At 41.8% G+C, this 144,179-nt stretch overlaps 1 protein-coding gene across 1 annotated transcript; it reads left to right on the top strand.

Annotated features, from left to right (window-relative positions):
- Positions 1 to 46,046: 46,046 nt before the first annotated feature.
- Positions 46,047 to 108,407, top strand: LOC137384768 (guanine nucleotide-binding protein G(i) subunit alpha-1). Its single transcript, XM_068059203.1, has 9 exons — positions 46,047 to 46,525; positions 77,335 to 77,377; positions 77,496 to 77,637; positions 90,080 to 90,237; positions 91,264 to 91,392; positions 92,590 to 92,719; positions 100,167 to 100,320; positions 103,230 to 103,437; positions 106,263 to 108,407. The coding sequence occupies exons 1-8, from the start codon at positions 46,408 to 46,410 to the stop codon at positions 103,418 to 103,420; spliced, it is 1,065 nt and encodes a 354-aa protein (XP_067915304.1). The 5' UTR covers positions 46,047 to 46,407; the 3' UTR covers positions 103,421 to 103,437; positions 106,263 to 108,407.
- The last annotated feature ends 35,772 nt before the right edge of the window (positions 108,408 to 144,179 follow it).

Genomic DNA, 144,179 nt, shown 5'->3' with positions numbered 1-144,179 from the left:
AGATGGTGTAACCATGTCCCCCCCCCACCCCCAGCTTTCCACTCATACACACTTTTCCTCACCCCAGTCCTCCCCGGTGCATTTATGCTTTCAGATACTCAAATCCTGCAGCCTGACAATGAAGGACGAGAAGAAGAGAAAATGTCTGATGAAGAAGCACTGTCACTGGTCTGACATATGCTGCCACCAGCTCAGATAGTGGCACTGTGCATACTTTAGAGAGTAGTGTAGAGGTGGAATCTGCACGTGGTGAGTCATCGGGCATGAGTGGGCTGCAGTTAGGCTGGGGGCAAAGGATAGAGCAGGTACCAGCTCCCCAGAGGGTGGGGTCGCAGATGAGTTCTACTGCAGAGGACTCAGATGAGAAATTCGATGGGTTAGCATACAGAAGAAGTTTGATGGACATGCACACCAAAATGCTTGTTGCTTTGGCAGGCCTGCCAGAGAACGTCTTGTCAATGTTAATAACTTGGAGAAGTCTGGCTCCAACTTGGCACAGGGCTTTATGGAAGTGATGGCCAACTCCATGGCACCACTTGCGGACCCAGCCTTGATGCAGCGCCTAATGACTGAAGTCTCAGCTTCCATTGCAGCACAAGCAGAAGTCACCCAACGTTTGAGTGCTGCAGTGGAAGATCCAACTGCGGTCATGAGATCTCTGCCTGTTGCCATGCAAGCCCAGCTTGTGTCATACAAGCTCAGACTGCTGCCGTCATGGCTATGGATACCAATGCTCAAAACGGCTTGCAAGGTCTCACAGTAGTCCAGCAGTCTGTGCTCTAGCAGGTTATTAGGAATGCTGAGACACCACCTCGGGAGAGAGGCAGTGGCTCTGTGGTGCATGAATCGCTGAACTTTCAGGATGACAACGTTTGTGTTCCCACCACTGACACTCTGCCAGTGTCCCTGCTGTTGCCTGTCAGCCAGCCACCCCGGCTTCTACTGCCCATGTCGAAGTGGCACAGTCCAAAGTGAACTGCTCAAGGAAGTCCAGCAAGGCCATCTGCAGTCTCCCCCAATGAAAATCAGTAGCCTTCCACCAGCCATGCTGCAGACCCTGGGATAGCACTGCATTGGAACACCAGGACAGGCAAAGGCACCTGTAAAACAAACACTAAGGGACTGCACAAAGATGAATAGTTTTGGATTGTATGTATTATTGGAAGTGTTATAGGATAACTTTGTTATGGAATGGTTGTTTTGTGGTGTCTTTTATTTCAAGAATTTGGCCACTTTGATTGTCCGTAAAAGAGGGATGGAAAGATGGGGAAGTGTGGAGCAACAGTAATGAGGGGACTTATTCAGGGGAACCGGTGTCTAATGAGGCACTCACAGACAGCCTGTCCAGTGCGATGATCTCCTGGATGCCCCCTCCCTTCCATTTCTTCCTCTTCCTCCTTCTCCTCCTGAGATGGTTGCTGAAGGCCTGGTGGCCAGGGCTGCACCCTCATGATTGCAAGGTTGTGGAGGATGCAGCAGCCGACCATGAATTGTGAGACCCACTACAGTGAGTGCTGGAGGGCTCCTCCAGAGAATGGAATCATTGTTTGAGGACGCCGATCGTCTGTTCTAAGATATTCCTGGTTGGAACATGATTCATGTTGTCATGGGAGTGCTTTTTTTTGGTTAAAAACTAAGGGGCCTATATGCCTTTAAGACTGAGAGGAGTTTTTCTCTTTCTCTCTCTCTCTGGGAACAGTGAGTGTGAGATGCAAGACTGTTTCTAGGCAGCTTCAAGACAGATGAGGTCATATGCTGTATTGTATCAGTTTGACTGTGTGTAAAACTGGCTGGAACTAATTTGTTCTGGTAGTCCAAAAGAACTTCTCTCCCTGAAGGAAGATTTGTCCCTCTCATCAGAAAATCTACATTGGCCTACAGGCTGTGTTTCGCCTAAAGAAGAAAAAGGCCCCTGGAAAGGAATCTTTGCATTGTTGGAGGTAGCAAATTCCCTTTTTTACTTCCAGTCTCTGAGAAGTCTCTGCCTGAGAAGTGACTTTCTGTTGCTTTTGTGTTTCTGGAAATTGTGGAATTCTCAGGAAAGTTTCCACTGTTAGACTGCTAATTCAAAATCCAAATAGACCTGTTGCTATACTCTTTGTTGAAAGATCTGTGTGATGCCTGCTGTAGCTGAATTGCCTTGAACGCATATCCATTACAGACTGTTCATCAAATTTGGCTGGAGACTTTGAGTGGCATCTGATTATTAGTACTAAATACCACATGACAGGAAGATAGATTCTAAGAATTCAGAACAACAACAACAACAACTTGTATTTATAAAACATCTTTAATGTAGTTAATTGTCCCTAGGTGCTTCACAGGAGTGTTAACAAACAAAATTTGACACTGATCCACATAGGGAGATATTAGGATAAAAATAACGAAAAGCTTGGCCATAGAGGAAGATTTTAAGGGCTGTCTTAAAGGAGCAAAGAGAAGTAGCAAGGCAGAGGGCTTTAAGGAGGGAATTCCAGAGCTTAGGATCTGTGCAGCTGAAGGCATCACCCCCAATAGTGCGGCAATTAAAATCGTGAATGTGCAGCAGGCCAGTATCAGAGGAGCACAGCTATCTCGGAGGTTTGTGGGGATGAAGTAGCTTACAGTGATAGGGAGGGGCAAGGCCACCAAGGGATTTGTAAACAAGGATGAGAATTTTAAAATTGAGGTGTTCAGCGTGGAGCTAATGTAGGTCAGCGAGCACAGCACCACTGCCTGACGATTACTTTCTGATTTCCTCAATTGAGAGATGCTGTTCAAAACACGGCAGCAGTATAGATGTTGCTCTGTCATGTTTCTTGTTTCTTAGGTTTAGAACATATTTATTCTGACTTCTATTTTTCACAACAAACTGCAGTTTGTTACTCATAATCTGTCCACTTTTTTTGTCAAAGGCAGGAGCAGCTTTTTATTCCAGAACCATTCACAAAAATCCTCCTGACTTTGTACATAGAGTATTGGGATGTGAGTCTATCCAAATTTCAAATGTGCCAACAGAGCATTGCCAAGGGGAGGACAGACAATTCATCACAAGGAGAGAAAAAAAACGATAGGGCTGATAGTTATTATAACTGTACAACTGTAGGGTATTTAAAATATATGAGTTAATGCATTTGATAAAATATCAGAGCAGTATTTGGTGTTGCTGCAATGCGACTTGATATGACTATCAATGTTGGGCTATGGAAGATGCAGTTGTTTTGAGGGTGAAAGGACTAGGAGAGATGTTGGACTTGACTGTTAAGGCAAGGGAGCAAGGGTTGTTCAGCTGAAGGGCTCTTTAATGAACTTCTTCTGTAGAGCTCTGGCTGCAGGCAACTGTTGGCTCCTTCCCTCTCTCTCTCCATAATATGTATCATCAGTGTCTCAGTCACCATGCTGATGATTGTTGTCCAATATTGGCCCTGTTGCAGAGCAAAGTTATACATTATACAGCAAAGCACCAGCATACACACCATATTTGAGGACTGTACTGCAGGAACCACCAGGCACTGGAATTGCTGCTTGAGAAACCTGCTCGATGAAGCCCCCAGTTAAACCATAGATCAGATTGCAGCACAGTTCAGTTGTTGTGAATTGGTTCCTGAGAGGAGTCATAGGCAAAGCGTGCAGGGGATAGCCCTTAATCCCAATTCTCACTTGCTGTTCAGGGACAAGAAATTGGCAGATGGAGGATTGCGCAATATAAAAGCATCATGGCAGCTTCCGGGAGCGTGTTGACAAACCTGCATAATGCCCTGCTAGTGATCACATACTCATTGGGCTGAATTTTACAAGCTGTTTGGTGTCAGGGATCGTGGTGGGCTGACTCGGAAAATTCTTCCGGGAGAGGCCCCCCACGACCCGACACTGAGAAGGCCCTGCCATATTTAACCCCGGTGGTGGTGAGGTCTTGTGGCGGCTCCCCTGCTGCTTGGTGACGGGGCCTTCATTTCAATATATTAATTAACTTACCATGTTCCGGCGGCCATCCCATGCCGATATTCCGGCCGCCGGGCTAAACTCCTGTGCCTTCGGAACTTTGTTCGGAGTTCCGAGGCGTGACACTGGTGGGGAGAGGGGAGGAGTGAAATTATCAGGGTGGGGTGGGGTGGGGGGCGCAGGGAAAACACTTTTTATTGGCTGTGGGGATGATGGGAAGGGGTTGAACTGCAAATGTTACGAGGTGATTGGGGAAAATTTGAGTTGGGAATAAGGTGATATAGGCCCAAATGCAAACATTGGGGGGTGGTGGGAAAGGGCCTCTAGCTTTCATTTAATTTTTTTCACACAATTCACCATCATATTACTTTAAAAATTCAAATCTCTTCTAAGTGCTTGAAGCCCTTTAAAAATGGCACCAGTGCCTGCGCGGTGGCGCTGGATGTCATTGCCGGGGCGGAGCTGCCGACCCCTCTACATCATCGGGGGCAGCCGCTCCACCCCCTCCATTTAAGTGAGCCCCTGCACAAAATATCGCAGGGGCTCAGTGACGGCACATCCGCGTGGGACGACCGCCAAGATCAGCGCGCGCCGCTGCAATTTGCAGCGTGCTCATAAAATTCAGCCTATTATATTCTCTGCAGGCCCTAGAGCCTATGCCTGCTACTTCTGGATGTCTGTGAACAATTGATTTTAATGCTTAATCTTGAAAATATAGTATCAGTCACCAAACTAATGAAAGCATGAAATGCAGGCTGACTGATGCTGATATCCCATATCACTCCCCGGAAGGAACCTGAGGCAACAAAGTCCAGGACTGCAGTGACCATGGACTGCAACAGACAATGTTGTGTTAGCTTTGGCAGTTTGTTACACATCTTGCTACAGGAAGTGACTGGAACATGGAAGACGTTTAGGCATAGAAATTCGATCATGTCGCGTCCATTTTTCAAGGTGTGTGGGTAAAGGCTGTGAATGACCTTAGCTGAGGGGGCAGCAGAGTTTCCCTTGACTGCCACTTTCATTTCAGCTGAAGTGGGAGGTTTGTGCTGAACTCTCCCTCTTGCAGGGGTGGATTTCCATTATGTCTCAGCTGGGGAGGGAGATTTGACTGTTTCTCGTGATTTGGGGAGGGGAGGGCAGTTACTTACATTTGTCCTCATTAACTGGTTTTCCAATTGGTGGGTGGAGGAGGAAGGTCCAAATTTTTTTCTCAGAGGTGGAGGGCAAAATGCAATTTTTCACTCCACTTTCCCACAGCAACAGGATTAAATTGCTGAATTAAGTGCCAAATTTTCAACTTCAAAATAATCATGCCTTGTCAGGGTCTTTTATGAATACAGTCTGTTATGATACAATGAATGCAGTTTCTAGTGTTCCCCAGAGATATACCTTTTTTGCTTTACAGAAGCAATGAACAAGAAATATGCAACTGGGAGAATTCAGATTAAAAAACAACTCCTTAATTTGTCAGAATGTGCTCTGAAATCTGTACCGTTGTGTTGTTGGCTCTTAACATAAATGTACCAAACACTATAACAATGGTTGATAAACTAAATGGAGGGTTCTTTATTGAAGAATACAGGATTCTAGGAGAGCTCTTCAACACATATGCTACCTGCTAACACTACTCTAACTACTGTATCACATGTTAACTTGCATCACTTCCTGTGATGACGTATACTAAACTATTTACGTATTCAGTAGTATGTTAATCGGTATTAAAACAATTAAGCAATATAACATGTACCATCTAGAAATTTTTCATATTTTTATTATTGATAACAAAATGCTCACAGTTACAGCTACAAAGCAAAGCTTTTGTGCATTCTTTGAAACAAAGCTAAGACAAGGTCATCACACTTTTATCAAAGTAGCCCTGCCTTTTTTTGGCCAACACCAACTGAAACCCTCGGTGCTAACAGATGGAACATTACTGTGTTACTGAAATGTATAACTGTGCTAATTAGGGTTGCTTTTCTGATCTGGTTCACCCAAAGTGGCAAAGTAATCAGATTAAGGGATGGACTATCTGCTCACTTTTGCAGGCATATCATTTTCTGCTGTTATTGCAGGAAGTACTACTTGTTTCCGGACATACGCATGCAAATTAGGCATAAATAAAATAATGACTTTCTACATGCCATTTCTGTGTATCTTAGACTGTTTCGTTTCCTCGTCCAGAGAAAATAGGCATCCAGCTAAGTGTTGAGATGAAAACCCAGCAACCAAATGGTTACTATAGGTAAACAGTTCTTTCTAAACCATATTACAAGCATGCAGGACTTCACTTGATAATTGAGGTTGGATTTTAACTTTGAGCAGTGGCTGAAAATAGGTGATTAGTGGATCAGTCACTAATAAACATCGCCTTCAATTGGTCATACACCCTGCCTTCAATGGGTTTTTCACCCTGCCTTCAATGGGTTATACATCCTGTGTTCAATGGGTTATACACCCAGCCTTCAATGGGTTATACACCCAGCGTTCAATGGGTTATACACCCTGCCTTCAATGGGTTATACACCTGGCTTTCAATGGGTTATACACCCAGCCTTCAATGGGTTATACACCTGGCCTTCAATGGGTTATACACCTGGCCTTCAATGAGTTATACACCCTGCCTTCAATGGGTTATACACCTGGCTTTCAATGGGTTATACACCCAGCCTTCAATGGGTTATACACCTGGCCTTCAATGGGTTATACACCCAGCCTTCAATGGGTTATACACCCGGCCTTCAATGGGTTATACACCCTGCCTTCAATGGGTTATACACCTGGCTTTCAATGGGTTATACACCCAGCCTTCAATGGGTTATACACCTGGCCTTCAATGGGTTATACACCTGGCCTTCAATGAGTTATACACCCTGCCTTCAATGGGTTATACACCTGGCTTTCAATGGGTTATACACCCAGCCTTCAATGGGTTATACACCTGGCCTTCAATGGGTTATACACCCAGCCTTCAATGGGTTATACACCCGGCCTTCAATGGGTTATACACCCTGCCTTCAATGGGTTATACACCCAGCCTTCAATGGGTAATACACCCGGCCTTCAATGGGCTATACAACCTGTGTTCAATGAGTTATACACCCAGCCTTCAATTGGTTATACACCCTTCATTCAATGGGTTATACAACCTGTGTTCAATGGGTTATACACCCAGCCTTCAATGGGTTATACACCCGGCCTTCAATGGGTTATACACCCAGCCTTCAATGGGTTATACACCTGGCTTTCAATGGGTTATACACCCGGCCTTCAATGGGTTTTTCACCCTGCCTTCAATGGATTATACAACCTGTGTTCAATGGGTTATACACACAGCCTTCAATGGGTTATACACCCGGCCTTCAATGGGTTATACACCCGGCCTTCAATGGGTTATACACCCAGCCTTCAATGGGTTATACACCTGGCCTTCAATGGGTTATACACCCAGCCTTCAATGGGTTATACACCTGGCTTTCAATGGGTTATACACCCAGCCTTCAATGGGTTATACACCCGGCCTTCAATGGGTTATACACCCAGCATTCAATGGGTTATACACCTGGCTTTCAATGGGTTATACACCCGGCCTTCAATGGGTTATACACCCGGCCTTCAATGGGGTATACAATCTGTGTTCAATGAGTTATACACCCAGCCTTCAATTGGTTATACACCCTTCATTCAATGGGTTATACAACCTGTGTTCAATGGGTTATACACCCAGCCTTCAATGGGTTATACACCCGGCTTTCAATGGGTTATACACCCAGCCTTCAATGGGTTATACACCTGGCTTTCAATGGGTTATACAACCTGTGTTCAATGGGTTATACACCCAGCCTTCAATGGGTTATACACCTGACTTTCAATGGGTTATACACCCAGCCTTCAATGGGTTATACACCCGGCCTTCAATGGGCTATACACCCAGCCTTCAATGGGTTATACACCCTTCATTCAATGGGTTATACAACCTGTGTTCAATGGGTTATACACCCAGCCTTCAATGGGTTATACACCTGACTTTCAATGGGTTATACATCTGGCTTTCAATGAGTTATACACCCGGCCTTCAATGGGTTATACACCCAGCCTTCAATGGGTTATACACCTGGCTTTCAATGGGTTATACATCTGGCTTTCAATGGGTTATACACCCGGCCTTCAATGGGTTATACACCCAGCCTTCAATGGGTTATACACCTGGCCTTCAATGGGTTATACACCCGGCCTTCAATGGGGTATACAACCTGTGTTCAATGAGTTATACACCCAGCCTTCAATTGGTTATACACCCTTCATTCAATGGGTTATACAACCTGTGTTCAATGGGTTATACACCCAGCCTTCAATGGGTTATACACCCGGCTTTCAATGGGTTATACACCCAGCCTTCAATGGGTTATACACCTGGCCTTCAATGGGTTATACACCTGGCCTTCAATGGGTTATACACCCGGCCTTCAATGGGGTATACAATATGTGTTCAATGAGTTATACACCCAGCCTTCAATTGGTTATACACCCTTCATTCAATGGCTTATACAACCTGTGTTCAATGGGTTATACACTCGGCCTTCAAATGGTTATGCACCCTTCCTTCAAATGGTTATACACCCTTCCGTCAATGGGTTATACACCGTGTCTTCAATGAGTTATACACCCGGCCTTCAAATGGTTATACACCCTTCCTTCAAATGGTTATACACCCTTCCGTCAATGGGTTATACACCGTGTCTTCAATGAGTTATACACCCGGCCTTCAAATGGTTATACACCCTTCCTTCAAATGGTTATACACCCTTCCGTCAATGGGTTATACACCCTGCCTTCAATGACTTATACACCCTGCCTTCAATGACTTATACACCCTGCTTTCAATTGGTTATACACCCTTCCTTCAATGGGTCATACGACCTGTGTTCAAAGGGTTATACACCCTGCCTTCAATGGGTTATACACATGCCTTCAATGGGTTATACACCCTTCCTTCAATGGGTTATACACCTGCCTTCAATGGGTTATACACACTGCCTTCAATGGGTTGTACACCCAGCCCTCAATGGCTTATACACCCTTCCTTCAGTGGGTTATAAAACCTGTGTTCAATGGGTATTACACCTGGCCTTCAATTGGTTATACACTCATCCTTCAATGGCTTATACACCCTGCTATCAATGGGTTATACACCCTGCCTTCAATTGGTTATACAGCCTTCCTTCAATGGCTTATACACCCTGCCTTCAATGACATATACACCCTGCCTTCAATTGGTTATACACCCTTCCTTCAATGGGTCATACGACCTGTGTTCAAAGGGTTATACACCCTGCCTTCAATGGGTTATACACATGCCTTCAATGGGTTATACACCTGGCTTTCAATGGGTTATACACCCTTCCTTCAATGGGTTATACACCCAGCCTTCAATGGGTTATACACCTGGCCTTCAATGGGTTATACACCCAGCCTTCAATGGGTTATACACCCGACCTTCAATGGGTTATACACCCGGCCTTCAATTGGTTATACACCCTTCATTCAATGGCTTATACAACCTGTGTTCAATGGGTTATACACTCGGCTTTCAAATGGTTATGCACCCTTCCTTCAAATGGTTATACACCCTTCCGTCAATGGGTTATACACCGTGTCTTCAATGAGTTATACACCCGGCCTTCAAATGGTTATACACCCTTCCTTCAAATGGTTATACACCCTTCCGTCAATGGGTTATACAACCTGTGTTCAATGGGTTATACACCCGGCCTTCAATGGGTTATACACCCGGCCAGCAATTGGTTAAACGCCCTTCATTCAATGGCTTATACAACCTGTGTTCAATGGGTTATACACCCAGCCTTCAATTAGTTATACACCCTTCATTCAATGGCTTATACAACCTGTGTTCAATGGGTTATACACTCGGCCTTCAAATGGTTATGCACCCTTCCTTCAAATGGTTATACACCCTTCCGTCAATGGGTTATACACCCTGCCTTCAATGACTTATACACCCTGCCTTCAATGGCTTATACACCCTGCCTTCAATTGGTTATACACCCTTCCTTCAATGGGTCATACGACCTGTGTTCAAAGGGTTATACACCCTGCCTTCAATGGGTTATACACATGCCTTCAATGGGTTATACACCCTTCCTTCAATGGGTTATACACCTGCCTTCAATGGGTTATACACACTGCCTTCAATGGGTTGTACACCCAGCCCTCAATGGCTTATACACCCTTCCTTCAGTGGGTTATAAAACCTGTGTTCAATGGGTATTACACCTGGCCTTCAATTGGTTATACACTCATCCTTCAATGGCTTATACACCCTGCTATCAATGGGTTATACACCCTGCCTTCAATTGGTTATACAGCCTTCCTTCAATGGCTTATACACCCTGCCTTCAATGACATATACACCCTGCCTTCAATTGGTTATACACCCTTCATTCAATGGGTTATACAACCTGTGTTCAATGGGTTATACACCCAGCCTTCAATGGGTTATACACCCGGCTTTCAATGGGTTATACACCCAGCCTTCAATGGGTTATACACCTGGCTTTCAATGGGTTATACACCCAGCCTTCAATGGGTTATACACCCGGCCTTCAATGGGCTATACACCCAGCCTTCAATGGGTTATACACCCTTCATTCAATGGGTTATACAACCTGTGTTCAATGGGTTATACACCCAGCCTTCAATGGGTTATACACCTGGCTTTCAATGGGTTATACATCTGGCTTTCAATGAGTTATACACCCAGCCTTCAATGGGTTATACACCTGGCTTTCAATGGGTTATACATCTGGCTTTCAATGGGTTATACACCCGGCCTTCAATGGGTTATACACCCAGCCTTCAATGGGTTATACACCTGGCCTTCAATGGGTTATACACCCGGCCTTCAATGGGGTATACAACCTGTGTTCAATGAGTTATACACCCAGCCTTCAATTGGTTATACACCCTTCATTCAATGGGTTATACAACCTGTGTTCAATGGGTTATACACCCAGCCTTCAATGGGTTATACACCCGGCTTTCAATGGGTTATACACCCAGCCTTCAATGGGTTATACACCTGGCCTTCAATGGGTTATACACCTGGCCTTCAATGGGTTATACACCCGGCCTTCAATGGGGTATACAACCTGTGTTCAATGAGTTATACACCCAGCCTTCAATTGGTTATACACCCTTCATTCAATGGCTTATACAACCTGTGTTCAATGGGTTATACACTCGGCCTTCAAATGGTTATGCACCCTTCCTTCAAATGGTTATACACCCGTGCTTCAATGGGTTATCCACCCGGCCTTCAATTGGTTATACACCCTTCATTCAATGGCTTATACAACCTGTGTTCAATGGGTTATACACTCGGCCTTCAAATGGTTATGCACCCTTCCTTCAAATGGTTATACACCCTTCCGTCAATGGGTTATACACCGTGTCTTCAATGAGTTATACACCCGGCCTTCAAATGGTTATACACCCTTCCTTCAAATGGTTATACACCCTTCCGTCAATGGGTTATACACCGTGTCTTCAATGAGTTATACACCCGGCCTTCAAATGGTTATACACCCTTCCTTCAATGGCTTATACAACCTGTGTTCAATGGGTTATACACCCAGCCTTCAATTGGTTATACACCCAGCCTTCAATGGGTTATACACCTGGCCTTCAATGGGTTATACACCTGGCCTTCAATGGGTTATACACCCGGCCTTCAATGGGGTATACAATATGTGTTCAATGAGTTATACACCCAGCCTTCAATTGGTTATACACCCTTCATTCAATGGCTTATACAACCTGTGTTCAATGGGTTATACACTCGGCCTTCAAATGGTTATGCACCCTTCCTTCAAATGGTTATACACCCTTCCGTCAATGGGTTATACACCCTTCCTTCAATGGGTTATACACCCTTCCTTCAATGGGTTATACACCTGCCTTCAATGGGTTATACACCCAGCCTTCAATGGGTTGTACACCCAGCCCTCAATGGCTTATACACCCTTCCTTCAGTGGGTTATAAAACCTGTGTTCAATGGGTATTACACCCGGCCTTCAATTGGTTATACACTCATCCTTCAATGGCTTATACACCCTGCTATCAATGGGTTATACACCCTGCCTTCAATTGGTTATACAGCCTTCCTTCAATGGCTTATACACCCTACTATCAATGGGTTATACACCTGGCCTTCAATTGGTTAGACACCCTTCCTTCAATGGTTTATACACCTGCCTTCATGGGTTATACACCTGCCTTCAATGGGTTATACACCTGCCTTCAATGGGTTATACACACTGCCCTCAATGACTTATACACCCTGCCTTCAATGACTTATACACCCTGCTTTCAATTGGTTATACACCCTTCCTTCAATGGGTCATACGACCTGTGTTCAAAGGGTTATACACCCTGCCTTCAATGGGTTATACACATGCCTTCAATGGGTTATACACCCTTCCTTCAATGGGTTATACACCGTGTCTTCAATGAGTTATACACCCGGCCTTCAAATGGTTATACACCCTTCCTTCAAATGGTTATACACCCTTCCGTCAATGGGTTATACAACCTGTGTTCAATGGGTTATACACCCGGCCTTCAATGGGTTATACACCCGGCCAGCAATTGGTTAAACGCCCTTCATTCAATGGCTTATACAACCTGTGTTCAATGGGTTATACACCCAGCCTTCAATTAGTTATACACCCTTCATTCAATGGCTTATACAACCTGTGTTCAATGGGTTATACACTCGGCCTTCAAATGGTTATGCACCCTTCCTTCAAATGGTTATACACCCTTCCGTCAATGGGTTATACACCCTGCCTTCAATGACTTATACACCCTGCCTTCAATGGCTTATACACCCTGCCTTCAATTGGTTATACACCCTTCCTTCAATGGGTCATACGACCTGTGTTCAAAGGGTTATACACCCTGCCTTCAATGGGTTATACACATGCCTTCAATGGGTTATACACCCTTCCTTCAATGGGTTATACACCTGCCTTCAATGGGTTATACACACTGCCTTCAATGGGTTGTACACCCAGCCCTCAATGGCTTATACACCCTTCCTTCAGTGGGTTATAAAACCTGTGTTCAATGGGTATTACACCTGGCCTTCAATTGGTTATACACTCATCCTTCAATGGCTTATACACCCTGCTATCAATGGGTTATACACCCTGCCTTCAATTGGTTATACAGCCTTCCTTCAATGGCTTATACACCCTGCCTTCAATGACATATACACCCTGCCTTCAATTGGTTATACACCCTTCATTCAATGGGTTATACAACCTGTGTTCAATGGGTTATACACCCAGCCTTCAATGGGTTATACACCCGGCTTTCAATGGGTTATACACCCAGCCTTCAATGGGTTATACACCTGGCTTTCAATGGGTTATACACCCAGCCTTCAATGGGTTATACACCCGGCCTTCAATGGGCTATACACCCAGCCTTCAATGGGTTATACACCCTTCATTCAATGGGTTATACAACCTGTGTTCAATGGGTTATACACCCAGCCTTCAATGGGTTATACACCTGGCTTTCAATGGGTTATACATCTGGCTTTCAATGAGTTATACACCCAGCCTTCAATGGGTTATACACCTGGCTTTCAATGGGTTATACATCTGGCTTTCAATGGGTTATACACCCGGCCTTCAATGGGTTATACACCCAGCCTTCAATGGGTTATACACCTGGCCTTCAATGGGTTATACACCCGGCCTTCAATGGGGTATACAACCTGTGTTCAATGAGTTATACACCCAGCCTTCAATTGGTTATACACCCTTCATTCAATGGGTTATACAACCTGTGTTCAATGGGTTATACACCCAGCCTTCAATGGGTTATACACCCGGCTTTCAATGGGTTATACACCCAGCCTTCAATGGGTTATACACCTGGCCTTCAATGGGTTATACACCTGGCCTTCAATGGGTTATACACCCGGCCTTCAATGGGGTATACAACCTGTGTTCAATGAGTTATACACCCAGCCTTCAATTGGTTATACACCCTTCATTCAATGGCTTATACAACCTGTGTTCAATGGGTTATACACTCGGCCTTCAAATGGTTATGCACCCTTCCTTCAAATGGTTATACACCCGTGCTTCAATGGGTTATCCACCCGGCCTTCAATTGGTTATACACCCTTCATTCAATGGCTTATACAACCTGTGTTCAATGGGTTATACACTCGGCCTTCAAATGGTTATGCACCCTTCCTTCAAATGGTTATACACCCTTCCGTCAATGGGTTATACACCGTGTCTTCAATGAGTTATACACCCGGCCTTCAAATGGTTATACACCCTTCCTTCAAATGGTTATACACCCTTCCGTCAATGGGTTATACACCGTGTCTTCAATGAGTTATACACCCGGCCTTCAAATGGTTATACACCCTTCCTTCAATGGCTTATACAACCTGTGTTCAATGGGTTATACACCCAGCCTTCAATTGGTTATACACCCAGCCTTCAATGGGTTATACACCTGGCCTTCAATGGGTTATACACCTGGCCTTCAATGGGTTATACACCCGGCCTTCAATGGGGTATACAATATGTGTTCAATGAGTTATACACCCAGCCTTCAATTGGTTATACACCCTTCATTCAATGGCTTATACAACCTGTGTTCAATGGGTTATACACTCGGCCTTCAAATGGTTATGCACCCTTCCTTCAAATGGTTATACACCCTTCCGTCAATGGGTTATACACCCTTCCTTCAATGGGTTATACACCCTTCCTTCAATGGGTTATACACCTGCCTTCAATGGGTTATACACCCAGCCTTCAATGGGTTGTACACCCAGCCCTCAATGGCTTATACACCCTTCCTTCAGTGGGTTATAAAACCTGTGTTCAATGGGTATTACACCCGGCCTTCAATTGGTTATACACTCATCCTTCAATGGCTTATACACCCTGCTATCAATGGGTTATACACCCTGCCTTCAATTGGTTATACAGCCTTCCTTCAATGGCTTATACACCCTACTATCAATGGGTTATACACCTGGCCTTCAATTGGTTAGACACCCTTCCTTCAATGGTTTATACACCTGCCTTCATGGGTTATACACCTGCCTTCAATGGGTTATACACCTGCCTTCAATGGGTTATACACACTGCCCTCAATGACTTATACACCCTGCCTTCAATGACTTATACACCCTGCTTTCAATTGGTTATACACCCTTCCTTCAATGGGTCATACGACCTGTGTTCAAAGGGTTATACACCCTGCCTTCAATGGGTTATACACATGCCTTCAATGGGTTATACACCCTTCCTTCAATGGGTTATACACCTGCCTTCAATGGGTTATACACCCAGCCTTCAATGGGTTGTACACCCAGCCCTCAATGGCTTATACACCCTTCCTTCAGTGGGTTATAAAACCTGTGTTCAATGGGTATTACACCCGGCCTTCAATTGGTTATACACTCATCCTTCAATGGCTTATACACCCTGCTATCAATGGGTTATACACCCTGCCTTCAATTGGTTATACAGCCTTCCTTCAATGGCTTATACACCCTACTATCAATGGGTTATACACCTGGCCTTCAATTGGTTAGACACCCTTCCTTCAATGGTTTATACACCTGCCTTCATGGGTTATACACCTGCCTTCAATGGGTTATACACCTGCCTTCAATGGGTTATACACACTGCCCTCAATGCGTTATACACCCTGCCTTCAATGGCTTCAGCTGCCTGTCATACACACCACATGGTTTTTCTTCCTGTTTAATCCATAGTGGGGGGTTGGGGGCTGTAACAGGCTGCTGAACCTGTTTACCGCCACTATCAAAAGTTAAAATCAATCCTTTTTCAACTGTTTTTGGGCAATTTGCTGTGGAGCTGACTTTGTTTCCCCCCAAATCTCTGTTCTTTGTTTGGGGTAGCCGAAGGAAAACAGAGAGATGCCAGGCTGGTCATGCATTGGTATTCTCTGCTCACCCACCAGTACCTGTACACCCACATCTACAGATAGATGTGCACATACCTCTCTTTGGCAAAGGGTAGTGATTTCTACTACCAAATGAAGTTGAGACAGTCTCCTGCAGACCAAATGGTTCAAATGAGATATGTGAGTGTTTGACTGACTATAATGCTGGATAATTCCTGAGGAGCATCCCAATTACAGCATGTCATACATTGAGTAGTATTGCATAAAAAAGGCATGCCAGAGTGCCAACCATACATGCCGACACTTTTGTGCCTATGTGGTATTTCTGCCAGGGACTGTCTTCCATGTTTGGATCATCAGAAGGTGGTGTAGAGCAATGCCATCTATTTCTAGGACAACTGCAGCTATTATTTATTTAAAAAGCAACTGATTTTTGGGGTTGATTATCTCTCTGCAGTGAGGTAGAGGCAAAGTTGAACTTCAGCCCACCTCTCTAACTCTGCTGTAAACCTGATTCATTTTCATGGGTCAAGGTTAATTGGGCATTCAGGGCAGATTTCCAAGATTCCCATCACCAGGAGGGAGCCCTCCCTATAACAGAAGGAATTCCAGTAGGACTTTCACTGCAGCATCCGAAGAGGTGGAGGGGGCACATTATGGGAGATAAAAGCCCCAAAGAAAAGTCTTGAATGAAGTTTTTATAGGTGTTGCCTGTTAATGAGGCTGAATTGGAGGGAATGGAGACTAGTTGACCGACACCCCCTACTTTCCATCCTGATATTCTGGGCTTTCCTGCTGCTTGTCTAGGGTTCTCTTGGTGGTCCCAGGTAATGGTAACAGGGAGTAATAAATTCCACTGTGAATCTTGGCCCTATGTTCTTACCAGCATTTGCAGGCAGCAAGCAAGAAAGAAGCAATCAGCACCGGTACAACTTGGGCAGTTGCATGGGAAAATAAATTAAATTCAGGCAGTGGTGGTTATTGTCGCTCAATTTTGCCCCATTTTACACCAATAAAATTGGATGGGATCTTGGAGAAAATCCAGCTCCTGCTGTCTTAGCCAGACAACAGTATTTATGACGGTTAGGATACCAGTCACCTTCAGATCCTGCTAGTGTAATCTTGCACATCAGTTAGTTTATTGCAACAACACTTAACACATCACCACTGCTTTTCTCACACTGATATCATCATCAGAATTTAGTGCATACATCTTTTTTGGTTGCTTTTGCCAAGAAAACGTATTGAGAAAAATTAAACTGTTATTTTCTTGAAATTCAGGACTTGCCAATAGTTTTAAGCAAAGAAAATTTATTGGCTGTCGGGCAAATGATTAAACCATTGGTCTCAATGTCTGTATTCATTTTAAAGACATTCTGTCTTTTTTGAAAGTGATAGAGCATATGGTCTGAGACCACAGGGAACAACTCCATTGCTGTCCACAAAACAGATCTCAAGACGCATCATGGAGCACACCCATGTACTGGATAATCACAGAGCACATGTGTGACACACTGAAAATGAGTTACAGATGACTTGGACTTCATAGGATCAAATTATATGATTGGCCTAAGAAATCTTTTGAATATTTTGCTACCACCCCTCTTCACATCATGGTACTACATGCGATATTGCAGTCAATTTGACAGAGGGCAAGTGGTTGTTGGACATGAAGGCAGATAGCTGAAGTGGTGCACAGGGATAGTCATAGTATTATCAACTATAATTATTTTTCTTAAAGGGTATTTCTGATCACATGTTTATACACAGGCCTAGTGCCCATATATTATGTACACCATAATTGAAAGTGTTAAAGTATAAAAAATAAGCAGTAGTTTCATACTTTTTTCTCTGATCTTCTAATTTGCAAATCTTTCTCACCAAACATCAACTAAAAACCTTGATTGACCTCAGAATTTCTTTACTGACAGAATTAGACTTCGGAGCCTTAGAAGGATAAGCCAGTTTAACCAAGCACCACTGTAGCAGGTTAAAACCACACTGGCTGAAAAATGTTTGCATCTACCCAGAAACGGTCACACAGGAATACATGGATCTATTCCTGTGACTGATTGGATAGGCCCAAACCTCAACTACTATTGGGCCTTGGCTTCGTTGTCATCGAACAGGTGAAATGTGGACACCAAATGGGGATCCCCATGCAGCTTCCTGGAGAAGAGGCATAGGAGATCGGGCCTCTGAAATGCTGGCAGCAGCCTTCATGTAGGTCCTTCAAGGCGACCAGGGAGGGGGCAATCAGGAGAAGGGTGAACAGGAGGGTAGGTAGTGGTGGCCGGGATTGGGAAGTGTGGGTAGCAGTCGGAAGCAGTAGAGGTGCATAAGCACCTTGGGAAGTTTTTTTATGTTAAATATGCTATATAAATGCATGTTGTCAATGCTTCTTTGTGCAAGTTAGAATAATTCAAGAATGGAAGACTTTTCATGAAATGATTTGAACTGCAGAGTAACCATGGCATTTATAGGTGCTGTAACAGAAAACATCCGACTCTCATGCCGTTTTTATATCCGTTCTTGTGGACAACACTGGTATGACCAGTTTTATTGCCCATCCTTAGTTGCTCTGAAAGGTGGCGGTGGCCCTTTTTCTGAAACACCATGTGATAATGGTACATCTGCTATGGTGTTAGGTTGCAAGGTCCAGGATTTTGATCACATGATAATGAAAAAATTATAAGATGGGCTAAATTTTACCGGACCACTGCTGACGTCGGGGGTCGTGGCGGGGAGGGCTCGCAAAATGCCTCTGGGAGAGGCCCGCTACAGACCTCGATGCCGGAATGCCCCGCCCTATATTACCGGCAGCATCGAGGCCTCATTGTGACCCCCTCCCCCGCCGCTCGGCGATGGGAGCAGGATCTAAATATTTAAACCAATGAAAACTAATGAATTAATGGCCTACCTGCTCCCGTTGGTCGTCCCGCTGTGATATTCAGGTTGGTTGCCGGAACACCCACGCCTTCAGATCTCTATTCGGAGATCCGAGGCGGCACACTGGTTGGGAGGGGGGAGCAGATAATTTTTCAGGGCCGGGGGGGAGGGGGGAAAACTGTTGCGATTGGTGGAGGGGATGGTGGCAAGGGGTTGAAGGTAAAAGTTAATAAACTTGGGGGGAAGGTCAGGATCACAAGGTAAGTTTTTTGGGGGGAGAGAGCAATTAATAAATTGTTTCTTCACTGGGAGTTGGGAGAGGGGCTTGAACCTTTTATTAAAATTTTTACTTTAATTTTATCATTTATATAACTTGAAAATTCAAATGCAATGGAAGAGCTTGAAGCCCTTTAAAAATGGTGCCAGCGCCTGTGCAGTGGCGCTGGACGCGATTGCCGGGGACAGAGCACCCGCCCCCTCCGCGTCATTGTTGGGGGGTGGGAGGGGGTGGGGGAGGGGGGGGTTTGCCTGGCCATGTAAATGAGCCGCCGCATCTAATATCACGGCAGCTCCGCGGAGTAAAAGCCGCACATGTGGGTATAAAATTCAGCCCATTTCCAAATAAGGATGAGGGGTCACTTGCAGGGAATTTGCAGGTGATACTATTCTCATAATGTGACTGCATTTGTCCTTCTTGTTGGTGGAGAGCATGGAGCTAAAGGTACTGTCAAATTACCTTTGGTGAGTAGCTCCGTGCATCCTGTACATAGTATATACTGCAGTTATAATACTGTAGTTGAAGTTGAAGAAGAACGATATTGAATTCAGTGCCAGAGGTACCAATCAAGCAGACTGTCTGATTGTGTTGAATGGTGTTGAGCCTGGCACTTGTGTGGTGTGAATGTTACTTGCCAATTATTATCCCAAGCCTGAATATTGTCCAGGTCTTGCTGCGTGTGGTCTGCTTCATTATCTGAGGAGTTACGCATGGAACTGAACACTGTGAAATCATCAGCAAACATCTCCACTTCTGACCTTAAGAAAGAGGCAAGGTTACTGATGAAGCAGCTGAAGATGATTTGGCCTAAGACACTGCCCTGAGGAACTCACAAGAGCACAAGAAATAGGAGAAGAAGTAGACCATATGGCCCAACGAGTCTGCTCCACCATTCAATATGATCATGGCTCATCTTGGGCTTCAATTCCACTTTCCTGCCCACTCCCCATATCCCTTGATTCCCTGTAAGACCAAAAATCTATCTATCCCAGCCTTAAATGTATTCAATGATGGAGCATCCACAATCCTCTGTGGTAGAGAATTCCAAAGATTCACAACCCTTTGAGTGAAGTAATTTCTCCTCATCTCAGTCCTGAATGATTGGCCCCTTATCCTGATACTGTGTCCCTGTGTTCTAGATTCACTGACCAGTGGAAAAAATCTCTCAGCTTCTACCCTATCAAGCCCTTTCAGAATCTCATATGTCTCAATTAGATTGCCTCTCATTCTTCTAAACTCCACAGAATACAGGCCCAATTTACTCAACCTCTCATCATAGGACAACCCCCTCATCCCAGGGACCAATTTAGTAAATCTTTACTCCACTGTCTCCGGTGCAAGTGTATCTTTTCTTAAATGTGGAGACCAAAACTGCAAAAAGTATTCCAGGTGCGGTTTCACCAAAGCCCTGTACAATTTTAGTAAGACTTCTTTATTCCTGTACTCCTATCCCCTTGCAAATGAGGCCAACATGCCATTTGCCTTCCTAATAGCCTGTTGCACCTACATGTTAACTTTGTGCATTCCTTGTACGATTACCTCCAAGTCTCTCTTAACATCAACACTTACCATTTTCACATATTTTTAAAAATATTCTTCTTTTCTATTTTTATGACCAAAGTGAACAACTTCACACTTCCCTATATTATACTCCATTTGCCATCTTGTTGCCCTGTCTATATCTCTTTGTAGCCTCTCTATGTCCTCCCCGCAGCTTACCTTTCCACTGAGCTTTATATCATCAGCAAACCTAGATACATTGCTCTCTGTCTCTTCATCCAAGTCATTAATATAGAGTGTAAATAGCTGAGGCCCCAGCACCAATCCTTGTGGCACCCCACTATTCACTGCCTGCCAACTTGAAAATGCCCCATTTATGCCCACTCTTTGCTTCCTGTCTGTTAACCAATCCTCTATCAGTTCTAATATATTACCCCCAAAACCATGAGCCCTTATCTTACCTATTAATCTTTTATGTGGCATCTTATCGAATGCCTTTTGAAAATCCAGGTATACTCCATCTACTGGTTCTTTATCTACCCTACTAATTACATCCTCAAAAAACTCTAATAAATTTGTCAAACAGGATCTCCCTTTAGTAAAACCATGCTGTCTTGTTCTAATCATATTATGATTTTCCAAGTGCAATGTGAAGACTTCTTTAATAATAGTTTCCAGCATCTTTCCAATGACTGATGTTAGGTTAACTGGCCTGTAGTTCCCTGTTTTCTCTCTACCTCCTTTCTTGAAAAGCGATGTAACATTTTCCAACTTCCAATCTGATGGGACGGTTCCTGAATCTAAGGAATTCTGGAAAGTCATAGCTAATGCATCCACTATCTTTGCAGCTATCTCTTTTAGAACCCGAGGATGTAGGCCATCTGGTCCCGGGGACTTGTCAGATTTTAGTCCCTCAAGTTTCTCCAATATTTTTTCTCGGATGATATCAATATCCTTAATTTCCGCATTCTTTTTAGCCCTTAGGTTACAGCCTATTTCTGGTGTGGAACGTGTGTCTCCTACTGTGAAGACGGACACAAAATATTTGTTCAATGCCTCTGCCAGTTCCTCATTCCCCATGATGATTTCTCCTGTCTCTGCCTCTAACGGACAAATGGTTACTTTAGCTGCTCTCTTCCTTTTTATGTACTTATGAAAGCTTGTTACAATCTGTTTTTATATTGCTGGCTAGTTTACTCTCATATTCTATTTTTTCCCTTTTCATCAACTTTTTGGTGGCCGTCTGCTGGTTTCTAAAACATTCCCAATCCACAGACTTTCTACTATTTTTGGCAACATTGTAAACTTTTCTTTTATTCTAATACTCTCCTTAACTTCCTGAGTGAGCCACGGATGGGCCTTTCTTGACAAGTTTTTATTTTTGAATGGAATGTACTTTTATTGAACCCTTTACATTGTTTCTTTAAATGTTTCCTACTGTTCCTTTCCTTTACCGTTTAACCTTCCAGTCTATTTACCCAATTAACCTTAGCCAGTTCTCCCCACATACCTTCATAATTGGCTTTGTTTAAGTATAAGATTCTTGTTTGTGATTGAAATGTGCCACATACAAACTTAACATGAAATTCAATGGTATTATGATCACTATTTCCCAATGGATCTTTTACTGTGACATTGCTTATTAATCCTGAATTATAACACAGTACAAGATCTAAGATAGATTTATCCCTAGTCAGTTCTACAATGTATTGCTCCAAGAAATTGTCACAAAAGCATTCTACAAATTCACCTCTAGACCACTCTTGCAATTTGATTGTCCCAGTCTATATGCAGATTAATGTCCCCCACAATTAATACATTACCTTTTATTACATGCTCCAATAATTTTCCATTTAATGTTTTGTCCAATAATATAACTACTGTTAGGGGGCCTGTAAACTACACCCACCAGTGTTTTCTGACTCCTGCTATTCCTAATTTCCATCCAAACTGATTCTACTTCATGATCTTCTGAGGCCAGATCCCTTCTTATTAATGTCCTTATGCCATCCTTTACTATCAGGGCTACCCCTCCTCCTTTGCTGTTCTGTCTGTCTCTCTGAAATATTGTGTACCCTGGAATATTCATTTCCCAACCTTGATCTCCTTGTAACCATGTCTCTGTAATGGCAATTAGATCCACATCATTTAGCTCTATTCGTGCCACTAGTTCATCTATCTTTTTACAGATGCTTTGTGCATTCAGATAAAGGAGCTTTAATATCATTTTTTAAAATCTCTATTCCCTGCAATGACCTTATTTGTCAATGTACAATTTTTGTTAAACTCTCTGTCCCTTCCTGTCCCATTCTGTTGGGAGTTACCGACATCACTACCCTGCTCCGCTGCCCTGACCTCACTCTTTGGATTTCTAAATTTCTCTTTACCCAACCCCTCCCCCACCTCTGTTAGTTTAAAGCCCCGTCCACAGCCCTTGTTATGTGATTGGCCAGGACACTGGTTCTAGCCCGGTTCAAGTGAAGCCCATCCTAATGGAATAGCTCCCTCTATCCTGAGTACTGATGCCAGTGCCCCAAGAATCGAAACCCCTTTTTCCCACACCGCTCTCTGAGACTTGCATTTAGTACCTGGACAATTTTCCACTTTGTTGGTAGATGCCAGTGTTGTAGCTGTACCGGGTAGGGGTAAGCTAGTTCTGGAGTACAACTCTTCAGCATTACAGCCAGGATGTTTTCTGTAAATGCTGGGATCGCTATCAATCTCGACTCATCCGTCACATCCATAGCTTCACATCACACTCGCACATCGAACACTGCTACAAGCCGCACACCCACATGTGTTCCTTCCACATACTACCAGCTATTCAATCATGACAGCCACATCACCTAAACACATTGCACCACACACTGTTGGAGGTTAATCATCTCAGCCTCAGGACATTGCTGCAGGAGTTCCTCAGGGCAGTGTTCTAGACCTGACCATCTTCAGCTGCTTCATCAATGACCTTTCCTCCTATGGTGGATTATAATCCTAGCCTCTTTTTGGGGCCATCCTGGATCAGGTGTACTTCTCAGATGATCACTCTCACTTCCGGTAGAGAAAGACAGATCTAACAGACACTTGAATGGGCCTGAAGAACTGATCTAACTCTACCCAAGGAAAAGAACCAGCTGAGAATATTACCATCCTCCAGATAGCCTTTTTAACAAGTTTTAGCCAGATTGTAACAATCCGGATATTATAAGCGTCCGGAAATCTCTCCTCAGTAATGTACCTCCTCACCATGGAGACAGGTCACAAGTTAGTGATACAGAAGACTATGTGAGACAATATAATTTCTAAATTATATAAAAGTTTTTTTAAAGAACCGAACTTGCAATTTGCAAATGGTGAGACAGTCAATTGCAATGTTAATTCTAGGAAAAGAAAGAAAGTATAATTTTGTTTCTAGTAGAGATTCCAATTTTTAAATCTAAATATTGTTCCAGAAAAATATTTAACATATCCATCAGCTATTAAAGTAACATTTACTTTAAATCACCACATAGAAGGCTACAATGTTTAGCGAGATACCTCTGTCCCAGTTAAGGAGAGAATTATCGTCACCTCACCCCAATAGCCATACCTTTACCATAAGACACACTGGAGCGAGTCCAACAAATCTAAAAATCCACTGTGTGGTTCCAATAATTATACTGTTTCGAAGTTGCTTAACTAACTTTTTTACGTATGGGGATGTTACCTATTTTGCAACTAGGTTCATCCCCCTTTATTTCCCAAATATGGTTGTATAACTGTTAATTTCTAGTAAGATCTACCTTCTTTGATTTCTAAGAAGGGTTTGGCTAACAGCAAGCTGTGAGTCTCTCGTAGTGGTCAATATCCCTTAGGCATCTAACTGTGTTTCAAGATTATAGTTCAGTTTCTTGGGTTTGGTCAGTTTTGTCAAAATTTCAGTTGACTCTAGTTTAGGGCTGTCCGCATAAGACCATCTTATCAATTATTACACTGTGATAGCTTACGTGATCGTTTGAAAACTGTGTTATCAATGTTTTACCGTGTGATGAGATTCATGACTTTGAGGAGTGAATCCCTCTTATCAGAAACTGCCTCTATATTCTAAAATGAGGCAAGCCCTTCAACACTGAGGCATATCAGAAGCACACCTTTTTTAGAAGAACTTTTTTAACCTTTTAGGATGATGAACCCTGCTTTTAGTTTTTTAATCCCTAATTGATAGGAAAATAACTCTTTTAACTTTATAACCCCTCATTATGACTGGGTTCCTTCACATTGACTCATTGCTGAAGTAGATTGTCAAAATAGCAATTCTCCATGAGTGGCTTGAAGAATATGCTGATTTTATGTTCCTTAGTTATTGCTGTAATGGTATTTTAAAGAGATTTGCAGCTAGAAACTGCAGCCTGGAAATTGGATGGTGCCAGACCCATTTTTGGGATGCTAAACAGGCACCTAAGCCCCCAATATGGTGAGTTGGCATGCACTCGAATTACCAAACAGAAGTGTGCCTCCAGCCATATTGGTGAGGCAAAAATCTAGGGGCCAGGGCCAGGGCCAATGCCAGAAAAAGGTGTTTGGCACAATGCATATTCAATTACAGGATCAAAACCCTATTGAGACCCCCTCTGCAATATTAGTTTGTTCTGAATGCGCTTGGTGCCTTTGCAGGGAAATAAGGTCCACATGTGGCTGAACAGATGAGCCTTAAAGGAACTGCTATAGGCCGAAAACCAACACGGTAAATGATTAAAATATTCTTTCCTGAATGTGGAGCTGAGAGGATCCAACCGTAACCTTGATGACTGTTTAGTGATCGCCTCTTCTCCCATACATCCCTCTTCCCTGTCCCTGGTCACAGAAGCCTGTTCTTTGCATCCTGTTCTCTGGTGAGCCGCCTGGGGAAAGCTCATTAGGTGTCAGCAACTCATCGGCTTGATGATAACGAGGCTTGATGGCCAATATTGCGTGTGCCTCGAGTCTACCCTTCAGGCATTCAGACATTCTTTGTGCCCTGAATGCGTGTTTTATGGACATGCTTGAATTTCTAGGCCTCCAAGTCTTCCTTAGTGAGATGTGTTTCATCCCAATCAAAGAACCATTGACATTGTTGCTGCCTACAGTCATTTTTTTTCTCTGTTTAGGCCCAGCAGTAATACAGTGCCGTGCTTATGATTACAATCTCATTTGAAATGTGTTGATATTTTACATGGCTCGGTAAATGCTCTTATTCATTGGCAAAATATTGATCAAATAGAATGCCATAAGTATGACATTGCACATACGTTTTGCATCTTATCTGTATTCATGCTTTCTGATCTCAGTTACAAGTGTGTAAACAGTTAATGAAATCACTCTGATATTTTAATACACTATTAAGAAAGTGGGCAAAGAAATTTCATATTAGCATGTTGATGCTTCATTACTAATAATATACAATGCAATTTCACCTGAATAAAAAGTTGAATTTTACATTGAGAATTCAGAATATGAAGCTATGCCTATTAGTCTGTGTGCTGTGCCACAAGGCCATCCTGAAGCAGGCTATCTTAAGAATCATTAAAAATGTTTAGTGTTCAAGAATTTTGCGCAAAATGTGCTATTGATCTGTCAAGTGTCCTTCATTCTAACTTTACCCCTACTTCCCATCCAATAATTCCCAGATTCTCTGACTTTCATAGGTGCATTGCTATTTATGTTCTTGGGGGAATAAAGAAGAGGGAAAACCTGGGGCTTTATTTCTCCCTGAACTGGCATGTCACAGCCCAGGAAATCTCAAGGTTTGTTTTAATTTAGATTTATGAGAAGCCAGTAACAAACTATTTTTCATTGCAAAGCAACGTGATAACCTTGTGGTTGGTCAGCATTTCTTCAGATTAAAACCACATGCGGTTGAATTATTTTCTTCTTCTGTACCATTTCATCCAATCCGATATACATTGGAACTATAATATATGCAAAAAACTTGTTTATTCTGAGACAGTTCTGTTTCAACTAAACTGTGTTTATGCATCCACTATAACTGAATAATTCATCTCTGTTGTGCAGAGATCTGTCAGTTACAACTTAATTTCAATGTTTAAAACAACAGTCTTTCTCAGCTTTTCTTACTGATTAAAATAATGTATTCTGTCTAAACCAACAAATTTGTGCCAAAGGTAATGGTCCCAAAGTTGTTTTAGTTTGACAATGGATATCAGATGAGTTTCATTAATGCCCAAAATGTAAACTGTACCCGTTGATTGAATTGGCACATATTTATGGTGTTTAAACTTGGGAAGAGCCAAATATTTCAAATCCATTGTCAGACTCACTAATGACTGCTAATATACTGGGACAGTATTAACAGTAAAGAGATAAATCTGTCATCATTTTATAGGTCATATCATTAGAAATTGCAGATTAATTTCAGCTACCATTGTCCTTTTCCACCTCTTTTAAATAATTTTCCCCTTTTAGAATATTAAATAATGGAAAAATAAACAACAAATTGACACGGACTTTAAAAGAGATTTGGAACCATCATTTTCCATTGATTTGTGGGTAACATTTTGTTGCTGCTTCTGCGTAAGTGGAAATTAGTTACACACTTTCAATTATGAACAATTAAACTTTTCTTCATAACAGTCTTTCTATTCAGTTGCACAAAAAGTAAATTAGACTATGGGATTTTTTCCACAGTTTATTATTCCTCATAAATTCTATTTGTTGTTTTTCTAGATTGGAGTATCCACCTAATTAAAATAAACATGCTCAGCAAACCAGTTAGTAAAACAAACCAACAAAAATAACAGACCAACTCTTTGTACCACTGCATTAAGATTTTGCTTTACAGATTTTTTGTTTGTAAGCATTTTGCTGCTTCCTGAACAGTGATGAGGGTGACAGCCAAGTGCCAACTACCCGGAAGTTTTGGATTTCATGTTCAAAAGCTATAGAATTAGATATTATTTCATTTTCCAATTTGACCTAACATTTCTTGTACCCACCGCTCCAGTTGTAATCTAGCTCTGGGTTTACGTCCCAACCTATTTGTACAACTTTGCTACTAAAATATGTGATCACATTGTTTATTATATAGTAATGACCCAGATCATATTGGCCTTGAATGTTAGCGATATAGACCCACATCTTAGTAAAGCATAAATTCTTCCCATTTAGATGAGTTGGATTTTTCTTGCTCACAGCGGTATCTCATAATCATGCCTCAGTAGTTTGCTCTGTTGAAATATGGAAATATATGAGATTATGTGGATTTGTTCCCTTTGTGATTTATTTTTGTAATGTTTAAAAATTCAAAAATTAAAAGTTGAACTAACAAAAATCTTAACTCACAAACCTACTACTCAGTGCAATAAATAACACTGCAATTCTTGAAAATGTAAATTTAATATTTCTTTCAAGGAGCCAATCAACATTATAACATTAGAGGAACATTATTTTGATCTTAATTGATATTGACTGTTCATCCCAAAGCAATGTAGCCTTCCTGGTCAGCAGTTCTTCACATTAATACCACATGCTGTTGAGGCAGGCATTTACAGAGAGTAGGATGAAGGCAGCAGAAGGCTCTGCCACCAATGATGGAGTAAAGGAAAGAAGGATATACAAAATCTGGAGTCAGAGAAAGAATATATGGCTGGAAGATATTACAAAGATAGGGTAAATGATGACATGGGAGGATTTAAAAACTAGGATAAGGATTTAAAATTTAACACACTGGGTAGATGGGAAGACATTCCAATACAGCTAAGAATGGATGATGAGCATGTGGGCAGGGCATGTGCAACAGAGTTTTGGATGTGTGTATGGAAAGTGGAGCTTAAGAGACTAGCAAGAGAATGTTTGAGTAGTCATGTCTGGAGGTGACGAAAAGGGGCTAAGGTGGGGTGAAGGCAGGTAATGTTACGTAGGAGGAAGTAGGTATTCTTTATGACAGAGAGAATAAGGGGTCTAGAATTCAACTGAGGGTCCAACAAGCTGTTATGAGAAACTGTCTTGTTCAACCTGAGATAGTTGTTGGGTAGGGGGATGGAGTTAGGGGTGAGGGAGTAAAGTTTGTGATGGGTGCCAAAGATGATTGCTTTTATCTTGCCTTTGTTGAGCTGGAGGACTTTATTACCCATCTGAGAAGAAACATCTGTGACAGCCAAGTAGAAACATTGGGAACACACAGAGGGAACAGGACACTAAAAGGAGAGTCTTAGAAGAGTGGGCCAGAAAGAGTAAGAAAAATAGAAGAAACATAGAAACATAGAAAATAGTAGCAGGAGTATGCCATTCGGCCCTTCGAGCCTGCTCCGCCATTCATTATGATCATGGCTGATCATCCAACTCAGTAACCTGTTCCCGCTTTCGCCCCATAACCTTTGATAGAAACCCTTTGATAGGAGGACGTAGAGTTAGACAACATTATGAAAAAAGTGTGTGACATAAAAAAAGGAATGTAAAGACTGAGTCACAGAAATAATTAGACTAGGAAAGGAGAGAAACAGTTTTAAGGGAAAAAAAACTTGCATTTATTTATCATATCTTATGATATCAATGAATTACCTTTGAAGTTCAGTAACTGTGCTTACATGGGTAGCGCAGCAGTCCTTTAATACCAGCAACATCTCACAAACAGCAATGAGATAAATTAATACAATCTCTTTGTTTGGTAGAATTAGTTGAGAGCAGAAAATATTATGGTATCAATTGAACCTCTGAAACAGGGATAGAGGCCGACATTAACATCTCATGCAAAGGACAATGCCTTCAACATTGCAGAATGCCCTCAGTATTATATTTGAGTGTCACCCTGCATTCAAGTTTTGGAACAGGCTTCAACCTGCAACCTTTTGAGTTAGAGCAAGAATGCTACCAATTGAATCAAGATGACAATTCAAATTATGCCGTGAAATAAAGGTTATCAAAAGTCGGTATAGGATCAGCATCAGTCCTCTGATATTGGTGATCTCCTACAATTATATTAACAAGTGAGATCTCAAGGACCAAAAACAGAAATGCTAGAAATATCCAGCAGGTCCAACAGCATTTTAACATTTGTTTGCAATGGTTCAACAGAACAGACCATAATCAAATAAAAGCAAAATACTGCGATGCTGGAAATCTGATATTAAAACAGAAAATGCTGGAAATACTGAGTAGGTGTGGCAGCATCTGTGGAGAGAGAAACAGAGTTAATGTTTCAGGTCTATGACCTTTCATCAGAACTTGACCATATCATGCATTTTAGTGGGGGTAGGGGACAGGGAGAAACAATGCATAGTGCAACCACACAAGAAGATTAACCTGCAAAATGCTAAAAGCTAAGCAGGGAATTGTTAAATTATACAAAAGATCTGTGAGGCAATTGATCGACATTAAAAGAACATGCAGCTAGCTTTTTTTTATTCATTCATGGGATGTGGGTATCGCTGGCCAGGCCAGCATTTATTGCCCATCCCTAATTGCCCTTGAGAAGGTGGTGGTGAGCTGCCTTCTTGAACCGCTGCAGTCCATGTGGGGTAGGTATACCCACAGTGCTGTTAGGAAGGGAGCTCCAGGATTTTGACCCAGCGCCAGTGAGGGAACGGTGATATAGTTCCAAGTCAGGATGGTGTGTGACTTGGAGGGGAACTTGCAGGTGGTGGCGTTCCCATGTATTTGCTGCCCTTGTCCTTCTAGTTGGTAGAGGTCGCGGGTTTGGAAGGTGCTGTCTAAGGAGCCTTGGTGCATTGCTGCAGTGCATCTTGTAGATGGTACACACTGCTGCCACTGTGCAACGGTGGTGAAGGGAGTGAATGTTTGTAGATGGGGTGCCAATCAAGCAGGCTGCTTTGTCCTGGATGGCGTCGAGCTTCTTGAGTGTTGTTGGAGCTGCACCCATCCAGACAAGTGGAGAATATTCCATCACACTCCTGACGTGCCTTGTAGATGGTGGATAGGCTTTGGGGAGTCAGGACATGAGTTACTCACCACAGGATTCCTAGCCTCTGACCTGCTGTTGTAGCCAGGGTATTTATATGGCTACTCCAGTTCAGCTTCTGGTCAATGGTAGCCCCTAGGATGTTGATACTGTAGGATTCAGCAGTGGTAATGCTATAGAATGTCATGGGGAGATGGTTAGATTCTCTCTTGTTGGAGATGGTCATTGCCTGGCACTTGTGTGGCACGAATGTTACTTGCCACTTATCAGACCAAGCCTGGATATTGTCCAAGTCTTGCTGCATTTCTACATGGACTGCTTCAGTATCTGAGGAGTTATGAATGGTGCTGAACATTGTGCAATCATCAGCGAACATTCCCACTTCTGACCTCATGATTGAAGGAAGGTCATTGATGAAGCAGCTGAAGATGGTTGGGCCTAGGACACTACCCTGAGGAACTCCTGCAACCCCAACAACCACAACCATCTTCCTTTGCGGTAGGTATGACTCCAACCAGCGGAGGGCTTTCCCGCGATTCCCATTGACCTCAGTTTTGCTAGGGCTCCTTGATGCCATACTCAGTCAAATGCTGCCTTGATGTCAAGGGCAATCACTTTCACCTCAGCTGAGATGATGAAAAGGCACAGGAATAGGAAACATAAGGAAAAAAGCAAGAAATTGAAGGACACGATAAGGGGAAAAAGCCTGCAAATGTAGGTGATATAGAATGGAAGTCTTCTCCTTCTTTTAGTCAATCCCTCAGGAACGAGAATGACTTTCTTCCACTCCAGGGTTGTGGGTCCTTAGGTGACTGAATAGGCCAATTCTGGATCCGTACACTCTGCCACAGGTGGGGCAGATGGTGTTTGGTGAGGCGAGTGAATGGGATGCTCGAAATTCCGAACGCTCCTTCCGCTGTTTGCACTTGGTCGCTGCCTGGGCATGTCGATGTTGTTTCAACTGGCTAGCACCATCACGGATGCTTCTCCATTTTGGGCAGACTCGGGCAAGTGATTCCCACAAATTGGTGGAGACGTCACATTTTTGGAAGTAAGTAAAATGGGAGAAACAATAGGTTCACAGTTCTTAAAAGGGAAAATAAGTAAGGCAACAACCAAGATACAGCCACCCAATTTCCCACTGCTAAATCAATTGATCTGTCTCTGTCACATTTGCTCTAATCATCCAAAGCTTCTGAACTGTCCTTTTTTGTCAGCCGGCGTCTCCCCTCAACAGTGGTTATTATAATCTTGAATGTTGCTCTCAATCCCTCCTAACACTTCTCAGAATAATAAGGGTCCATTGTCCTCACCATGCACTTCATCAATCACCACATTTACCAGGTCATGTTCTGCCACCCATAAGACCCCATCACTAAGTACATCTCCTTCTCTGTCTTTCTGGAAGGACTGTTTCCTCTGGGATATCCTTGATCATTCTCCCACCAATCTAACATAGAATTATAGAAATCATAGTAGGTTTACAGCACAGAAAGAGGCCACCTGACCCAACGTGTCTGCGTTGGCTGAAAAACGAGCCACCCAGCCTAATCCCACCTTCCAGCATTTGGTCCGTACCCCTGCAGGTTACGGCACTTGAAGTTCATATTCAGACACCTTTTAAATGAGTTGAGGGTTTCTGCCTCTACTACAGTTTCGGGTAGTGAGTTCCAGACCCCCCCCCCCCACCCTCTGGGTGAAAATGTTTTTCCTCATCTCCCCTCTAATCTTTCTACCAGTCATATTAAATCGATGCAGCCTAGTCACTGATCTCTCTGCTAAGGTAAATAGGCACTTCACATCCACTCTATCCAGGCCCCTCACAATTTTGTACATTTCAATCAGATCTCCCCTCAGCCTTCTCCGTTCCAAAGAGAAGAACCACAGCCGATCCAAATTTTCCTCATAGCTGCATTTTTCCAATCCTGGCAACATCCTCGTAAATCTCCTCTGTACCCTCTCTAGTGCAATTATATCCTTTCTGTAATGAGGTGACCAGAACTGCTGCACACAGTACTCAAGTTGTGGCCTAACCAATGATTTATACAGTTCCAGCATAATCTCCATGCTCTTATATACTGTACCTCGGCTAATAAAGGAAAGGATTCCATATGCCTTCTTAACCATCTTATCAACCTGTCCTGCTACTTTCAGGGATCTGTGAACATTCACTCCAAGGCCCCTCACTTCCTCTACACCTCGCAGTATTCTCCCATTAATCGTGTACTCCTTTGCCTTGTTTGATCTCCCCAAATGCATCACTTCAGCTAATTTTGTATCCACCTTGCTGCATTTCCCTGGGTCCCATGGGCTTTTATTTTTTTAACCAGCCTGCCAGTTGGGACCTTGTCAAAAGCCTTGCTAAAATCCATGTTGACCACATCAACTGCACTACCCTCCTCTATCTTCCTTGTTACTTTCTTCAAAAAATTCCATCACGTTGGTCAAACAATATCTTCCCTTAACAAAGCCCTGCTGAATATTCTTGATTAACCTGTGCATTTCTAAGTGACAGTTTATCCTGTCTCTCAGAATAGATTGCCCTGAGATTAGACTGACTGGCCTGTAATTATTCAGTCTATCCCTCGATCCCTTTTTAAACAGAGGTACAATGTTAGCCGTCCTCCGATCCTCTGGCACCACATCTGTATCCAGTGAGGACTGGAAAATGATGGACAGACCTTCTGCTATTTCCTCGCTGGCTTCTTTTAACAGCCTGGGATACATTGCATCCGACCCTGGTGTCACAAGAGCTTTGTTTTTTATATTGAAAGCTAAGAATTCTGCGTGCTTTTAAAGACTGAGAAAAAGGATTTTCTGCAAACATTGAATGCTGAAACTTGGTTTTTGAACTGAGTGCATGACTGCAAGGCACCTGTTTCCAAGCAGCTCAACAGGGAAATGACAGGAAGATTTATGACTGTCATATGACTTATTGTTAGGGCTTTATTTTCAGTTTTCCAGTGTGGAAAAGACCAGGGAGCTGGAAGCAGCTAGCAGTGAGCTGGCTGGGACCTGTGTTTGTAGACCAGAGGAAAAAGACCTACTCTCTGAAAAAGGTTTGCCTCTCTTGTAAAAAGAAATTCAACATTTGAGGTAGTGGCTGTGTTCTGTCTGGAGAGAGAAAAGACCCCTGGAGGGAGAAAAGACCCAGAAAAAGAGGAGTTGCTGCTCTCTGTGGAGAAAGGCTCCTTTGCTGAGAGGAAGCCCTACATTTTAAAAGGTAGAAAATTCCATTGCCTCCAGTTTCTGAAAAATCTCTGCCTCAGGAATGATTCCTGGTGCCTTTTATGTTTTGGGAGATCCTGAAAGCTCAAGGAAGCTTTGATTGCTAGACTGCTATTTCAAAACCCAAGTAGACCTGTTGCTACACACGTTCCTGAAAGACCTGTGTGATGCCTTCTGCAGACGAAGTTCCGTGAATGCCTACCCATCACAGTCTGTTCATCAACCTCGCCTGGAGAGATTTCGAGTGTCATCCGATTATTCAACTCTGGGACATCTCACCGACCCAGAAATATCCTACCAGAATGTTACAACCCAGTTATTTTATTATTCCTAAGAAACAGTTGTAAAGAGAAAAGCCCTTTTCCTCGGTTAACCTGTTTTGAAGGTATGTGTGTGTGTATGAGTTATAACATCTTTTCCTATATAGATTTATCTCATTATTGTTTATAACTTAGTTTATGAACAAATAGTTAATTTTGTTGTTGTTTAAAGAAACCTGATTTGGTGTTCTTTATTCTGGAGGACAAGGAGAGTTCTTAATTTGGCTATTTTCCGGTAGGTGGGAGACTTTACTAATATGCTATGACCTGTGGAGTAGTGGAAATGAATTAACAGTGCATTACTCCTGGCTTGGTCATAACACTAGTGATTTATCAACTTTCAAGGATGCTAATCCCATAATTCTTCCTCTCTCCCTACTTTAATCACATCCAATACTTCACACCCCTCTTCCTTAACTACAATATCTGCATCGTCTCCCTCTTTTGTGAAGACAGACGCAAAGTATTCATTAAGAAGAATACCAACACCTTCCGCCTGTACACATAGATTACCTTTTTGATTTTTTACGGGCCCTACTCTTTCCTTAGTTATCCTCTTACTGTCATTTGGTAGTATAGAACTTGAGTATTGCTGAAAATAGTGACATGTTTTCGAAGCTTTTTGCCTTTCACTCATCAGGACAATCAACAAGAATACCATTGTAAGGGAAACCAACAACTTATACTGTATGTGAAAAGAATGCTGATTGGTTGGCAAGTGAACTCTGATTGGTAGAGATGTTGCCATGGAAAATGCACCAGTATACTGTGACTGACAGTTAACTGCCAAGCTTTGTTTGAAATTTAATCCAGGCAGCTTGACTCTGATTGGCCACAGCATTGCCCTGAGGAATGAACCAGCGAATGGCTGTCACTTATTTTGTTTAGCTGAAACAGGCGCAATGTTTGTACATGTTCTTTCTGTCTGCTAAGAACAGGGCTCTGTGTTTTAATATATGTAGCTTCTAGTACGCACAAATGCGCTACACTGTGAGCCCTACTGAAAATCTTAAATTGGTTGTCAGCCTAATTCGTAGCACACTGAGGATTATTTAGCAAATGTTGTCCAATCACATGAAATGTTGAACACTGCGCTTTGAGTTTTGCAAGCATGGGCTGGTTGGGTACGGCCTGTACCTTGCCTGTTGCAAATAGCGGAAGGGATATGTTGTTTGATATGATCCGCCAGTCCTTGGGACGTAGGCCTATATACTCAGCATCACACTGGCATTGATTTTCATATATCACATTACTCATTTATGTGATAGGTGGGACATCATTTTGGCTTGACGATCTAGATGGCGATCTAGACCCGCCACCATTGCGTGAATCAGTATTCATTGAACTGAACTCGGCAACTCGCGCAGTTGAGTTCAGTTTTAACGACACCATGTATGCCCAAATAGATGGTGTTGCCATGGGATCCCCTCTAGGCCCAGCTCTCGCAAACATCTTTGTTGGGTTCCATGAGAAACTTGTCTTTGAGGGAATGACACCAAGCCTCCTACCTCTTGCATATTTCCGATTTGTGGATGATATGTTTGCTTTATTTGAATCCGCAGCTGCATGCAGTAATTTCCTTACACATCTTATTGGGCTCCATCCTGCACTCAAATTCACCTTTGAAATGGAGCAGTAAAATGACCTCCCTTTCGTTGACATACTAGTTGAGAAATCTGCTAAGCGGTTGTCTACCATGGTCTACTGCAAACCTACCTTCACTGGTCAATACACGCGTTGGGATTCTTACAGTTCCACGCGCTATAAGATTGGCCTTATCGGCAACCTCATAAATAGGGCCCGAACCATTTGCTCACTATGCAAGCTTGATGCTGAAATAGGGCAAAACAAAGACATCCTGCGTGACAACGGCTATCCTGATGAGATCATTTCTCGCTGTATATCGTGTAAACTTATGAACGGGCCTAAGACCGTCATTTTCAGCCCTGAAAAGTGCCCAGTCTACCTCAAGTTACCCTGGAAGAGTAATGCATCCCAAAAATTTGAGCAACAGGTGAAGCGAGCGGTTTCACACTGCTACTATGCAGTAGCAATGCGTGTGGTGTTCATCACTAACAGGATGCTGCCGTCAAGCCAAAAAGATGTCCTGCCTATCACACAAATGAGTAATGTGATATATGAATTTCAATGCCAGTATGATGCTAGGTATATATAGGATGCCATACATCCCAAAGACTGGCGGATCGTATCAAACAACATATCCCTTCCGCTATTTGCAACAGGCAAGGTACAGGCCGTACCCAACCAGCCCATGCTTGCAAAACTCAAAGCGCAGTGTTCAACATTTCATGTGATTGGACAACATTTGCTAAATAATCCTCAGTGTGCTAAGAATTACGCTGACAACCAATTTAAGATTGTCAGTAGGGCTCGGAGTGTGGCGCATTTGTGCGTGCTGGAAGCTACATATATTAATACGCAGGCTCCTATTCTTTGCAGATGGAAAGAACATATACAAACATTGCGCCTGTTTCAGTTAAACAAAATAAGTGACAGTTATTTGCAGGTTCATTCCTCAGGCCAATGCCTTGACCAATCAGAATCAGGAGTGGAGAGAGAGAGAGAGGAGCACAGCGGGAGTGGAGAGAGAGAGAGGAGCACGGTGGGAGTGGAGAGAGAGAGAGGAGCACGGCGGAAGCAGTAGATGCGGAGCAGGGAAAAATCGAAAAGTGACATCAGGGTGACGCCACAATTAACAGGGAGAGCAGGGAAACACAGAGCTGCCGGGGTGAGTATACAGGTAAGCTTTTGATTTAATTTAATTTAAAATAAATTAAAATAACATAGCATCAAACATCACAGGCAAGCAGGTAGGTGATTGGTTTGGGAAGAAGCTACCAGTTTGGTGAGTATCTGGTAAGTGATTAAGGTCCATTCTAATCCTAACATTTAAAATAGTAAACTAGTGGTAAGTTTAATAAAATATATAAAAAAAAGGAAAATAAAATAAATAATTGAATAAAATAATTAGGTAGTTAGTTAAACAACATTAAGGATGGCAGGACAGGTGATGTGTCACAGCTGCAGCATGTGGGAGCTCCTGGATGCCAGTGTGATCCAGGGCAAACACGTCTGCAGTAAGTGTTTGTGGCTCGAAGAGCTTCGGCTCAGAGTCATTGAACTGGAGTCCAAGATGCAGTCACTGCAACACATCAGGAAAGGGGAAAGCCGAATAACTAGGGAAGTAGAGAGAGTTTTAAACTGAATAGTGACGGTAAGGGATCAAATTTGGGAAGATGTGGTAAATCAAGGAGTAGAGACAAGGCAAGAGAGAAAGGTATTAATATAGGAAATGATAAACAGACTGTGACAGGAAGGGACAGAGTGTCCAAATCTAAGAGGGAATCAACAGTTAAGGCTAGAGGTTACAAAAATAAGAAAAAAGGACAAAACTAAAGGCTCTGTATCTGAATGCACGTAGCATTCGAAACAAAACAGGTGAACTGAGAGCGCAAATAGAAATAAATAATTACAATCTGATAGCCATTACAGAGACATGGCTGCAGGATGACATAGATTGGGGCATGAATATTGAAGGGTATATGGCATTTAGGAAGGACAGGAAGCTAGAAAAGTGTGGATGGGTAGCTCTGTTAATTAATGATGGTATTAGCGCAATAGAGAGGGATGACCTAAGGAGATCAGAAGCAGTTTGGGTAGAGATGAGAAATCATAAAGGCAAGAAGTCACTTGTGGGAGTGGTGTACAGGCCACCTAGCATTAACCGCACTGTAGGATGGGGTATAAAGGAAGAAATGATGGCAGCTTGTCAGAAAGGTACAGTGATAATTATGGGGGATTTTAACCTACCTATAGACTGGAAAAATCAGATGGGCAGAGGTAGCCTAGATGAGGAGCACATAGAATGTTTTCGGAATAATTTCTTGGAACAATACATTCTGGAGCCAACCAGAGAGCTAGACAGGAGTGTGCAACGAGATAGGATTAATTAATGACCTCGTAGTTAAGGCGCCCCTAGGTAGCAGCGATCATAATCTGATTGAATTTTACACTAAGACTAGTATTTTAAACTTAAATAAGGGCAATTATGAGGGCATGAAAGCAGAGCTAGCTAAAGTGAACTGGCAAATCAGGTTAAGGGATAGGTCAATAGAGATGCAGTGGCAGACATTTATAGGTATATTTCAGAATACACAGGATACATTTCAACTAGAAAGAAAAATTCCAAGGGTGGGACCCACCATCCGTGGTTAACTAAAACAGTTAAAGATAGTATCAAACTTAAAGAAAAAGTCAACAATTGCGCAAAGATGGGAGGCAGGTCCGAAGATTGGATAGAATATAAAATAAGCAAAGAATGACTAAATGGTTGATAAGGAAGGTAAAATTAGCATACAAGAGAAAGCTAACTAGAAATATGAAGACAGATAGTAAGAATTTCTATAGATATTTAAAAAAGAAGAGTTAACAAAGTGATTGTTGGTCCTATAGAAAGTGAGTCTGGGTAATTAATAATGAATAATAAGGAGATGGCAAATGTATTGAACAGATATTTTGCATCCGTCTTCACTATTGAAGATACAAGTAACATCCCAGTATTAGCTGTAAGTCAGGAAATGGAAGGGAGGGAGGAACGCAAGAAAATTACAATCAACAGGGAAGTGGTACTGAACAAATTGTTGGAGCTGCGGGCTGACCAGTCCTCGGGTCCTGATGGACTTCATCTTAGGGTGTTAAAAGAAGTGGCTAATGAGATAGTTGATGCGTTAGTTTTATTTTTCCAAAATTCCCTAGATTCGGGTATGGTTCCGTTAGATTGGAAAATAGCGAATGTAACTCCTTTATTCAAAAAGGGAGACAGAAAGCAGGAAACTACAGGCCAGTTAGCTTAACATCTGTCTTAGAGAAAATGTTAGATGCTATTATTAAATACGCTATAGGGCATTTAGAAAAATTCAAGGTAGTCAGGCAGAGTCAACATGGTTTTTTGAAAGGGACATCATGTTTAACCAATTTTTTGGAGTTCTTTGAGGGAGATACATTTGCTGTAGATAAAGGGGAACTGGTGGATGTATTGTACTTAGATTTCCAGAAGGCATTTGATAAGGTGCCACATCAAAGGTTATTGCAGAAAGTAAAAGCTCATGGTATAAGGGGTAACATATTGGCATGGATAGAAAATTGGCTAGCTAACAGGAAACAGACAGTTGGCATAAATGGGTCATTTTCTGGTTAGCAAGATGTAATGAGTGGTGTCCAACAGGGATCTGTGCTGGGGCCTCAACTTTTCACAATTTATATAAATGACTTAGATGAAGGGACCAAAGTCATAGTTGCTAAATTTGCTGATGACACAAAGATAGGGAGGAAAGTAACTTATGAAGAGGACATAAGGGGGCTGCAAAGGGATATAGATAGGTTAAAAGAGTGGGCAAAGACCTGGCAGATGGAGTATAATGTGGGAAAGTGGGAAATTGTCCACTTTGGCAGGAAGAATTAAAAGGAAGCACCTTATCTAAATGGTGAGAGATTGCAGAGATCTGAGATGCAGAGGGATCGGGGTGTCCTGGTGCATGAATCGCAAAAGGTTAATATGTAGGTACAGCATGTAACTAGGAAAGCTAATAGAATGCTATCATTTATCACGAGGGGAATTGAATACAAAAGTAGGGAGGTTATACAGGGCATTGGTGAGACCACATCTGCAGTACTGTGTACAGTGCTGGTCTCCTTATTTAAGGAAGGATGTAAATGCATTAGAGGCAGTACAGAGAAGGTTTACTGGACTAATACCTGGAATGGGCGGGCTGTCTTACGAGGAAAGATTGGACAGGCTAGGCTTGTATCCGCTGGAATTTAGAAGAGTAAAAGGCGACTTGATTGAAACATATAAGATCCTGAGGGATCTTGACAGGGTGGATGTGGAAAGGATGTTTCTTCTTGTGGGAGAATCTAGAACTAGGAGTCATTGTTTAAAAATATGGGGGTCGCCCATTTAAGATGGAGATGAGGGGAAATTTTTTTTTGCAGAGGGTCATGAGTCTTTGGAATTCTCTTCCTCAAAAGGCAGTGGAAGCAGAGTCTTTGAATATTTTTAAGGCAGAGGTAGATAGATTCTTGATAAGCAAGGGGATGGAAGGTTTTCGGTGGTAGGTGGAAATATGGAGTAATCAGTTCGGCCATGAACTTACTGAATGGCGGACCAGGATCGAAGGGCCGAGTGGCCTACTCCTGCTCCTAATTCGTATGTTCATAATCAAGCTGCTTAGTTTAAATTTCAAACAAAGCTTGGCAATTAACTGCCAGTCACCGTAAACTGGTGCATTCTCCATGGCAATGCCTCTACCAATCAGAGTTCACTTGGCAACCAAGCAGCACTCTCTTCTCATTCAGTATTTGTTGTTTTCCCTCACATTGTTAATCTTGTGGATTGTCCTGATGAGTGCAAGATGAAAGCTTTGACAACATGTCTCTATTTTCAGCACTATCCTCTTCCTCTTAACACAAACATACGAACATACGAATGTACTGATAAAACATCTTTGGGTTCACCTTGATTTTGCTTGCCAATATTCTTTCATGATCTGTCTTAGCTTTTCTAATTTCCTTTTTGATTTCACCCCTCCACTTTCTATATTCCTCTCATCTTTCTGTAGTATTGAATTCTCTGTGTCAAACATAAGCTTTCCTTTTCTGCCTTATCTTACCCTGTAAGCTCCTTGACATCCATGGGGCTCTAGATTTGGTCGTTCCCCACCCTTTTTCTTTGTGGAACTTGTTTACTCTGAACCCCTTGAATCTCCCCTTTGAATGCCTCCCACTCCCCCTTCAAGTTGCTGTTTCCAGTCAACTTTTGCTAAATCAGCTTAGTAAATTGGCCTTGCCCCAATTCAGAATTTTAACTCCAGTTCTATCCTTGTCCTTTTTCATAATTATGTTAAAACTGACTGAATTATGATCACTACCACCAAAATGCTCTCCCACTGCCACTGCTTCCACCCGCCCAGTTTCATTTCCTAAAACTAAGTCTAAAACTGCATTATCTCTTGTTGGACTTGCTACATACTGGCCAAAAAAGTTCTCCTGAATGCACCTCAAGAATTCTGCTCCCTCAATTCCTTTCACACTAAAACTATCCCAGTTAATATTGGGGTAGTTAAACTCCCCCACTATTACTGCCCTATTGTTTTTGCACTTCTCAGAGATTTGGCTACATATCTGCTCTTCTATCTCCCTCTGACTATTTGGGGGGTCAATATTACACTCCCAGTATTATGGAACTCAGTGATGCCATTGATTCTCTAGCCAGCGGAAAAGCCCCTGGGAAGGACAGCATTACCCCTGAAATAATCAAGAGTGCCAAGCCTGCTATACTCTCAGCACTACATGAACTGCTATGCCTGTGCTGGGACGAGGGAGCAGTACCCCAGGACATGCGCGATGCCAATATCATCACCCTCTATAAAAACAAAGGTGACCGCGGTGACTACAACAACTACCGTGGAATCTCCCTGCTCAGCATAGTGGGGAAAGTCTTTGCTCGAGTCGCTCTGAACAGGCTCCAGAAGCTGGCTAAGCGCGTCTACCCTGAGGCACAGTGTGGCTTTCGTGCAGAGAGATCGACCATTGACATGCTGTTCTCCCTTCGTCAGATACAGGAGAAATGCCGTGAACAACAGATGCCCCTCTACATTGCTTTCATTGATCTCACCAAAGCCTTTGACCTCATCAGCAGATGTGGTCTCTTCAGACTACTAGAAAAGATTGGATGTCCACCAAAGCTACTAAGTATCATCACCTCATTCCATGACAATATGAAAGGCACAATTCAACATGGTGGCTCCTCATCAGAGCCCTTTCCTATCCTGAGTGGTGTGAAACAGGGCTGTGTTCTCGCACCCACACTTTTTGGGATTTTCTTCTCCCTGCTGCTTTCACATGCGTTCAAATCCTCTGAAGAAGGAATTTTCCTCCACACAAGATCAGGGGGCAGGTTGTTCAATCTTGCCCGTCTAAGAGCGAAGTCCAAAGTACGGAAAGTCCTCATCAGAGAACTCCTCTTTGCTGACGATGCTGCTTTAACATCTCACACTGAAGAGTGCCTGCAGAGTCTCATCGACAGGTTTGAGGCTGCCTGCAATGAATTTGGCCTAACCATCAGCCTCAAGAAAACGAACATCATGGGGCAGGACGTCAGAAATGCTCCATCCATCAATATTGGCGATCGCGCTCTGGAAGTAGTTCAAGAGTTCACCTACCTAGGCTCAACTATCACCAGTAGCCTGTCTCTAGATGCAGAAATCAACAAGCGCATGGGTAAGGCTTCCACTGCTATGTCCAGACTGGCCAAGAGAGTGTGGGAAAATGGCGCACTGACACGGAACACAAAAGTCCGAGTGTATCAGGCCTGTGTCCTCAGTACCTTGCTCTATGGCAGCGAGGCCTGGACAACGTATGCCAGCCAAGAGCGACGTCTCAATTCATTCCATCTTCGCTGCCTCCGGAGAATACTTGGCATCAGGTGGCAGGACTATATCTCCAACACAGAAGTCCTTGAAGCGGCCAACACCCCCAGCTTATACACACTACTAAGTCAGCGGCGCTTGAGATGGCTTGGCCATGTGAGCCGCATGGAAGATGGCAGGATCCCCAAAGACACATTGTACAGCGAGCTCGCCACTGGTATCAGACCCACCGGCCGTCCATGTCTCCGCTATAAAGACGTCTGCAAACGCGACATGAAATCGTGTGACATTGATCACAAGTCGTGGGAGTCAGTTGCCAGCATTCGCCAGAGCTGGCGGGCAGCCATAATGACAGGGCTAAATTGTGGCGAGTCGAAGAGACTTAGTAGTTGGCAGGAAACAAGACAGAGGCGCAGGGGGAGAGCCAACTGTGCAACAGCCCCGACAAACAAATTTCTCTGCAGCACCTGTGGAAGAGCCTGTCACTCCAGAATTGGCCTTTATAGCCACTCCAGGCGCTGCTTCACAAACCACTGACCACCTCCAGGCGCGTATCCATTGTCTCTCGAGATAAGGAGGCCCAAAAGAAAAAAAGAAAGAAGTATTATGATAGCGCCTTTTTTGTTTTAACTCAATCCCTATGGCCTCATTTGATGAACCTTCCAACATATCATCCCTCCTCACAGTTGTAATTGTTTTTTATCCCCTTTCTTATCCCCCTCTCTATTGCATCTGAAAACTCTGTAACCAGGAATGTTACGTTGCCATTCCTGTCCCTCCTTCGGCCATGTTTCTGTAATAGCTATGATATTACACTGCCACGTGTCTATCTGTGTCCTCAACTCATCTGCTTTATTTGCTATACTCCTTAAATTGAAGTAGATACCATTGAGCACCATCAATCTCCTTTTTTATTTTCTAACCTTTGTTTCCACTGCCTTCCAGCAGTCCTTTCTTTGGCACTTGCCTATATAACCAGAGTAGTGCAACACATGTTTAAAGATCTCTTGTGACACTATTGTCCTGGACCCAAACACTTATTCCATATAAGAAACATCAACTTGTCTTTTCTTGCTGCAGTGTTTACTGATTAGATGAGGATCTCCAGTATTGTTTTTGTTTCTGATTTCATTTTTTTTTTCTGAGTTCTCCTGGAAATTGTGGTAGATTGAAAAGAAGAGAGGATAAATGTTATAACCAGAAGACTATGAGAGTTGCTGTGATGTTTCTAGTAGTTACTAAACTTGTTTATGAAATTATTACGTACATAATCTCCAAAATTAGAATATGGTAATATTATTATTACTTAGCAGTTGGCAGGAAAAAAGACAGAAGCGCAAGGGGAGAGCCAACTGTTTAACAGCCCCGACAACCAATTTTTTCTGCAGCATCTGTGGAAGAGTCTGTCACTCTAGTATTGGCCTTTATAGCCACTCCAGGTGCTGCTCCACAAACCACTGACCACCTCCAGGCACTTACCCATTGTCTCCCGAGACAAGGAGGACAAAGAAAGAAAGAATATTAATAATACTAAAATATTATATTATAACCTAGATCTTGGTGTACAGGGTACAATTTCAGTTTTCAGATGATATAAAACTTGGAAGCATTGTGAATTGTGAGGAGGATAGTGTAAAAGGACATCGACAAGTTGATGGAATGGGCAGACAGGTGGCAGATGATGTTCAATGCAGAGAAATGTGAAGTGATTCATTTTGGTAGGAAGAATATGGAGAGGCAATATAGAATAGAGGGCACAATTCTAAAGGGGGTGCAGGACCTAGGTGTATATGTGCATAAATCATTAAAGGTGGCAGGACAGGTTGAGAGAGCAGTTAATAAAGCATACAGTATCCTGGGCTTTATTAATAGGGGCATAGAGTACAAGAGCGAGAAAGTTATGTTGAACTTGTATAAGACGTTAGTTTGGCCTCAGCTGGACTTTTGCGTCCAATTCTGGGCGCCGTACTTGAGGAAAGACGTGAGGGCATTGGAGAGAGTATGGAAGAGATTCACGAGAATGGTTCCAGGGATGAGGAATTTCAGTTATGAAGATAGATCGGAAAGGTTATCACTGTTTTCCTTGGAGAAGAGAAGGCTGAGAGGTGATTTGATAAAGATATTCATTGAAACATAGAAAATAGGAGGAGTAGGCCATTCAGCCCTTTGAGCCTGCTCCACCATTCATTATGATCATGGCTGATCATCCAACTCAGTAACCTGTTCCCGCTTTCCCCCCCCCTATCCTTTGATCCCTTTAGACCCAAGAGCTATATCTAACTCCTTCTTGAATACATACAATGTTTTGGCCTCAACTGCTTTCTGTGGTAGCAAATTCCACAGGTTCACCGCTCTCTGGGTGAAGAAATTTCTCCTCATCTCAGTCCTGAAAGGTTTACACCGTTTCCTTATACTATGACCCCTGGTTCTGGACTCCCCCACCATCGGGAACATACTTCCTGCATCCATCCTGTCAAGTCCTGTTAGAATTTTATAGGTTTCTATGAGATCCCCCTCACTGTTCTGAACTCCAGTGAATTAATCCTAACCGACTCAATCTCTCCTCATACGTCAGTCTCGCCATCCCAGGAATCAGTCTGGTAAACCTTCGCTGCACTCCCTCTACAGCAAGAACATCCTTCCTCAGATAAGGAGACCAAAACTGCACACAATATTCCAGGTGTGGCCTCACCAAGGCCCTGTATAATTGTAGCAAGACATCCTGCTCCTGTACTCGAATCCTGTCGCTATGACGTCATTCAAAATCATGAGGGGTCTAGACAGAATAGATAGAAACTATTCCCACTCGTAAAAGGATCGAGAACAAGAGGGCACAGATTTCAAGTATTTGATAAGAGAAGCAAAAGTGACATGAGGAAAAACTTTTTCACACAGTGAGTGGTTAAGCTCTGGAATGTGCTGCCTGAGAACGTAGTAGAAGCAGGTTCAATTGAAGCATTCAAAAGGGAATTAGACAGTTATATGAAAAGGAAAAATGTGTAGGGTTCTGGGGAGAAGGCAGGGGAATGGAACTGAGGGATTGCTCTTTCTGAGAGCCAGTGCAGACACGATGGGCCGAATGGCCTCCTTCTGCGCTGTAACAATTCTGTGATTGGTCTGCTTATTATTATTAGCCACTATTAGCCATGAGGCATTACCTAATATCCTGCAACATTTAACTTGCCAGAACCCTATCACTTGCTTTACTTGGGCTATAGAAAGTACTGCCAAGCAACATGCAGACTGGGCACAATGAAATACACCAAACCCAACTGACTGTTTTTATAGTTTGACTAGTGTGTCACGTTTGTAGCTGAAAATGTTGGTTTGTTTGTAGCGATATATTTCATAAACAGCCAATAGCACAAATTTGAAAGAAGAACAATATCTAGCTTCCTTTAGTGGTTATTCTTGTGAGTGACTTTACCAAGCAGCACAAACTCGAACAGAAGAAGATGGCAAAAAAAGGACATTTAAATCGATCGGAAGTCGGCCTTTGTGGTCGTTGCCATGGGTAACCAGCCGCTTCCGCCGTGGCGACGCAGGCGCAGAGTGCGAAGCTGGCGGAAAAAGCAGACAGACATCCGGGTCTCAGAGATGGCGAGGCACGGGGCGGTTTCCGCGCGTGCGCCAGGAGTTGTCGGCGTTTGGAGCGTCGGTGTGAACGGCAGCGCGTTCCCGCAGAGAAATTAGTAAATAAATAAATATATCAATTAATTCATGAACTAGAGTCGGGGCCATTCAAACCACGGGGAGGAACCGCCGGAGTCGGGTTCCGTCATACCCGGTTGACTTTTCCATTAATTTTACGTGTTGTCTGGTTTCTGGGGAAACGGAAGCTTTTGTGACTCAGTGGCAGGGCGGTGAGAAGAAGCTGCTGCTGCTGCCTCTGCTCAGAGAGAGGAAGCAGAGAGAGAGAGGGGGGAGGAAATACAGCCTGGAGGATGGGTTGCACACTGAGTACCGAGGACAAAGCGGCGGTGGAGAGGTCCAAAATGATCGACAGAAACCTGCGGGAGGACGGGGAAAAAGCGGCGAGAGAAGTCAAACTGCTGCTGTTGGGTGAGTGGATGCATCTCACCGACTGAGGGGTAAAATGGCTCTCACCATCCCTGCTACCCGCAGCGGTCCCTGTGGTGCTCCCCACTGCAACACACAGCTCAGACTTTAATCTAGCAACTTTTTTAGTTTAGTTTTTTTGATGACCAGCAGTTGTATTTATAGCAGAGAAAACATGCAGTATAATGGTGATATTTTCTAAGCGTATTTTAGATCTTGCCATCCAGATTTGTAATTGTCTTTTGTTTACCTCCCCCTATATTCATTCCGAGACAGAATTGCCGTTTTTCCCCAAAGAACGTCAACGCCGTGTAATTTAGCATTTGTCGTAAATGGCAGATGAATCTAGTTGCTGCTTACTTTGCTCCTAGTTACAAAGCCGGTTTGGTTTAAAATGTGCAGTAAACGAAACCGTAGGAGGTGACTGCTTTTTCAGACTGTTCTGGATGCATAATTAGGAAAGTTTTTTTTTAAAACCACTGACCCACTGTGTTATAGCTACAAGTATTTTTATTTTTTATTATTAATACCCTGCTATATCGGTTGCCAAAACTGATATCCCATGCCAATTCAGTTTCTTTAAAACTTTACATTTTGTACACATCTAGGTTAGGATAACATAAGATTTTAAAGCATGGTTTGGACCTTTTAATAGAATACTACATCAAGGAGTTGCAAATCGTGACAGATCATACGTTTTCATTCAAGGGAGCTCCGCGCGCTTCGTGAACGTTAATTCTCTGCTTGATTTTGATTCAGAGCGTTAGTTATGAAATATCTATCAGGACGAATCTTGCTGTAGGTAGTATTCATGTGGCGTTTCTTGGGGTTTCTGAGCCTTATAATATCTTGCTGCAGCTATTAAACATACAGGTTTTGGGTGTGTTCGTTATTTGAACAATCACTTTCCAGGTAACATGTTTTGCAACATGCATGATCAAAATGGTAAAGAATACTTTGTGTTTAAGTTCATTTATTCTAGTCAATACAGACATATATATTTTAAAATTCAACTTAATCACGTGTAATTCATTTCAAGTATATCAGTTTGGCAAAACAATTGAAAGTGTAAATCTATGGAAGTCTAATCATGTTTCCTAATGCCATTGCATTTGTATTTTTAATCTATTATATATTATACAATAATGCCTCTTGAATTTGTGATTTAAATATTACTGTCTGAGGGTTCTAAGATTTGCTTTTAATACATACTGCATTTATTATACTGGTGAAAGTCATGACAAAATGGGGAGGGGCGATTCAAACAAGGCTTTTTTTAGTGCAAGCTATTGAAACATGCCCAATGTGTTTATCATAGTTAAAAGTCAGCTTTCTAAATGGAATTTTTTCTTCGGAATGTAAGGCAATTGGTACACTCTGGCACTGAAAATGTAATTTTGTACATTACGAACCTTGAGATAAAAGTTAGTAATTTGAGCCTAATGAGGTAGTTTTGAGATATATATGTGTATATGTATTTTAATTCACTTCTTTAATGAGAAAGCGTATCTTGGAAAAGTTTAAACTGGTTTGTTGCCATTTAGTTGTAACAGGCAATTGTGATTGCAGCTGATAATTGGATTAGCTAATGTAATGGCATTAGACTAGAACAGTGTTATCCAATATATTAACTACATGCATCTAATTGGATTTCTGATAAGCAAATAATAACTGACAAATAAACACCATTGGGCATGTGATCTCAATGCTGATTCCCACCGCATATGCATGTGTACTTGAACCTTTTTCTGCATTGGTTGGGAAAACAAATAGGGTGTGCAAATCAATTTTTGTTGAGTGTTTAATTCCTTCTCATTCATTACCTAATATATTTGTACCAATAGGGTTTAATGCACAAAAAGTTGTGTGTTTATGTGAACTCCAAATTCATACCTCAAATATTCCCACCAGCGTTTTATCCTGTTTAAAATACTCTTGAAAAACAATCTAAATGTAGAAGGATGTGAAATTTATAATAGTACTGCTGGCTGCTTTTCACAGTTTAAATGGACACAGGATGAACATTTTGCATTACTAATATAACATCTTGCTGATTGTTTTGTGGCATATTACCCACAGTTCAGAGGTGATACGATCTATTCCCAGATTTATGCAGATGTTCTGAAATAATTCTGAGAGGTGAGGAGAAGTAGTTTAGGGGATGACTCTTTTACACTTAGCGCCCTGTAGTGGGCAAGAGCTCAGTGTCAGCTTGATGGTTCTTACAATATCACAAGGATAAAGAACTTGATGGCATGGGGATTGTGGGTGCAAACTAAAATCTCATCATTTTTTTTGCGCTCAGACCAGTGCGTTATGTTGGGCCATATGGCCTAAAATAGTCAGCTTTTAAAACCCTATTTTAAAATGTGAGGCATATCTGTATTCTACTGGACAATATTTCAGTTAATGGAGTTGCTGTAGCAGGCCTTGGCTGAGTTTACCTTTTTACAGAGTAAATATGTTTGTCACTACTGTACTACTTGTTTAACTGAATTATATAGCATTATAACTGAATTTAACTGTATATGGTAACATATAGAAACATGTTTTTTTTACCCCATTGATGTTTGAAATCCCGCTGGGTAACTGGAATGCTAATTTGATGGTTTAAAAAAAAAATTGACTTGTGACAAAATGAAATTACAACAGTAAGTGCCATGTTAAAGATACTTGATCTTTGTTATCTAATATCCATAGCCAAAAATAAAGTTGTAGACTAAGTTAATTAGGATATAGAATAATAGAATCTTTCCACACAGGAGGCCATTTGACCCATTGTGCCTGTGCCAGAGTTTTGAAAGAGATATCCAATTAGTCCCACTCTGTTCTTTAGCTAGTATTTCCTTTTCAAGTATGTGTCCAATTCACTTTTGAAAGTTACTCTTGAATCTACTTCCACCACCCTTTCAGGCAGTACATTCCAGACAATCATAACTTGTGTTAAAAATAAAATAATTCTCCTTATTTGGTTCTTTTGTAAATCATCTTAAAGCTGTGTCTTCCGGTTGCCAACCCATCCATCCCTGTGTAGAAACTCTATCAAAACTTTTCATAATTTTGAATCCTTCCATTCAATCTCCCCTTAGCCTTCTCTGCCTCTTCACATAGAAATACAGGGAAGAGGGACTTCAGCTATGTTTCTGATATCATTACTGCAACTACTGCACTTATACTGTAGGTACAGCACATGCATGCCTTTACACCAGTAAACATGGGTAGCCCTGAATCTACTACATCACTCGCACTGTGTTCTAATTGGGAAAAACAGAATTTTGCATCAGTTTGCTTTAGACATGTAGTCTCATTGACCAGTTATATTTTAATGTAAGTAATGAGCTACTTTTTAAAGCTTTAGTCTTAAATCTCTTGCCTGCTGAGGGGACTATATATAAATTTTATTGCTGACCAAGAAATGTGATTATGCAAGAAATAGCTGTTTAGAAAATTTCTGCATGAGTTTTCTGGAATTACAGCATTTATTTGTTTAAAATTGAATGGTTACTGAGCTACAGCAGTCAATTCAAAATGTTGATATAAATGCTGATTGTTGCTTACATGTCAGGTGTTTGAAGTGCTGTTGTATTGCTGTACATTTTGCCAAGTATATCAACTGTTTTTAATTGGCATAGTGCCCAGAAAGATTATTGTATCGATGCTTCTGTTTTCATCCATCGCTTGAAGGCCAGTGGTCATGGAATTTTGTAACTTCAGTTCCACGTCAAGAATAAGAATTGGAAAGAGCAGAGCAGTCTCTGATATAAAAGTGTTTGTGATGAAAACTATGGTTTGGTAAAACTTAAGAATGGTGTGGTTTACTGGGTCTTATAATGCCGTTGCTCTTGTTTGTATTGGAAGGGTGCAAATTTTCTTAATTACTTTGGAGAAAAAATAAAATGCAATGTTCCCAGTCCAACAGAAAAGATGGACCGGTCTTTTGCAGTGAATTTATTTAAAGAAATCAGTGACCACATAGTGCCACAATATCACTAACATGCCATGAATGTCTGTAATGCTAATGTCATGGAATCCCTTTTAACCCAGAAGCCATAACCTCAAGAGCAGAAGCTGAAAATGCTGAAATACCTGGCAGGCCAGACAGCATCTGTGGCACAAACTGAGAGTGTGGACTCTTTGTCAAAACTGTTTTCTAATGAAGGATCCGTACGTGAAAGATTCTATTCTGTTGAGAGAATAGAAGAACTATCTGACCTGCTGAATAGTTGCAATATTTTCTGTTTGCTTCAGATTTCCAGTGCCGATAATTCTTTGCTTTTTGGCATATTTCAACACTGCTCACTAGTGAAGGTAACAATTGTCGAGGTTAATTTCCAGTTGTTCTCAAGCAAGGAATTGGTGCTAAAGTAGATCAGTTGCTTTTTTTTTCATCTTTAGTGTCCTGGAATACTGCTGTTCTATAATTAAAATCCCTTCTCTTAGGCAGTCCCTCAGGATCGAGGATGACTTGCTTCTACTCCAGTTCAGTGGTTTCTGAAATGGCTGATAAATCCAATGTGTGATCTGCAGGCTCTGCCACATAAGGTGCAGATAGTGCTTGAAGGGTCAGGTAAATGAGTAGTTTGGAGGTTTGTGCACTCCCTCCGATGCCTTGATTTCACCTCTACATGTTCCCAGCGAAGTCCCTTGAGGTGTATGATGCCTTCTCAAATGAGCTTTCTCCAACTAGGACAGTCACGAGCCAGGGACTCCTGTGAGTCATTGGGGGCATTTGATCTCTTCAGGGATGCTTTGAGAATAAGTCTAAAGCGTTTCCGCTGTCCTCCTGGGAGTCTCCTGCCATGACCAAGTTCTGAGTAGAACAGCTGCTTCAGGAGTCTAGTGTCAAGCATGCAGGCGAAATGTCCCGCCCAGTGTAGCTGGTTTTGGGTGATTAGCGCCCTGATGCTGAGCAGGTTGGCTAAGAAGACGCTGCTGTTGGACCACCTTTCTTACCACCAGATTTGGAGGATCTTAGAGGCATCTCTGGTGGTACTCCAGTGTTTTGAGGTTCCTGGTGTAGGTTATCCAAGCTTCCGAAGCATATCAGAGTATAATTAAAGTAAATTAACCACGGACCTGATATAATGGTGTATACAGGGTCACTTTCATATTGTAAATACATTTTATAGTTTTGCACATCTGAAAATGGATTAAGTGGAACGAGCCGTCGCAACAGTATGTGTCAGACTATTCTGCTGGGCTGTTGAGTATCACTGTGCCTCTATAAAACTGAGTACTTGGGCTGACTTCTTCAATTTTTCTTTAAATACTTGTTTAGGTATAATGTGACTATGCATATGCAAGTACAGTAAGCAAAATCTTTCCATTGCTGGGCATCTGATTTTTGTTTTCTGGGGTCACTTGGGAAAATTTGGAATTCTGCTGGTATCTACTGGCTGTCTTCGAGTAGAGACTTGGAGTAAATTTATGTTCTTATACCCGCTTATTGAACATGGAAGTAGAACAGTTTTTTGATCCCATATGTTGGTCAAAGATGCAATGCAGTCAATTAACAAATAGAAACTTAATTTAGGCAGTTGTACTTGTGTTCTCGTATTATGTTGTGTATGACAATTATTTTAAACAGAAGGGATTGACAATTGACGTTATTTAAAAAGGTGGATAAGTAGGTGCGTTGTGCAATGAAATATAGTGGTTGCAAAATGTTTGCTTTACAGTTAAGAGATTTAAGTGGTAACAATGCTCAAGATGTCTATGAAGAAACAGGTCACTGGGTAGATATGTTTGCTCATTAAATTCAGGCTAATTAAAGTGCTTTTAAAAATTAGCTTGAACTAAAATAGGACTTTGTGGAATTCTATAAATAGCTGTTCACACAAAACCAAATCCATTAGAATCCGGTTCAAAACACATTCATTCCATAGGTCAGTGCCTAGAACTCATTTCTGGATTCAAACATAAATGAGATTCACTGTACTTCAGAATTTGCACCTGTGTTCTATATCTTGATAACTAGATTTTTTTTGAGAGAGAAAAATGATTTTTCTTGTTTTGTGTTCTTGGCTGTCTTACTGACATGGGAGCATAAGAATTAGGAGCAGGACGTCGCTATTAAGTTCAAAGATTTCTGTAAATTGCAAGATATATTGAGCTCGTGAAGAATTACTGCAGCCTAAAATAGTCATGGCTAAGATACTGTTTGAATGGATGCCAGACTGAAATCCCAGCTTCCACTGAACTAACAGATCAAGGGGGGGGGGGGGAAGTTGTTGGGATGCTACAATTGGTCTTGGCACCCCTGAGCCAGGGAGGGGAAAATGAGTCACAACCTTTGCTTCTGGTGCTGGAAAATGTCTTTTCTTGTTGGGTGAGGAAAGGAATGGCCTTGGCTACAATGGTGACATGGTGATACAGCATGCTCATTTGTCTAGGATTGCACTGAAGAATAACCATCTGGTTTAAGAAAGAGCTTGCATTCATGTAATGCCTTTATCAACCTCCTGACATCCCAATTGCTTTATAGACTATGAAATACTTCTGAAGTTTAGTCACTGTTGTAATGTACGAAATGTGGCAGCCAAGTCGCGCACAACAAGGCCCCACAAACTGCAATGAGATAAATGACTAGGTCATGTGTTTTAGTGACATTGATATTGGTCACACCACCAGGAAGGGCCCCTCTCTTTGAAATAATGCATTGGGATCCTTATTGTCCAGCTGCGGGGGCAGGCGGAGCCTCTGTTTAACGTTTCCGCTGAAAGACGGCACCTCTGACAGTGCAGTTCTCCATCAGTACTGCTCTGGAGTCTCGGTGGGTACCAGAGTGCAACAGATGTCCATAAATCTGTACCCACGCAAAAGTCTGTTTTCAGAAGAGGGAAAGAAATGGATTTGGGGAGGGGAAATGGCCAAGAATATCCTTTTGTTGGAGAGATGCTGGCACGAGATTTCCTCTAACAGTTGGCAACAAAATACGTTTTGCTTTATCAAGTCATTGGCATGTTCCAAAGTGCTTTCTGCAAATTACTTCTGAACTGCGCCACTGTTAGGCAAACCGAGCAGCCAATTTGCAGTCAACCAAGTCCTGCAAATAGAAAATAAAATGACCAGTTACTCTGTTTTAGTTGGGTGAGGGAAGAATATTGAGTAGGTAGATCGCATCCCCAATCTTGCACTCCTTCAGTACTGCACTCAAGTGTCAATCTAGCTTTTGAGCTCAAATTTGTGATGAAACTTGAACCCACAAGCTTCTGACTTAACCAAGAAGGCTACCAACTTTTCACCCACTAATTTAAATCTTCTGGTATAAAATATCTTAATCATTGAGCATGATTGTAGGCTTTGACCATACAATACCCTTGTTAGAGGCTCACCTAATTTTGCAACAAACTGCATTACTTAGTTGTAAAGTTATATCGATAAATATTAGGCCTGTGTGTCAGCTCTGAAATTGTCGTCAAAATTTGAACCAGCTTGTAGTTTTTGACTTTGTTAAATTACTCAGGTGAAGGAATTATATTTTATGGGTGAATTTACACACCAGCTTTAATGTTACAATGAAGTGTTTTCAATTTTACTGATGCTAAATTTGAGGATTGTAAAAAGAGAAATAAATGACTCTTGATCATACTTGGAGCTAGAAAATGAAAAACCTGAACTACGGATCCCTGTGTGTGTTCGGGTTCCAAAAATCCTGCCGCCTTGTTGGTGACTTTGCAGCATAACAATATCTGAATGCTGGTTTGGAAAAAGGGAAACTGTTGGGAAGAGTGAGTGCAAATCACCTTTTGAAACTCAGCAAACTTGAGTGAATTGCCATGTTCACTATGCAATGTAAATGCACCCAGTGGTATTTTTCATAAAATGACCAATATCTCTGCTTTTTTGTTGGCTCTGCAAAAGAACTAAATATTCAGCTCTAAAATAAAAGCAAAATACTGCAGATGCTGGAAATCTGAAATAAAAACAAATGCTGGAAATACTCAGGTCTGGCAGCATCTGTGGAGAGAGGGAAGCAGAGTTAACGTTTCAGGTCAGCGGCCCTTCAGACTTCTGAAGTTCTGAAGAAGGGTCGCTGACCTGAAACATTAACGCAGCTTCTCTCTCTCCACAGATGCTGCCAGACCTGCTGAGTATTTCCAGCATTTCTTGTTTTTATTTCAAATATTCAGCTCTGTTCCCCTGCCCTTTCCAAATGCCCTTTTTAATTTTCTTCAAATATTTGTCCATTTGCCTTTTCAAATCTATTATCAATTCTGCTTTCACCACACTTTATAATGGACATTTTACATTTTCAGTTTTCTGTTTACCTTATTCCTGTCCCTCAATATTTTGCACACCTGTGCAAAAGATGCCCCCATCTTAACCTTCTGTTAAAATGAAAAGACATTCAGTTTATTTATGACTAGAGTCTCTCATTACTGATATCATCTCTTTTGTACCCGCTCTATGGCCTTAGTAAGGTGCTCAAAATTGAATGCACTATTCTGCCTACAGCCTAACGAATGGTTTGTATAGATTTAGCATTACCTTTTCCTATTGTACTCTGTATGTTTTATTAATAAAACCTGGGATTTTGTGTGGATTTATTTCCAGCTTTATCAATTTGTCTTTCTATTTCTAAGATTCCTGTATGTGAACCCCCTAGGTTTTGCTGTTCCCTTTTAACATTTTTCCATTTGATGTATATAGCTCTTTATTCATCCTCCAAAAATACACTAGCCATCATTTCTCCAAATGAAATTTCATTTTACATTCATCTATAACCTCTCTTCCTGAAGTCATTTAAATTCCTCTTCACTATTGATCACTGTTAACCATACTCCCTATTTTTGTGTTGTGTGCAGACTTTAATATTGTACCCCCTACAACCAAGTTGTAATCATTAATGTACATTAAGAGCAGTGAGCCTGGAGGACATCATAGTATACATCCTTCCATTCCAAAAAATCTTAATGATTGCTTTCTGTTCTTTGAAATGGCCCAACAAGCCACTCAGTTGTAGGTGGCTAACCACCATCTGCTCATGGCAATTAGGGATGGGCAATAAATGCTGGCCTTGCCCAGGAGATTCTCATTCAGTCAGATATCCCAATTAGTAAAGTGCATCCTCAGCAGTACCATCAAATATAACACACTGTATGCAGTCCAAGAATCCAATGAGGTAGAAAGCATTTAATCACCTCCATATATTTCATAAATAGCTTTCCCCATTTTCCTCTTAATTTCTATGCTCAAATACATTTAATAATTGTCGAAGATTTCAGGTGCAACAGTGTAACTTCAAAATAACCAGTATAGTAATCATTTCATTTCAAATCTGCAGTACTGCTCACCAATTTACTCGCGACTATAATCCTAGACGAGCTTAGAACAGGGAAATAAGGCAAGCCTTTGACTGAAGGTGAAAGGAGGATTATTCGGCAATACTGAAAGGTTAACCTATCCAAACTATTTACCATTGTTTCAAATTAAATTTTGCTGTTTCCCACTATTTTATCAGATGGTGCTCCCTGGTTAACATTTTTCTTGGATATTTTTCTGTTCTCAAGGCGGTCTTCCATAGTAGGGTATTGTCCTGTAGGCATTAGGAGCCCTCCAGCTAACTTTTCTTCTAGGCTTTGTCTGTAGAAGGGCACAAAGCCTTTGATATGTTTATTTACTACTAGGGTCATTAGATAGAGACAGAGATAAGAGACTTTGGATGATTTTGCTGTTCCTTATTCCCAATACACGGAGGCTAATTGTAGTATCCCCACCATTGCCTTGATTAAGATCAGCTAATTTTGCACACAATAATCAGGCTAAGATTTTCTGGCCTGCATGTATTTACCTACTGAAACATCAGAAAGCCAGTATTGCTTCTATTGTGCTGCAGGAACAGGGATTCAATTACAATTTGAGACATCCACAAACTTGAGGTTTATAATAAGAGGCCTATCCTTTTACCTCTGGTTTGAATTGGATACAATGTTTCATCGATTTGAATAGTCTAACTTAAAATTAGTTTGGGCTACCTTTATCTAGTTGGCATAAATACGGCACAGAATGTTCCTTGGCCTGGCAATCTGAGTCTCAGAAGCCGTAAGAATGACTAGAATAGAAAGAAAGTCAATTCAGTACGCTGGTTAGTGCTGCTTTAGATTCTGGGATTAAGGCACATTGAAGCAAAATAGGAGGTGCTTCTCTTATCTCGCGGTTATATAGTGCCTTTAATGTAGCAAAACATCCGAAGGTGCAATCCCAGGAGCATTATCAAACAAAATTTAACATCAAGTCACATAAGGGGACATTTGGGAACATGACCAAAAACTTAGTCAAAGAGCTAGATTTTAAGAGCATCTTAAAGAAGGGGGATAAAAACTTTACAGCTAACTTGCTCCGCACTGGACTCGAGTACTTGTTACAGGCAAATGGTACCTGCATTTCCTTTGCTTGCATTGATTTAACAAAAAAATGCTGTGAAAAAAATTGAATGATAAAATAGGCATTTGATGAGGTGCTACTAGAAAGCTTATTAATAAAATGAAGGCAAATAAGGGGACTGTGGGAACATGGAAGTAAGTTGGTTAAAGAACAGAAAGCTGTGGTTAATAGGCATGATTTAGACTGGAAGGATGTAAACTGGTGTCCTCCACTCTCACTGCTCTTGATGTACATAAATGATCAGGATTTGGTTATAGCCGGTACAAGACAGATGAAGTGATCTTCAACACTCATAATTGAGAGTCAACCACATTGCTGTGAGTCCGGAGTCACATATAGACAAGACTGGGTAAGGATGGCAGATTTCCTCTCCTGAAGGACATTAGTGAACCGAATGGGTTTTTACAACAATCCAGTAGGTTCAGGATCATTATTAATGAGCCTAGCATTTTATTCTAGGTTTATGAATGAATGAATTGAATTTAAATTGCCCCCGCTGCCGTGGTCAGATTTGGGACCCTGGTCTCTGGAGTGCTTGGCCGGGCCTCTGGATTGCTAGTCCAGTAACATTACTACTATGCTACCATACCCCATTTTAATTAAGTAAAGTTAAATGCTGCATGTCGTACTGGAGTGTGGGGAGACAGGAATAGAGTAGTACTCCTACTCCCACAATTTAATAAGCGCTGTCATTGCTGTATCACTACAGGGTTTCACATATTTTGGGGTGTTAAATTGCTTGATTAATACTTCCACTATTACTTCTGATTTTTATTAAAGTAAACTAAATTAGGTATTCTCTTAATGTGAATACTAGCTTACAGATTGTCAGGAACCTAAATTTGATTGCAAACGGTTAAATGTAAAGGCAGTTGACTCCCCTATTATATCAATTTTGTATCCCCCCAACCTATTTTATTTGCTTTCCTACTACAGTACTGCATCGTAGATGATATAGCTGAGAAAATTCAGCCCGTGCATATTTTAGCCTTGAAGGGTGTCTGAGAAGTGACCTTTATAGAGGTAGATGGAGGGGTAAATAGTATGGGAAAGATATATCTGAAAAATTACTTCAATTGAAGATACAAGAGTGGAATAAGGGTCTGTTAAGTAATAAGCCACCAACTTTGTCAAAACTTTTGTATATAAGTTTTATGAGAAGAGTTAATATATTTGTTCCTTTGTTTCAAGAAGAGCCAATAGGACTTCTGCAGTTGTGATGCAGGGTAGTGACAAGCAAAGCTCATGGTTGAGTCTTGTGATAACATAAACTTATCAGTCTGTTCAACCATAATCCAGTTATAGAAGGTGAGGTAAGCCTGATCACAATAGAAACACTGTATATGGTCCATCAGAAAACCATATCAACAAACTGAATAAGATTAGTTGGTCAATATCTTTGGAGAACAGGCAACCATCACTAACACAGCTGAGGTGTCCTCAATTGTAAATATGACACATGTAACTTGCATTGGAATAGGTATTACAGCTTTATGAAGAATTTATAACACATACTCTAAGTAGTGTGGACTTTGGGCTAATAAAGTTGGAGATCCCTGCCTAAACTGGAGCAGCTCATATTAATAAAAAAGGCACATTAGTGTCAAGTAAGTTCTTCACACAGTGTGACCCAATGCATGGAATAGATTCCCAGATAGAGTAGCAGAGTGAAACATCACTTAAGAACCAGCTGAATCCTTCACTGGTGGGATATCATCATTTTAGATGGTTGAATTCCAGTGAGCTGAATGGCATTCTTCATTTGTAACTACTTTGTCAAAATATTTGTTTTTGCTCAAGCATTAGTGTCATTTTGAAGTAAATTTTTTGTCATAAAGTAGGCAGTACCCTCTTTAAGCAAAGCACAACCACTTGCAAATAAATATGTTTGAATTTCTTTTGTATGCTGTTGGTTCTTGTTAGTGGTCTTCTATCACTAGATGCCGTAATGTGTTCTGAAATGCATAAAAATTAGCTAACCAGTTGATACGACTCAATCTTCACTTACCAAGCAAAGCTTCATGATACTGTGTGCATAACACAAATGTATAAAGGTACTCTTAAATAAAGGTGTTTACCTAACTTGCTGGAGATTTTTGATGAGGTCACACAAGGTTGATCAGGGTAATGCTGTTGAGCTGTACATGGACTTCCAAAAAGCATTTGATAAAGTACTGCACAACAGACCTGTGAGCAAAGTTTAAAGCTCATGGATTAAAAGGGACAGTAGCAACATGGATACAAAATTAGCTGAGTGGCAAATTGATGTTTTTCAGAGTGGAGGAGGGTTTGTAGTGGAGTTCCCCAAGGGTTGGTGTTCGGACCCTTGCTGTTCCTGATTAAAAAGTAATGACCTAGATCTTGGTGTACAGAGCGCAATTTCAAAATTTGTGAATGATACGAAACTTGGAAACATTGTTAACTATGAGGAGGATCGTGTGGAACAAGGTTGTCCAATCTGTTGGGGTGGGGGGGGCCACATTACAATTTCTGTCTTACATAGGGGGCCGGTGAAAGAATTTTGGAAAAATAAAGGCATTTAAAAATTTATCATGCTATTACTCAAAGCAACAAGAAATGTGCATTTTTGTGAAGAGCTTTAAATGAGATTAATTTATTGACTTCCTTTCTCAATGCTGTTGGACACTGATTTAGTGAGATATCTCACACTTGTTTGCTTGCATAAGTAGTCAGTGTTTGCCCGCACACATGCTGTAGCAATGTGGAGTATTCCGGTTAGATGTCTGAGTCAGTGATCTTGAATGCTCTTTCTTTCCCCTCCCCTGTGTTGCTTTTCCCCTCCTCGTTCTCTTGCGCTCTCGCTCTCTTTCCCTCCCCCCCATCCCCCCCCCCCCCACCCCCCCCTGCCCTCTGACAGTCGCAGCGAGTGGGTGCGCCCAGCGCAAACACTTTCTGGTTGGTCATTTTATTTTCGAAAACATCACGCTGTCAGTTTCACAAGTGACAAGTGCTGGGTGTGGGAACAGTGGTTTCCCAACATCGGACAGATGCGGGATTTTCTAGTGGGTTCTGGCTTTTTTTTTAAATCACAGATCTGTCCGACGTTGGGAAACAGCTGTTCCCGCTTCCAGCATTTGTCAGCTGTGAAACTGACAGCAATGTTTTAAATAGCTGGTCTTAAAGAATATGATTGAAAATTTCTCATCTCTGAAATACATCTGCGGGCTGGATGGAAACCTGGCCTGCGGGCTGTATGTTGGACAACCCTGCTGTAGAACTTCAAAAGGGCATCGACAGGTTGGTGGAATGGGCGGGCAAGTGATGTATGAAATCCAATGCAGAGAAGTGTAAAATGATGCATTTTGGTAGGAAAAACTGCAGAGAGACAATCTAAGGGGTGCAGGAGCAGAGGGCCCTCGGTGTATATGTGCATAAATCATTAAAGGTAGCAGGACAGGTTGAGAGAGCAGTTAATAGAACATACAGCATCCTCGGCTTCATTAATAGGGGCATAGTGTACAAAACTATAATTTTCCAAAACTTTGTGGAAGGCAAAATTGTGCTAGAGTGGTTTAAGGTGGTAATCGTGATACCTACTTGGTGGTATAGTGGACAGTGAAGAAGGTTGCCTAAGGTTACAACAGGATATAGATCAACTGGGAAAGTGGGCAAGGGATTGGCAAATGGAAATTAATGCAGACAAGTGCGAAGTGATGCATTTTGGGAAGTTAAACTAGGGCAGGACATGTTGGGAGGGCTCTGGGGAGTGTTGTTGAGCAGACAGACCTTGGGGTGCAAGTACATAGTTCCCTGAAAGTGGCAACACCGGTAGACAGGGTGGTGAAGAAGGCGTGTGGCATACTTGCCTTCATCGGCCGAGGCATTGAGTACAAGAGTTGGGACATTATGTTACAGTTGTACATAATGTTGGTCAGGCTGCATTTGGAGTAGTGTGTAGTTCTGGTCACCGCACTACAGGAAAGATGTGATTAAGCTAGAGAGGGTGCAGAAAAGATTCACAAGGATGTTGCCTGGTTTGGAGGGCTTGAGTTATAAAGAGAGATTGATTGGATAGGCTGGGTCTGTTTTCCCAGGAGTGAAGGAAGCTGAGAGGGGACATGATAGAGGTATATAAAATTATGAGAGGCATAGATAGGGTAGATAGCCAGAGTCTGTTTCCCATGGTAGGGGTGACTAAAACTAGAAGGCATAGATTTAAGGTGAGAGGGAGGAGGTTTAAAAGGGATCAAAGGGGTAAATTTTTCACACAAAGAATAGTGGGTATCTGGAATGAGCTGCGAGAGGAGGTGGTGGTGGCAGGAACAGTAGCAACATTTAGGAGGCATCTGGACAGGTACTTGAATGAGCAAGGCATAGAGGGATATGGAATTAATGCAGGCAGGTGGGATTAGTGTAGATAGGCATTATGGTCGGCATGGACGCGGTGGCCGAAGGGCCTGTTTCTATGCTGTATGACTCTATGACTCTTAGAAAGCAAGGAAGTTATGTTAAACTTGTATAAAACACTAGTTCGGCCTCAACTGGAGTATTGCGTCCAGTTCTGGACACCACGCTTTAGGAAAGACGTGAAGGCATTAGAGAGAGTGCAGAAAAAATTCACGAGAATGATTCCAGGGATGAGGAACTTGAGTTACGTGGATAGATTGGAGAAGTTGGGACTGTTTTCCTCAGAGAAGAAAAGGTTGAGAGGAGATTTGATAGAGGTGTTCAAAATCTTGAGGGGTCTGGACAGGATCGAGAACAAGAGGGCACAGATTTAAGGTAATTGGCAAAAGAACCAATGGCGACATGAGGAAAAACCTTTTTACGTACTAAGTGGTTAGAATCCGGAATGCATTACCTGAGAGTGTGGTGGAGGCAGGTTCAGTTGAGGCATTCAAGAGGGAAATGGATTGTTATCTGTAAAGGAAGAATGTGCAGAGCTACGGGGAGAAAGCAGGCAAGTGACACCAGGTAAATTGCTCTTTCAGAAAGCCAGCGCAGGCACGACCGACTGGCCTCCTTCTGTGCTGTAACAATTCTGTGATATGAGCAAACTTTTGCATGAAATTCAATGACATTTTAACTAAACTCTTAATTATGCTCAAATGAAAGTGCTGTTTCTAGCTCTTTTAAAATATATGTTCTGGGAACAAAATAGCAATGTTCAGATTTGACGATTATATTTGTGCAGTAATCTTAGCTTTGAAATATTTGTGGTCAACTAAAAATTGGATATTAAAATGTAAAATTTCTGGATTTGCAGTTTGCAGCTTTTCCTATCAGGAAATAAAAGAGCCATTCAAAAGGCATTTAAATAGTGTCGTGGAGAAATTTTAAGTTTTACTGGAAAGATGATCTGTGCTTATTTTTGTGAACAAGTGAGTACTTTCCAGATTTCAAGTTATGACTAGCAATCTGAAGCGATAAGACACAATCCAACACCAGAGTTGATTGGAAAGGCAGAAAGGAGTACTCGTCGCTTGGAGTGGAACCTCCATTCCTTCATGAACCTAATTTCGCAGACTATATCCTATTGGCTAAAATAATTGCCATTCTTTCTCGACCCTTGAGGTTGCAAGTTAACTGGAAGAAAGCTAAAGTCCAAGAACTCAGCAGTTACTTTTTTTTCCCTCGCTGCCATCTAATTTAGCGACTTAAGGTGAAACTGGAATCATGTGTGGAGTGATTGTCCACAAGACATGTCGAAGCATCCCAGAAATATGACAGAATTGCACTGATGTGCGAGGCTTTTATCTAGTGTTTTTATTTCTATCTGCTCAACTACATTCTGGATAAATTCACTTGAACGTTGGGGGAACCTTAATACCAATATGTTAATGGGATAGAAACCCATTATAACCTAATTCTTATCAACAGATTATGTTAAGTGCATAGCTAAGTTTAGGTGGGGTATTTGAATCATTGTTTATTCAGTCCCTTAATTATCTTTACTGGGGCATGCAGTAGATTTATCCTAAATGTAAGTTTGCAATTGTGCTATAATTAGACCTTGCATTTTTAGCAACTAGCTGTTTTAGAATCTTTTGAGTCTGACTGCTTATTGAAATCATGCTCTATTTGTCACTGGGCCAGAAGTATTTTTTAAAATTATATTGATGTGATTAAAACAGATGTCTGAGTAGTGCTCGTGAGCAGTCACGTGGAAAAAGCCAAATGCAGACAAGGTGGTTATCATTTAGGAAAAAGTGTAGTTAGTGTCAAGTGGCGAATATTGCCAAATGGTTTTCAATATCCTTTTATATTTGTACATTTGATGCATCTTCTTTGCCCTCCTTGTCTCGAGAGAAAATGGGTAAGTGCCTAGAGGTGGTCAGTGGTCTGTGGAGCAGCGCCTGGAGTGGCTATAAAGGCCAATTCTAGAGTGACAGACTCTTCCACAGGCGCTGCAGATAAAATTGGTTGTCACGGCTGTTACACGGTTGGCTCTCTCCTTACACTTCTGTCTCTTTTCTCGGCAACTGCTAAGTCTTTTCGACTTGCCTTTCTTTAGCCCCGCCTTTATAGCTGTCCGCCAGCTCTGGCGATCACTGGCAACTGACTCCCACGACTTGTGGTTAATGTCGCAGGACTTCATGTCGTGTTTGCAAACGTCTTTAAAGCGGAGGTGGGTCTGATACCAGTGACGCGCTTGCTGTACAATGCGTCCTTGGGGATTCCATGTGGCTCACGTGGCCAAGCCACCTCAAGTGCCGCTGGCTCAGTAGGGTGTATGTGCTGGGGATGTTGGCCATCTCGAGGACTTCTGCATTGGAGATACGGTCCTGCCACCTGATGCCAAGGATTCTCCAGAGACAGAGAAGATGGAATGCGTTGAGACGTCGGTCTTGGTTGACTTACGTTGTCCAGGCCTCACTGCCATAAAGCCAGGTACTGAGGACATAGGCTTGCAACACTCAGACTTTTGTGTTCTGTGTCAGTGCGTCATTTTTCCTACACCCTCTTGGCCAGTATGGACATAGCAGCAGATGCCTTTCCTATCGCTTGATTTCTGCATCGAGAGACAGGTTACTGGTGATAGTTGAGCTGAGGTAGGTGAACTCTTGAACCACTTCCAGAGCGTGGTTGCAGATATTGGTGGATGAAGCATTTCTGACGTCCTGTCCCATGATCGTTTTCTTGAACATAGAACAGCACAGTACAGGCACTTCGGCCCACGATGTTGTGCCGACCCTTTAACCTAATCTAAGATCAAGCTACTTACGTACCCTTCATTCTACTATCATCCATGTACCTATCCAAGAGTCGCTTAAATGTCGCTAATGTATCTGCTTCTACTACCACCGCTGGCAGTGCATTCCACGCACCCACCACTCTGTGTAAAGAACCTACCTCTGACATCTCCCCGAAACCTTCCTCCAATCACTTTAAAATTATGCCCCCTGGTGATCGCCCTTTCCGCCCTGGGAAAAAGTCTCTGGCTATCCACTCTATCTATGCCTCTCATCATCTTGTACCCCTCTGTCAAGTCACCTCTCATCCTTCTTCGCTCCAATGAGAAAAGCCCTAGCTCCCTCAACCTTTCTTCATAAGACCTGTCCAGTCCAGGCAGCATCCTGGTAAATCTCCTCTGCCCCCTCTCTAAAGCTTCCACATCCTTCCTATAATGAGGTGACCAGAACTGAACACAGTATTCCAAGTGTGGTCGAACCAGGGCTTTATAGAGCTGCAGCATAACCTCGCAGCTCTTAAACTGAATCCCCCTGTTAATGAAAGCCAACACACCATACGCCTTCTTAACAACCCTATCAACTTGGGTGGCAACTTTGAGGGATCTATGGACGTGGACCCCAAGATCCCTCTGTTCCTCCATAATGCCAAGAATCCTGTCTTTAAGCCTATATTCTGCATTCAAATTCGACATTCCAAAATGAATCACTTCACAGTTTTCCTGGTTGAACTCCATCTGCCACTTCTCAGCCCAGCTCTGCATCCTGTCAATGTCCCGTTGCAACCTACAACAGCCCTCCACACTATCCACAACTCCAGCAACCTTTGTGTCATCGGCAAACTTACTAACCCAGCCTTCCACTTCCTCATCCAAGTCATTTATAAAAATCACAAAGAGCAGAGGTCCCAGAACAGATCCCTGCGGAACACCACTGCTCACCGAGCTCCAGGCTGAATACTTTGCATCTACTACCACCCTCTGTCTTCTATGGGCCAGCCAATTCTGTATCCAGACAGCCAAATTTCCCTGTATCCCATGCCTCCTTACTTTCTGACTGAGCCTACCATGGGGAACCTTATCAAACACCTTGCTAAAATCCATATACACCACATCCACTGCTCTTCCTTCATCAATGTGTTTTGTCACATCCTCAAAGAATTCAATAAGGCTTGTGAGGCATGACCTGCCCCTCACAAAGCCATGCTGACTATCTCTAATCAAACTATGCTTTTCCAAATAATCATAAATCCTGTCTCTCAGAATCCTCTCCAATAATTTGCCCACCACCGACGTAAGACTGACTGGTCTGTAATTCCCAGGGTCATCCCTATTCCCTTTCTTGAACAAGGGAATAACATTTGCCACCCTCCAATCATCTGGTACTACTCCAGTGGACAGTGAGGATGCAAAGATCATCGCCAAAGGCGCGGCAATCTCTTCCCTCGCTTCCCGTAATAACCTTGGGTATATCCCGTCTGGCCCCGGGGACTTATCTATCCTCATGTCTTTCAAAATTTCCAGCACATCCTCCTCCTTAACATCAACCTGTTAGAGCATATCAGCCTGTTTCACGCTGCCCTCACAAACAACAAGGTCCCTCTCACTAGTGAATACTGAAGCAAAGTATTCATTTAGGACCTCCCCTACCTCCTCCGACTCCAGGCACAAGTTCCCTCCACTATCCCTGATCGGCCGTACCCTCACTCTGGCCATCCTCTTGTTCCTCACATAAGTGTAGAACGCCTTGGGATTTTCCTTACCCACCAAGACTTTTTCATGTCCCCTTCTAGCTCTCCTAAGTCCATTCTTCAGTTCCTTCCTGACTACCTTGTAACCCTCTAGAGCCCTGTCTGATCCTTGCTTCCTCAACCTTAAGTAAGCTTCCTTCTTCCTCTTGATTAGCTGTTCCACATCTCTTGTCATCCAAGGTTCCTTCACCTTGCCATCCCTTCCTTGCCTCATCGGGACAAACCTATCCAGCAGTTGCAGCAAGTGCTCCCTAAACAACCTCCACATTTCTGTCGTGCATTTCCCTGAGAATATCTATTCCCAATTTATGCTCCCCAGTTCTTGCCTAATAGCATTGTAATTCCCCCTCCCCCAATTAAATATTTTCCCATCCCATCTGCTCCTATCCCTCTCCATGACTATATCAAAGGTCAGGGAGTTGTGATCACTATCACCGAAATGCTCTCCCACCGAGAGATCTGCCATCTGGCCTGGTTCATTGCCAAGCACCAAATCCAATATAGCCTCCCCTCTCGTCGGCCTATCTACATATTGAGTCAGGAAACCTTCCTGGACACACCTGACAAAATCTGCTCCATCCAAACTATTTGCACTAAGGAGGTTCCAATCAATATTAGGGAAGTTGAAGTCACCCATGACAACAACCCTGTTACTTCTGCACCTTTCCAAAATCTGCCTCCTAATCTGTTCCTCTGTGTCTCTGTTGCTATTGGGGGGGTCTATAGAAAACTCCCAATAAAGTGACTGCTCCTTTCCTGTTTCTGACTTCCACCCATACTGACTCAGTAGACAAACCCTCCTCGACGACCTCCCTTTCTGCAGCTGTGATACTATCCCTGGTTAGCAATGCCACTCCCCCACCTCTTATACCTCCCTCCCTATTCCTTTTGAAACATCTAAACCCCGGAACATCCAACATCCATTCCTGCCCCTGTGATATCCACGTCTCCATAATGGCCACAACATCGTAGCTCCAAGTACTGATCCGTGCTCTAAGTTCATCACCCTTATTCCTGACACTTCTTATGTTAAAATAGACACACTTCGACCCATCATACTGGCTGCAACTTTGCCCTGTCAACTGTCTAACCTTCCTCACAGACTCTCTGCACTCTGTATCTGCCTGTTCAACAGCTACCTCATCCACTGATCCGTAGTTCATGTTCCCATCCCCTTGCCAAACTAGTTTTAAACCCTTCCGAAGAGCTCTAGCAAACCTCCCGCCCAGGATATTGGTGCCCCTCCAGTTCAGATGCAACCCGTCCTCCTTGTACAGGTCCCACCTTCCCCAGAAGGTATCCCAATGATCCACATATCTGAAGCCCTCCCTCCTACACCAGCTCTGTAGCCACGTGTTCAGCTGCACTCGCTCTCTGTTTCTAGCCTCACTAGCACGTGGTACCGGTATCAATCCTGAGATTACTACTCTGCTCGATGGTATTACTACTCTGCTTGAGGCTGATGGTTCGGCCAAATTCGTTGCAGGCAGCCGCAATCCTGTCAATGATTCTCTGCAGACATCTTCCGTGTGGGGTGTTAATGCAGCATCAGCAAAGAGGAGTTCCCTGATGAGGACTTTCCGTACTTTGGTCTTCGCTCTAAGACGGGCAAGGTTGAACAACCTGCCATCTGATCTTGTGTGGAGGAAAATTCCTTCAGAGGATTTGAACGCATGTGAGAGCAGCAGGGAGAAGAAGATCCCAAACAGTGTAGATGCGAGAACACAGCCCTGTTTCACGCCACTCCGGATAGGAAAGGGGTCTGATGAGGCACCGCTATGCTAAATTGTGCCTTTCAGATTGTCATGGAATGAGGTGATGATACGGTGTTGCTTTGGTGGACATCCGATCTTTGCTAGTAGTCTGAAGAGACCACGTCTGCTGACAACGTCAAAGGCTTTGGTGAGATCAATGAAAGCAATGTAGAGGGGCATCTGTTGTTCATGGCATTTCTCCTGTAGCTGGCGAAGGGAGAACAGCATGTCAATGGTAGATCTGTCTGTTCGAAAGCTGCACTGTGCCTCAGGGTAGACACGCTCAGCCAGCTTTTGGAGTCTGTTTAAAACGACTCACGTGAAGGCTTTCCCCACTATGCTGAGCAGGGAGATTCCACAGTAGTTGTTGCAGTCACCGTGGTCACCCTTGTTCTTACAGAGGGTGATATTGGCATCGCACATGTCCTGTGGTATTGCTCCCTCATCCCAACACAGGCAAAGCAGTTCATAGAGTGCTGAGAGTAGAGCAGGCTTGGCAGTCTTGATTATTTCAGGGGTAATGCTGTCCTTTCCCGGGGCTTTTCCGCTGGCTACAGAATTGATGGCATTACTGAATTCCAATTTGGTTGGCTGCTGGTCCAGCTCATCCATGACTGGCAGAGACTGGGCTGCATTGAGGGTAGTCTCAGTTACATAATTCTCCCTGGAGTACAGTTCTTGGTAGTGCTCCACCCAGCAGTCCATTTGCTTGCGTTGGTCAGTGATTGTTTCCCCATGATTTAGACTTGATGGGGGCGATCTTCTTGATGGTTGGCCCAAAAGCGCTCTTAATGTCATCATACATTCCTCTGTTTCCGGTGTCAGAGGCCAGCTGAATATGGCTGCATAGGTGTTGCCAGTCGTCATTTGCACAGTGCTTGGCTGTTTTTTGCGTGGTGCTTCTGGTGGCTTTAAGTGCTACAAATGTTAACTCGCTGGGGGCTTTCTTGTAGTTCAGCAGTGCAGTGTGCTTAGTGGCTATGACTGGTTCCATCTCTTCAGAGTGAGATTGAAACCAGTCTGCATTCTGCTTCTCACGTTTGCCAAATGTGGCCATTGCTGAGCCAAAGATGGCATCTCTGGTGTGGGCCCACTTGGTCTCTGCATCTCCTGCAGGAGTGTTTTGAAGGGCTTCTTCAAGTGAATTAAGAAACTTTTTTGTGACAGCTGTGGGTAACAAATTATGTCAGTGTTGATGTGCGGGCGGCCCTTTTGCTTGGAGCGATGTAGCTTCTTTGGTTTGAGTCTAACTTTGCCGCACACCAGGGAGTGGTCGGTGTTGCAGTCCGCACTGTGGAAGCTGCGTGCGATTTGAACACTCTTTGTTTATAGAGGCTTGCCTTGTGATGATGAGGTCCAGCTGGTGCCAACGATGTGATCTTGGGTGTCTCCATGAAACCTGGGGACAGGGTTTAGTTTGAAAGAACGAGTTGGTGATGCCGAGGTTGTGATAGGTGCACAATCTGTCCATTCCTATTCATCCTTCCAATGTCATAGTGCCCGAGGCAGGAGGGCCATGGGTTATGGTCAGCCCCAACCCTGGTGTTAAAGTCCCTCACCAGGAACAAATGTTTGTTATTAGGAATGCTACTAATATTATGAAGTATCTCGTAGAACTAGTCTTTAACTTCAGGTGGGGAGCAGGGTGTTGGAGCATAGATGCTGAGTAGGTGTACTGGACCAGAGACGATGAGCAGTCAGATGGACAGTATGCATTCCGAGCCATTTGTAGGTGGCTCTATCATGCTGAGCAAAGAGTTTCTGATGGCAAAGCCCACTCCATGCTGTCTTGGTTCTTCTGGATCCCTACCCTGCCAGTAGAAGGTGTAGTCTTGCTCTGTTAGTGATCTGCCTACAGGGAGGCGTGTCTCCTGAAGTGCTGCTGTGTCCACATAGAGTCTGCTGAGCTTGTTGTTAATGATGGCTGTCTTCTGAGAGTCATCGATTTGTGTTAAGTCTTCCGACAGGCTAGGGGACACAGTTCTGACGTTCCAGCTTGCAAAATGAAGGGATGGTACCTTCTTTCTTATTGTTTTGTTCTGTTTGGTGTGGTATTACACTCCACTTGTCAAGCACTGACCCTGAGCAGCTCCTGTGGCGGGACAGAACCTTTCTGACCGGGGGCTGCCCGGTTTGAGGCGGTCGGTAGCTGTCGAGTGAGATGCGATGACCTCTCCCACTGACAAAGGCAACTCGTGGCACCCAATCTCTACGCCAGTTGAGCTGGACTTAAAACCCATAACTGCTGCCTTCTGTGTTGTTTTGGCCGCTGTGAGGCGACTATGGAGTGACCTCTCCATGGCGCATGCTTGGGCGGAATGTATGGAGATTGTGAGTTGCCCAAGCGTCAAAACCCCCTCTCTTGTTTTCCTAGTCGGGTCCAAAGGAGTGCAGAGCAGGATGATTGACACCGATATGGCTGCAGGAACTGCTGGAAACATGCCAAAGGTGACACATGACCGCTTTAGGGGTTCTGCTCTGCATTTTCTGTAAGGGTTTACTCCCTTATCCTTAGTCTCTCTCGAGACGCCCACGAGGGGGGTTGTTGGCTCGTATCCCTGAGCAGGTGCCCTAACAAGAAAACTCTGCGATTTCATGGAGGGAGAGGGGAGGGGGTGGAAGGAGGTGCGAGGAGGTGTAATTGCTTGCATGTGGAGCCATCCACATGTAGACCATCCCCAGTCCGAGAACAGGAAGGCCATGCGCTCATTATTGCCCCAGTCCTGGCACTGCGGCTCCAGCTCTGACACGACACTGTAGCGGCTCCGGCCGCTGGTGACGCTGATCCTGAAGGCCACGGCCCGGCGGCGCCAAGTCCAGTGTTAACCCCTTGGTGTACTCCGCCTGCAGCAGCCCCAGGTAAGCCTCCCACTTGTTTCCCACAGCTTTGCCGCAAGTGAAGCACCGGACTGGGATGATCATCTTGCACTGACCCGGAAGGTGAAGGATTTGGCTGCTGGAAAATGCTGTGAATTCAGGCTCCTCCACTTCTTGATCCTTCGCCGCTGTATCTACCAGGCAATACATAATATTCACAAAAAAAACCTGACATCAGTCTGTTGTGCAATTTGATAGACTGTTAATTCAAAGCTACTTTTTGTTTGAAAAACTTTGAATAATCCAGTAACATTCAAATTAAGTAAAAACCGCATATTGTCCCTGCAAAAAATTAAAAACTACTGCTCGGAATAGTTTGATTATTTTACTCTCCATTGATGTAAGACTACTAATTTTCCTATGATTACCCAAGTCTGATTTGTACCTGTTTTTAAAGATACAAAATTAATGTTCTTCCCCCTCTTTTCTATTTTATTCTAGATTCAAGGAAGTGACTTGTGTTGGGGTGTGGTTACACATGCACTTCTGGTACTTGGCTATTCTTTACATATGACCGGTTCAAGTAATGTCAAATTTGACAGTGGGGGCGCACCACAATTGAGCCCAATCTATTCTCACTTGATGAGCATGCAAGTGTACCTGTCAGTGGGAGAAATCACAGTAGCAAGTGGAACTGGAAATCCTGGTTTGTTCCACTGCTCTCTCCGCCACGAAGTGAGGCTAATTTTGTCTCTGTTGCCTACTGAGACAATTGAACAACCTAGTGGATGGGCTGTGCAAAAATCGGGAGTTTGGGAAAAAGCTTTTGAGGAGTTGGTTAACTAGAAAATTATCAAATGTGCTCCAGTGATGCTGTGGTGAAAGTGATATTCCACACTATTTTCACTGCAGTTAACTAGCACAGGGAATTTAATATGAGCTTGATGCAACCTGCCTATTTGGTTCAGTTGATGGCACTCTTCTGGGTTTAGAATGTTTTAAGCTCCACACTAATACTTTAAGTTTGTCAATAGTCTGTGCACTTGGTGTCATTTGTTGCTGAAATGAGCTTCCAATTGCACATCTGTGCCATCATTAAGACTGCCTTATTTCCACCTCCGGCTCCACCCCTGCCTCAGCTCATCTGCTGAAGCCCTCATTCATGCATTTGTTACCTCTGCACTTGACCCTTATAATGCACACCTGGCCGTTTTCCCACACGTTACTCTCTGTAAACTTGAGGTCATTCAAAACTGCTGCCTGTGTCCTAACTCATACCAAATCCTGTTCATCCATCACCCCCATGCTTGCTGGGCTACACTGGCACCCGGTTAAGCAATGCCTCAATTTTAAAATTCTCATCTTTGTGCATTCAGAGAGCCGGTGCAGACATGAAGGGCCAAATGGTATTCTTCTGTGATTGTTTTCAAATCACTCCCCTCCCTATCTCTGTAATCTCTTCCAGCCCCACAACCCTCCGTCATATGTGTTTCCAATCCTGGCCTCTTGCGTATCTCTGATTTTAATCAATTCGCCATTGGTGGTTGTGCCTTCGGCTGCCTAGGTTGTCTTAAGTTTTGGAATTCCCTCCCTTGCACCCCTCTGACTTTCTACAGCTCTTTCCTTGTTTTAAAATGCTTCTTAAAACCTAACCCATCTGCCCTATTATCTCCTTACGTGACTTAGTATCATATTTTCTTTTATGATACCCTTGTGAAATACCTTGGGCCATTTTATGTTAAAGGTGCTTTCTAAATACAAGTTGCTGTTGTAGTGTCGACTCATACTTCAGTGCTGTAGTGAGGCAGGGCTGCATATTCAGGTGGTGATTGGGATCTTGAAGTCCAGCCAGTTTGTTCTGGTAGTTCATTTGAACCTAAAAATTGCAAGGGAACATTGAAGAGGAGCAGGGAACTCTTCAAGATTCCTTTCTCTGTTGGTAAATCGAAAAATGAATTAGCTAGTCATCATAAATAAAAAAAGAAAATGCTGGAAATACTCAGATCCAGCAGCATCTGTGGAGAGAGAAACAGTTAACGTTTCAGTGAGGTCTGTGACCTTTCATTGGATGAAGGATCACTGACTTGACTGAAACGCTAAGATTGTATTTTAGGGTTGTGGTCTGTGGACTGTGTATGCTCAAGCCTTTTGTTGTTCAGTTATGACTTAATTTGAACTTGACGCTGGATCTGTTCAAGTAGTTATCCTTGAGTTGAAAGTAGATCTGGCTGGTCTACTTTCAGGGCTCAAGGAATTTAAAGAAAGTAGTTCAATTGTTTTTTTCCAAACACTGCATTTTGTAAGTGAATTTTGATATCAGGTTGTTCTTTTAACTTCCACGACATTTTAGTTTTGGTGCATTTACCCATTACAACTAGAGAGAGTAATGAAACCAAAATACTGTGGATGCTGGAAATAATATCAGGCTGCATCTGTAGGAGTCTTAACAGTTAACATTTCAGATCTATGACTAGATTGCAATTACAACAACTTATATTTGTATAGCAGGCTGTAATATAATTGCCAAATTTCAAGCTAGGGGCCAGATACATGTCACGACCAGTGAGTGTGCTGGATATGATTGCACTGCACAAAGAATATGTATCGTCCTCCCATGCAGTTTCAAAGCTTGAAAGCTTCAGCCTCAGTTTTTTAAACCTCCCAGTCCTAGGGAATTGGTCAAAGTTCATTTTTCATTAAGTGCAAAAAGATTGCATTCTGGTCTAAATCCATGAGTATTCCATACCTGGGAAGTTTTTAAAGAAGTGAAGCTGAGTAAACATTAAAATCAGAGCGTAGGAACCTCATGGGATAAATGAAAAGCACTTGTTGGCAGGTTTGGCTGCAAGACTGATCTAAGATTGTGGTTTTCAAACTGGGGTCTGTGGAGACTTTCCAGGGGATCCACAAAATAATGTGAAGGTGCTTACTGAGCAGGGCCTGCCTTGCGGGTGGGCGATTGCACCTCATCTTGCAACCACATAGCCACTAGGAAATGTTTGCCATTGCTTAAGATGCAAAGCTTTTTGTTAAAATCCCTTCACAAAGTGATATGGCAAATGTTAGTGGAGTCTGCAGCCTCTTGCATTGGTGTGCTTGTCACTCGAGAGACACAAAGCTGTCAAACTAGTCGTAGACCATCTTTCAGCCAGTCTCCCAGCAGGGCCACTGCTTTAACAAGCTGAGTAAATCAAATTCTGTTCTTAAATACATGGGATTTTTTTCTGGGAATTCTGCAATTCTATCCACTTTTTTTTTCCTGAAAAGCAAATGTTAGTAATATTTGTAAATCATTCTACATAAAAGCTGTCAACCATCACATCAAGGACAGACTTTGCAGTGAGAAGCTGGCACACCCATCTCACTGATATCTGTAAGTAAATACCATTTTCTTAAAAGCATTATTAAAACACTCTTTACAAATAGTACTTTCATCTGATGAGTATTATGTAGTATTATAATTTAGGTGGGTGGATCTGTGGTTACTAATCCATTTGAAATGGATCCTTCAACCAAAAATGTTTGATCCACTGGTCCGGGATACCACCGCCATAAACTGCCACTTTGATACTGGAGTGCTGTACCTAGTCCAAATCGAAAATGGATACAATGCCTAATTAAGTGTAACTTTTTATATAAATGCAAATTCTGCATTGCTGTGCGCCTTATTCATCAATGTTTCAGCACTGTAGCCAGCCGTAATTTTACTTTTCTGAAATTATTTTTTGTGTACCTGTCACAGTAAGAGTGGGTACAATAGCAGTTGTACCTAACATTCTTTACTATATTCCTTCATGTGGTTGCTATATTGCTTCATGTGGTGTAAAGATTCGGTGATCCAGGAAATTGTTTGTAGTGTTAGATGATCCTCCACATGGGTTGTGGTCTGATACTATAGTGGATCAGAATAATGACATTAGAAACAAGGTAGCAATTGTTGTAGCTCTAACTGGAGATAGATCTAATTTATAGTACTTAGCACATTATACATTCTATTATGGCTGCTTACTGAGTATTTGATGAATGGAGAATATACCTTTTTTATGCTGCAGCAAAATACTATAGTTGTGTGATGTGGTTTATCCAAAGTCCGAGTCCTTGTTTTGTGTAAGGATTTCAAAGCTGCTATGGCTAAGCTGTTGGCAGCTTGCATTGATATATAGTACCTTTATCTCTTGGGATATCGCAAAACATTTCATTTCCAATAGCTTGTTTAAGTTATTTCCTCTAGTTACTCTGTAATAGACCAGTGGAAAAGGCATTTCATTATTTACTTTTTAGCAAAATCTCGTAATTATCAACACTTCCCTAGAATAGAACAAACTTAAGTAGAGGCAATTTTAAAAATGCCCTAGTTTGTTTGTTCGTAACTAAAAGTTCTTCACCTGATGGCATAACAAGTTTCTTTTGTGCCCTCTTCATGGCCTTCATATCCTTCTAAAGAGAGTATTCTGAACTAAACAGCATTCTAATCGTAGTCTAACCAATTTTCGGTATAAGCTTTTTGCTGTTCTTGTGTGCATTTGACTGATATTTTTAAAACCTAGGATTTCATGCTTTTATTTTCAGCAGCTTTGTCAACTTGTCCTACTTTTTAAGATTTGTTATAACTGAACCCCTAAATCGCAGTCCTGTTATTAAATGGGTACATTTTTTTCCTCTACATATGCCTTTGAAAATTTATCACTTCACAGTTCTCTGCACTAATTTTCACCCAATCTAGTTATCTATGTTCTTTTGAGATCACATCTTTCTGTCTGCAAAAATGTTAGTCACTGGTCCTGCTTTAGTTCTTGGCCAACTTTGCATTTGTGCACCACATTTGTTGTTATACCCTTTGACCTCATTTTCCTAAAAAAAAAAATTTATGCACCACCCTGTCAAGTACCTTTTGAAAATGCATATACACAACAACCACAGCATTTCCTTTTTATCATCTGATCTACAAGGACAGGTTTAAGAGCATGGGATTGTTTCCTTCAGGGAAAAGCTGACTGATAAGATTTTTTATGGGAATGGATGAATTGAATCCTGATGAATGAATATATTCAAGACGGACACAAGCTTAAGTTTAGAAACGGAAAGGTGCACAGAGTTTACTTTTATACAGAATGGGGTGAATGTGTGGCAATGGAGCATGAAGTATGGAAACAGTTAAGGGAAAATTGCATAGAGGCTTCAGGAAGCAAGCGGTTTGGTGTACTAGATTTTACGACTGGCCAGATGACAGCTTCTTCTAGCTCTCCTAGGTTTCTATTAAATAGATTTAGAGAGGTTTGAAGAAAAAGCATCTTGAATATTTGAATTGGCGGCATTGTCGAGGCCATCAAGATGACAGGCCGTTGCATCTAATGCCTCCTCGTGGGTCCAGGCATGCGTTGTGCTGAAAATGTTTTGTGCTACAATAATGTGCACATTTTTAATTTGCTGAATATTTTGCTTTATTGGGGCATAAGTGCAGTAGAAAATTGTTGCATGTTGTTTGTTTCATAGTCCCTTCCTGCTTTCTACTCTTGTCATGGGGTTGACATGCAATAAGGAACCAGTAGGTGCTATAACTAATATCTAGATAATTATATGCTTGCTCCTATTCCTAATTCAGGAGCTTTCCTAAGGAAAGTAAGTTGCATTTATAGTGTCTTTCATGATCAAGGGATATCTCAAAGTGCTAACAGCCAATTACATACTTTTTTGAAGTATGTCACTGTGATAATGTAGGAAACATGATGGCCAATATGTGCACAGCAAGGCCCCACCAATAGCAATGCGATTATGATCTGATCTGTTTTGATAATGATGTTGTTTGAGGGATAAGTGTTGAGCAGGACACCAGGGAGAGCTACCCTGATCTATTTGGAAATAGTGCCATGGGATTGTTTTACACCCTTCACCCCCCCCCCCCAAACAAAGAAAATCTCATCTGAAAAATAGTGCAATGCAGCAGTCCCTCTGTATTGCAGTTGAATGTTGGCCATGTTTTTGTGCTCAAGTGTCTATAGTGGGCCTTGAACCCACTTGAACCAGTGAGCCATGGTTGACAGCACCAATTTGTGGTACAAAATCATTACTCTTTCGAGAAATGAAGTAGAGAAAAAAGGCCAAGATAAACTTAAATCAAATGACTAACTTGACCAATACTAACCAGTCTTTAATTCATATGAAAAGATAAGTCCTCGAAAAATATTGCAATTTAATTTTAAAAGTTCACTGGAGCTACATTCAAGCCCATCAGCAGTCATGCACATTAAAAATAAAATCTGCAAAACTCCTACCTTTGTTTTAAATGGTAATGCTTCTGCATGCACTCAAAGTACTTTGCATTGTATTTGGTTCGTAATTTATACAGTCATAGAGTTATACAGCACAGAAACAGGAACTACGGCCCACCGTGTCTGCACCGGCCATCAAGCCTATCTATTCTAATCCCATTTTCCAGCACTTGGTCCGTAGCCTTGTATGCTATGGCGTTTCAAGTGCTCATCTAAATACTTAAATGTTGAGGTTTCCTGCCTCTACCACCCCTTCAGGCGGTGCGTTCCAGATTCAAACCGCCCTCTGGGTGAAAAAACTTTTCCTCAAATCTCCTCTAAACCTCATGCCCCTTAAGTAAAATCTATGCCCCCTGGTTACTGACACCTCCGCTAAGGGAAATAATTTCTTCCCATCTACCCTATCTATGCACTTCATAATTTTATATACCTCAATCAGGTTGCCCCTAGTACTAGTGCATTCACTTTCCTATATGAATTTGAATTTTTAATTTCCCCCCAAGATGATCTGACAACCAACTTGAGCAACTTGTGTTTATTCGCTAGCACTTGGTTACAGTTCCAAAACTTGATTGATTGTAAACAATGGGGGTTGGTGTTGGGGAGGTGGGGGCTGCAGTGTGGAGAGAAAGGAAATTGTGTATATTATGTAACATGCAGCTTAAGTTGTTTCTGTCTTTTATAGGTGCTGGTGAATCTGGCAAAAGTACCATTGTTAAACAGATGAAGTAAGTAAACAGTTTTTTTGCTGGGCAAGTGGGGTGAAAAGGTGTTCATTTTTCCTTTATTCAATTGAGAGATTGTCTTTGTCTTTTGTAAATTTTACATTACAGTTTTTGTCTATAGGATTATACATGAGGCTGGTTATTCAGAAGAAGAATGCAAACAATATAAAGCTGTTGTCTACAGCAACACCATTCAGTCTATTATTGCCATTATTAGAGCAATGGGAAGGTTGAAGATAGACTTTGGTGATCCTGCAAGAGCAGTAAGTAGCACGAAAAATTTGACATTGCAATATTGGTCTGATCTTAAATAAAATAATGCTTTCTGTGTTATAAAGCAAATGTGAAGATAACCCCTTCGGTCAAACTGGTGAAGTATTTTGAACTTAATAGTTTATTAAACCAACATCACAGTAAGAAGAAAGGAATAATGTATTAATTGTTCATTTCAGTTTCCATATGAAGTGTTCTCAGAAGAAAACCAACTTGTGTTGCAGTCAGTGAAAGCTTTTTAATGTGTTTTGAAGAAATTGTGCCATACTGCAAGTTTATTGAACACCTATTTGCAATGAGCAGTGTAATTATTCTTCCCAAAACCACTTTTTTTTCTTTCGCTAGTCTTACAGTTCCAATGTACAGAAACATTTTTCAAGAAGTGAAATGTAATAATTAGTGACTAATATGCATGTATGTTGACCTCCTGGTTTGTAAGTTACATAACTAGTATACAGCAAAATCTGGGTACTTGAATGGCATCTATATTTTTAAAAACAAATTGGGAAGAACTTAATTTTGTTCCTCTTCAATTAAAGAAGGCACACTATTTTTTAAATAACTTTCTTTTCAGAAGGTAATATTGTGAATAGAAAACATTTTAATAGTTCTAGATCTTAATATTTTATAAATAGAGGCATTGAATATAAAAGCAAAGCAATCATGCTAGAACTTTATCACTCACCTAGTTAGGCTTCAGTTGGCGTATTGTGGACAAATCTAGGCACCACACTTCAGGAAAGATGTAAAGGCAATAAAAAAGCTGACAGTGGCGGTTTACCAGTGTGTTACCAGAAATGAGAGGCTTCAGTTATGAGATGTTAGGACTGTTTTTCTTGGAACAGAGAAGGTTAAGAGGTGAGTTGGAGGTAATCATGATGGGTTTTGATAGAGCAAATGGAGAAAAACTGTTCCATCTGGCAAATGGGTCAATTACCAGAGGTCATAGATTTAAAATCATTGGCAAACAATCTGGATGGTGGGTGAGGGGGATATTTTTCACTGAATTGTCAAGATCTGGAATACTCCACCTGAAATGTTGGTGGAAGCTGGTTCTATAAATAAATTTAAACAGGGAGTTGGATAGGTACTTGAAGATGAGGAACTTGCAGGATTACAGACAAAAAGGGATATGGGACTAAGCGCAACTGTTCTTTCATAGAGCCAACACAGGCACGATGGACCGAATAGCCGCCTTCTGTGGTGTAAGTTTTTGTGTTTCAGTGTACTGGCAGCACTTTACTATAGAGCTCGTTCATCTTTTAAAACTGACTGTTATCTAGTCGAACGCCTTGAGGTACAGCCAATATAGCAAAACCTAAAAGGTCTCCTTACCTAACTGTACTGAAACTGTAGCTTTTAATAATTGTTCCAGCATTTTACTTGGAAGTATCGGGTGAATATATAAAATGTCACATGACAGATTTTAGGGATAGTCTGTACCATTTTTCAAAAACATTTACTGTTAGACTTGCTTATTTACTCCCTGGGCAATTTTTTCCCCCTAAAATATTACCTTTTCTGATCTAAATTCTCCATGTTCGTTCTCCCTCAAAATTTTTGAACTTGACCGTCTGGCTGCAAGGCAAGGCTGCCATCTTTTTTAATTATAGGCAGGCTGACTGCTTAATTAACTGGCCAGTGTGGGTAACACTGTGGATCATTAGTTGTCTTGTGCAGATATCTAACCAGCAAAACATTGCACATTGTAATTTTCAAACAACTATGTACGCACAGTTATTCCACTGAAGCTCCACTACCCAATATATAAGTGGTAGCCTTGACTTGTATTTCAGAGAACTACTTTAATTTAAGGGAGATGGCGGCGTCCAGGGCGGTGGACGCGTAAGGATGGGAGAGGGATTCACCGCAGAGAGAGGGCGAATGGCTGCCAATCCGGGATAGAAATGCTGATGAAGACCCTGCCAGTGGACCAAGCTTGGCCAACTGGACAGGAAGGCCACATGGCTGTGTTCGGGGAGCCCGTCCATGGCGGCGATCAGGATGAAGAGCTGCCAAATGGTCCCGGCAGCGGCTCCCGCTCACTCGGCGACTCCGCGCTGTTTTCACGCAAACTTTCCCCACAACTCCGGCTCGGCTCCCGGATCCCGATCCCAGTAGCAGTACATCATTGTAAAAGGGACAATGGTGGCAGCTGATGAAATGTTTTATTACCTGCACCCCCTCACCCTCCCAGCTCACCCCCCTCGCACCCCCTCCCCCTGCACCCCTCTCCCCTACCCTCTGCAGCCCCCTTCCCACCACCTTCCCTCCACCCCTTCCCACCGCACCCCTCCTCCTCGCACCCCCTTCCCCCCCATCTCCTCCCACCAGCATCCACCTACCCCTGTGTAGGGGCCCTAACAACCCCACTGCCTTGTGGGCATCTCGGGAGAGACCAAGGCTAAGGGAGTAAACCCGAACAGAAAATCCGGAGCGGAACCCCAAAGGCGGTCATGTGTCACTTTTGGCATGTTTCCGGCAGTTCCTGCAGCCATACCGGTGCCAAACATCATGCTCTGCACTCCTTTGGGCCCCACCAGGAAGGCCGAGAGGGGGGTTTTGACGCTTGGGCAACTCTCAACCTCCATACATACGCCATGGAGAGGTCACTCCATGGTCGCCTCACAGCGACCAAATCAACAAGGAAGGCAGCAGTTGCGGGTTATAAGTCCAGCTCAATTGGCATAGAGATTGGGTACCACAGGTTGACTTTGTCGGTGGGAGAGTTCATCGCATCTCACTGGACAGCTACTGCCCGCCTCAAACCGGGCAGCCCCCGGTCAGTAAGGTTCTGTCCCGCCACAGTCCACCTGCCTCAGTGGGTGCTTGGAGCTCAGGGTCATTGCCCGACAAGTGGACTGTAACACTGCACCAAACAGCACAACCAAAAAAGGGAAGAAGGTACCAGCCCTTCGTTTTGCAAGCTGGAACGTCAGAACTGTGTGTCCTGGCCTGTCGGAAGACCTTACACAAATCAACGATTCTCGGTAGACCGCCATCATTAACAACGAGCTCAGTAGACTCAATGTAGACATTGCAGCACTCCAGGAGACACTCCTCCCTGCGAGCGGATCTCTAAGCTAGCAAGGCTGCACCTTCTGGCAGGGTAGGGATCCTGAAGAACCAAGACAGCATGGAGTGGACTTCGCCATCAGAAACTCTTTGCTCAGCATGATAGAGCCACCTACAAATGGCTCGGAACGCATACTGTCCATCCGACTGTTCACCGCCTCTGTTCCAGTACACCTACTCAGCATCTATGCTCCAATACTCTGCTCCCCACCTGAAGCTAAAGACCAGTTCTACGAGGAACTCCATAATATCATTAGTAGCATCCCGAACACCTGTTCCTGTTGGGGGACTTTAATGCCAGTGTTGGGGCCGACCGTGACTCATGGCCCTCCTGCCTTGGGCGCTATGGCATTGGTAGGATGAATGAGAATGCACAGAGACTGCTTGAGTTGTGTACCTATCATAACCTCTGCATCGCCAACTCATTCTTTCTCACAAAACCCTGTCACCAGGTTTCTTGAAGGCACCCAAGATCACGTCGTTGGCACCAGCTGGACCTCATCGTCACAAGGCAAGCCTCTTTAATCAGCGTTCAAATCACACGCAGCTTCCACAGTGCGGACTGCGACACCGACCACTCCCTGGTGTGCAGCAAGGTTAGCCTCAAACCATAGAAGCTGCATCACTCCAAGCAGAAGGGCCGCCCGCGCATCAGCACTAGCAGAATTTCTCATCCACAGCTGTTACGTAAGTTTCTAAATTCACTTGAAAAAGCCCTTCAAAACATTCCTCAGAGGATGCAGAGACCAAGTGGGCCCACATCAGAGACGCCATCTATGACTCAGCAATGACCACCTATGGCAAACGTGTGAAGCGGAATGCTGACTGGTTTCAATCTCACATTGAAGAGCTGGAACCTGTCATAGCCGCTAAGCACATTGCACTGCTGAACTACAAGCAAGCCCCCAGCGAGTTAACATCCGTAGCTCTTAAAGCAGCCAGAAGCGCTGCACAAAGAACAGCCAGGCGCTGCGCAAATGACTACTGGCAACACCTATGCAGTCATATTCAGCTGGCCTCCGGCACCAGAAATATCAGAGGAATGTATGATGGCATTAAGAGAGCTTTTGGGCCAACCATCAAGAAGATTGCCCCCCTCAAATCTAAATCAGGGGACACAATCACTGACCAACGCAAGCAAATGGACCGCTGGGTGGAACTCTACCTAGAACTGTACTCCAGGGAAAATGTTGTCACTGAGACCGCCCTCAATGCAGTCCAGTCTCTACCAGTCATGATTAGCTGGACGTACAGCGAACAAAATCGGAAATCAGTGATGCCATTGATTCTCTAGCCAGTGGAAAAGCCCCTGGGAAAGATGGCATTACCCCTGAAATCGAGTGCCAAGCCTGCTATACTTTCAGCACTGTATGAACTGCTTTGCCTGTGCTGGGACGATGGAGCAGTACCACAGGACATGTGCGATGCCAATATCATCACCCTCTATAAGAACAAGGGTGACCGCGGTGACTGCAACAACTACCGTGGAATCTCACTGCTCAGCATAGTGGGGAAAGTCTTCGCTCGAGTCATTTTAAACAGAAAGCTGGCTGAGCGTGTCTACTCTAAGGCACAGTGTGGCTTTCAAGCAGAGAGATCCACCATTGACATGCTGTTCTCCCTTCGCCAGCTACAGGAGAAATGCAGTGAACAATAGATGCCCCTCTACGTTGCTTTCATTGATCTCACCAAAGCCTTTGACCTAGTCAGCAGACGTGGTCTCTTCAGACTGCTAGACAAGATTGGATGCCCACCAAAGCTACGAAGTATCATCACCTCATTCCATGACAATATGAAAGGCACAATTCAGCATAGCAGCGCCTCATCAGACCCCTTTCCTATCCTGAGTGGCGTGACACATGGCTGTGTTCTCGCACCTACACTTTGGGATCTTCTCCCTGCTTCTCTCAGTGCGTTCAAGTCTTCAGAAGAAGGAATTTTCCTCCACACGCGATCAGGTGGCAGGTTGTTCAGCCTTGCCCATCGAAGAGCGAAGACCAAAGTTCGGAAAGTCCTCATCAGGGAACTCCTCTTTGCTGATGATGCTGCATTAACATCTCACACTGAAGAGTGTCTGCAGAGACTCATCGACAGGGTTGCGGCTGCCTACACCGCATTTGGCCTAACCATCAGCCTCAAGAAAACTAACATCATGGGAAGGACGTCAGAAATGCCCCATCCATAAATATCAGCGACCACACTCTGGAAGTGGTTCAAGAGTTCACCTACCTAGGCTCAACTATCACTAGTAACCTGTCTCTCGATGCAGATTTCAACAAGCGCATGGGGAAGTCTTCCTCTGCTATGTCCAGACTGGCCAAGAGAGTGTGGGAAAATGGCGCACTGACACAGAACACGAAAGTCCAAGTGTATCAAGCCTGTGTCCTCCATACCTTGCTCTACGGCAGCGAGGCCTGGACAACGTGGGGCGGCGCAGTGGTTAGCACCGCAGCCTCACAGCTCCAGCGACCCGGGTTCAATTCCGCGTACTGCCTGTGTGGAGTTTGCAAGTTCTCCCTGTGTCTGCGTGGGTTTCCTCCGGGTGCTCCGGTTTCCTCCCACATGCCAAAGACTTGCAGGTTGATAGGTAAATTGGCCATTAGAAATTGCCCCTAGTATAGGTAGGTGGTAGGGATAATATAGGGACAGGTGGGGATGTGGTAGGAATATGGAATTAGTGTAGGATTAGTATAAACGGGTGGTTGATGGTTGGCACAGACTCGGTGGGCCGAAGGAAGGGCCTGTTTCAGTGCTGTATCTCTTTAAAAAAAAACGTACGTCAGCCAAGAGCAACGTCTCCATTCATTCCATCTTCGCTGCCTCCGGAGAATCCTTGGCATCAGGTGGCAGGACCATATCTCCAACACAGAAGTCCTCGAGGCGGCCAACATCCCCAGCATATATACACTACTAAGTCAGCGGTGCCTGAGATGGCTTGGCCATGTGAGCCGCATGGAAGATGGCAGGATCCCCAAGGACACATTGTACAGCGAGCTCGTCACTGGTATCAGACCCGCCGGCCGTCCTTGTCTCCGCTTTTAAAGATGTCTGCAAATGCGACATGAAGTCCTGTGACATTGATCACAAGTCGTGGGAGTCAGTTGCCAGCGATCGCCAGAGCTGGCGGGCAACCATGAAGGCGGGGCTAAAGTGTGGCGAGTCGAAGAGATTTAGCAGTTGGCAGGAAAAAAGACAGAAGCGCAAGGAGAGAACCAACTGTGTTAGAGCCCCGACAACCAATTTTATCTGCAGCACCTGTGGAAGAGTCTGTCACTCTAGAATTGGCTTTTATAGCCACTCCAGGCGCTGCTTCACAAACCACTGACCACCTCCAGGCGCTTATCCATTGTCTTTCGAGACTAGGAGGCCAAAGAAGAAGCCTTGACTTGTATTTCAGAGAGCTGCTTTAATTTGATGTTCAAAACTGGAGCCATTAGCCATGTTAATTTACTATGTAATACAGTGGCTAAGTAAGACGAAGGAAGCAGCAGTTAATATTCCAGCATTTTATGTTCTGTTACAGCCAAGATGAGACGAGTGCATTGTTAATTCAGCCCCGCTTCTCCACAGGTCACAACATATATTTAAATTTCCCACTTAACGAAACAATCAATCATATACTCTACTTTTTGCCAGAATAAAGCACACCAACCAGGTTACTTGAATAAACAGCAAAATTATCAATTTATTATAAACCAAGCCTTAACCAGTAATGAAGCAAACATATGCATGAATTGAAATATTAAAATTCCTTATTTATCCCAGCCCCTTCGTGCGCGCACACAGACGTGCACAACTGGTTAACTGGGGAAAAAAGGATATTTGTTTACTAAAGGAGGAATACAAAAAAAAACTTATGCCGTAAAGAAGGTATGGAAAGATGTCCATTGTTGGTTAGGCGTCCCAAATGCGAATAGGAGGCTGCCACTAAGATCAGTCCCTTCCAGGCGATGTTGAAGATCAGTATGTGTCTGCTTTCAAGAAATGTAGCTACAGGTGGCTTCACGTAGGTTTTACATCTGGTGTGCAACAACAAAGGTTTCAATTCTCTCTCATTTGATGCAAAGTTCCTTCAAACATGCAGGTTTTCTTCAAATGCAGGAGGGAACAGGAAACCCGCTTGATGCAGGATTTACTTTTCAAGAGAAAGATGGGCTGTTTGGATCTTTTTCTGTTCTCCTGGCAGATCAATAAGCAAACTCCAACTGGCTTTTTTCACAGTTCAAAATGAAACTAAAACCTCTCCAGAGGCAAGTCATGTGACATCTGTAAATCCTGGCTTGTCAGTTCTTTGCAAATATCCCTTCAGGTCAAAACACAAACCCCTGCTGAGTTCTTTGCAAACAGGTGCCTTCCAGTAAACCTTGTTTATATTCAGTCCAAACCTTCTGGTAACTTTTTGAAAACACACCCAAAGATCAGCTTCTTCGGAATTGCAGCATCTATGGAATCCCTTTTCCGTTGTAAATTATAGATTTGCAAATTTTAACAAAAAATGGATACCCTCATAATTTGGATTCGTTGAAAACACAGCTGATAAAACAATACAGCTAAATGGTTCAACCAACTGTCCATTTAGCAGAAAATTTTGTTTTTTAAATAGTAAATGACTGTCATTTTAGGGAAGATGGCTCAGGTGTTACTTTAGTTATCTATAATCAAACATTGTGACTGGGGTGTGTGTGTGTCTAATGGCAGTCTTGATGCTGGGCTTTCAGCTATCTTAAATTGGTTTGCATATCATGCAAACTTCAAAGCAAACTCGTTATGACCTAAATGGGTAGCAGAAACTAAAAAACTTTTCAGTAATAAGGTCTTCAAAAACTACTTGATTGACGATACCTCTTCTCTTATCTCCTGTTCTGTGACCTGATTATTTTTCACCCCTCTGTGAATTGCCTTGGGATAGTTAGCTACCTTTGAAAAGGTGCTAGCTTGGCCAAGTGCTTCTATGCTGAGAAAACAGAGACACTTTATACCTCTTATTGCAGTGTACTTGGTGTTGCTATGACAATACCTAAACATAGGATTTTAATTGGATGCGCAATGGGATTGCTAGCATCATAATGCAAGTGAACATATTCTGTTACCAGTATAGAATGCCTGCTCATGAGTTGCACAGTTACATTAGTTGTAATTTATTTATAAATGGTAGCAAAAATTTGGTCAAATACAGAATGTGGGATAATGTTTCCATTTTGGGTGCAATCTGGAACTGTGCCTTAAATGCGCTTGAAATTATGTTGCTTAAGTTGCAGTTCAAGTTTCCAATTAAAATACATTTGCATAATGTAAAATCTTCAATGAACCAGCACAGTTGGGCAGCATAACAGAATGTAATTGTCTCTTTTTTTCTGTTTAAGTATTCCTTGTGATCTGGAGCAGATAGTCATAGAGATATACAGCACTGAAACAGGCCCTTCGGCCCACCGAGTCTGTGCCGACCAACAACCACCCATTTGTACTAATCCTACATTAATCCCATATTCCCTACCACATCCCCACCATTCTCCTACCACCTACCTACACTAGGAGCAATTTACAATGGCCGATTTATCTATTAAAAGTTAGAGATAGTATCAAACGTAAATAAAAGCATAGAATTGCGCCAAGGTGGGTGGCAGGTCAGAAATTTGGACAGAATAAAAAACTTCAAAGAATGACTAAGATTAATAAGGAGGGAAAAATTGGAGTACGAGAGAAAGCTAGCTAGAAATATAAAAACAAAGTACGAGTTTCTATAAATTTTTTAAAAAGAGTTAACAAAGTGAGTGTTGGTTGGGAAGAGAGTAAGTCTGGGGAATTAATAATGGAAAATAGAGATAGCAGATGAATTGAACAAGTATTTTGCATCAGTCTTCACTATAGAGAATACAAGTAACATCCCAGAAATAGCTGTAAATCAGGAAATGGGAGGGAGGAACTGAAGAAAATTACAATCTCCAGGGAAGTGGTACTGAGCAAATTGTTGGAGCTGTAAGCTGACAGGTCCCCAGGTCTTGATGGACATCATCCTATGGTCTTAAAAGAAGTGGCTAATGAGCTAGTTGATGCATTGCTTTTAATTGTCCAAGATTTCCTAGATTCGGGGAACGTTCCATTAGATTGGAAAATAGCGAACGTAACTCCTTTATTCAAAAAGGGAGGGAGACAGAAAGCAGGAAACTACAGGCCAGTTAGCTTAACATATTTTGTTTTCGTTCATGGCATCTGAGCGTCGCTAGCAAGGCCAGCATTTATTGCCCATCCCTAATTGCCCTTGAGAAGGTGGTGTTGAGCCGCTGCAGTCCATGTGGGGTAGGTACGCCCACAGTGCTGTCTCCTTATTTAAGGAAGGATGTAAATGCATTGGAAGCACTTGAGAAGGTTTATTAGACTAATACCTGGAATGTGCTGTATAACTCTATGTATGAATCGCAAAAGGTTAGTAAGGAGGTTTAGCAAGTAATTAGGGAAGCTAATCGAATGTTGTTGTGTATTGCGAGGGGAATTGAATACAATAATACGGAGACTGTGCTTCAGATTTAGTTTGAGATACAGCACTGAAACAGGCCCTTCGGCCCACCGAGTCTGTGCCGACCATCAACCGCCCATTTATACTAATCCTACACCAATTCCATATACGCACCACATCCCCACCTGTCCCTATATTTCCCTACCACCTACCTATACTAGGGCCAATTTTTATAATGGCCAAATTACCTATCAACCTGCAAGTCTTTGGCATGTGGGAGGAAACCGGAGCACCCGGAGGAAACCCACGCAGACACAGGGAGAACTTGTAAACTCCACACAGGCAGTACCCAGAATTGAACCCGGGTCGCTGGAGCTGTGAGGCTGCGGTGCTAACCACTGCGCCACTGTGCAGCCCCTCAGAGCATTGGTGAGATCACCTCTGGAGTACCCTATGCAATATTGGTCTCCTTATTTAAGGAAGGATGTAAATGCATTGGAAGCACTTGAGAAGATTTATTAGACTAATACCTGGAATGGGTGGGTTGTCTTATGACGAAAGGTTGGACAGGCTAGGCTTGTATCCGCTGGAGTTTAGAAGAGTAAGAGGCGATTTGATTGAAACATATAAGATCCTGAAGGGTCTTGACAGGGTGGATGTGGAAAGGATGGTTCCTGTTGTCGGAGAATCTAGAACTAGGGGTCACTGTTTAAAAATAAGGGGTCGCCCACTTAAAACAGAGATGAGAACATTTTTTCTTTGAGTGTCGTGAATCTTTGGAACTCTCTTACTTAAAAGGCGGTGGCAGCAGAGTCTTTGAATATTTTTAAGGCAGAGGTAGATAGATTCTTAATGAGCAAAGGTTATTGGGGGTAGGTGGGAATGTGGAGTTGAGGTTACAATCAGATCAGCCATGATCTTGTTGAATGGCAGAGCATGCTCAAGGGGCCTACTCCTGCTCCTTGTTCATATGTTTTAAAAGGGAATTTGGATATATACGTGAAAAAGAGAATTTTGCAGGGCTATGGGGAGCAGGAGAGTGAATCCAATTGTCTAACTCTTCCAAAGAGCTAACACAAATCCTTTGGGCCAAATGGCCTCCTGTGCTGTATGATGCTAAAAGCCTACCCCTGCTCCTAATTCGTATGTTTTATTAGTATAACTGGAAATGGTTTTATCACCAAAATAAACATTTTTAATAAGTTTCCAGTCCTTCACCGCCATTACAATACTGAACCATTTCCTAGTTTCATTAGTGTACACTAGTTAGTTTATAGTCAATTAAATCATTTTTGATAAAGCTTTTAAAATGTGCCTTCTAGTGCTTGTGCACCTAAGAAAATGACTGCAATTTGATGTTCCCTCACCAGCAGGATCTTACAATTTCAGGTTGGTGGGGAGGGTGGGAATGGGGATGGTCAGTTTTGTTGGCAGGGCCCAATCCAAATAAACTGAACCCTAGACCAGATCACAGCATGCACGGCCTTTGGTTCTGCAGGTGTACAACATGTAAACTGCACCGTAGGGTTTAGAGTAGGACTTTTGGATTACGTTGACTTTATCTTTTTCCCTTTTCACTTCTGCTTTGACTTGTTTTTTGGGGATAGATTTTTTTTGTAGGGTTAGATCAACAGGATGAGAGTGTGGATGATCTCACCCCCCACTGTCCATCTATGACTTGATTCATGTCGCAAGTTATTACACTGGTTACTTTCATCATTCTACTGATCCTACTTTGGCTTTATTGATAAATTTTCGATTTCTATTCCACGCATCTTGTCTCCCCTATCGAAAGGTTGTCCATTTAATGCATTTGAAATTTAACCCAATTGCACCTTGTTTCTTCATTCATAACTTTCACGCTCCTACCCATTCTGGATCGGAATTTGGTATGCCATAAAATTTACATACCTTTTCAAACTTTGAACTCTTTTTAGCTTGTTCTTTGTGGTAGGGTATTCTGGTAGCTCAATGTTTTGCCAGTTGAAACTGCAAACTCCAGGCTTCGGAACTGAAGAACCATTGGCTTGTGAGTACTACCAGCACCTGACGTCCAGTCTCAAGCGATAGTAAACTTGCCATATTTAAGGACAGCAGCCAGGAAGACCACCTTTTGATGCTCTGACTTCTAGCCACCAGCTTTAATGATTTAATAAGTTTACATTGGTGTTTCCAGTGGTTGTACAAAGCATTAATGTGAGACATGGCTGCAGCGCTAGGAACTACAACAAAATAAAAACATGTTATTTCATATAACAGAGCCTGTCAGAATTCCTAAAGATAATTTCAGTTTTATTTACATGTGCAATTTTTGTTTCTTCTATCCTCTTTAAAATAATGGGATATTTCAGCACAGATTTAATGTTAGAATTGAGTCTTCCTGTTGGGATACAATTTTTTCATTACCCTCAGGAAGCAGGTAAGTGTTATGTACTTTTGATACAACCATATTCAAATAAAGGTTGAGAAAGGGATTGTTTTGCATTATCACCATTTGGTTAACAACTGTTGCCACACTAACTCTGCGGTACAAAGCATGACCTGGTCCATAAAACAATCTGTTGGCATGCCCTGAGCAAACATTAGACCCAGTTACTGTCTCTGGATTTATACATAGGTATTTAGCTACAGTAACTTCTGCAGGATTATATATAGAACAGTCCCCTGTGATTTACAAAATGAGACTGTTTGAAACTCGACATCTTCAGGTTGACTCACTTCTTAAAGAAGCCGTTTGGCCTCCTACTTTGCTTTATTATGCAAGATGTAGAAAATGTTCCTTTAAAGGCTGACTTCAGGAAAATGATTAAATGGGGAAATTTGGAAAAGGGAGGAAGCTAGTCAACTCACTAAGGAACATGCTTGAAATCCTGTTTAATTTATAATACCAACATTTTCTTTAGGACGATGCTCGCCAGTTGTTTGTATTGGCTGGTGCAGCAGAAGAAGGGTTTATGACAGTGGAGCTTGCTGGAGTAATCAAGAGGCTCTGGAAGGATGGTGGTGTTCAGGCCTGCTTTAATAGGTCCAGAGAATATCAACTTAATGATTCTTCTGCATAGTAAGTATTGTATGCTGTGGTGTTCAAGATTACAGAAAATATGGAAGTGGAAACTGCTGCAGTGATCTAAAACTATTTTAGTGTAAAAATATATGTTAGCCTCATAACAACTGAAAGCTGTAGATACTTTATATTGTGGTTATTTTGCAGGCAGTCTGGGATTGTAACAGCCCCATGGTGTGTAGTGATTTGCCCATATTTTTCCTTGATAACTTGACCAAACTTTTGGTCATTCTTCAATATCTCTTCGTTTTGACTTGGCATTCTTTGTGCCTAATTGAAGTACTTGGGATGTTTTACTATATTAACACCACAATATAAATGCAAGCTTTTTTGTTTTAATATCCCTATTTAGCCACAGAAGTCTTGACGTTGATACTCCCTTTTAGGAATGTATTTATTATGTATTTATTTGGTATTTTATGTAATCACAATGTAAGTATATCAAATTTGCTTAAAAAAAAAAGGCATTCTTGCTGGCAAATCCAGCAAGTTTACATTTGGCTGCTTGAGGTATTTGCTTTGGAAACTGCCAACCAAACATTTCACCTGACGCCAACATAAAGGCAGAACTGAGAGTTGGGGCTTGAATCATCTAAAAAGAGGACGAAGGTGCTGCCTTAGACCTTAACACTCTGAGAGACGGGATATCTGACAGGTTTCCTACTCCGAAGTGACATCCAGAAACTGCAGTGGAAGTCTCCCTAAATCGATTATGACTGGATCAGGTTCAGTTATGATGCTACCAAGATGAATAGCATGCCAGTATTCACTGTCAAGGTGGACATTTAAATCATGCACATTAGGAAAGCACGAGAGGATAACTTGGAACAACACACCAGCAAGGAGTCAGACTTGGGTGAGAGGAGGAAACATTATGGAACATTGAATTTGCTACTTAAACTGAACATTATGCATTGGTTTTGCTAAAATTTCAAAGGACTGTGGAAATTTGAGTGTTGATGAAAAAAAGACTTGACACATCAAACACTGCAATGACTCGTTATTTCTCATTTTTATTCTTAGTTATCTGAATGACTTAGACAGAGTAGCACAAGCAAGTTACATTCCAACTCAACAAGATGTTCTAAGGACGAGAGTTAAAACAACAGGTATTGTGGAGACCCATTTCACATTTAAGGACCTGCATTTTAAGTAAGTACTGTAATTCTTTAAGCTGTTTTCATTCTATTTCAGTTATCTACTTCACTGACCATTGTACTTGAGTGATATTCTTAAATTTCAAATTGAATAAACAGAAGTTAAAGTCTACTAATAATTCTAGTAGCTGCATCATTAAAAATAATTGAATTGAACCGTTAATTATTTGGCCAAGTGGAGCTCAGTGCATTTATTAACTTAAATGACTTTGAATTAAGAGTAGGCTGTAAATAGTATATAATGTGTTTTCTTGTACAGTTCTAGTTTAAATAGCAGCATTTCTTATAAAATTGACTTTTTGTACACAGCATTCAATGTTGCAACAGCTGCTTAAGTGGTTAGAAAAATTAATCAAAGTGTAGACATATTTTGACAAGAATGTTTTCAATTTTTGTTATTGCAGAATACCCTAGAATATATGTCTTGCTTTTTGTTACTGGTTTTTGCTGGGATAAACTTGCCAGTAGAAGACTTGAATCTCCTAAAAAGAGGACAAAGGTGCCGTAAAGTGCAGTTAGAGTATATAAAAATGAATTTTGAAATAGAATGGAGGAGAGACACCAGGAAAGGCATGTGAATAGTGCAGTGGTTGTGTCTTGGGATTAGGGAGTTGGCTTTTTGATCAGCCCTTGCCAGATATGCAATGCCAGAATTGTTTGAAATGCAACATTTCCGATCAAGTCTTAAATTTTGGTTGGTTGAAATGTAATAAAATTTTAATACACAACCTAAAACAGTAAGGTTCTTTCAAGCAGAATAAATATAAAAGCATTGTTGAAACAGAAAAACAGGATCTACGTTGCATAAATTAGCTTGTCTTTAAACATCCTGTTAATTAGCTGCCTTCAGGCTGCATTCTTGAGTATTATTGCTTTATCAGCTCAAAACTTTGGCACTGTTTTGTAGGTCTTCAGAATATTGAAGGTTTCTTACTCTGAATAATCTCAAACATTTCTTAAGAGGGGTTGACATTGGACTTGTCTGTATTGCAATCAAGTGATGCAGTTCTGTTTGGTAGCTAGGTAGATGGATGTTACAGATGGAAGTACTGCTAGTGTGCTTCATTTACTTGGAAAGTCTACTTGTATTTTTACAAATATACCTGCTTTGGTAGCTTGCAATGGCAGTGTTCTGTACCATTTGAGAGAAGGCTTTTATAAATGGAAAATCTGTAATATGGTTTTCTCTTAGAATGTTTGATGTGGGTGGCCAGAGATCTGAGCGCAAAAAATGGATCCACTGCTTTGAAGGAGTAACTGCCATTATATTTTGTGTGGCACTCAGCGATTACGACCTTGTTCTTGCAGAGGATGAGGAAATGGTAAGTAGATAGATCAATTCTTCAGGATAAATATTTAAGGGAATCATGAATTAGGATGTAGTGTAAACCCAAGTGTTTACCTTTCTCATGCCTGCTCAAAATTAATTAATTCACAGGTAGGCGTGCTGCTTGTTGTTAAAGGCGATGTTGTCAGGTTCAGGTCGGGTAGCAGGCCTTTGCTGTACAGAAGCTTCTCAGTATCAAATTTGATTTGAATTATTTTAAGAGTGGCTGATAAATTGGCAGAATATTAAGAATGTGTTAACTGCCATTAAAATAATGCAGTTGATTATGTATTCAAGTCATGTTGGGGCTATAATTTGCAGACGTACTGATCCCTGACCTGATTGGAAACATTTCACTCAGTTATATCGGTCATAAAGTTTTCTCTGATAATGTGGCATATAATGACTACCGTAGGATGTTCACTTCACAAAGGAAGCTGGCAATAGCAATCCTTCTATTTGCAAAATTGGCACAGATCGTCGTCTTTTATTTTTTCCCTTCGCTTTCCTTAATTGCTTTCCAAAGATTTTACCCTCCTGATTTACTTTCTTCCGTTCGTTCTTCGTGTCAGATTGGCTCTGTTGGTACTACACTCACCTCCAAGTCGGAAGTTTTTAGGGGGGGTGGGGGTGTGGTGGGGGAGTCAACCCTCTAGTACAGACTTTGATCTTATAATCTAAGCTAACATTTGCATAACAGTTGCATAAACACAAGAAATGCTGGAAATACTCAGCAGATCTGGCAGCATCTGTGGAGAGAGAAGCAGAGTTAACGTTTCAGGTCAGTGACCCTTCTTCAGAACTGGCAAATGGTAGAAATGTAAAAGGTTATAAGCAAGTAAAGCTGGGGTGGGGCAAGAGATAACAAAGGAGAAGGTGTAGATAGGACAAGAATAGCTGACCAGAAGGTCGTGGAGTAAAGGCAAACAATATGTTAATAGTGTGTTGAAAGACAAAGCATTAGTACAGATAGGGTGTTAATGGACTGAAAATTGAACAGCCGCAAGTACAAACATGAAAAAAATCAGTGGGTAAGCAAACTGAACAAACTAAGATGAAATAAAATAAAACAAACACAAAAAAAGGAAAAAAAAAACTAAAAATAAAAGTAAAATGGGGGGCCCGTCATGCTCTGAAATTATTGAACTCAATGTTCAGTCCGGCAGGCTGTCGTGTGCCTATGACACACTACAGCCTGCCGGACTGAACATTGAATTAGAACAAAGAACAACAAAGAAAATTACTGCACAGGAACAGGCCCTTCGGCCTTCCAAGCCTGCGCCGATCCAGATCCTCTATCTAAACCTGTCGCCTATTTTCTAAGGGTCTGTATCTCTTTGCTTCCTGCCCATTCATGTATCTGTCTAGATACATCTTAAAAGACGCTATCGTGCCCGCGTCTACCACCTCCGCTGGCAACGCGTTCCAGGCACCCACCACCCTCTGTGTAAAGAACTTTCCACGCATATCCCCCCTAAACTTTTCCCCTCTTGCTTTGAACTTGTGACCCCTAGTAATTGAATCCCCCACTCTGGGGGGGAAAAAGCTTCTTGCTATCCACCCTGTCTATACCTCTCATGATTTTGTACACCTCAATCAGGTCCCCCCTCAACCTCCGTCTTTCTAATGAAAATAATCCTAATCTACTCAACCTCTCTTCATAGCTAGCACCCTCCATACCAGGCAACATCCTGGTGAATCTCCTCTGCACCCTCTCCAAAGCATCCACATCCTTTTGGTAATGTGGCGACCAGAACTGCACGCAGTATTCCAAATGTGGCCGAACCAAAGTCTTATACAACTGTAACATGACCTGCCAACTCTTGTACTCAATACCCCGTCCGATGAAGGAATGCATGCCGTATGCCTTCTTGACCACTCTATTGACCTGCGTTGCCACCTTCAGGGAACAATGGACCTGAACACCCAAATCTCTCTGCACATCAATTTTCCCCAGGACTTTTCCATTTATTGTATTGTTCACTCTTGAATTGGATCTTCCAAAATGCATCACCTCGCATTTGCTCGGATTGAACTCCATCTGCCATTTCTCTGCCCAACTCCCCAATCTGTCTATATTCTGCTGTATTCTCTGACTGTCCCCTTCACTATCTGTTACTCCACCAATCTTAGTGTCGTCTGCAAACTTGCTAATCAGACCACCTATACTTTCCTCCAAATCATTTATGTATATCACAAACAACAGTGGTCCCAGCACGGATCCCTGTGGAACACCACTGGTCACACGTCTCCATTTTGAGAAACTCCCTTCCACTGCTACTCTCTGTCTCCTGTTGCCCAGCCAGTTCTTTATCCATCTAGCTAGTAATTTCAGAGCATGACGGGGCCCGCCATTTTACTTTTATTTTTAGTTTTTTCTTTTTCCTTTTTTTATATATTTGTTTATTTTATTTCATCTTAGTTTGTTCAGTTTGCTTACCAATTTTTTTTTTTCATGTTTGTACTTGCGGCTGTTCAATTTTCAGTCCATTAACACCCTATCTGTACTAATGCTTTGTCTTTCAACACACCATTAACATATTGTTTGCATTTGCTCCAAGACCTTCTGGTCAGCTATTCTGTGACTTTGTCCTATCTACACCTTTTCCTTTGTTATCTCTTACCCCACCCCCGCTTTACTTGCTTATAACCTTTCACATTTCTAATATTTGCCAGTTCTGAAGAAGGGTCACTGACCTGAAACGTTAACTCTGCTTCTCTCTCCACAGATGCTGCCAGACCTGCTGAGTATTTCCAGCATTTCTTGTTTTTATTTCAGATTTCCAGCATCTGCAGTATTTTGCTTTTACTTAAATGTAGCACTTAGGGAGTGGTACATTGCTACACGTGCCATCTTTTGGATGGGGCACTAAACCAAAGTCCCGTCTGCCTGCTCAAGTAGATGAAACTAACCCGAAGACTAGTCGAAAAGGTGGGACTACTGAGTTCTAACCAACTTTCATCCCTCAATGAACGCTACGACCAAAGGACCATCTTGAAATTTTTCAGTTTGTAATCTAGCTGTTCACAAATTGTGTGTTGCATTTGAACAGTGACTGCTCTTTAGACTTGTGTTTTGGGATATTATGTGATGAGCCATTATATAGCTATAAATTCTATTATTTCTTGCTCTCCTTTCTGCTATTCTACCTTTTCTTCCCCACGCCTCATCCCATCTATCTTAACCCTGTGGCGAAAAGTCAAAACTATCCTTGTTTTGTATGCTGCATATTTTACTAGCTATTGATAAGGAAAGTGTCATGCAGGCTCCCACCAGCCAAGAATGAGGCACATTAATTTTGCCACATGGACATTAAATTTCAAATTGTTGCTGGGAAGAAAAGGCCTGTTACAAGGGCTTGTCACGCCCCTGGCTGGTAAGACATTTTTGCATATTAACAGACAGTGTTTGTAGACAAAGGACCATTCCCTGACACACAATACACAAAGCCAGAAGTGGTTATACCGGTTGGTCACGTGACTACCCTGCTGGGCAACTTGGGGAGTTTTAAATTGTAGAGACAGTGTTTGATCTGGCAGAAAGCAGAATGCTCCTGGACTGAAGCAGACCTCCTCTCCTGTCTGCTCCCTTCTCTTTCTCACGGAACTGAATCGCTCAAGACACATGAACCCCAAGAGAGAAAGGTCTCCGACAGCGAACAAGGTTTAAGAAATAAAAACAAATGCTGGAAATGCTCAGCAAGTCTGGCAGCATCTGTGAAGAGAGAAGCAGAGTTAACGTTTCAGTTCAGTGACCCTTCATCAGAACTGGCAAAGCCAGAAATGTAATAGGTTTAGGAATACTGGGCCCCAACGAAAAGCAAGACCTACCCACCATCAAGGACTCTGCAGTGAGCTCGAAGACCCGAACAAAAACTCTTCAGATATTGCCTCAAACTTTTCCACTTTATTTTTCTTCTCTCTTCTGTCTCTATTTGCATGTGTGTATCGCGTATGCATGCTTGTGTGGACGCGTTGTGTATCTATAGGCGTCAACCTAAATAGAGTTTTAAGTTTAATAAAATTTCACCTTTCTTCTTTAAACCTAAGAAAGCCTGTTTGTGCTCGTTTCTTTGCCTTATAATTGGAAAGCGGTGAACAAGGATTCAACAAGGGGGAGCTAAAAACAGTGTGTTTAAAAATAAAACCCTGTTACAGTAAGACCAGATGAAGGCTGAAAGGGAACCCCAAAGTCAAAACTATCCTTGTTTCGTATGCTGCATATTTTACTAGTTATTGATCAGGAAAGCAATTTGTTCCATCTCAGCTGATTTGTCCAGGAGGAATCGATGGTTTCCATTTCCTATCTGTTTCTTAAATACTTCCAGGTTTCTTGCATCCACTGCCTGGAAGTTCATTGCATGTGTTGATCATTCTGTGAAGAATGTCCTGACATCAGTACTTGATCTCCATTTTACTGAATTCCCCCTTGTCCTGTTGTCACTTTTTTTATGATGGATTTACGTTTTCTATACAGTTTACTATGTACTATGCCTCCTAAGACCCCTTCTTTTCACATCTGAATATCCCAGGTTTTCAGTCTTTTCTCATGTCTGTCTCTAGACACTAGAAAGCAGCATCATAGCTCTTCCTGTTCAGGATATCCTAAAGCTTAAATGTCTTCCTTACGTGTTGGTGACCAACATTGGATGCAGTATGCGCATGCAATCTGATCAAAATACAATAGCAAAATATCCTGCAGCCATATGGTTTACTGCATCTTTGCATTTTGATTGTGACCACACAGCTTGTATTTTTTCAACTTTAAGCAGAACTAGTGAACAGTTACATTTGTAGGTTCTTGATGGTCAAATCTTCAGTGTACGCAAAATACATTTTCTTAAAGTTAGTGAACTCTGATAGAATCACAGAATTGTTACGGCACAGAGGGAGCCCATTCGGCCCATGTCTGCACCAGCTTTCCGAATGAGCGATTCACCTAGTGCCATTTCCCCGCCTTCTCCCCGTAACCCTGCATATCCTTCCTTTTCATTAGTAACAGTTTTGTCCAGTTATACTTTTATTCTAGAGGCTAATTTGGACCAGTTAAAACAAAAGCAAAATACTGCAGTTTCTGGAGATCTGAAATAAAACAAAAATTGCTGTCTGGCAGCATCTGTGGAGAGAGAGAGAGAGATTTAATATTTAGCAGTTCTGATGAAAGGTCACAGACCTGAAATATTAACTTTTTTTATTCATGGGATTTGGGTGTCTTTGGTCAGGCCAGCATTTATTGCCCATCCCTAATTGCCCTTGAGAAGGTGGTGGTGAGCTGCCTTCTTGAACCGCTGCAGTCCATTTGGGTAGGTACACCCACAGTGCTGTTGGGAAGGGAGTTCCAGGATTTTGACCCAGCGACAGTGAAGGAACGGTGATATAATTCCAAGTCAGGATGGTGTGTGACTTGGAGGGGAACTTGCAGGTGATGGTGTTCCCATGCATTTGCTGCCCTTGTCCTTCTAGTTGGTAGAGGTCGCGGGTTTGGAAGGTGCTGTCTAAGGAGCCTTGGTGCATTGCTGCAGTGCATCTTGTAGATGGTACACACTGCTGCCACTGTGTGTCGGTGGTGGAGGGAGTGAATGTTTGTAGATGGGGTGCCAATCAAGCAGGCTGCTTTGTCCTGGATGGTGTGGAGCTTCTTGAGTGTTGTTGGAGCTGCACCCATCCAGGCAAGTGGAGAATATTCCATCACACTCCTGACTTGTGCCTTCTAGATGGTGGACAGGCTTTGGGGAGTCAGGAGATGAGCTACTCGCCGCAGGATTCCTAGCCTCTGACCTGCTCTTGTAGCCACGGTATTTATATGGCTACTCCAATTCAGTTTCTGGTCAATAGTAGCCCCTCGGATGTTGATAGTGGGGGGTTCAGCGATGGTAATGCCATTGAATGTCAAGGGGAGATGGTTAGATTCTGTCTCTTGTTGGAGACGGTCATTACCTGGCACTTGTGTGGCACGAATGTTACATGCCACTTATCAGCCCAAGCCTGGATATTGTCCAGGTCTTGCTGCATTTCTACACTGACTGCTTCAGTATCTGAGGAGTCGCGAATGGTGCTGAACATTGCACAATCATCAGCGAACATCCCCATTTCTGACCTTATGACTGAAGGACGTTCATTGATGAAGCGGCTGAAGATGGTTGGGCCTAGGACACTACCCTGAGGAACTCCTGCAGTGATGTCCTGGAGCTCAGATGATTGACCTCCAACAACCACAACCATCTTTTTCCCCCTGATTCCTATTGACCTCAGTTTTGCTAGGGCTCCTTGATGCCATACTTGGTGAAATGCTGCCTCAATGTCAAGGGCAGTCACTCTCACCTCACCTCTTGAGTTCAGCTCTTTTGTCCATGTTTGAACCAAGGCTGTAATGAGGTCAGGAGCTGAGTGGCCCTGGCGGAACCCAAGCTGAGCGTCACTGAGCAGGTTATTGCTCAGCAAGTGCCGCTTGATGGCACTGTTGATGACACCTTCCATCACTTTACTGATGATTGAGAGTAGACTGATGGGGCGGTAATTGGCTGGGTTGGACTTGTCCTGCTTTTTGTGTACAGGGCATACCTGGGCAATTTTCCACATTGCAGGGTAGATGCCAGTGTTGTAGCTGTACTAGAACAGCTTGGCTAAGGGCGCGGCAAGTTCTGGAGCACAGGTCTTCAGTACTATTGCCGGAATATTGTCAGGGCCTGTAGCTTTTGCAGCATCCAGTGCCTTCAGTCGTTTTCTGATATCACGCGGAGTGAATCGAATTGGCTGAAGTCTGGCATCTGTGATGCTGATCTCTCCATAGATGCTATTTCCAGTATTTTTTATTTGGGCCCATTAATGTTTTTTAGCTTCCGTGGAAACTAGATTTATTCATTTGAAAGACTTGGGAGAAAGTGCTAGGGTATTCTGGCCTCCAGCACCTCCGTTGAGTACTGTTGCAGATTAAAAATATTCGCAATTTTTCAGATCTCTGCTAAATTTTAATTAACTTATTCAAACTAAATTTCCTTGCTGTGAAGAATGAATGAACTTTCATGTACATAGCACTTGATCACATTTTCAAGATGTTGCAATTCGCTTCACTTAAAAGAATTTCCTTTTGAAGTGTAGTCCCTGGTTTTGGATAAATATAGCATGATGTGCATAGGTCAAAATCCCATCAAAAGCAAATGAGATGGATGACCAGTTGGTCTAATTTTGCTGGTGGTGGTTGAGGGAGGAATGTTGAGTCCGGTGGGAAAGCTTTGCGCCCTTTGAAAAACGTTATGTTATCTTGTATGTCCACCGGTACAGCTGAGGCTTTGTTGAAGGTCTCCTCCAAAAGACAGCATCTCTGAAAATGCAGCATTCCCTCAGTGCCACAGTGAAGTGAGCCTAGATTATTTGCATAAATCCTGTTGAAAAGACGGAGTTTAAAATATTATTCTTAGTCGAATAACTGTGTAATTCTACAGAACCGAATGCACGAGAGCATGAAGCTGTTCGACAGCATCTGTAACAACAAGTGGTTTACAGACACATCTATCATTCTGTTCCTGAATAAGAAGGATCTCTTTGAAGAGAAGATTAAAAGAAGCCCCCTTACAATTTGCTATCCTGAATATGCAGGTAAAAAATAGTACAGGTAGACTTTTAATTTTTGCATGAAAACTTAATAAATTTCAAACAACATTTGATGAAAATCTTAAATTATCTCTTCAAATGCCAAGGATGAGTTTAATTGCCGTGGTGCTGTTGACTTATGGAGGCTGCTGGCATCATAACTTAGCCGCAGTTCTTGTAACTTCGTGCTGTTGCGTACATTGTAAGGTTGACCTGGCTAACTGTGTACTAAGTCTGTCTTCAGTGGATATCAAACACTTTATTTTTGACCAAACCTACTCCAAATTACAAAATGGGTCAATGAATATATGGTGGCAAATGGCGATCACGATAAAGCCTTTAACCTTCAGTGAAGAAAGATTAGAAAAGATCATAAATTAGTCAGAAAAGAGAGTGAAAATTAAAAGTAGGACAGCGTTGGGAAGAAAAACGTGGTAGGGGAAAGTTCACAATCACAGAATCATTACAGTGCAGGAGGAGGCCATTTGGCCCATCGTGTCCGCACTGGCTCTCCGAAAGAAAAATTGCCTTAGTTCCATTCCCCTGCCTTCTCCCCATAACCCTGCACATTCCTCCTTTTCATATAACTGTCTAATTCCCTTTTGAATGCTTCAATTGAACCCGCTTGCAGCATGTTCTCAGGTAGTGCATTCCAGAGCTTAACCACTCACTGCGTGAAAAAGTTTTTCTTCATGCCACTTTTGCTTCTCTTACCAAATACCTTATATCTGTGCCCTCTCATTCTCGGTCCTTTCATGAGTGAGAAAAGTTTCTCTCTATCTACTCAGTCTAGACTCCTCATGATTTTGAATACCTCTATCAAATCACCTCTCAGCCTTCTCTTCAAAGAGAACAGTCCTAACTTCTCCAATCTATTGTCATACCTGAAATTCGTCATCCCTGGAACCATTCTCGTGAATCTTTTCTGTACTCTCTCCAATGCCCTCACGTCTTTCCTCTCAAGTGCGGCTCACAGAACGGGACGCAATACTCCAGCTGAGGCTGAACTAGTGTCTTATACAAATTCAACATAACTTTCTTGCTCTTGTACTCTATACCCCTATTAATAAAGCCCAGGATACTGTATGCTTTTTTGACAGCTCTCTCAACCTGTCCTGCTACCTTCAATGACTTATGCATATATACACCTAGGTCCCTCTGCTTCTGCACCCCCTTTAGAATTGTACCCTTTATTCTATATTGTCTCTCCATGTTCTTCCTACCAAAATGAATCACTTCACATTTCTCTGCATTGAACTTCATCTGCCACCTGTCTGCCAATTCTACCAACCTGTCTGTCCTTTTGAAGTTCTACACTATCCTCCTCACAGTTCACAATACTTCCAAGTTTCGTAGCATCTGTTAACTTTGAAATTGTGCCCTGTACGCCAAAGTCTAGGTCATCAATATATATTCAGAAAAGCAAGGGTCCCAACACTGATCCTGGGGAACTCCACTACAATCCTTCCTCTAGCCCGAAAAACATCCATTAACCACTACTCTGTTTCTTGTCACTCAGCCAATTTCGTATCCAGTTGCTACTGTCCCTTTTATTCCATGAGCTGCAAGTTTGCTCTCAAATCTGTTGTGTGGCACTGTACCAAATGCCTTTTGAAAGTCCATGTACACCAGATCAACAGCTTTGCCCTCATCAACCCTCTCTGTTACCTCCTGAAACAAACTCCAGCAAGTTAGTTAAACATGATTTTCCCTTAAGAAATCCATACTGGCTTTCCTTAATTAACTCTCATTTGTCAATGTGACTATTGATTTTGTTCCAAATTATTTTTTCTGGAAGTTTTCCTACCACCGAAGTTAAACTGACTGCCTGTTGTTGCTGGGCTTATCTTTACACCCTTTTTTGAACAAGGGTGTAACGTTTGCAATCCTCCAGTCCTCTCGCACCACCCCTAAGTCTAAAAGACTGAAAAATTATGGCCAGTGCGATTTCCCCCCTCGCTTCCCTCAGTATCCTTGGATGCTGATTGAACATAAATGTTTTATATATGAAATTGTCCTGTTCCAGTCTAATAGATTAGGGTTAATACAAAAATGGAGTTTTCCTGATGAGAGATTTTTGGTGAGTTAGCTGAAAACAAAAACCAGTTGGCTTAAGATGAGGGGTTTGTCTTGGAAGATCCCTAGCTTCAACATGATAGTTTGAGAAAAATATTCCACTACATCTGATCAACAGTTGAAACTAGTGAATCTGCAAATTGCAGCCTAAAGTGACAATGTGTCATTGTTTTATCGACTGCTAGGTATGTCAAAAAAACTTAGCAATGTAAAGATTATCAGACTGAAAAATTGGATACCTTTTGCTCTGAATCTTGGCAAATTCATCTTCTGTTCGCTGGAAATAAAAGCGTTTTCCAAATGATTGTAGTCCACTTTGGTCACTGAGGCACAGTTGTTCGAGGATGCTGATCAACCAAGAAAGAGTCTACACCTTTAATGTGGTCTTTGAAACAAATATAGTGGTGTATTGTGGCTAAAGGACTCCACTGTTGTGTCTTGTCCACTTGGTTCCCTCCGGATAAGCATCATCTTCAGGAAGCATGAACTCCTCCGTGTGTGCGAATACCACATGTTTCTTAAACTGCAGAACTGTCAAGTACTACCCGTTCATTTTGAATTTGGAAGTTGCACTACAGGGATTATATTATGAAAGGCTGGTAATCCAACCTGTTAGCACATCAACACATTGTTGATCTTCCTATTGCTGTGTGATAGAAAGTTCAAAGTAATTTGTAATAGTTTCTGGTAACCATTTTGCAATTTCATAGAAAGGGTGGTGTGTGTACACAGTGCAGTTAAATATGCTGAAGGTTCTGTGACTGGAAATTCAGTGTTACAATAGACTAATGAGCTATATCTTTAATTTGTATTTAGACTTTGACTTTTACTTCATACAGGATCAAACACATATGAAGAGGCTGCAGCATATATACAATGTCAGTTTGAAGATCTGAATAAACGAAAAGATACTAAGGAAATCTACACTCACTTCACATGTGCCACAGACACCAAAAATGTGCAGTTTGTGTTTGATGCAGTCACTGATGTCATTATAAAGAATAACTTAAAGGACTGTGGTCTGTTTTAAAGGTGTTGAAGGGATTGGTAAGTTGCCTTAATTTCTCCCCAAACTCATTACAGCAAGCGGCCTTGATACACAGCTGCCAAGTTTTCAACAGATTCATTGTTAAAAATATTTTCCATGTGTCAAATAGTGACCGGCAATGGTTTATTTGTGGAATGAGTCAGTCATCTGCAGGAAAACTGCTTTTTATCAAAGATTTTTCATACTTGCAGGAAGAAATTACCTGTGGTATTTCAATTTAAAACCATTCTCAACTCAGTCACATTCTTGGCTCTATTATCTGCCAGTTTGCAGCAATTGCAGTACTTTAGCCTTTCAAAGTTTATTGCTTGATAACCTTTTGACACATTTACACTGTTCATTCCCATTCCTCCAAAAAATTCCTCATTGCAAATATTGAGGGTCCACATGTTGTTTGATTTACCCAGAGCTTAGCTAAGGCACAGCAAGCCAAAAGATGAGTGTTCTTTGGGGTTCTCTCTCACCTTCTGTCACCCTCTCTCGCCTGCCCCCCTTTTTTTAGTACTGAATTCCTAGCATCTTTGTCTTATTTATGCCTTTCAGTGGGGCAATGAAAATCTTATTCTCAGTTCTTTGCAGATTCTTCTGGTTTTGAGTTTAGCTAGCATCAACTCCTCTTTCAGACCCTTTCATACTTAAGATATTTTTGCATCACTAACTCCCAAGTTCAAATGCAACCCCCACATTTAACTAAAGCTGCCACCAGGAGGCTTAGTTTCATCTCTTGTAACAACGCTTTTCCCCCTCAGTGGCTCTCCAATCTATAAAACCAAACTTGTCCAGGACTTGAGTACTAGTTCCTAGTCTGGGGTGGTTCTTCGAACTCTTCTGTCAAAACCAAGGGTATAGGAGTCAGTATTAGATCACTATTTTTTGATATATATTAATAATTTAGATATACTGGGCATAATTTCAAAGTTTGTAGATGACAAAAAACTTGGAAATATAGTAAACAATGAAGAGAATAGTAACAGACTACAGGAGATCATAGACTGGTGAAATGGGCAGAAAATTAATGCAGAGAAGCAGTTTCAATAACTTTCAAAAGGGAATTGGATAAATAAAGGGAAATGGAAAAAATCCAGGGTGAGGGAAAACAGGGGAGTGGGACTAATTGGATAACTCTTATCAAACAGTCATGCTGGGCTGAATGGCTTCAAGGCTTGGCTTTTGCCTCTCTACCAAAGAAAATTTGGCGATGATACCAAACTTGGAGGTGTAGCACATAGGCTGGATGATACCAATTGATTGCAGCAGGACATAAGCTAGCAGAATGGGCAGAAAAATGGTAGAATTTAACAGGGAAGTATGAAGTGATGCACTTTGGCAGAAGGGAGAGGCAATCGATACTTAATGGCATAGTTCTAAAGTGTGCAGAAACAGGGATCTGGGTTTTCATGTGCATAGATCTTTGAAGGTGACCTGACATATTAAGAGGGTAGTTAGTAAAGCATGTGGGGTCTTTGCTTCATAAATAGAGATATTGAGTACAAAAGCAGGGAAGGTATGCTGAACTTCTAAAGCTCTCGTTCGGTCACATCTAGAGTATTGCATCCATTTCTGGTCACAATATTTTAGGAAGGTTGAGAGAGTCCTTGAGATGGTCCAGAGGAGATTTACGAGAATGGTTCCAGGGATGAGAGATTTTAGCGACAAAATTAGGTTGAAGAAGCTGATGGTGTTCTCCTTGGAGCAAAGAAGATTGAAGGGAGATTTGATAGAGGCATACAAGATTATGAAGGGTTCAGATAAGGTAGACAAAGAAAAGCTGTTCCCATTAGCTGATGGTATAAGGACAAGGGGACACAGATTTAAGATTTTGGGCAAGCGATCGAGGGGGGATATGAGAATGAACCTTTTTCATGCAATGAATGGTAATGACCTAGAACTCGCTGCTTACGAGAGTGGTGGACGCAGAGACAATCAATGATTTCAAAATGAAATTGGATGGGCACTTGAAGGAAATAAACTTGCAAGGCTACGGGGATAGAACAGGGGAATGGGACTGACAGAAATGCTCAACAGAGAGCTGGTATGGACTTGATGGGCCAAATGGCTGCCGCCTTTGGCATAATGAGTCTTATGACTTTGTGTCTCTTTTTGATATGACAGTTGCCATTGCCTTTCTGTCTTTTGCTCCTTCTAAACTGCAAACATTTTGTAATATATGCTCCTCTTCCTATATTTTCATTGTGCCAAAATTGACACATTGCAACCTTTTTATTAATTCTTTGAGCTTCTCAATTTTCCCCTTTTACAATATTGAGGCGTTTAAAACACAAACTTGATATTCCCTAATTACTATTTTATCATTTGTTTTACTCTTGATTGTGCCATGTACTTACTGATGGGCTTGCCCTTCACTTAGATTTCAGTTTTTATTAGATGAAAACAATTTTTTGTTTTTTTTTGTTCCATAAATAAGCTGCTCCATTTTGCAAAACTCAAGACAGCTTGACTAAAAGGAAGTTGTTTTGTAGGGAATATCAATGTGCAGTCATTCAGTGGCCAGATCATATACCAACACACTGTTTCCTGATGAGATTTATAAATTATCTTGTAAACTAGAAATAGAAATTTAATTATAATTTTAAGGATTATTATAAAAAGCATATTTGGCATTTAAAGTTTTTCCTGAATTTATGGATTTATTAAATATATTATCAGATATGCAATCTTTAAAGTAATAGCTGTTGTAGTACAACTTCGCAAAGTACAACTTCCAAGTAAAATCATGAGTTCCAGTAAGGGGGATAACTGCAGGGTTTTGAACTGCTCTAAATGGGAGATATAAAAATAAAATGCCTTCTCTTTATTTTTGCAGATGAAAGATAGCTACTCAGTCGACTTGAACCTGTCTACTTCTGGATATAAATAAGGGAAGATAAACTGATTGGACCAGTACTGTACAATTTGTCAGTTGTAACAGCTTTATTTATGTTTCTCTTGTAAATCTTTTAAGTAATTAGAGTAGTCTACATTGAGCATTTTTGTGTTTAATTTGTATGTATACCTGTAACTGTAGCTATGTTTATTGTAAAACATTTTGCAAGATTTTTTCTATGGCCTTCTCTATTCCTTTCAGAGGAGGAAAGATGGGTCTCTAGCTTGTCTAAGAAATGGCTGATTTACCCCACACATTTCTTTTTCGACCTTTGTTAATTCTGCATGCCTTTCTAATTGTATAAGATACTTTGCTTGGCAGAATGTAGCATGAATACTTTAAGCTAACAGGTTTATCGTGATCACCTTATTTGTTTTCTCTCAATGATTGGGAGCACAGTGATATGCACTGCTCCATTTTTGGAAGGGTTTTATCAATTTGTTCACTGCTTTTTATAGCAGTTTGAGAACTAACAGTCTTTGTTGTGCATTGCCTTAAAGGTAGTGCCAAAGTTTTATACATTTTAAGCTGAAACAAAATGTGCTTTTGTTTGTAAATAGGAGTTAACATTTGTATATGTATTCTTTTGAAAGTATCTGAGCATTTGGGAAAAAGCAGTCTTATCAGCCATATCACTGAATATAACTGCAGTGGCTCAGGCAGTGTTGAAAAGCTTCTGAGTATTTGAGCACCAGTATATGTTCCACCACAAAAGTCTACTCCATTTGAGAAAGGGAAAGAATAACCTTTCCTTTGTAAAGCAGAAACTTGTAATTCAGATTGGAGAGTTCTGGTTAATACCAGAAATTAAGGTACTTTTTGAGTTTACATTGCTACATAAGGTTTGGGGTTTTATTTTTTTAAAGCTATTTTCTGACTGCATATGTTTTAGGTCAAGTTTGAAAACTACTTCAGATGCTTTCTCCTGTACTGGATACCACCTCATGGGCTGTTTCTGACAACTGCATTTTGGTTCAGTGTAGCATGAGAATTCAAATCTTTAATTTTTTTTGCTTATTCGCAGATAAATTTTAAATGTTAACAGCCCTTCTAATAAGTTTTTGTTTTGAAGCTGCTCTTTATGTAGTCCCATATTGTGGTGGTAAAAATGTATCCATGAGATATCTGTGGAAGTTAGCATTTAGTGAATTGTCTGTAGTTGCTTTACATTTTTAGCACTGGTTCTGGAAAGTTTTCACTGTGTAAACTAGTGATGTTTCTTGTAGATGTACACACATTTGACCAATTTTGTCATTTAAATCATACTGAAAGGCCACAAATGCAGCTATATAAAGCAAAATAAGTTTAATGTGCATGCATTCTTTGTGACACAGGACCACAATCACTACCAATATGATTTTATATGGTTAAAACCGTTGCAGAGGTCCTAAAGAATATTGCAGTCTAAGTACAGGGACCGAAGAAAAATTAATTCTTGGGGCTATTTTGTGCATTTGAGTGACATGGGCCAAGATTATTGGTTATATGTACTAACTATACAGATGAATTTATGTAAAGTTTATTTTTGGTTCTTTGACCTACAGATAAAAGTATGAAAAAACTTTACAACCTTTACTAAGATTAAATGATGTAAAAAAAAAAGGCATTTATAAAGTAACTAAAACATTAATTCTTCTTGTATGTTGGACCAACAAATGTATGTACGTTGCTTTTGAGATTATCCAAGTTAGTTTGCTTTCAAATAAATTTATCCTCTTTGTATTAGTAAGAGGTCATGGGACTTGGATAGTCAACAATTGATAAAGGATTACTTACAATTAGTCCAAATACTTTGTGCCTTGCTGGTGAACAACTTTTGTCAACCAGGTCTTATTTCATTAAATATTTTCTGATAGAAGGTGCAGCTAGAGCCACAAGCTATTGATCATACTTGATACAAAAATAAGTGGTGGAATTTAAATGTGGGACCACCTTCTGTTATTTCTGAAAATTTAAGGGGTTTAACAAACAAAAAAACTACTGACTCAGATATTGGTGATCATAATTACTGCTTTTTTGAACTTGGTCTGTACCATTATGGATGTCAGTAAGTGAGCTTAATAAAAATGAATTCTAAAATTTTAAGATGTGTAAACTGGTTTGTGAAAGAACATTTGAGATTCAATGTGCATGTATCTTAGTTGAACCTTAAGTTTGTTTTCAGTCACAGTGGGGTTGTGCCTCTGGTCTAATTTTGCAGGACACGCATGCAGGGGAATGTACTACGTCATCATTCTTCCTAGTGATGTGCTTTTCCTAAGCATAAATGTTTTATGGAGGGGGGGGGGTGGGAAGAAAGATGGTGGAAAGAGCTGCAAAGTGGGGAGTGAAGGCAACAAGTATGAGAATCTCAGACTTCTTTATCACAAAGATTGAGACTGTCAGTTCAGCTGCCTCTGCTAGGCATCTTGATCTAGATTTTTAAAGTCCAGTGTGATGTGCCAGGTTTATTCATCAACTGCTTAATCCAGGTCCTTGCTGGGGAAACTGGCCCAACCAATCTCAGGTTGCTTATTCTCCACTTGAGCAGTAGCCTTAATCCCATGTGGCCACTATGATCCCACCATCTCTTTTCCTCACTGCTCCCTCTCCTAGGTAACATTTCTTGAATATTGACACAGTCTTTGCTTCAGTCAGTAACGCTGGTAGTACATTTATAGATGCAACAATGTGCAAAAACAACTTTCCCCTGCTCTACGACTCAAACACTGGAAATCTTATCTACCCTGATCCATCCCTTCAAAATATTAAATAGTCCTGACAAATCACCCTTTCAACTCTAATTAACAAAAGCTCAATTTTTCAAGTCGTCTTATATATTGCCTCACAATCCCTCCTGTAGTGCAGAGTCCAAAATTGCGCACATGATTCCAACTGTGTACTTACATACACATTACATCTTCTATCTTTTGTATCTCTTACCACAAAACCCAATATTGTATTAGCTTTTTTATTTTAGAACGTCTTGTCCATTTAAAGTACTACTTTTTAACGTTTTGTAAACCTGACACCCCCATTGGCTTCCTTTGTCCTCAATTATTTATTATGCCTCCTACTTCAGTAATGCCTGCAAATTTGGACACCATACTCTAGCCCCATATCCACACTATTGATGTACACACTGAACAGAGGGTTCCTGAACCCTGTAAGACAATGTCACCCATTTCTGACCATTGAGAAACTGCCCTTGACTTCCCTTTTTTCCCAGCTTGTTTTGATCCAATTTCCTACCCTTCCCTTAATTCCATACTCTATATCTTTTCCAATAATGTCCTTTGAAGTATTGTCATAGACCTTCTGAAAGGCTATATACACAACATTCAATGCATTTCCCCTATCCACCATATCTGGAACCTTCTAAAAAGTTTTAAATGGGCCTATACTCTTTGGAGTTTAGGAGAATGCGAGGTGATATTGAAACATAAAAGATTGACAGGGTAGATGCTGAGAGGATGTTTCTCCTTGTGGGGGAAAACCAGAACTAGGGGGCACAGTTTCAAAATAAGGGATCTCCCATTTAAGCTGGAGATGAGGACGACTTTCTTCTCTGAGGGTGGTTAATCTTTGGAATTCTCTACCCCAGAAGCAGTGGAGGCTGGGCATTGAGTATGTTCAAGGCTGAGCTGGATGGATTTTTAATCTGTAAGGGAGTAAAGGGTTATGGGAGTAGGCAGGAAAGTGGAGTTGAGGCCACGATGAGATCAGCCATGATCTTATTGAATGGCACAGCAGGCTTGAGAGGCCAAATGGCCTACTCCTATTTCTTATCTTCTTAGAACTCTCAGGTTTGATTGGGTGGTGGTGGTGGGTGCTGCCGATGGTGAATCAGCTTTTGAGGTTGGAAACACAAGAATGGGTTATCTAAATGTACTGAAGAATGTGACTGCAGGGCTCCTTTTAAATTTTTCTCCTGTGGCATTTCTGCTGCCCACAGGCAGTCAGATTGGCAGGCTGGAGCATTTCAGGTGGGAAGCCTGCTAAGCCTATGAGAGAAATTGACATTGGGTGGGGTGGGGTTGGTGGTCGTTCAATAGTAGTCAGGGGCAAAGCAGACAGATTGTAGGGGCGGGCAAGGGTTTACTGGGAGCTTGTTGGGCCTGAAGAAAACACTCCTGCTCCCCTGGCCCACAAGCAGTTCTATAAGGATCTTGCCTTTTGAATTCATCCCTTCTCACCTTTCAGCTGCTGACTTTCCTGAGGCCTGGGAAACCTGGCCACCTGTGGTTAAAAATCATATGCCTATTGAAATGAAGACAGGTGGCCAATAGTCAAACTACTTCCTGTGAGCAGATTGGTCGTTCTGATGGGTCACTGACCTGAAACGTTAACTCTGCTTCTCTCTCCACAGATGCTACCAGACCTGCTGAGTATTTCCAGCATTTTTTGTTTTTATTTCAGATTTCCAGCATCTGCAGTATTTTGCTTTTATTATGGTTGTTCACCCTTCTTCTGCCTCGATTAAAACCAGAAGTGGCTGGGTTTGAATCCCTTTTTTTTACATTTTAATCTCTGATAGAACCTCACCTCATCTGTTTTTGGGAGTTAGCATTCAGCCCATAATGTTTCTTGGAGTCAACAAAATTAGTGGTGGGGTGGGGGGCTGGTGGGTGTGTGGGCAGGGATGGACTCTGAAAAGTTGGAAAAGTCCAAAGAAAATGTGTTTGTTTGGACAATCACTGATAAATGAACAAGCAAAGGGCCAAAAATACTCTTAATTTTATTTGTGTACTGTTAGGACAACAATAAATCAACTGACTGACCTTCTGTATAAACATTAGGAACCTTGCAGAAACTCCACAAGCTGTACTCGCATGTCAGCTGTTAAAAGGAGCAACTATATCGAGTGGGAAGAAAAGGGCACACTTAAAATTTATTTAATTAGATTGCAAGAGAATCTTCCTCCACATAGTTGATTAATTAGAGATCAACTGGCACAAAAATATTCACATAGCCAGCTCTTGAAAATGGCAGCATTTTACTGTTTGCTTGGTGAAAATGCATTTTTGTTCACTCTGTCCTTAAAGTTGACTCATGCTGGGATCTCCACCCCATTGAGTCTGTTCAACTGATTGGGGCAAGTCTTTGAGCCTGCATAAAATTGAGGCTGAGACTATTCACAGGCACAGACCTCCAATGCAAACCATAGTTACAGATATTTGAAATACAAGCCACAGATTATAGTCATTACTGAAGGGTAATAAAGACTCAAAACAATTTTATTGGTAAATAATTAATATTGTGAAATTATATTTCAATGTTTATTACCTGCGTGTTTTGGGCTAGCCGTAGGGAAACATGGTTGAAAGATCTTTCTGTAAAATTTTTCGATTTTATTCAGTTCAGTTTCTCATTGTTTTCATGGGTAGATTTCCTAACCACTTATCTTTGATTTATTGGTTAACATGCCCTGATTGGTAGGTTTGTAACACGTTTCCTTGCTTTTGTATGTCCCATACCAAGTGAGTTTTGATTTGTTGCTCTTTTGTAACGATAAAGCTTTATCAATCAAAAAGATGAGGACACCTGAAGTGAGATATGATAAATAGGACAGGAGTCCTATTGTACCATTATAGAACAGAATTCTAGTGTAACTGGAGAGGATGACCTGTTGTGACTTCAGCTATATCCAAAATTACTGACGAGATAAAATTTCAGTCTGTAGTTTATTATAAATGGGCTCTTGTAGCTGACAAAAGTGTGCTGAACATACATTTAACTGTGACGGCCCATTTAAAGTCCCCTCACCTTTGTCCTCTACATTTACAATTCAGTGGCATTACAAGTAGGGAGGAACAGTAAAATTCTACCCACATTATATCGCCCCAATTGCATCAGTGCTTGAATGCCCCACTTCTTGCCAAGTATTCTCATCCTCTGAACTCTTCACCATGCCACTACTGTTGATAATGTTGTAATGACTCAGTATGCTATGGCTATTCTGTTAGTAATATATTCTGATCTTTGAGTTGGTTAAGCTATTGAGCCTATAGTACACTAGAATCAAAGGGTGCAGTAACAATGCATGTTGTTCTTATCTGCTCCAGAGGTGGCACTGTAACCTCTTCCATAGAGAGAGAGAGAGAGATACAGCACTGAAACAGGCCCTTCGGCCCACTGAGTCTGTGCCAACCATCAACCACCCATTTACACTAATCCTACATTAATCCCATATTCCCTACCACATCCCCACAATTCTCCTACTACCTACCTACTCTAGGGGCAATTTGCAATGGCTAATTTGCCTATCAACCTGTAAGTCTTCGGCTGTGGGAAGAAACCCACACAGTCACAGGGAGAACTTGCAAACTCCACACAGACAGTACCCAGAACCAAACCTGGGTTGCTGGAGTTGTGAGGCTGCAGTGCTAACCACTGCGCCAATGTGCCTGACAACACAAGCTCAAGCTAAAAGACCATTCAAGTGAATGGGCAGAACATTGCAGGCTAGTGTATGGAAAGGCAGAAATCCCAGAGCGCCATTTCCTCTGACTGGTCATGAGCATAGATACTTCATTAATATTGCTGAAAATGTGAACTTTCAATAAAGTCTGATAAGCTATTGCAGTGCTGTAGCTTTGACTCCAGTTAACAAATGTTTTGGCAGTTTTATATATAAATTTGTGGATTAAGGTGTAATAAAAGTGGGGGTGGGGAGGGAAACTGACTCTGAAAACATTGAGACATAAAAATGAAACTTGCTTATGGAGGTGAATAAAACCAATCATCTTCCACTTCTTGCCAAAGTCAAGTTTGTCTCTAACAATTCACAATACCAGATATACAGGAACTAGAATAATTTATAAAGCCCATTTCAAATGGAAGAGATTGGGACATTGTAACAATGATATGTTGATTACACATTGCAGTCTACCTTCTTGTACTTCCTTAATCACCAGATTTGCATGCTAAATCTTCATAGTCCACATTCTGTGCAAAACTGCACCATCTGCTGAGAGATGTCTGAGCTATTACAAGTGGTGGCTTCAGTGAGCAGCAAGTGTGAGTTTAGGAACTTGTGATTTTGCTGCTGGTGTGAGATCATAGGTGTCCATCATTCTCTGATCTCACAAGGTCAGTAGGCAATACCTTCCAACAATGGCTGCTGTGGTATGTCCTAGGCTATGTTAGTTGGCATTCATCACAGTCATAGTGCTGTGTCTTCAGGAAGATGTATGCAAGTAGCAGTAGATCCTGCCAATATAGTTCAGAGCAGCTATTTCACAGGAGAATGATTGCTACAGGACAGCAGTACTACCTCTACAGGCCCATAAGGATTAATCAAATAGAAGTAGCAGGCCTGCTATACCCCTGAAGTTCTTTAATGTACTTTATAGCCAAATGGTCTGCTGCCTTCCAGAGGAGCGCCTAGTGGAAGCAGATGCTAAGTTGTTAAAGACAGAAGTTCATCATCCATTAGAGACACACAGAGCAAATTACAGGTAATAGATAATGCACATACACTTATTGATGCAATAAGTTTTACTAACTTTTCATATGTCTGTTTCTTTCATTGAGCAAAGCACCAGTTTATTTTTTTAATTATTTATTTAGAGATACAGCACTGAACCAGGCCTTCGGCCCACCGAGTCTGTGCTGACTAACAGCCACCCATTTTATACGAATCCTACATTAATCCCATATTCCCTACCACATCCCCACCATTCTCCTACCACCTACCTACACTAGGGGCAATTTACAATGGCCAATTTACCTATCAACCTACAAGTCTTTGGCTGTGGGAGGAAACCAGAGCACCTGGCGGAAACCCACGCGGTCATAGGGAGAACTTGCAAACTCCACACAGGCAGTACCCAGAACTGAACTCGGGTCGCTGGAGCTGTGAGGCTGAGGTGCTAACCACTGAACCACTGTGCCACCCAAAAAATGAAACCTAATGGAATATCGCAAAATAACTGAGGAAAGTGAGTTGCCTCAGTTTACCCAACCAGGAAGACCAACAGTTTCCCCCAATATCTTGTCATTGGCATGCAGTTGCGTCTTAAATTATATCAGGGTTTTCATCTTCACTACTACATCTGGAGATCCGTCCCACGTGTTGACTGGTTTGTCTGAAGAAGAACTTCCTGATGTTGGTTCTAAATTAGTTGTTCATTCATTTTGAACCTGTGTTCCCTTGTCCTATGCACACAATTTGATTAAAATTTTCCACACCTACCTTACCATACTATTTACCGTCTAATATACTTCCATAAGGTTACCTCTCAGCCACCTTTTCTCATGTCTGAAACTGCCAAATTTCTTCAGTCATTCCTCAGTCCTCAATTCTCCAGTGCTAGGGATCAACCAGATGGCTCTTATATGTCTGGTCTCCAGTATCGAATGTCTCCTTTGTGTCTCAGTGACCAAAAATGGACTAATCCAGATGTGTGTGGGCTTAGGGGAGCACTATCCAATTTGTGCAAGACTTCATCTGACTTGTACTCTGTTTTGGCTATATAATTTAGCATAGTATTTACTGCTCCATAGACTTGGCAATGTTGTGTTAAGGTGTGCTAAGATCCCTTGATCTCTTTTAGCTTCTTCTGTAGTTGCTTTTTCACAATTAATGTTACTTCTTTTCACATGTAGAACTTCACACTTGTCTATAATAAAATTTCATTGCCATTGTTTTGGCAACTTACTACACTCATTTGTTTTAGAACAGGTAGGAAGAGCTGTTAATACTTTTTACCTGATTTTCTCAACCCTTTTAATGCTCTTCCCTAACATTACATTGAAGATCTGATGGAACTAGCACTTCTTGATATTGTCTTAGATTTGTTTCCTCATGCGTAGCTGCCGTATACTTCAATTTATGTGAAAAGTCCTAGACCCCGCTAAGCAGTTTGCTATTGATGCAGTGATTGATTTTGAGAACTAGGCCATTGTTTGAAGTAATATTGACAATGCCATTTAATATTTTTTATACAACTGCTTTACACCTATAGCATTTCTCACGTAAAAAACATACCAAGGTGCTTCGGGGAAGCATGAGGGAAAAAGAATGCCAAGCTAATGAAGCCTAGATTAGGAGGAGCAATTAAAAGCTTGATAAAAGTGGGTTTTAAAGTTATGATACCTCAGTAAGTTTTCCCCCTTAACGTCCTTCATGGACAGTAGAGCTTAAGCTTCTCTTTTTTTTCTTCATATCTGGGGCAACTGATTGCTACTGGCCAGTGAATTAACATGTGGAACAGCTCAGAAATTTGCCTTTTCATTGAGTGGGACTTTTGGCACCATATGTTAGTTGTGCATGCAGTAAGTCTAGCAATTCCTGGGTTGTAGAACTATTCCAAAACACTTACGCTGCTTGTACTGCATCCTCTTCGGTATCTTTATATGTTTTTGTTATGTAGTGAGCTAGATAGAAAACAATATTCCAAATGTTTACTGTAGAGTCACCATTTAAATAGCTAAAAGTCAATTCTAGCCATAAAATACTACAACTTAAAGTTATATAGTGCCTTTGATATGGTAAAATGTCCCAAGGTGCTTCATAGAAGCATTATCAGACAAAATTTGACACCAAGCCACATAAAGCATTATTGGAACACGTGACCAACAGCTTGGTCAAAGAGAGGTTTTTAAGGAGCATCTTAAAGAAGACCAGGGAGGCAAAGAGGTTTAGGCAGGGAATTCCAGAACTTAGGGCCTAGACACATGAAGGCATAGCTGCCAATGGATGGACAAAGGAAACTGAAGATGAATAAGAGGCCAGAATTGGAGGACCCCAGAGCTCTGAGAGTTGCAGGGCTGGAGGAGGCTAAAGAAGTAGGAAGGAATGGGGCCATGGAGAGATTTGAACATGAATGCAATTTTAAATTTTAGGCATTTTTGGACCGGGAACCAATGTAGGCTAGTGAGCACAAGGAGTGAAGGGACTTGGTACGAGTCAGGACATAGACAGCAGAACGCTGGCTGAATACCATCAATCTCTTTTTCTTTTTTAGTTTTGTTCACTTTTTATGATTACCTTTAATATACGGTTGAGCTCCATCCCTTTATGCCCAATAGAATTTAAGAATTTTGTCGCCCTCTATTTCATATTGGCTAACTTGGTGCAAAAAAGACATTTAACTTAAGTGAGATTCATTTTTGTTTTTACTTGGGAACAAAGCATTGTAGAAGAGTGAGAAATGTTATTTCTGAATGTGCATGGCACAACATAAATGCAAGGCACGTGAGTAGATTTATTGCTTCAATATCTAGGATTATTAATATATAAGCTGCCAAATAACACTATGAATGTAACCTTGGTTGAAGTATTCAAAAAAAAAAGAAATAGGTAGACTCTCTCTTCATTCAACAGAAAACACATGTGCCAAAGAAAACAGAAGCTGTAAATTATCTGACTAGATCCAGTATATAGGCCTAAACAATAGAGTTTACTAGATAGCATATGACCTTTCATCATTCTTACTTCATGTTTGCACAAAATTATATATTCCACCACTTAATTAAACTACGATTAAATGAATTTATTCTGTTTGTTTCCATGAGCTACTTACCAATTTGTATTGTGAACTTTGTGGAATTTTGTATCTGTCGAATATCCCTTTGACATATTTTATGCCAGCACTAAAAAAATGCGAAGTTACAATTATTAGTTAAGACAAACTCATTTGCTATATAGAGCTTTGTGTGTTCTGTATGGCAGGAGATTCTGTGTACTTATAATTGATTAATTTACGAGCTGAACATTAGAAATTCACATTTTCAGTAAATTAGGATGGGGAATAACATTCTGTATGAATCATCCTGCAGAAATGATTAGGAATTGCATGGAAATATTCTGTGCAATAAAATCAGACTGTATATTAGTGCTTGTCCTGACGCAAACAAGCAAATGCGGCATCAGCAACAAATCTAATGCTTGACCTTGAGCCATTTATGTCTCTGGGTTTTTAAATTTGCATGTGTGCTGTCTCCTGAGATCAAACTTTTGTGTTGCCAGAGATGCAAATGTACCAACTCTGACTGAGAAACCTCAGGGTAGTAAAATACCACAATGAAAGTTGCAGTTTAAATCACAGATTTTATCGAAGTAAGTCCTTATACGATCAGCACTAAATTGCAAGCAAAACTGTCTTATAGTTGTCTGAGATCTTAGAATAGGTTGTCACCTTTTGGACCACACAATGAATAATGCTTAAATGAAAATTCAAATGTTATAATAGTTTTCATGTTGTAATAGTTAAAAACACTGTGGCCCTGATTTTGTTTGACTTCACTGTTTCTATGACACTGGAATGACATTTGTACTCACCAAGGCTGAAAACTGGGATGGATCCCATTAACGCCAGGTTTCCTGCCCCTAATAGTATACCATTTCCTATCCGGTCTGGGCCTTCTCACAGTGTGCGTGCTGGTGCTGCTGCTGGGAGATTATTATAACAGACATGATCTAGGCTAGTGTAGGAGAGCCCAAATCCTAAGGGTAGTGCTCCCATCCTGTGTCTAGCACCCCTCTTGTGTCAAGGCTAATTCACATCAAGATAAACGAAGCAGGTCTTTTCCCAGAATCAGCTGATACAGGTAGAAGGATTTTAATTTGGAGCCGAGCAAAACTTTTTTTTAAAAATGATTGCTGAAATTATAAGTGAGCTTGTAGAGGGGGGATTTTTTTGCTATGCACTCTGATGGAGTTAACATTCCCTCTGACAGCCTGAGAAAAATTTTCAACCACATGAAGTTTTATGTAACAGCACTAGGATTCTCAATGGGTATTCCTTTGTTTGCTATTTTAATGGAGGAATGGGGTGGGGGTGGGGTGGGAATAGTAGTACAGGATGAAGGAAAGGAAGATGGTGCAATATGAGTTATTAGCCCTCCCCCTGCTCTAATGAATTTACAAGCCATGCAGATCTTATGAAGAGCTCAGTGAGTAGCCGAGTGTGGAAAGAGAGTGCTTCATTAGAGTCTATCGGATTGCTGAAGACATGCAGTCAAGAATGCTTGCCAGACAGTTCAGTCGATTGTCAAATGCTTTAATTTCATGAGAGTCTGCAATAAGTGTACCGCAGTTCAACAATTGCAAATTGTGATATACTTACAAAATGAAATGTGCATATCTCAGCTGCTAAGAAAGTCATCAGCACTCGATAGCAAACAACGTATTTGTAAGCTAATGTGCAGCTGAATAATGGTTATCTGGTGCATTTGCAAGTAAGCAGTTTCATTTCTAGACATTCGTATACGAACAATAATTTGCATTTGCAGATTAATAGTACATTTCAAAATGGAATTTTATAGCATAAGATAAATACCAAATAGGAAATATATAATGAATTATTATAGTTTTTATGCAATGGGTTTTCTGATTTAGTTCCACATAATAGAGGAAATCTTACCCTCAGATTGAATACTTGAAAATGTGTCTAGATTATTTCTATTAAGTGGTATCCGAGTTGATAATCATGCCCAACATCAATGCATGGAATTACCCTGTGTTTGTTATCATAAGCCATCTTTACCTTTTTTGTTCAAATGTGTCATCAGGGCCCTTTATGTCATCCACACATGTATTAAACATCCATTTCATGCTCCTGCCTACAGTAGCAGGACTACTGCCAGTAGCTACTGTAAACTAACCTCCTGCTCCTCCATAACTTCCAGCTTCTCATCATTCGAAACCCATGGCAAAACACCTGGCCTTGGCAATATTATTCAACCTCTACAACATTGCTTTAATGCCCCAAATGTTTACTGAATTAGTGCCCTCCTTTCCCATGAGTTTTGTTGTGGATGTTTGCTGCTGGTGTAATGGCTGCAGTACATAGCATGCTTGATTGCCTCAGAATAAAAGCACATTGTGTGCCTCCGGGAACTGTGTTTTGCATGTTTATTATTTTTCTAAGTGAATGCTAGGCACCTGGCTGTCGAATTTGCATGACAAATTTTTATAGATTTTGGATTCCTGTAGGTGCATTTTATCTGTAGGAAGCCACCTTGAAAGAACGGCACCAAAGAATCAATTTGCTTCCTTCTATATGGCTGTCTCTTTATCTGTCTGATTATTTATGTCATACTCACATTCAGTTTGACATGCTTCGCCATGTAGATAGGCAGGCATGATGGGATTCTCACTTGCTATGTCATACAGGATCAAGAATGTCAGAACCCTTAGGAGTATTGACAGGCAGAGAGATCTGGGCGTACAGGTCCACAGGTCACTGAAAGTGGCAACGCAGGTGGATAAGGTAGTCAAGAAGGCATACAGCGTGCTTGCCTTCATCGGTCGGGGCATAGAGTATAAAAATTGGCAAGTCATGCTGCAGCTGTACAGAACTTTAGTTAGGCCACACTTAGAATATTGCGTGCAATTCTGGTCGCCACACTACCAGAAGGACGTGGAGGCTTTGGAGAGGGTACAGAAGAGGTTTACCAGGATGTTGCCCGGTCTGGAGGGCATTAGCTATGGGGAGAGGTTGGATAAACTCGGATTGTTTTCACTGGAACGACGGAGGTGGAGGGGCGACATGATAGAGATTTACAAAGTTATAAGCGGCATGGACAGAGTGGATAGTCAGAAGCTTTTTCCCAGGGTGCAAGAGTCAGTTACTAGGGGACATAGGTTTAAGGTGAGAGGGGCAAAGTTTAGAGGAGATGTGCGAGGCAAGTTCTTTACACAGAGGGTGGTGAGTGCCTGGAACGTGTTGCCGGGGGAGGTGGTGGAAGCAGGTACCATAGAGACGTTTAAGAGGCATCTTGACAAATACATGAATAGGATGGGAATAGAGGGATACGGATCCCGGAAGTGCAGAAGGTTTTAGTTTAGACAGGCATCAAGATCGGCGCAGGCTTGGAGGGCCGAATGGCCTGTTCCTGTGCAGTACTGTTTTGTTCTCCCTATGGTATTGATAGAATGTATCCCTTTCCTATGTACATATGAAATGACACCAATGACTACCCCTTCATACAGACAATAATGCCCTAGACCTTGGCACAACTTTCAAGTTGAAAAGGTTTTAGCTGCTGCTGGTCCTTGCTGAAATCTATGTAGCCAGGCACATGGTAATACAGGGCTTCGGTTTGTTCATTAATGGAGTAGGACCTGGCAAAGCTACTGAGATGTTCTTTGTGGATTCTTGCAACGACTTTGTGGAATAAAAGGTGAAGGGCCATATAAGTTTCTTGGACTGGCAGAAAATGAAAAGTGGTGTCCTGTAGGGAACGATGCCAGGACCACTGATGTTTAGCATATACATAAATGTTCTGGAAATGTGGTGTCAAAATTTGCAGATGATACCAAAATGGAGGAATGGAGGCCTGAACCAAAATACTGAAAGACATAAGCAGACTGGGTGGATAAATGGTAAATTCAATTCAATATAGTGAAGTAGTGACACAAGTATTTCTACATCCCAAAGTTTGTCTCAGTGCAGGTGGAGAGCAGGGCAGGCGAGAAGTCCCTCGTGGAAAGTTCAGCATGAGGCCCAGGCTTCATTTAAATGGTGCTGAGCTGTCTTCTGCACAAAGCCAGCAGGAATTATGCCAACGTCAATGGACAGGAGCAGGAATTCCAGCCAGAGCCAGGAAGGAGGGGGGTCTGGGTCAATTGAGACTGGAGATGCAGGGGGAAAACCTAAGGTGGAGGAGACCTGTTTCCACCTGGGCCACAATGAACCTTACCAACATTAAAAAAATAATACTTGGGCCTCTTCTGGCCTGATGCTGCTTAGCTCCAGCTTTTAGGAAATTTTAGATAAAGACTTTGGGAACAAAAAAGTTGCTTTTTGATTTATTGACCTCACTTTACCTGCATCTTCATCTCTCTCTAGAAACACCTTTTGATTGTTGTCTAAATCCATTTATATTGTCTGCTTCAGTGGTGTTGCCTGTTTGACTTATTCACTACTCCATTAGCCCTAGACTGAAAACATTCTCTTGCCTTGACTTCCCTCTTACTCCCGGTTCCTCATTTTTAATTTGTGTCATCCATGATTCACCCATGATTTGCTATAGTGCATAATTCCTCTAACAACTTTGCCAATTCCTTTCATAATCTTCAAAACTTTAATTTGGTCACCATATTGAAATCTCTTCTCCAAAGAAAAGATGACTACGTTAAAAAATATACTAGCGCTATCGAGGATTGAGAATAAACTAATCAACAAGGTCTGTAGATTAATTGTTCCACAATTCACATGCTCTTATATTATTACTTTTAATACTGTGTGTTGTAGTTTGCTCTACTTAAACCATACAGATGATAAACAACCATAATATTCCACAATTTCTGACTCCAGGTCATTCTCAGGGCGAGCCACTATGGCAGTGGTTAATATGAACAGCTTTCCAATGGGATTTTAATAGATGTGTTTTCCAGTGGAACTATGCAAATGAATCTCCAGTAAGGAGCATACAGGCAGGTAGAAGTTCAACCGATTGCTTCAGCCTGAACCGAAGTGGCATGAACCTACAGACTCTATGTCACAATTTGCCTGGTAACCAATGTGGGAGTGCATTGATGTGCATGAAGGATAAACAAATGTCACTTTGAATACACACATCCTTTTTGCTGGTCATGCAGGGTTACCACATCTTTGATGACTATTATTTAAAATTCACTGCCCTGTTTGTGTGTTGTCAACAGTTCCTTTTCAACTCGGGTGAGAAGATAAACTTTTGAGCTAAAAATCTGTGTTGGATGGATATAACTGAACTCACCACATTCAGGCTTGACCCCTTCTTAGTTGTCATCCTTATTAAGGAATGTTGTGACATGTAAAATGTTTTTGTTGATGTCATTTGTTGTTTAATGTCACTGTGCCTCTGGGACACTCTAATGATTTTTCAGCTCCAACATCACTTCAGTATTTTAATTTTTTCACTGCCACAAGCCTACATTTACAATCAGAACATAATTTTCCTATTATTGGTGAAAGCAATTGACATCTTAATTTCTACTGCAAAAGTAATTTGTCACAGAATGAAAATCATACACAAAAAAGTAAATCAAAATGAATTTCTAATAAAATAATAATCATTTGCATTATTATTGAAAGATAACTTTCAACCTGATAGTAAATATGAAAAATGTTTTAAATGAGAAAAATTATAACATGTTGCAAGTATCTAGTACGAAACTATAATCATAGGTCAGTGAGCGGGCTCGAAGGGCCGAATGGCCTACTCCTGCTCCTATTTTCTATGTTCCTATTTTCTAATTTAGTGAGACGGGGTGCTGAAATTTATACTCGTCCTTAAAATGGTGAAAATGCCTTGTTTTTCTTTAGATAAATAACCTAATGAAGTTGCTGGATTGCATCTTCTTGAACATATACTTTCTGAGCATGTGATTAAAACAACAAGTATTGAAAAAGCAATCATAATAGCCCTTTGACCTTTTCAAGCAACTAACAACTGTTGTAAATTTTGCAAAGTTTTTTTTTAATCCAGCTGTGGAGTAAACAAATATACTAGGGAAAGAATGAACTGGAGTGGCAAAACCTGGTGCCATCATTTGCTAAAACAGCTAAATACTGCGAATGCTGGAAATCTAAAATAAAACAAAGTGCTGGAAATACTCAGCAAGTCTGGCAGCATCTGTGAAGAGATAAACAGAGTTAACATTTCAGGCTGATGACCTTTCATCAAAGCCTGAAACGTTTATTTTATTTCTCTCTCCACAGATGCTGCCAGAGCCGGTGAGTATTTCTAGCATTTTCTGTTTTTATGCCATCCTTTGCTGGACTGCTTTATGCAGTTGATAAATTATTGGATAACTGGAGAAAAATTGGATAAAAGTTCTTATCAACGTTTAAATGAATGACTCCAGCAACACTGCAGCAGCATCTGAAAACCAAATATTGATGTGTTGCTACTAAAATGTGAAGTTCTGCAGTTTGATCTATTAATTCCTGGCATTAAATGGAAATTACAATCCATATGTTGAATATCAACATCGGAACTGCCTGGAGATTCATGCAGATTGGAGATTTAGAAGTCAAACCAAAACTGTACCCACCCCAATAATCTCTGTACAAGCCAAGGGTAGTTTTCACATTTTGATTCATCATTGCTGAGTGTTGAACCTACTTTTGTTGATAGACTGATACAGCAAACTCTGTGAGGAAATTATTTTATATCTCGGGGGACAGTATAGCTAAAGAAATAAAGGACACACTATTCTGACTCTATATTTTGTGGAAAGAGGGATCACAACTGTGCGGGAATAAATGAGGATTATTAGTAATGGATTACCTGATCTTATACAACATTGGTATATTTATGTTCCAAGTAAAAATTGAAAAATACTATAGCAGACCTGCAAATTCAGTAGAACACTGATAAATTACCATTTCAACAGGGCCTTAATGAATTAATTCATTTTATGCTATTAGTGATGACATTTTGTCATTAAAGTTATAAAGCAGTGTCAGCAGCAATGTGGAGATATCCTATTAACTCATTCTGGGGTGAAGGGGTTAATAAACTTTCACAACAGACAAATCAGAACCCTCTGTCACAGTGAGTTATTCTTTTGCTTATAACTGTGTTTATTTTATCTGCAAGGTTTTATTTTGCATATTTTTCAGAAAATAATAGCACACTGAATGTTTTGTAGAATAGATAGCATTCAACACTGGACTTTCATGTTTTATATTGTCCAGCAAGATTGCTGAAAGGTGGGACCAACATTTGGGATGATCACATGATTGCTATTGGCCAATAATCTGGTTCAAAAGACATGGTCTAATATTTTTAATAGACGTCAGTGATATTGCTCATAGTAAAGTGGAAGATAAGCTGTTCATATACTATGCTCCATAGTATACAATATATTATCAGGGTCAATGATTTACAGTGACTGATATGTCATTGCGCTTCCATTACAGATATTTTAGTGATACTTTTGAGTTTGAATTGTATATAATTTTATATATATATATTTATGTGGAGAGTGTAAATCATTCATTACTGTTAGATCTTCATGTATCCCTGTGGTACATTTTATCTTGAAATGTTCATAATATAGAGGAAGATGGTGGGGAAAATGTTTTGGGTTGCAGGTCGTTAGAAAATAATTTGTTCAAACTGTGTGGAGTAGTAGCACTAGAGTGAAGGCAGTGTGGGTTGGTTGAGATGGTAACACGAGTTTGGGATTTGGGAGCGTAGGGGTGGGTGCAGGAGTTTGAGAGAAATTAGCTGAAGGTATTGGGCTGTGGGAATAGTGGGAAGGTGTTTTTAGGTGTTTAAGTACTCGGACAAGGGTGCCAGAGTTTGATAAGACTGCGAGAGGGGTATTGTGGCATGTTAGCATGATATGGTAATGTAAGTTCCCCTACCAAGTTCCTCAGAGGCCAACTCAGATAACACATAGGAGGCAGGAGCAATTACAACAGAGATATAGCTATGGCAGATTCTTCCCAGGACTTGGCTATCGTGAGACAGAATCGATCCAGTCCTAAAAGGCTCTTGGACCTTGTGCACATCCAATGATCTCCTATGATACTCGCCCTCAGATGGCATCCAGAAGAAGGACTCAAAGATCACAGCAAAGCATGCCCAGACACCCAGGAAAAGCAGAGTGCAAAGAAATGGTTAAGATAAACAGAATGTATCATTTAAAACCTATTGAAGTATAAATTGACTCTGTTATTAAATAAGCTCCCACGTTTTAAGAAGTTTTGTTGGAGTTTCGTGGCATGGTTAGTTTGTGACCTGAGGCTGAATTTTATTAGCACGCTGTACATCGCGGCAGCATGCTCTGAAGTTGGCAGCCTGCCCACACTGAGCGACCGCCGCAGAGCCCCCGCAATATTATGCGCTGGAGCTCATTTAAATGGAGGGGCGGAGCGCCCACCCCTGATGACATAGAGGGGGCAGCTGCCACGTCACCGGCAACGGCATCGGGCGCCGGCGCCATTTTTAAAGGGCTTTAAGCCCGTAACAGAAATTTGAATCTTTAAAGGGAAATTACCTTGTTAAATTTTTTTAAATAAAAATCAAAAGTAGACGACCCTTTCCCAACCCCCCCCCCCCACCAATGGTTGTTTTATATGCAATCTGACGGGCATTAATTTTATTCCCGCCCTGCACTTTCCCCCCCCCCCCCCCAAACTCGTCACTTTTGCCCTTCAACCCCTTCCCACCATCCTCACAGCCAATAAAAAAAGATTTCCCCACTCCCCTCCCCATCAGCCTGATAATTTTAGTCATCCTCCCTCTCCATCAGTATCTCGCCTCGAAACTCTGTACGGAGTTCCGAAGGCGCGCAAATTGTAGCCAGAGGCCGTTAAATCGGTGTGAAATGGCCAAAGGGAGCAGGTAAGTTCATCTGCATTTTTATTAACCTCATTTCCAAGTTTTAATGAATTTTTTTAATGAATTTTTAATATCCGGCGGGGCCTTCTCGGCATCATGGGGCGTGGCGGGCCACTTCCACAAGCATTTTACAGGCTTCTCTGCCACGACCCACGACGCTGAAGTGCTGGTAAAATTCAGCCCCCAAATCACTTGAAGGCATTGGAGCAGCCCTGATTACCAGAGAGGTGTAGTAATGGAGTTATAGTCAGGACACTGATGTTAATCAAAGGAGAATGCTTGACAATAATCTGTCTGTATATTTCCCTGGCAGCCGGCATTGTAGATCCTCCTGGTGCTGGCCTGCCTCCATCACAGCAGCTAAACCTTTCTGCTGCAAGGATTGCAGTTCAACCTTCTGGTAGGGCACACCAAATTGTGCATTGCTACTGGTCAGAAACTGCTTGAATATTGAAGGTGTGGAATCCCTTTCTATGAAGGAAACATGAGGTGCTCACAAAGCAATCTGGGCTTCATCTGTTGCTCCCTGGATTTGGGTAGTCCAGTGTTGTCTGATTGCATTAACAGCGATGTCCTTTTAAGAACTCAGTATGCTAATGAGCTAAGTACCAGGTTGTAGAAATGTGACTAGAAGTCATGGTCACTCTGCACAAGCAACACCCTGGACCAAGGTTCTGTATATTGTTTGTATTGTATATACTAGTTTAGCTGTTAATAAACCTTCCAGAGATCTTCAAGAAACTGGAATCCACATACCTCACTGTGTTGCTTAAAATAACACTAAGAAACTCGTGACATGGTGGCAGCTGTGGTGAAAAGACTAGGGGCTGGATTTTATTTGTGCGCCACGCTCCGTGGCGGCCTTCTTTGAACTTGACAGCCTTCTGACATGGAAGTACTGCCGCACAGCCCCCGCGGTATTACGTGCGAGGGCTGATTTAAATAGAGGGGGTGGAGTGGCTGCCGCTGATGACATAGAGGGGGCAGCCGCCGAGTCACGACAACGGTGTTCGGCTCCACTGTGCAGGCACGGCGCCATTTTTAAAAGACTTTAAGCCCTTAGAAGGAATTTAATTTTTAAAGGTACTGTATGCATTTATGTTTTTATTAACAAACAATAATGATATGGAGGGCCTTCCCCAACATCCCCCCCCCCAACCATTGTTATTTCATTGCTCGATATTACCAAAACTTCCCTTTTTCCCTACCCGAACTTTACCCCCCAACCTTCTAACTTTTGCCTTTCAACCCCTTCCCGCCATCCCCACATCCAATAAAAAGTGTTTTCCCTGCTCCTCCACCCCACCTGTCCTGAAAATGTTATTCCTTCCCCCTCCCTGCCAGGTTCTTACCTTGGAACTCCATATGGAGTTCCGAAGGCGCGCGAGGTACGAATGGCGGCTGTAAAATCTGTGTGGGGCGGCCGTCGCCTGCAGGTAGGCTCATTTACATCTACTTTAGTTTGATTTAAATATATTGATGAAGGCCCCACTGCCAAGCAGCAGGGGCACACACAGAGGTCCCCCTGTCGCCGGTAATATGCAGCGGGCCCTTCATGACATCGGGGGTCAAGACTGGCCTCTCCCCGCAGAATTGTACTGGCCCCCCCCCCACCGCAACCCATGGCATTGAGGGGCTGGTAAAATTCAGCCCTAGATATAAGCTTGAAGACCACGGGTAAAACAGCAAACAAGGTTTAAAAGCAATACAGGAAACTGAAGAGAAAATTTGAAGCAATAAGTGAAGAAACTTTGAAACAAGTTCCTAAAAAGAGTGAAAGAAAGCTACGTACCATAGAAGACAAAGCAAAGCTCCATTGAATGGAAGTGTGGCTTAAATGCGAGCGATTGGGTAAGTCATTGTGCTGACAATCAGGCAATCCCACTGAAAAAAAGCATTTGAAGAGTGTTTAAAAATTCATTTCTTAAAGGCTCCATGTGAGTGAGAGGAAAAATGGGAAAACCCTGAAAAGTGTGCAAACTAAAAAAAAAAAAGTCCAACAATGAAAAAACCGCAGAAAACTCCCGAGTCTCCATTAAAGCAGTTCAGCTGAAAAAAATCATTAAACCAGTCAAGCATGAAGAAGATAAATAAACTAGCAAAAAAAGCAAAGGTGAAAACCCTTCAACTGCCTATCGAACAGCTATGCACACATACAAGCCAAGGTTGAAATAGAAAAAACAGAGAACATTGTCAAGCTCCTGTTGCACTCCATCAAAGCAGTTAGCTTAAAAAAAGCTTCTTAAAGGGAGAACAGTGCAGAGTTAATAGAATAAGTTTTAAAATAAGGTTTAAACCACTAATAAGAAAATCATAATAAGTACAGTACTGAAGGCACACACACAGCTGAACGAAATTAAATATAGAGCAGAAAGCAAAAGAACAGCAAAAAAATGGATATCAAGTTTTCCCAGCATGAACTGGAAGGCCATTGATATCCTATCTGAGTTCAAACCTTTTAAACAAAGAATGCAGTTGTGCTTCGTAGACCAAGCAGTTGCAGAACCAGAGAAACAGGCTGTGAAAATAGTGATAGTGGTTGGAAATGAGGGGTTATACAGAATCAATACCTCTGTCTTAACTGAAGAGGACCAAAACAATCTTGTAAAGATATGGAAAGTGCTAGAAGATCAGCTTCGGATAAGAGTGAATTTTAGAATTCGTCACCTGGAATTGATGTCTGACAGCCAACTGTCACAGGAATCAATCACTCAATTCATCAATAGATGCCATAATCAGGGCAATGAATGCGATTTTTCAGAAACTGAGCTGTCGGAGCGAATAATGGAGCTGGTGATTATCTCATCACACATTGAAGCATTTCAAAAAGACCTGTTGGGGAAAAAGAAAGGTCACAGCATTAATGTGCTGCTCGAAGATGACAGGAAATATGAAGCCATAGTAGCTGGATAACTGAATCTGCAAGCACTAAGTGCAGGCAACAGTCTTGGCACACTAACCAGGTCACAAAAAGTAAGCAAGCTGTGTGGTAAGTGTGGTTTGCCCCACTCAGCACGAAGTTGTCCTGCATTTCAAGTTCTGTGCAAGGCATGCGGTGAAAAAGGACACTGCGCTCACCTATGCAAGAAATCTGGCTCCAAAGATGCAGCCAGAAGTCACAATAGGACACAAACGGAAGACAGGCGCAGCAGCATGGCTCAGTAGCAAGGAGAGCACCAAAGACCTATGTAAACGCAAGCCGATACATAAAGTTCACAATGAAATGGACCTGAGACAAGACTCAGAGTGGAGTGATTCTCAGCCAGAAGACGAGCAGGCGTTTCACATTGTGACCCTGACACATTGTGTTGATGAAGTCAAACAACTGGAAGCTTTCGCTACTATTAATATCATGTACCCAAAGAAAGTTGGCAAACACAGTTTGCTGGACAAAACCAGACTAAGATTGACACAGGAGCTAGTGCAAATATTCTACCAGTCCGAATCCTGAAGGATATGTACCGGGGTCGTTGGAAATTAATGATACAACCGACAATTGCAAAGTTAACTGCATACAATGGGTCACCCATCCCTTGCAGTGGCACACTAACAGTGCAATGCAGCTATGGCAAGTCGGCATGGAAACCACAAATAGTTTACCTAGTAAATATGAGCGGACCAGCAGAGGCAAGACTACCAGCGTGTAAGGACCTCAACATTGTGACTATCCACGCCATCACCAATGTACCCATTACAGCAGAAGAGACCAGGGGTACCTGCATTGAGTCAGTCCAGGACTTACAATAAATGTACCCGGATAGGTTCAACACCACAGGAGATTTCAAAGGCAATGCCGTACTGCACCTCAAAGCTGATACAATTCCATCAATCGACCCTCTCAAAGTGCAGCAAACACGTACAAGAAAAGCTTAAGCGCGAGTTGGATGACATGGAACACAATGGCATCATCCGTTGTGTGCATCATCACACAGACTGATGCAGCTCAATTATGGGCATGCTAAAGAAGGATGAAGCAATCAGGGAATGTCTGGATCTAAGGCATCGAAACCTCTCCCTAAAACGAGGCCCCACAAGATTCCAACACTAGAGGAGTTGAATCCCAAGTTCACAGGAGCCAAATTCTTCTCCAAGTTGGATGCTAAACATGGATATTAGTTGATACACCTAACTATGGAATCTTAGGAAGACACCATCTTCAGAACACCATTTGGACGATATTGCTTTCATAGGATCACAGGAAATAAGAACAGGAGTCGGCCATTTGACCCATCGAGCCTGCTCTGCCATTCAAATAGATCATGGCTGATCATCTACCTCTACGCCATTTTTCCCCAGTATTCGCATATCCCATGATGTCAGTAATATCCAGAAATCTATTGATTTCTGTCTTGAACACGCTCAATGATTGAGCTTCCACAGCTCTCTGGGGTAGAGAATACCACAGATTCACTACCCTCTGAGTGAAGAAATTCCTCCTCATCTCTGTCTTAAATGGCCTGCCCCTTATTCTGAGACTGTGTCCCCTTGTCCTAGACTCATCAGCCAGAGGAAACATCCTATCCACAGCTACCCTGTCACAAATTTTGTAAGTTTCAATGAGATCACACCTCATTTTTCGAAACTCTAGAGAATACAGGCCCAGTTTCTGCAATCTCTCCTCATAAGACAATCCCGCCATCCCGGGGATTAGTCTGGTGAACCTTTGTTGCACTCCTTCTATGGCAAGTATATCCTTCCTTAGATGAGGAGACCAAAACTGTACACAATACTCCAGGTGCGGTCTTTATACAACTGAAGCAATACATCTTTGCTCCTGTATTCAAATCCTCTTGCAATGAAGGCCAGCATATCATATACCTTCTTGCTTGCTGCACCTGCATAGTAGCTTTTAGTGACTCATGAATAAGGACACCCAGGTCTCTTCCCAACCTTACACCATTTAAGAAATTCACTGACTTTCTGTTTTTTCTACCAAAGTGGATCACTTCACACTTTATTCACATTATATTCCATCTGTCATATTCTTAACCATTCACTTAGCCTGTCCAAATCCCCTTGATGCCTCCTTGCATCCTCCTCACAGTCTACCTTCCCTCCTAGTTTTGTGTCATCAGCAAATTTGGAAATATTACAATTGGTCCCCATATCCAAATCATTTATATAGATTGTGAACAGCTGTGGCCCAAGCACTGATTCTTGCGGTACCCCACTAGTTACAGCCTGCCATCCGGAGACTTCCCTTCGGCTTATCTGTCAGTCAAGATCTGTTTCAGCAGCATATGGGCTGAATTATAGAAAATGTACCTAAATCTATATGCATTACTGATGACATTGTGGTAATGGGCAAAACCAAAGAAAAGTATGATTGAAATCTTCACTCACTGATGGCAGTAGCTTGTCGCGAAGGGCTCGTTTTTAACAGCAAGAAGTGCCAGGTGAATGTAAGTCAGATCAATTTCTTAGGCTCCATTTATTCAGTGACCCAGGCAAAGAGGAAGATTTAAGGCGTATGCCTACTCCACAAGATAAAAAAGATCTACAGAGATGACTTGGATTTTTCAACTTCTTGGCACCATACATTCCAAATTTTTCTGACAAAACATCATCACTGAGAGAGCTCTTAAAGAAAGATATACCATATGAGTGGCAGGAGGACTATCAGCATATGTTTGAGTCTCTGAAACAAGCATTGTCAGCAGAAACCTGTACCCTGCAGTACCACGATCCAAGGAAGAAGACATTCCTGGATGTCGATGCCTCACAGAAAGGGCTAGGAGCGTGCATCCTGCAAGATGGCAAACCAGTTGCATTCGGACCCAAAAGTTTATCCTCAGCACAATCCAATTACTGAAACATAGAGTGTGAAACATTTGTTCTGGTGTTTGGGATCACAAAGTTCCACACCTGCCTGTATGGTAAGCAGTTCACTGCGGAAACTGACCACAAACCACTGGAGATGATCTGGTGCAAACCATTGACAAGTGCACCACCTCAACTACAGCGACTTTTACTAAAAGTACAGGGGTATGACTTCGATGTCTGCTACAAACCAGGTACCAAAATGGTCACCTCGGATGCGTTGAGCAGATTGCCAAATCCGAACAAAAATGAAACGTTCCACTGGATCTACAAGTAGACAGCATGGACATCGAGATGGAAGATGTGCTTAAAATCGATTTTTTGCATTTTGGTCAACACAAATGTGACCAACTACAATCAGAAACAGCAAATAACCCACAACTGAAGGCACTTTTGAGAGTCATCATAGAAGGATGGCCGGATACAATAAAAGAGGTGCCAGAAACCCTCAGATGCTTTTGAGATGAACTTGGTATCTTGAGAGGTGTAACCTTCAAGGAAAAACAGGGGATTGTGCCCAAAGCACTCCAACAGGACATCTTGTCACAACTTCACCAAGGCCCATTGTGCATAGAGTGAATGAGATGACTGGCACGAGACAGTTTATTAGCCAGGGATCAATGGTGACACCGGAAAGTTAGTGAGAATTTGCCAAGCCACCAGCCACAACAATGTAAAAAGCCTCTGCATCTTTGCGAGATTCTGTCAGTTCTTTGGTCCAAAATCACCACTGATCTATTTACCATGAACGGAGATGACTTTATCTTAGTCACCAATTATTTCTTCAAATTTCCAATTGTCAGACAATTGTCAACAGGCGCGGTTGTTGCAGACACATTGAGTACCAGATTCTATCGGTGCACCTGCAGAAATTATTTCTGACAATGGGCCACAGTATACGGGCAGACCTTTCAGAGATATGTGTGCTAAATGGGGCGTAAACTATGTGACGCCCTCACCACATCACCCTAGATCCCACGGTCTTGCAATGGTTCCCACAGTTAAATTGCTTATCCTGAAGTGTAGGACAATGAAACAAGATTTTCGTGTTGCCATGTTATACCTCAGAGCTACACTTATGGATGTGGGCTTACTGTCACCAGCACAGATCATGTGTGGCAGACAAGTGAGAATGATTCTGCCAAGCTACCATCAGTCCAAATTTTCCAAGGTGCAGGAGACACTGGTCGAAAAACAAGGGAGAATGAAAATGGTGCATGACCAACATGCAGGGACAGAACTACCTCAACTACATGTAGGACAAAAGGTCAAGGTCATACACCCCACAATGAGAATATGGTTACCCGCAGAGGTATCCAAAGTATGCAGTGAGCCTAGGTCTTACGAGGTTACAACATCAAACTGAGCAGTGTTGAGAAGGAACTAAAGCCAATTAAGAGAAGTGTGCAATACTCCAATTGCGCACAGCTGACTTGAAAGAACACACGGTGATGATGAGGGTGTGATGGAACAACAGGACAACAACCAACAGATTGACAACATGTCTGCAAGCTTAGGACAGCCAAAGGTGAAATCCACATTCCCAGAAGGTTATGCCGTAACAAGGTCTGGAAGAGTTGTCAAACCACTGAAACGATATATGGACTCTTAAGCTTCTGCACTTGTAAATTTCACAATTCTTATCTTTATACTTGTAAATTTTATAACCTCTATGCCTGTATAACTAATTTTGATATTATCCAATTTTATGTGTTTTTAATTGTAGCGTACGAGACTTATTTTTGGAAAGAAAGGGGATGTTGTATGATTGCTTTAAGAGTGATGTCTCTTTAAAAACTCAGTATGCTAATGAGCTAAGTACCAGGATGTAGTCGTGTGACTAGCAGCCATGGTCACTCTGCACAAGCAACACCCTGGACAAAGGTTCTGTATATGGTTTGCTCTGTATTGTATATACTAGTTCAGCTGTTAATAAACCTGCTAGAGATCTTCAAGGAACTGGAATCCACACACCTCATTGTGTTGTTTAAGATAACACAAAGAAACTCGTGATATCCAGCAATATTGTAGAATTGAATGGCCCTTTCATGCTGCTGTTTTGATCTAACTCCAAAATGGATGAATCTCCCAACTTTCCTAAAAAGGGCATCCCTGACTTTACAGATGCAGGAATGGACAAAGCCCTGTATGACGTTACACAAATGACCTATTGCAACCTTCAATGAGCTGCTTTTATGCCCTAATTTCAATAAAAATAATGAGGAAATTCAGCACCACTGTGCTTTGTCACATTTTCTATTTCAGATCGAATCTGTAGTTTTGTTTTCAATTTCTACTATTTTCTTACCTTTCTCCTTGTGGGAGCTGTCACTGCCATAGCTACTCAAATATAACGTTTTTCATTTCTTTCTATTGTCTGACTGAGATGATTTTTAGTGTCATCTAATGATCTTTTCTTTTAAGTAATTTACAGATCATTCAACCAATGCTTCCTTCCTTTGTGTGCTTGGAATATCTTTTGCTAGCTTTCCCTCCCTCTCTCCTGTTATTTGATTCTGGTAAAATACTTGTTCATATTTTAGTTTTCAGTTCTGAATGAGGCCTACCCCATACTGTTGACTTGTCTCTTGGCTCCACATATGCTGATGAATCTGCTGTGTGTTTCTGACATTTTCTCTTTTTTGTTCCAGCTGTCTCTCTAACTCTTTGTTCACAAAACCTTGTGGGTTATGTTTATACACCAACTTCCCTTTCCCCTTCTGAAGGGCGGGATGACCCACATCACTTTCCTACAGCCCCAATACTATCGGATTGTTGTAAGCTGTAAGTACCTTTTGTGGGGTTCCCTAATTCTATACTCTGTATCTTTAAGTGACTTACTTTTTGTTATTGAAATCATTAGCTTGGAAGGTTCCTGCTTACAGTTCAGAACATTTCAATCAAACAGAAGTGAAGTTGACATCAGGCAGGGATCCCTGCAGTCTGTGATTCTCACATTGCCCATCTCCTTATCGATTGATTAAGAAATGCCTTTTTTAGCGAGGCCCTGATGAGCTTTTGTTGCATACAGTAATCATTCAGCAGGAACTACATTAAAAATAGCTCCTGATCATGTTCCAAAGAGGCCAGTTACATCAAATTCAATATACTCTGCAAGCCTCCTGCTTACTATCACCAGAGGGCATTGATTCATTTCAGCTTCTATGAAATAGTTTTCTTAGTTCTACAGAGGAACATCCAACTCGAGCACATTTATATTAAAATAGAGATGTTTCATGAAATAGCTTCTAAATAGGAACAAATCATTCAGCCTTATGTTTTAATTTTGACTGCATTTTTTGGAAACCCATGTTTTGCTCCAAATGAATATAATGGATTAGCTCCTTTGCCTTGACAGCTCTAACACTGGTGATACGAGTGATACCATTGTGATATAAACAAGGTGCCATTGATACCTCTGCCAGCATGAAATCACTTCACTGCTTTTGCTCAGTAATCCACCTTGCAATATCAATAGCATGAATTCTATAGCACTGGCAGCCACAGCACATTCCTGAACAACTAGTTGGGAGAATTCTCCCCGCTGAGTCAGAAGGTTGTGGGTTCAAGTCCCACTCCAGAGACTTGAGCACAAACATCCAGGCTGACACTCCAATGCGGTGCTGTATTGTTGGAGGTGCTGTCTGTCAGATGAGGCTTTAAACCAAGGCCTCGTCTGTGCTCTCAGATGGATATAAAAGATCCTGTGGCACTATTTCAAAAAAGAACAAGGCAGTTATCCCGGGTATCCTGGTCCATATTTATCCCTCAATCAACATCACTAAAGTAGGTTATCTGATCATTATCACATTGCTGTTTGTGGGAACTTGCTGTGTGCACATTGGCTCCCACGTTTCCTACTTACAACACTTCAAAAGTACTTTATTGGCTGTAAAGCATTTGGGACATCCTGAGGTCCTGAAAAGCACTACATAAGCACGACAATAATCTTTGTCTGTGATCTTCCGTGGAGGTGATCCTGCAATGTCAATGCAACATAAGAAAACAGTCAGACTATGAACAATGAACATATTCACCAAAAGGAAGCTTACACTGAAACAATAGATTGCTTGCACAAGTTACCACATCCTTATAATGTAACAACAACAACTTATATTTATATAGTACCTTTAACCTAATTAAACATCCCAAGGCACTTCACAGGAACATTATAAAACCAAACATGATACTGCACCTTATAAGGAGATATTAGGTCAGATGACCAAAAGCTTGGTCAAAGTGGTAGTTTTTAAGGAGTGTCTTAAAGGAGGAAAGTGAGGTAGTAGAGAGGCGGAAAGGTTTCGGGAGGGAATTCCAGAGCGTAGAGTCTAGGCAACTGAAGGTCCAATCATTGTAGTGGGTCGTGGGGTTGGAGGGGATTGCAGAGCTAGGGAGGTGTGAGGACGTGGAGGGATTTGAAAACAAGGATGAGAATTTTAAAATCAAGACATTGCTTGACCAGGAGCCAATGTACGTCAGTGGGCACAGGGGTGATAGGGGAATGGGACTTGGTTTGAGTTAAGACTGGGGCAGCAGAGTTTTGGATGACCTCAAATTTACAGAAGGTAGACTATGGGACACCAGCCAGTACTGCATTGGAATAGTCCAGTCTCGAGGTAGCGAAGACATGAATGAGGGTTTCAGCAGCAGATGAGCTGAGACAGGGGCAAAGCTGGGCGATGTTACTGAGATGGAAATAGGCGCTTTGTGATGGCACAAAAATGAGGTCAGATGCTTATCCTGGGCTCAAATGTGACACCAAGGTTGCGAACAGACGAGCTTAATCTCAGACCATTGCCAAGGAGAGGGATGAAATCAGTAGCTAGTGAATAGAGTTTGGAGTGGGGACCGAAAACAATAGCTTCAATCTTCCCAATGTTTAATTGGTTTACTTAGAACCATAGATGTTTACACCACAGAAAGAGGCCATTTGGCCTATTGTGTCTGTGCCAACTTTTTGCAGAGCAATCACAAACTAATTCTATTGCCCTGCACTCTCTCCTTAGCTCTGTATTTTCCACTGCTTCAAGTATTTATCCAGTTTTCTCTTTAAAAATGTAAATCTCCACCTCAACCATTCCTTGTGACAAAGTATTCCACACTGTCACTCACCTTATGTAAAGAAATGTCTCCTAGTGTTTTTTCTCATTCTTTTAGCAATAATTTCAAATTGATGACTCCTCTTCATTGACTCCAAACCAAAGGTAATAGGATGAATAAGGAAAGACTATCAAAACCCTTTCCTAATTTAAAAATTATTCTTAACTTTCCTCTTAGCCTTCTGTACTCCAAAGCAAATAGTCCAAATGTCTTAAATCTCCCCACATAACTTATAGTTTTCCATCCTGGTGAATCTAACTCTAGTTTCTTGACTGTTTTAATATCCTTTCTATAATGAAGTGCCCAGAACTGCACACAGTACTCTAACTGCAGCCCAACCAATGCTTTGTGCAAAATTATCATTGTTGCTTTATATTATATTTAAAACATTATTGTACCTGTATTTTCAGGGAAATATGTATTTGAACCCCTAGATCTTTTTATTCACACCCTTCATTGTCTTTCCATTGAGTATGCTTTATGCATAATATTTCTCAAACTTTCTTTACAATGCAATCAGTGCTGTCAGATTTGGTAGCCAGTTGCTTTCAACGCTTTATGTAGGCCAATGTTGCACAGTAGAAATTGCTGGCTAGTTACTGACATGGCTGTGGTGATACCGTTTTAGCACTGATTTTAGTAGAAAACACCTTCTAACAGAAGTTACTGCAGAAGTAGTATCGTCCTGCTCATCCTTTGAGTTTGCCATAAACAGCCTGTCATTGTAGGAGGAAAATGTGCAGTAGCACACCTCCAATGTCAACACAGTTCTGAAGGTGGGACTTATTTACTCAGTTGCAGAATGCAAAGAAGCCAGTAGCATCTAACCAGCTTTCTGAAGGTGAGCCCCAAAGCAATGAGGGAGCAAGCACAGAACAGTTCTTTCATGAATGCTGCAACTGGTAACTTTGAGACCTTAGACAGCCAACTACAGAAGTCTGTCACTACCACATTTGATTGATTGGGTCATCATTTGGAAATAGCAGTGATGATAGGCCTCATCCATATCAGAGACATCCTATGGGCTACTCTCAGGCACATTAAGGGAGGGTCACGGCCACTGATGCAGAAGGAAAAGGGTCTCACAAGTCAGCATCCTTCCAAGGAGTCTGCACTGGACCCCATTTTAGCCAGGCTCCTCAAAAGATTGAGGAACTTTTAGAGACTTTTGTTGGATGTGGTTTCTGCTAGTGCAAGGACATCACATGATTCTGCACCCAGAAGTTCATGGTTATGACGATTGCGACAGGACCTGACAACAATCTACACCATCTATATTCTCCCCACTCAGGAAGCATTTCAACATAGAGTCATAGAGTTATACAGCACAGAAACAGGCCTTCGGCCCATCATGTCCATGCCGGCCATCAAGCACCTAATTATTCTAATCCCATTTTCCGGCACTTGGCCGTAGCCTTGTATGCTATGGCGTTTCAAGTGCTCATCTAAATACTTCTTAAATATTATGAGGGTTCCTGCTTCTAGCACCTCGTCAGGCAATGTATTCCAGATTCCAACCACCCTCTGGGTAAAACATTTTTTTCCTCAAATCCCCTCTAAACTTCCTGCCCCTTACCTTAATTCTATGCCCCCTGGTTATTGACCCCTCCGCTAAGGGAAAAAGTTTCTTCCTATCTAACCTATCAATGCCCCTCATAATTTTGTATACCTCAATCATATCTCCCCTCAGCCTTCTCTGCTCTAAGGAAAACAACTCGAGCCTTTTCAGTCTCTCTTCTTAGCTGAAACGCTCCAGCCCAGGCAACATCCTGGTGAATCTCCTCTGCACACTCTCCAGTGCAGTCACATCCTTCCTATAGTGTGGTGACCAGAACTGTACACAGTACTCCAGCTGTGGCCTAACTAGCGTTTTATACAGCTCCATCATGACCTCCCTGCTCTTATATTCTATGCCTCGGCTAATAAAGGCAAGTATCCCATATGCCTTCCTAACCACCTTATCTACCTGTGTTGCTGCCTTCAGTGATCTATGGACAAGTGCACCAAGGTCCCTCTGACCCACTGTACTTGTCAGGTTGATGAGAAAGACAGACACATGGCTTATAAGGAAGCATACACATAGGGGTTAAAGAATGTAAACAATACGGTGCATCTTTTCTATTTCTTCTTTATATGAGTAATGTTTTTTGTATAGGGCAGTGGAAACATTTTAAGGAGATGGTAGTTTTAATAGTCGGCTTTCATAGCCAGTGGTGAAGCAACGGCATTCATCGCTGACTTCAAAGAAAGCTGCCCACAGAGATCTACAGTTTGAATCTGGCACCAAATCAAAAGAATCTCCAGGTGTCCAGCAATAATGATATCATTAAGCAGGATAGGCAGCCAATCAAATTGAAGTACTCTCACAGACCACAAACCAGGAAGTAAGACACAATGAATTTTTCACCTTTAAGTTTTATAGATAGCGAAATAAAAGATTGGAACACGTATATGGGATTAAGATAGAAGCTGAAATATCATAAACAGACCTTTTTTAAAAAAAATGCTTGTGCCAAACTTGCTCAATAACATCAAGTTCTGTTGTTAAATTTGGAAAGATATCGTTGTGAAGGTGCATTTTGCTCAGTGGCTTTTCCAACTCCTCAGATGGGGAATTGTATTCTGGAACCAGTGCTTTACTGTTTATGAATGCACGTTTCAGTCCCCCGGGTCACACGTGGCCTACAAGCCTTGGCAAGCCATCCTTCAAAGCTCTGGTGACTGAATCCTATTTTGGCCTCAATTTCTTATGTGCTGGTTTGTCCTGTTTGAATTGCAGGTGCATGGAAGGTTTGGAGAAGGCAATTCTTGGTATTAATGCTTCGTTGTTGGTTAAATGCTAAATCAGAACCTGAGTATCTTAGTGTCAGCAGCTTGAGATGCTTGGAAATTATGGGGATATTGATTTAATCTTTATGTGCCCCCCTCAAAGCTCCATGATACCTATGAATGCAGCCTTGATGAGTTATTCATGGTGGTGTGGGTGGAGAGAAAAGGAAAGGGTGGGCTGTTGTGTGAGGAAATTCTCAGATGAGAAGGAATTTAGTTCTTCGCTGTGTCTGTATTTTATGCTTTATTCTCCATTCTGTTTTGTGTCAATGCTTCCTGCTACCCATTACACATTTCCTGTTTCATGTAAATGTTTCTTTTCTAGGTAATGTCTGATTTTATTGTTTAAAGACTATGAGAGAACTAAGAAAATTTTCAATTGGCTATGACATTCAAGTCACTGCATAAATTGGTCCAATTTCTGTTAAATTCTCAAATGTATTGTTAAGGAGATCAATCAAACAAAAATGTCCTCTCAGTGATAATCTTCTTTCTACTGAATAGTGGAAGAATGTTTAAGAATTAATTCATGACTTCTGGACATTTTGGCTTAGTTCACTAGGAAAGATGATGGATGTTCTGCCTCATAAATGTGGAAACTTGGTCAGTCAAACATTTAGTTACCGATGAGAAGATTTCTGAGCGGTGCTGAAACACAAACATGTAAAAAGCTCATTTAAGCATTAAGCTGTATTTTAAACACTAACAAATTAGGCAACCATTTGGCACAACTGAAGTAACTGATTATGCAGTGCTCTTTATGCCTCATACCAGTTATGTTATTGGTTATTACAAGGTATCCAGACATTAAAGGGTAGATTTTCCAAGTCCTTACCCACAGACAGCAACCTATCTCATTATCGTCACGTATCAGAAAATCACAGGCAGAGGGGATAGAATTTGTGCTGGTGATGGGCAAGGTACATCTTCAAGAGAACAGCCTCAAGAATTCTACCCCAATAAATAAAGCATTCTTTTCTGCCTAGATCTGTGTATTTTGGTCCTTTAACAATTTCAAATGTCTGTTATAAAAATACCTTTTAAAGATGTGTATATGGGCAGATCACTGCTCTCTGCATAATCACACGTCTGAGAGGTCATATATCTTTATGCTAAGATTAAAATTGTTTTTCCTGTTGTTCCTAAATATAGACATTTTTTTCACTGCATAGTTGCTCTTGTGAATCAATCCAACAACGCATACTGCTGTGCTAGTTTTTAGACAGAACTTGCCTCGCAGCAGAAGTGATTATTGCCTGCTCCTTTTCCATGATTTTAAGCTTTGTCTGAAAATTAGTTTTGCATTTCTACTCAAACCTTTATGTGTTTTTTTGCTTTTAATATATGCTGTCATACCATACATAGCCTGACATAAATTTCAGCCAGTGAAGGTTGCACAAGTTCAATGCAAATGAAACCTAATTCTGGATGGGCTAAAAAATTGAAAAAGAGGTGGTATTAGAAAGGCTAGCTATACTTAAAGTTGATGTTACCAGGACTGGATGGTATGCATCCAAGGATACTGAGGGAAGTAAAGATGTAAATTGTGGAGGCACTGGCTCTGATCTTCCAAATGTCCTTAGATACAGATGTGGTGCTGGAGGACTGGAGAATTGCAAATGTTGCACCCTTGTTCAAAAAAGGGTGTAAGGATAAGTCCAACAACTACAGGCCAAACAGTTTAACCTCAGTGATGGGGAAGCTTTTAGAAACGATAATCCAGGACAAAATTAACAGTCACTTGGACAAATGTGGATCAATTAAGGAAAGCCAGCATGTATTTGTTACAGGCAAATCATGTTTAACTAACTTGATTGAGTTTTTTGATGAGGTAACAGAGAGATTTGGTGAGGGTAATGCAGTTGATGTAGTGTACATGAACTTCCAAAAGGCATTTGATAAAGTGCCGCAAAACAGGCTTGTCAGCAAAGTTGAAGCCCATGGAATAAAAGGGACAGTAGCAACATGGATACGAAGTTGGCTGAGTGACAGAAAACAGACAATAGTTCCGAACGGTGTTTTTTTTGGATTGGAGGAAGGTATATAGTCAGGTTCCCCAGGTATTAGGACCTCTGCTTTTCTTGATATATATTAATGACCTAGACCTGGTGTACAGGACATAAATTCAAAATTTTCAGATAACATAAAACTTGGGAGTATTGTGAAGTGTGAGGAGAATAGTGATAAACTTCAAGAGGACGTAGGCAGGCTGATGGAATGGCCGGACAAGTGGTAGATGAAATTTAATGCAGCAAAGTATGAAATGATTCATTTTGGTAGGAAGAATGAGGAGAGGCAATATAAATTAAAAGTTACAATTCTAAAGAGGATGCAGGAGCAGAGGGACCTGGGGGTATATGTTCACAAATCATTGAAGGTTGCAATGTAAGTTGAGAAAGCAGTTAATGAAGCATACGAGATCCTGGGCTTTATAAATAGGGGCATAGAGTACAAACACGATGATGTTATGATAAACCTCTATAGAACACTGGCTCGGCCTCAACTGGAGTATTGTGTCTAGTTCTGGGCTCCACACTTTAGGAAGGATGTTAAGGTATTAGAGAGGGTGCAGTAAAGACTCAGAGAATGGTACCAGGGATGAGGACCTTCAGTTACTTGGATAGATTGAAGAAGCTGAGGCTGTACTCCTTGGAGATGAGACAATTAAGAGCAGATCTGATCAAGGTGTTAAAAATCATGAGGGGTCTGAATACAGTAGATAGGAAGACACTGTTCCTGTTGGCAGAAGGATCCAGAACAAGAGGACACTGATTTAAGGTGATTGGGAAAAGAAGCAACAGTGACATGAGGAAAGACTTTTTTATGTGGCGAGTGGTTAGGACCTGGAATGTAGGGCTTTGGGGAAAAGGCAGGGGAGTGAGACTAGGTGAGTTGTTGTTGCAGAGAGATGGCACAGACACAACAGGCTGAATGGCCTCTGTCTGTGCTGTAGCCATTCTATAAATCTAATTAAAAAGTTCTTTGATAGCATAATCACATACAGTCTCTCATGGCAAACAATAGGGGCCTGAGAGAGAAAACTTATGTATGCTCATATGTAAAAATGTACATTCTTCCATTCAAACAATGGAACAAGAGTGGTCAAAAATTATTGTCCTAAAATGTGTCCATTGTTTTTAATGGAAGAAGAAAAAACTGTAGTTGGGCAAGCAATTGGGCTCTGTAGCACCATTTTTTTGGGTGTTTTAATGCCTTTAGGGATCCACAATGGCACCCATAGCGCATGAACACACTTCTAATGCAGAGCATGCTGGGCACCATCTTGGTAAGGCTGTTGGTGCTTAAGCAGTTAACGTCTGCTGGAGGTATGCACAGCAGGCAGCTCATAACGTCGATACCAACACTGCAGTTTTGGAGTTACACATTCCAGCCGATGCCCTGTATTAATCTTGCACTGCTGGACACATGTTAAGCAGCCAGAGCGACCACCAGCACCAGCACTATTTAAAGAGATCATCAACTACTATGCTGGTTGATATCTTCTGTCTGTTGCTACAACTCTACATGTTTTTGGTGCTTTCCATAGTTGTTTCAGGTTTCATAAGTTTACAGGGAGTGGTGTAGCAGGTACTGAAGTTCTTTTTGCTGAATTCAGGGCTTCTGCACAAACCAGATATGGGTAGACTAGTAGACCTTCCTCTTGCAACCAAGCTTGACTGGGAGAATGAGTAGAGGCCACACAGAGCAGAACAAGCTTCTAGTAGAGGCAGGAGGAGGAGGGGAAGAAAGGCTCCCAGCAGGAGGCCATATCCACCCAGGGTGTTCAGGGAGCAGTTGTCCTTCCTGAACTTCAGTGACTGATCTTTCAGATGTCTGCACTTCACTTAATTGATCACTGAATTGTTACTGCTGCAGCCACAACTCCAACTCAGAGCAGGGCAAAGACTGCATTGCCAATGACTGTGAAGGTGACTATGGCAACGAACTTTTATGTGTCTGGCTCCTCCTGGCTGGTGTTGGAGATTTTAAAGGCATCTCAGTTTTTAATCCACTGTTGCATAAGGGAGATCACTGACTCTCTCTAATCAAAGAGAGATAGCTTTATTTCATTCCCTCTTGCCAGAGTCAAGCAGGCAGAGTGAGAACAAGGGTTTGCAAGGTTTTCCAGCTTCCCCATGGTTCAGGGTGTCATCGACTGCATCCACATTGCTTTGTGGGTGTCACATGTCAACTTTGCCATGTAAAAGAACTGAAAGAAATTCCACTCCCTCAGCTGGAGTCTGACCATAGGCAGCGAATCATGCAGGTCAATCCACTGTATCCTGGCAGCAGTCATGGTGCCTTCATTCTGTGGCAGTCAGCTATATTTCACCTACCAAAGGCTGACTACTGGGTGACATGGGTATCCACTGACATCATGGTTGATGACTCTGGTGTGCAACCCACACACATGTGTAGCATGCATACAATATGTGCTGTTCTGCCAGAAGAACAATGATAGAGCAGACCGTTGGTGTGCTGAAGCAATGCTTCTGCTGCCTGGACTGCTCCGCAGTACTCGGTTGAATGGGTGTCAATATTCTAGTAGTATGCTGTATGCTGCACCACCTTGCCATCATAAGGGAACAGCCCTTGCCACCACATTGCCACCACCTTTCAGGTGAGAAGTTGAAGAGAAGGAGGAAGAAGGGAGGCTGCAACCTAGACATCCCCTTTCTGCCCAGGCTGTACATGAGGAACTAAGTTAAATGCAATACCAATAACCTCAACCCCAATTCTCCATTCACCTACAGTCCCATACTCCTTACCTTCCCTCTGTCACTGACCTTTTGGCCGCAGTATAAAAAATAAAAGCCAACATAATATAAACATGCCAAA

The sequence above is a fragment of the Heterodontus francisci genome, chromosome 27, assembly GCF_036365525.1.
Source record: "Heterodontus francisci isolate sHetFra1 chromosome 27, sHetFra1.hap1, whole genome shotgun sequence".
In the NCBI taxonomy this organism is placed as follows: domain Eukaryota; kingdom Metazoa; phylum Chordata; class Chondrichthyes; order Heterodontiformes; family Heterodontidae; genus Heterodontus; species Heterodontus francisci.
This window is presented reverse-complemented; position numbering and strand designations above follow the sequence as displayed.

Coding starts and splice junctions, on each gene's coding strand:
- LOC137384768 (XM_068059203.1), top strand. CDS start 46,408: ATGGGTTGCACACTGAGTACCGAGGACAAAGCGGCGGTGGAGAGGTCC. Junction 46,526..77,334: donor AGTCAAACTGCTGCTGTTGG/GTGAGTGGATGC, acceptor TGTCTTTTATAG/GTGCTGGTGAATCTGGCAAA. Junction 91,393..92,589: donor TTTAAGGACCTGCATTTTAA/GTAAGTACTGTA, acceptor GTTTTCTCTTAG/AATGTTTGATGTGGGTGGCC.